At 45.6% G+C, this 105,117-nt stretch overlaps 2 protein-coding genes across 5 annotated transcripts; both read right to left on the minus strand.

Moving 5' to 3' along the window:
* Nucleotides 1-34,537: 34,537 nt before the first annotated feature.
* On the minus strand, nt 34,538-61,042 carry CDHR5 (cadherin related family member 5). 3 transcript variants are annotated; one of them, XM_043516758.1, is made up of 15 exons: nt 60,903-61,042; nt 60,477-60,652; nt 58,085-58,135; nt 57,615-57,707; nt 56,223-56,321; nt 54,875-54,985; nt 54,432-54,605; nt 52,712-52,802; nt 51,210-51,307; nt 50,032-50,238; nt 48,644-48,760; nt 46,268-46,340; nt 44,584-44,796; nt 38,548-38,714; nt 34,538-36,756 (listed from the first exon to the last, which is right to left on the minus strand). In XM_043516758.1, the coding sequence occupies exons 1-15, from the start codon at nt 60,982-60,984 to the stop codon at nt 36,313-36,315; spliced, it is 2,196 nt and encodes a 731-aa protein (XP_043372693.1). In that variant the 5' UTR covers nt 60,985-61,042; the 3' UTR covers nt 34,538-36,312. The 3 variants fall into 3 exon arrangements, with proteins under 3 accessions (XP_043372693.1, XP_038263842.1, XP_043372694.1); XM_038407914.2 differs by having other exon boundaries at nt 44,287-44,796; XM_043516759.1 differs by lacking the exon at nt 44,584-44,796.
* A 7,978-nt stretch (nt 61,043-69,020) lies between these two features.
* On the minus strand, nt 69,021-97,951 carry SCT (secretin). Of its 2 annotated transcripts, none has more exons than XM_043516625.1 (7): nt 97,834-97,951; nt 81,960-82,064; nt 78,767-78,863; nt 76,866-76,970; nt 74,141-74,245; nt 71,884-72,003; nt 69,021-69,413 (listed from the first exon to the last, which is right to left on the minus strand). In XM_043516625.1, exons 3-7 carry the CDS (start codon nt 78,853-78,855, stop codon nt 69,272-69,274), a joined length of 561 nt encoding a protein of 186 aa, XP_043372560.1. In that variant the 5' UTR covers nt 78,856-78,863; nt 81,960-82,064; nt 97,834-97,951; the 3' UTR covers nt 69,021-69,271. The 2 variants fall into 2 exon arrangements, with proteins under 2 accessions (XP_043372560.1, XP_043372559.1); XM_043516624.1 differs by having other exon boundaries at nt 69,059-69,413; nt 74,141-74,278.
* Between the last annotated feature and the right edge of the window lie 7,166 nt (nt 97,952-105,117).

Raw genomic sequence — 105,117 nt, forward strand, 5'->3', positions numbered from 1 at the left:
AGCTGAAACTGCTTAAAGGTCTCTTGATATGGACGAATAGAAGCAAGAAAAGGTTCTAACCTAAGGGTCCTATGTCTGTGTCTGTTTATGGAACACCTTTCATCAGAAGGATCCTAAAGTATTTTGCAAACTACATATATGCAGGCATTGCTGTCTGCCACCATAAAGGTGCTGGCTCTGGGGAGGAAAGGCAGCAGTCAACCAGAGTGACACCACAAAACAGTGCCAGTGGATGCTTGCCCGAGGCTGCCAGATTAAAATCTCTACTCTCCCCTGAATTGTCATGGGATCTTTAATGGCCATCCAAAATCTCTTCACAGAGCAAACTGTGTGGAATTGGATTTGATCTGCCTCAGGCAGATGGAGGGCTGTGTTCACCCTGTTGGATTTGAACCGGTACTTCCAGGCAATTTGGGTATTTCCAGCCAGACACCAAACAGATACTGAGCCCATAATTAATTATAATTATGCTTATTGGTCTACCTCTAACAATCAGGTACAAACAGGTTGGGCAGAATGAATCATTCTCAGAGCCAGATTCAGCTCTACACTGGCACAGAGATAGTGGAGGCTGACTGCACCTTCCTTATTCAGAGGCTGTAGGGACCGGCGCAACCCTGCTTCAGTGGCCCCATGGGCTTCACGGGGATGCAGAATAGCCAGGGTGCAGCACTGGCCCTTTCCTCCTTCTGTGGCCCCGCCCCTGGGCCCACTCTAGAATGAACCCTGGTTCTGCAGCTCCCTGAGGGACCTTCACAGTGTGCATCCCCTTTGAACCACCTTAGTTAGTGTAAAGAGACTGTAGCACAACAATAAATAGAGGCCAGTGTCCATTCCAAGAGTCATCAAGGATGAGACTTTGCAGAGGCTAGCTAGACCTAAAGTGGGTTCATACTTTCCACAGCTTCTAGCTAAACTGCACAACAATTCAAGACAGGAAGTAAATACTGTATCCAATTGAAACCAGTGGGGAACTGGAATTCTAGGCAACTGGAATTTGGGGAAACTGCCAGGGCTGCTAAGAAAAGTGTTGGATCTTTAGCGATCTAGGGACAACCTCATTGTTAGATGTAAGAAAGTGCAGAAAGGCTCAACTTGATTGATATATATGGTACATTCCTATATACAATGATGAACTTGGTGCGTTTTTTGTGGCATTCCTCTAAAGAGATGTAATAGCTGTCCTGGTTGGTAGCTGTTTACAAAAATAACTTTCTGTTGAATGAGTTGAGGGGAAAGCCTGTATAAGGAATGTTTGTGGTTTTTGTTTATTTTAAAATATGGAAATGCCAAATGCTCCTGGAAAATGTCTGAGTCAGTGCCCAAACTCAGAAGGTGTAACTCACCTGATACAGCACCAGTGCACCACTTCTTGCAGCACCTTGGGTTTTTCTTTGCAGTTTCATAATCAAAGGCACAGGTGGAATTCTGCTACATTCTATAGTTCTCAATGTTCAGTGATTTCCAGGTAAACAGCCACAGGCTGTGATCTGTTTAGATTTCCCTGCGACTAAGTGCTCTGAATCTCTCTTGCTCACTGCAACCCGTAGAGTCCCTCAGTGCCAACTGGCAGGAGGCCCACTATACTTCTCTCATGTGAGGCCTAACACACTCACTACCCCAACACACTGGTGTCCTAAAATGTATCCAGAAGGTGTCTTGTAAGGTATCATATGAAAACTGGTGACATACTGGTCATTAATAGGGCCAGTCTTTTCTGGCAATGAAAACAGAGTAATTTCAGATTTTAAAGCTGTCTATTTCGGATAGGCATTATATTAATACAATATATACATGTACTATTTTCCCCCTGTTTTTCTGATTTTCATGTTGTCATGCAAGCACACCAGTAATTGTGAGCTGTTGCTTTGCTGCTGTCACATCGCTGCTCTCTGCCCTTTGTTTTCTTTTTTCCATTGCTGCAAAATGACGTGGGCCTTCCATGTTGCCGACTATATAGTCCTTTTGAACATGGCCAAGAACTTCACTGCAAATTGTACCATATAACTTCCCTCCACCCACATGGAGCACATGTTTGCTGAATTCTTTAACTCTAGCCTAAGCCTTAACCATTTTAGACATTGGTAGTAAACGGCTTAGAAGGGCCAAAGCACAAGATGGAAAATCAGAAGGAATCGGCATGCAGGAGGGTCAGGGAGCGGCTCTAGCTGTGGGGGAACAATACTGAGCCTGCAGGCAGCTGGGGCAAGGTCCAGCTGTGTGCAGGAGCGAGATGTGAGCAGGATGCCTAGAGCCAGCTATGTGCTGGGGGAGGGGGCAGGAGCCAGCTGTGTGCAGGGGAGCAGGGGACAGATGCTGGGCACTGAGGGCTAGAGCCAGGTATGTGCTGGGGGAGTGGGCAGGAGCTAGCTGTGCAGGGGACAGATTCTGGTCACTAAGGGCTAGAGCCAGGCCAGCTGTGTGCTGGGGGAGGTGACAGGAGCCAGCTGTGTGCAGAGTAGGTGAGCGGGTCAGAGGTGCTGTGGATGTTGCCAAGAGCAGGTGCAAGCACCGTCTGCTCAGCCGCATGGCCGAGGGAGTCCAGCGCCCCCCTGCCAAGTGCCCTGCTCGCCCAAGGGAAGTTCTGTGGCAATTTTGTTGAGCCCAGGCCTGTGTGAGGAGAGAAGTTGGTGGCGAGTCTCAGCACCAGTCAGCCCCAAGCCTCTGCCCTGCACTGTTGGGAGGAGGCAGATGTTTCCTGGCAGAAATCTGGGGGGTGGCTGTCTCTTCAGGCTGTGTGCCCCCACCATGCATTGCCTCTGATTGGCGATTCCAGAAATGAAAGTGATTTCAGAAAAAAAACGCGACAATAGCAGCAACTTCCAGAAAACACCGGCCCTAGTCATTAATATTATTGTGTGATATATGTGTGGTTAGTGTGAAAAGAATGATGTATGTTTGCCGAAAATATATTCCTAAAATACGTTCAGACCAAGCGATCTGAGGAGAGCGGATAAACAAGCTTGTCGTAGACAAAAGGAAGTTGTTTCACCTGTTTGCCTGTGTCTCCAGTAAATTGAGCAAGGTGAGGCCAGAGGCATTGGAAGTACAGTTACATCTAAAGTAAACAAAGCAATCAAGCTAACAAGTGACGGAGGAAACAGCTTAGTGAGCATAGCGGAGGGGCCGAGTTTGCATCCTCAGGAAGTCTTCCTGACTCTTGAGACAATGGACTCGGGATAATATAAGACAGTGGTCTCCAACCTTTTTATGCCCAAAATCATTTTTTGAATCTAAGGGCGTGGCTACACTTGCAGATGTAGAGCGCTGTGAGTTAAACCAGCCCTCGGAGACCTCAGCAGGGAAAGCGCTGCAGTGTGTTCACACTGTCAGCTGCAAGTGCAGTGGCGTGGCCACATTTGCAGCACTTGCAGCAACATTGGAAGCAGTGCATTATGGGCAGCTATCCCGCAGAGCACCTCTTCCCATTCTGGCGCTGTGGCTTGTGGGAAAGGAGTGGGGTGGGGTTGCAGGGCATTCTGGGTCCTGTTCCAATGCCCCGTGATGCATCACTTCGCCCCCCAGCAACCCCTGTGCTTCCGTCCACATTTGGCACCATCTTTCAATGATTTTGGTACTGTTAATTACTGTCTTCTCTTTTGGTCTGCAGGAATGGATCCTGAATTTGTGAGGAATATTCTGATGGATTGCGCCAGCACGTCACGAATGGCAGTCGAGTTACTCCTTAAGCTACAAAATGACAGTGACGAGTCTGACGATGATGTCAATTCATGTAACGCATACAACACGAGATTGCTTGTGGCATTCATGGACATGCTCACCACCTTTGGGTTTTGGGCTCGGGAAACCAGCACTGAATGGTGCGATCACATCGTCATGCAAGTCTGGGGTGATGAGCAGTGGCTGCAGAACTTTTGGATGAGGAAAGACACTTTCATGGGACTACGTGAGGAGCTCGCCCCCACCCTGCGGTGCAGGGACACGAGATTGAGAGCTGCCCGGCCAGTGGAGAAGCGAGTGGCTATTGCAGTCTGGAAGCTGGCTATTCCAGACAGCTACTGATCGATTGGAGTGGGAAAGTCAACCGCTGGAATCGTGTTGATGCAAATTTGCAGGGCCATTAATCGCATCTGCTCAGAAGAACCGTGACTCTGGGCAACATGCATGACATTGTGGCTGGCTTTGTACAAATGAGTTTCCCTAACTGCAGAGGGGCAATAGATGGGACATATATTCTAATTCTGGCACCAGATCATCTAGTACATAAATCGGAAGGGGTATTTCTCTATGGTTCTCCAGTCGCTTGTGGATCACCATGGGCGTTTCATGGACATTAATGCAGGCTGGTCCGGAAGGATGCATGCATCATGCACCTTTCAGAACACAGGCCTGTTCAGGAAGCTGCAAACCGGGACTTTCTTCCCAGACCAGAAGATCACCGCAGGGGAAGTCAAAATGCCCATTGTGATCTGTGGAGACCCCGCTTACCCTTTAATGCCGTGGCTCATGAAACCCTATACAGGGAGCCTTTACAGCAGCAAGGAGTGGTTCAACAACAGGCTGAGTCAGTGCAGAATGACTGTTGAATGTGCTTTTGGCCATTTAAAGGGCTGCTGGTGCTGTCTGTATGGGAAGCTGGACCTGGTTATAGCTGCATGCTGTACCCTCCATAACATTTGGGAAGGGAAGAGTGAAAGCTTTACTCAGGCATGGACCATGGAGGTTCAACACCTGGAGGCTGAATTTGACCAGCCAGAGAGCAGGGCTATTAGAGGGGCCCAGCATGGGGCTATAAGGATTAGGAATGCCTTGAGGGAGCAATTAGATGCAGAAAGCCACCAGTAATGTTTGGTGCCCTGCACGGGAGTGAAGTGCAGTTGTTCCAATGTTAGTAGACATCTGTCTTTACTATGTATGAAGCACTGACTTGCAGTCCTGTTGCTTTCCTGGGCTATGGTATCTTTTATTTAATGCAATAAAGAATGTTTTCAAAGCCAAAAAATTCATTTATTGAAAAGAAACAACTGCTTGGGAAACAGAATTAGCTTGCAGAACTCATTGCCACAAGACATCAGTGAGGCCAAGAGTTTAGCAGATTCAAAAAAGGGATTGGATACTTTTGTACTGTAATCATGATGATTAAAATAGTGTTTTGGAAAAGATATAAAACTTAGTAATTCAGGAGCGGAGTAACTGCCCCGCTACACAGCAATTGAAACGCAGCAGGACACACACCCTCAGGCTAGAGAGGTGCCTTTTCTTTGTCCCATGAAATTCCATTCAGTCTTGCCTGCATCATAAACAATTAAATCACCACATTCTTTCACTCTCCTGCATTCCTTAGGAAAATGCTGGCAGTAATAGCACCACCCTCTGTGCTGGCCACTGTAGTGGGGGAGGGTGGGGTAGCTGGGCTCAGCTCCCCTCATTTCCCTCCTAACACCCAATACCTAGTTCTAACATTCTAGCACCTCCTCCTGAGGGCCCTTCTCCTGAGGGCCAGTAGTGGTAAACTGCACATTCCGGTTTGGCAAATAATACCTCAGGTCCAACTACTGCCAGAGAGGATGAAAGCTTACCTGAGCTGACTGTGCCACCCAAACAGGGTGGGGAGCAAGATGTAGCTGCCTGATGGGTGCGGGGAGGTGGTGACTGTGTTTATTGATCAGGAGTACCTGCTGGTGGGGGGGAAAATGGGTCACAGGCAAGGAGGGAGCTGTGTTGACCTGTGCATTTGCTCCATCATGTATGGCCTTTCAAACCTTAGACCTATCCCTGTAACCTAACTCCTAAGCAACTTGTCCATGTAGAAATGAAGTCTCTTACACTAAGGCTCAACACACTGAGAATCATGGGAGAGGGGACTCTAAATTGGAATCAGAGCATTAGGTTATGCTGAATGTTGTTTGTGTTGCCTAGAACGTCAGGATGAGGGCTGGAGGAATCATCATATAAATAAGAACTGACCCCCAGCCATCGCCTAAAATGCAAATCAAAACCAAACACTTTTGGAGTCTTAGAAACCTGTGGTTTTTTTTACTTTAACTCTTCCCTGCACTTTCTGGTTTACAGTGGGTAGCGGAAGTAAGACTCTGTCCTTGTGATATTTTGGTCAGAACTAGAAAGCACTGGATATCTCATTAGAAAGCCTCGTCCGCTGACCTTTGCAGTCTGATATTACTAGAGCAAAGAAGTTAGCCTGAAAGAAAGAACAGACTAGAAGTTAATACCACAGACCTGGGAGTTAAGAGATCTGGGTGATTTTCCTTGTTCTGCTACAGACTATTTGAGACTGTGGGCAAGTTACTTAAGGTCTCTGTACACCGGTTTCTCCTGTAAAATATGGATCATAAATACTTAGTTACCTCAAATAGATGTTTTGAGGTTAAATTATTAGTGTTTGTAAAGTGCTTTGTGGTCGAAAGATGTTGATGTTCCCTGCCCATAAAATGGGAATAATACTGCCTTTGTCTGGTCTATGTAGAATGTAAACTCTTCAGAGAAGAGATTGTCTCCTTATTGCACATTTAGAGCACCTAGCACAACAGGGCCCTGATCTGTTTTGTGGTTTCTAGATGCTGCTGTAATACAAAGGCTAAATAAGTGCCATTTATTTTTATGATCTGAAGTTTGAACGCCTTTGTAGGGTTGCTCATTGCTATTTCTAAATCACTAGATTTGAGGGCATATTGCCATGACAACATCCCCACTGGCACCGTTGAGGGAGGGAGGTTGTGTACACTTGCTTCTTAACTAGGCCCTATTGTATGGAATGTACATGAAGGCAGGCTGATAAAATGCCAAAGCAAAGTTTAATTGGCCATGAAAGAATTGCTTCATTCTCCTGTAATCTGAATCTGATTAATTACTATGAGAACCATTTCAAAAAATGATCTTCCAGGTGGAGTGGGTTAACTTCCATCTGGTGTGAGGATTTAGAAACTGCCTGCATTGCCGATGCCCCTTCCATAGGATTTGTTAGTCATGTCCCCAACTATCCTGGCAACCGCAGCAATTTATGAGGCTGAGGCCCCTACTGGACCAGGCAGTCCCCACTGCTTCCTATTCAGTTTGTATGTACAGTAGAACCTGAAGACTTTCGCACACCTTGGGAATAGAGGTTGTTTAAAACTCTGAAATGTTTGCAGCTCTGAAGAAAACATGGTGGTTGTTCTTTCAAAATCTTACTACTGAACGTTGACTTAATACAGCTTTGAAACTTGACTGTGCAGAAGAAAAATGCTGTTTTCCCTTGATCTAATCTAATCTATCTATCTATATTTAGTAGTTTACATTTAACACAGTACTGTATTGTATTTGCTTTTTGTGTTGAGGAGGTGTGAGCCAGAGCGACATCGTGCAACGACTATGAGAAAGGGACTGAGAGACTTTTTCCGTTGGACCACATGAACTGGAACCATAAACTCACTGAATGTTAAATCTCCCCAAATGAGGGTCAATCCATCCTCCTCATTGTATCCACTCATTATACTCCACACCTGAAAATAGCCATCATATAAACAACATACCCTCATATCTCAATGTCTGTACTTTGACCCATTAACCTTTTACCCCCAATCGGGGATATTGCAGATTATGTATTCCTTATGCCATCCGATCTTAAACTGAATTTTACACCCCTTGATAATCTGTACGTTACTCCCTGATAACCAGAAACTTCTACACTTAAACTCTGTACCGTTCACTTTTTTAAAACATCATCTTAATAAAATCGGAATGCAGGGGTAGTAAAATGTTGTTCTCAATGTTATTGTCTTTGTCTGAGTAAAGGGGAGCAGAACTGTGCTTCCCTGCCCAAATGAGGGGCCTCAGCTGAAAGGACCTCATTAAGCCAGAGGCTCAAATGCCAGACCCCTGTGAAAGCAGAGAGGGATGGGGACAGGTGTCCCAGCCAGGATTCTCCCCACTGTTCAAAGGTAGAGCTAAATCTGCTTCATTAGGAGCCTTTTTTTATTTTAAATGCTTAAAAGAGCTGACAGTTACTTGTGGTGGGACAGCGTCTCTGCCCAGCCTCAGAGCTGAAAATCACTAAGAACTGGGTGGGTGGACCCTCAAGAGACTGAGCTGCAGAGGTCACAGCAGAAAGGCAGGTGGCAGAAAGTGACCAGAGGAGCAGAATGAGCAGCTGGCAGGGCGGCCAGCGGAGGAAGTGTTCAGATGGCAGAGCAAGCAAGGTGCCTCCTTCCCCAGGTGGGAGGTGAACTCCCATAGGTCCACCTCTGAACCCTGGGTCCTCGCTGACCAAGGACAACCCCTGTGAGTGGCGTATGGTGAGTGAGCAGAGAGGGACACTAAAAAGGAAATTTTGGTTGTAGAACTCAAGAACATGAGGCAGAAGGCACTGCCCCACGCACTCTGGGGTGGGTGTCCTATTCAGTTTTATGATTAGGAATCCTGCTTGTGGCATTTTTCCTAATTATCGACTTCCCTCCTTTCATTAAAAGTTTCTTTTCTGCACTGAGACTCTGTGCTTGCGAGTGGGGAAGTATTGCCTCTCAGACGCGCCCAGGGGTGATGTGTAATTTTCCCAGGTTATTGGGTGGGGACTCAAGCCGGTTCTGTGTTGCATTGTTAAAAAGGAACCCTGAGATACTGAACCCAGCCCTGGTTGCTGCTGGCTCCACCTGAGCGAAGGGTTAATATATCTCATCTGAGAGATGGCAGCTCCAGCAGCCCAGCACCTGCTCACTGCTGACTCTGCTAAGGCCACTTGCTGCAGCACACTGGATTTTCCTTAGAGGTTTCCTGTTAAACTACTGATGAGGGCTGGAGGATCAGTAGATATCATGGAATCTGGCAATGAGAACTCATTCCAAGGTGGTATGGCTTGTGATAAGGCAAAAGCACTTTAAATGCTGTCCTACCTTCAAGAAATGCCTCTAGACCCCTTCTTCCATCCCCAAAACTGTACAAGGGAGCATATGAAACTCCCGAAATAAACTGGAAATGAAAATGTTGACCGCTTTTGACTTGCTATTTATTTAAAATCTTTAATGTGTTGCAAAATGGTAGATGTTTCAGCAGGTCCAGTTGATGTGGTCACAAGATAGGCAAGCCTTCGGACACAGCTCTTCTAGGGCAAGTTTTTCCTGATTTGGAGAACAGATGTTTGATAGGCTTCTTCCTTTGGGGCTGCATGGCCAAAGTTGTAGCAGCAGGGACTTTGGAAGAGGATGGGGCTTGTGAGGAGAGAGAAATACATGAAATGACAACATAACCTACTGCATAACTTACTTGGTTTTGTTATGTTCATGGCACACAAAAGAAGTTAGATAAAAATAATCTTGCTGGAAAGTTGCAATGTAATCATACTTTTTCTGAGAATCAGAATGATGACACACAAGAACCCTAAAACAGAGAAAACAGGCTGCTCCCTAAAAGAGGCACACCTCACCCCACCTGACTCAAGGCTGTCTGTATGCAGACTCCCTGCTGTTGGGCCTAGATCGCACGCTTCCCTACAGAGCCCCCTAGGCTACAAGCGGACCAGGAAAACCCCTGAAATTTCAAGTGACTGATCACAATTTTAATACTGTTTTCAATACACCATGCTTTTGATCAGAAGATTGAGGGCTTTTAGTCCTTTGTGGTGGGCTATAGAGGTAATGTAGTCCAGTGGTTCAGGGTGCTGGCCCAGACCACATGAGGACGAGGCTTGATGTCTGACTCTTCTGCTGATCTGCTGTGTGAGACTTCAGGCTGACACTCTGCTTCTCTGTGCTTTAGTGTTTCTGATCTGCAATGACCTCTTATCCTGACTCGATTCTTCTTTATTTGCTGTTTCTTCAGAGATAAAATGCAGAAGTAAATATCCTTATCAGGCTAGTTTCAGTTACCCCTCCATGTTAATGCTGCTCACAAGAGTAAACGATAAGGAGTGACAGGAAGGGGAGAGGAAATTAAATGAGTGCTGGGTGTCTCAGTAATAAGCTGCATAGCTTTAAACTTGAGTCACTTTATTGATATGGCAAGGTGCTTAGGTACTAGTAAAGTCAGTACCTGAAGGGCCTGATGATGATAACATCTACCTCTCACGGTAGAGCCAAGAACAGAATCCAGGTCTTCTGAGTCCTAGTCTAGCGTGCCCTCCTGCTTGACTGCTCTGTTCTGAAGAGACACTCAATCCTCATCTTGTGTAAATACATGCAGCTCCATTGAAGTGACTGGAACTACACCCATTCATGCCCAATGACGATCTGGTTCCAAGTAGCTATTTCCCAGTTTTGTGGTGGTAATGAAATGCAATGCACTGTTGACTTTCGTATTGCTCTCCATTTCTGGGTCCCAATTATGGCTGGCTGGAAAAAAAGAACTCCATTTTGTGCCTGAGTTGGAGCAGGGACTTGAAGCTGGGTCTCTCACATCCCTGGTGAATGCTCTAATTGGCAGGCTGTTGGTTATTCTGGAGTTCCTCGCTCCTGAAATTCCACCCTGCTTCTGAGAAAGCTTCACCAAAATGGAGATGTTCCCATGAAAAGTTTTGTTTTTGACAAATCATCATCTTCCACACACCTCTCCCATCATCACCAAAAAAAAAAAAATTGTCAAAATTCCTGCCCAGATCTGGTCCTGATTCTTCTGCAGCAGGATATGGCGATTCCTGTCAACTTCAATAGTACTGCAATGGGGGAACAAGGCCACTTTTGCCACCTGAATTTATACAGTTTTTCTTCCTGATTTTTGACTGGGGACAGGGATGTTTCTCTTACAGCTTCCAATAGTTGGAGGAAATAGCTTCTCCTTTAGGAGAGTGTCTCTTACCGCTTCTTCATCATGACAACAAAATATGCACTAGAAACGGGGCCAACACAACCCACCCTCTCAGATCCAAACAACCCCATACCCTGGAGGATTTGCATCCAAATCTGAATGTTGTGGTTTGGGCCCATCTCTGCTGTGCCCCGAGGGCTAGATCCAGAGGAGCTATGCTGTCTTGTGCCATGTGAGGAATTAGCTCTTAGAGCAAAGCCAGAACCTTTGGGAGAGATGATCAGGGCTGTGACCTTGTGTAGCTACTCTTATCATGAAAGAGAGTGTGGCAGAGTTCTTTCTGCCCAGGAACCCGTACCAACATGGCACTGGTACGTCGGAGGCGGGGAGTATCCGCTGTTCAGCACTATGCTTCAGTTCTATAAGTAACTCTCTGAGTTCTCACTCTCCTGTTTTGGGGCTTCCCCCTTTTCAGTTTCAAGCATCCTCTGAGGCACAGATATAACTACGGCATTGTGTTTCAGTTTCCATGGGTTCTTACCACTCTAATGCCATGCTTGGGGCGGGGGGGGTCACCTCTGAGCTACACTCCATTCCCCCTGGCTGCGGATGGGCACTGAAGTGTTGGCTAGCTCACTGTCTCTGAAATGCTGCCTGGAATTCAGGAGAGACTGTGCCAAGTACACCTGACTCCAACAGGTGTAAGCAAATGAGACTAAGAATGTCTTGGTAGCAATACATCCCTCTGTATTTTAAAGGGCAGGTGTGCTCCCCAGAAAGCTGGCATTAACTGGGTCCCTGAGATGGAAGATCTGCCAGAAGGGAGACTGCAGTGGTAGTAAGTGGCTGTATCGTCTATACCAGGGGAGCCTATGAGACCTGTGTAGCCCAAAGAGGGGGCGGTGCTCGCTGAGGAGGGCTGCAGCCAGGGTAAGCACTGATTCAGTGTAGCCCAACCAACTGTGACTGCTATGGAGCCAATATTAACGGTGCCCCTACCTAGTGGAAACTCCAGTGTGGGACAGGTGGAGTGACACCCCTGTCAACAAATGGTGTCCACCCTCCACATGGAACCTAAGGGGCCCAGCTGGTGTAACTTATACCTCCTTGCCCCAGCTTCAGTGAAGTGAGCTCATAAGTAGACTTCCAAAAACAGATCACAGAAAACTTCCCAGTTATAATGTGGACCTGTTTCGTCTGTAGCTCTATTCCCTGGCAGCAAATAAACAGGATCAATCCCTTCCAACAGCTTGTCTGAATGGCAGCAGAAGCCGTTCAGTTGTTCTCTCTGTGCCTGGGGGTTTGCACCACACACAGCCCGGTCTGCCCCATGATGCAAGATCCAGGAGAGTCTCTGAAATGCTGAAGGCATCTGCTGTCATTCAGACATAGCAGGGAGGCAGGACTCCATGCAGTCATTTACCACACACACAAATTCCTCCGCTCACACATGGTTATTTTTTTTCACTGTGCAAACCCCGCTCAGCAAACGTTGCTACAGCCCTGCCTACACCTCTCACCTTGTTTACGCCAAGGAATTTTAGAAAGAAAATTCCCATCAGGGCTACCTGGAGTTCAGCAGAATCAGCACTAGTCCTTCTGGGAGCAATAGCATGGACAAGGTGCTGGCACTTTGCTTCTTGGTCAATTCAACTGGCAGTTTGTTGGCTGGTTTGGAAGTTTACTGACTGGCTGCTGCATTCTTTCCTCCTGCTTTACAGAGACCATTGCTCAGGTTGTTGTTTTGGTTAAACCATCAGAACTCCTGAAATTGATGGAGTGAAGTATTTTTATATTTAAAATTTAGTCTCCTGTGAAGTGCTTCTCTCTGTTCAGACTCTGGCCCTGGTAGAAACCACTTCCACAGTTTCTTTATCTGTGTTTAGGTTAAGGCCGTAACAAGGGGAATCCCTTGCACTTCTGAATTGCCTCATCGGGGAGAGACAACCGTCTCTGCATAGTCAATGTGACTGGTTTAGTATTGCCAATTCCAAAAGTTCAAAAATCACAAGTCAGTCCCAAAATCCATCAGATTTTTGTGTTTTTTGGGGGGTCTGTCTTCTGAGTTTTGAACTCCCTTCCACCCGTGTGTCTGAGTATTGCCAACGCTCACTGTACTCTATGAATTCGGGACTTTGGCCGTACTGCAGGAGCTCTTGCTGGGAGACCCAGCTGAGACCAAAATACACACGTCTGTGTGAAATACTGTGGTGCTTCCAGCTTCCTTCCTTAGAGGTTTTTAAGGTCAGGCTTGACAAAGCCCTGGCTGGGATGATTTAACTGGGACTTGGTCCTGCTTTGAGCAGGGGGTTGGACTAGATGACCTTCTGGGGTCCCTTCCAACCCTGATATTCTATGATTCTATGATTCTATGATTGATTCTTCCCAAACCCGCAAATTCTGATTAAGCCTATGCCCCACATCTACCCATCCCAGCAATTAATTATGCCCCCCCAACTCCCACATCAATTCTACCCCGAGAGCATCTCTGCTCCTCTTACATTCCTCCTGCCCCATTCCCAGACCTGGGAGAGCCCCTCAGGAGTCCTTCACTTCCCCCCACCCAGGTCCTTTACTTCCCCCCCACCCAGGTGTTGCAGGGATGGGGAGGGGAGGGTGGAAGAGCAGAGGAGATAACTCACTTCACAGGAGGGGAGCGGGGAGCAGAGCTACTCTGAGCTGTGGGGCTCTGTCTGCTTCCACCCCCTCCCCCCCATCATGTGAAAGTAGTACTGGCTGGTCCTTCTCATCACATCAGAGGATGGAGTTTTTTGGGGAGGGGATATATGGGGGGAGCATTGCCTGCCCCCCGCAGCAATTCTGACTGGCTGCTCTTCCCCAGGAGGCAGGGAAGTGGGGAAGGCAACCAGTAGGAGAGTGTCTTGCCACACTAGTTCAAGCAGGAGCTAAAATTGCTTCCTGGCCATTGGGAGCATTGGTAACATTGGCTAATTCTGGTTGTTGGGTTTAGTGTGCAGGTGCTAGGTGATTGATATACAGGAGGTCAGAGTGGGCGATCTGGTGGGCCCTTCTGGCCTTAAACTCTGCCTGTGGCTCTAAGACACTGCTAGCTTCCTGTTACAATACTCCATGCTCCTAATGTCATGGACCCTCAACCAATCCTTCTGAGTCTTCTTGTTTGCACTTTCCTGGCAGAGGAGATCTTATTTGGCAATAAAACCTAAGCCAGAGAAATGACCATTGCAAAGGGAGGTGCAGGATGAAGGGACCAAACTCCTGGAAAATTGTTTTGGCAGAGATATTCTCCCTGCAAAATGCTTAGGACCAGATCCCAAGCCCTCAAATCTGATTTTTGCACTCTGGGAACTGCCCTAACCAGGCAACCGGAATTCCCAGTGCCGAGGGGAATCCCTGAAAGCTCTGAGACCAGATTAACTAGTTCTGTGCTATCTGATCCTGACTCCCCCTCCAGACCCACTGCAACAGACGGGGTTTGCTGGGGCTGGAGCGGGTGTGGCTAAAGTACATTGCTTTATGGCAATACCAGAGGAAATAGCCCTTCCAGATGGCCTTAGTTAGAGCAACACTGAGAACCAGGCCCCTGGCTACCCCTAGAATCAGGGCCTTGGATGGTGTTGAAGGATAGTGGAAAGCCACCTCTGCCCCACCTCTCTTCAGGTGCACTGGCAGGGGGGAAAGGGGGAGGATATGGAGTGGACTTTTCCAAAGTGCCTAAGAGATTTAGGAACACCAGTCTCACTGAAAGGCAATCTGACTTGTGCTCTACATCTCTCTAGGCACCTTTCGAGAATGTCCCCAGTGGCCCTGAAAATCTACAAACCCTGAACTCTATCCCCCTTGCTGCTTTGACACACTCTTGCAAAAGGAGAGTATCACATATTTGGAATTCCCTTAGCCCAGCCTTGTATAATTGTCCAGAATTACCAGTCCAGGCACAGAATCAATCTGCCTTTCCTTTACCAAGATAAGGATGAGAAATGAATGAGGTTTTCTTTGCCTCTCTCACAAGAGTAATTTTGTACAGCTGCCTCAGTCTTCTAAGACACCCTTGTTTTTTTCATAGGAGGGCTTCATTTTGTGATACTGCTTAAAATGCCTTGACAGATGGAGCCAGTATTTTAAGGAGCTGAACCAAACCCTGTTGAAGTCAGCGCAGTGTTACCAACCCCTTGCCTTAAAAAAACATGAGTCAACCCCCTGCCCAATCTTGACTTTAAAAAAAAAATTGGAGGGTTTTGTTTAGTGTTTAGGGTGCACTTTGGTCAGATTTCCAAGCTTTCCTCTGCCACCACGAAGGCTAGAAACTTACTTTTTTAAAAAAAAATATTAAAGCTGGCATTCTCCCATAATCATGTGACTCCAGAAGCTGGGGCTTTAAGGAAAAACAAAAAACTTCATAAGACTTGTGATAAAATCATAAGAGCAGGCAACACTTCATGGGAATCTTTCCATAGATTTCAGTGGGCTTTGGATTGGGTCTAAAATGGACAGGGGTTCCCCAGGACTGTCCTTTCTGCCCTCTTTTACCATGCTGGCTGACTCTTTTAAAGGGAGTGTTGGTGGAGCCGTGTCAGTCCCAGGATATTGGAGCAACAAGGTAGATGAGGTCATATCTTTGATTGGACCCACTTCTGCTCGTGAGAGAAACAAGAGGAGCTCTGTGTGGCTTGAAAGCTTGTCTCTCTCACCAACAGAAGTGGGTCCAATCAAAGTTATGTCCTCACCTACCTTGTCCCTTTAAAGGGAGTCAGACTCACCCTGGCCTGTGGCCTAGCAGCTATCCCCCAGCTGGTTCTGATTTGGCAGCTTAATTATAATTAGTGATCCCAGCTGTGAAAGGGTCAGGACAAACTACATGAAGAGGGAGAATGCAGTGAGGCTGTAGGGAGGTTTTACTGGTTGAAGAAGGTTACCAGGATGGAGTTGCACCCTGTGGTGAGTGCTGGAAAGACAGAGAGGGAGTGCTCCAGAGGGATTGATATTCCAGAGATGGTGGAAGGAGTTAGGGGAGAGGCTGTGCCCTGGTCTACACTAGGTGTTGAGGTTGAATTTAGCAGCTTTAAATTGATGTAACCCTGCACCTGTCCACATGATGAAGCCCTTTTTTTCAACTTAAAGGGCTCTTAAAATCGATTTCCTTACTCCACCCCCAACAAGGGGATTAGCACTGAAATTGGTTTTGCTGGGTTGAATTTGGGGTACTGGGGATGCAATTAGATGGTATTGGCCTCTGGGAGCTATCCCAGAGTTCTCCATTGTGACCACTCTGGACAGCACTCTCAACTCAGATGCACTGACCAGGTAGACAGGAAAAGGACCATGAACTTCTGAATTTCAATTTCCTGTTTGGCCAGTGTGGCAAGCTGCAGGTGACCATGCAGAGCTCATCAGCAGAGGTGACCATGCAGAGCTCATCAGCAGAGGTGACTATGATGGAGTCCCAGAATCGCAAAAGAGCTCCAGCATGGACCGAACGGGAGGTACGGGATCTGATCGCTGTATGGGGAGAGAAATCCGTGCTATCAGAACTATGTTCCAGTTTTCAAAATGCCAAAACATTTGTGAAAATCTCCCAGGGCATGAAGAGAAGCCATAACAGGGGCCCGAAGCAGTGCCGCATGAAACTTAAGGAGCTGAGGCAAGCCTACTAGAAAACCACAGAGGCCTATGGACCCTCCGGGTCAGAGCCCCAAACATGTCGCTTCTATGATGAGCTGCATGCCATTTTAGGGGGTTCAGCCACCGCTACCCCAGCCATGTTGTTTGACTCCTTCAATGGAGATGGAGGCAACACGGAAGCAGGTTTTGGGGACGAGGAAGACGATGATGAGGAGGTTGTAGATAGCTCACAGCAAACAAGTGGAGAAACCGGTTTTCCCGACAGCCAGGAACTGTTTCTCACCCTGGACCTGGAGCCAGTACTCCCCGAACCCATACAAGGCTGCCTCCCAGACCCACCAGGCGGAGAAGGGACCTCTGGTGAGTGTACCTTTTAAAATACTATACAAGGTTTAAAAGTCAGCATGTTTAATGATTAATTTGCCCTGGCATTCGTGGCTCTCCTGGATATACTCCCAAAGACTTTGCAAAAGGTTTCTGGGGAGGGCAGCCTTATTCCATCCACCGTAGTAGGACACTTTACCATTCCAGGCCAGTAGCACATACTCGGGAATCATTGCAGAACAAAGCATTGCAGTGTATGTTTGCTGGCGTTCAAACAACATCGGTTCTTTATCTCTCTGTATTATCCTCAGGAGAGTGATATCATTCATGGTCACCTGGTTGAAATAGGGTGCTTTTCTTAAGGGGACATTCAGAGGTGCCCATTCCTGCTGGGCTGTTTGCCTATGGCTGAACAGAAATGTTCCCCACTGTTAGGCACGTGGTGGGGGGAGGCAAAATGCGACCTTGTAATGAAAGCACATGTGCTATGTATGTAATGTTAACAGCAAGGTTTACCGTGAAAGAGTGTACCCATTGTTCTATAAAATGTCTTTTCAAATACCACTGTCCCTTTTTTTTTCCTCCACCAGCTGCATGTGTTTCAAGGATCATAGGATCTTCTCCTTCCCAGAGGCTAGCGAAGATTAGAAGGCGAAAAAAACGCACTCGCAATGAAACGTTCTCTGAGCTCATGCTATCCTCCCACACTGACAGAGCACAGATGAATGTGTGGAGGCAAACAATGTCAGAGTGCAGGAAAGCACAAAATGACCGGGAGGAGAGGTGGCAGGCTGAAGAGAGTAAGTGGCGGGCTGAAGAGAGGGCTGAAGCTGAAAGGTGGCGGCAGCGTGATGAGAGGAGGCAGGATTCAATGCTGAGGCTGCTGGAGGATCAAACTAATATGCTCCAGCGTATAGTTGAGCTGTAGGAAAGGCAGGAGCACAGACTGCCGCTACAGCCCCTGTGTAACCAACTACCCTCCTCCCCAAGTTCCATAGTCTCCTCATCCAGACGCCCAAGAACGCGGTGGGGGGCCTCCGGCCACCCAGCCACACCACCCCAGAGGATTGCCCAAGTAACAGAAGGCTGGCATTCAATAAGTTTTAAACTTTTAAAGCGCTGTGTGGCCTTGTCCTTCCCTCCTCCACCACCCCTCCTGGGCTACCTTGCTAATTATCCCCCTATTTGTGTGATGAATTACTAAAGAATGCATGAATGTGAAGCAACAATGACTTTATTGCCTCTGCAAGCGGTGATCGAAGGGAGGTGGGGAGGATGGTTAGCTTACAGGGAAGTAGAGTGAACCAAAGGGCGGGGGGTTTCATCAAGGAGAAACAAACAGAGCTTTCACACCGTAGCCTGGCCAGTCATGAAACTGGTTTTCAAAGCTTCTCTGATGTGCACCGCACCCTCCTGTGCTCTTCTAACCGCCCTGGTGTCTGGCTGTGCGTAACCAGCAGCCAGGCGATTTGCCTCAACCTCCCACCCCACCATAAATGTCTCTCCCTTACTCTCACAGATATTATGGAGCGCACAGCAAGCAGTGGGAATATTGGTTTCGCTGAGGTCTAACTGAGTCAGTAAACTGCACCAGTGCGCTTTTAAACATCCAAATGCACATTCTACCACCATTCTGCACTTGCTCAGCCTGTAGTTGAACAGCTCCTGACTACTCTCCAGGCTGCCTATGTATGGCTTCATGAGCCATGGCATTAAGGAGTAGGTTGGGTCCCCAAGGATAACTATGGGCATTTCAACATCCCCAACAGTTATTTTCTGGTCTGGGAAGAAAGTCCCTTCCTGCAGCTTTTGAAACAGACCAGAGTTCCTGAAGATGCGAGCGTCATGTACCTTTCCCGGCCATCCCACATTGATGTTGGTGAAATGTCCCTTGTGATCCATCAGTGCTTGTAGCACTATTGAAAAGTACCCCTTGCGGTTTATGTACTCGCTGGCTTGGTGCTCCAGTGCCAAGATAGGGATATGGGTTCCGTCTATAGCCCCACCATAGTTAGGGAATCCCTTCACAGCAAAGCCATCCACTGTGATGTGCACATTTCCCAGGGTCATTACCCTTGATATCAGCAGATCTTTGATTGCGTTGGCTACTTGCATCACAGCAGCCCCTAGAGTAGACTTGCCTACTCCAAATTGATTCCCGACTGACCGGTAGCTGTCTGGCGTTGAAAGCTTCCACAGGGCTATTGCTACTCGCTTCTCAACTGTGAGGGCTGCTCTCATCTTGGTATTCTTGTGCCTCAAGGCAGGGGAAAGCAAGTCACAAAGTTCCATGAAAGTGCCCTTACGCATGTGAAAGTTTCACAGCCACTGGGAATCGTCCCAGACCTGCAACACTATGCGGTCCCACCAGTCTGTGCTTGCTTCCTGGGCCCAGAATCGGCATTCCACCGCATGAACCTGCCCCATTAGCACCATGATGCCCACATTGCCGTACAACCACTAGCCATTGTCACCTCCTGGGTGCTCAGCAGAAGACGGTGCAGTATGACTACTGGCCATCGTCTTCTGCTAGCTGCAGATTAAAAGACTGTGCACTGGCAGTAGGACTCAATCGCCATGAGACAAAACAAGGGAAATGACCTTGCTGAGTCATTCCCATGTTTGCCCAGGAGCCTGGTTAAAAGAGCACCCAGGACTACGTTGATGACGGCTACCAGTCATGCTGCACTGTCTGCTGCCAAAAGGCAATAAACTGCTGCTGTGTAGCAATGCAGTACCACGTCCGCAGCACCCAGGAGACATACGGTGACGGTTAGCTGAGCGGGCTCCATGCTTGCCGTGATATGGCATCTGCACAGGTAACTAAAGAAAAAAGGTGCAAAACGATTGTCTGCCGTTGCTTTTACGGAGGGAGGGAAGGAACGGGGGCCTGACAATATGTACCCAGAACCACCCGCGACAATGTTTTAGCCCCATCAGGCACTGGGATTTCTACCCAGAATTCAAATGGGCGGTGGAGACTGCGGGAACTGTGGGATAGCTACCCACAGTGCAAAGCTCCGGAAGTCGACAGTTGCCTCGGTACTGTCTGGATACAGTCCGCCGACTACATGCACTTAGAGCATTTGTGTGGGGACACACACACTCGACTGTATAAAAAAACGCTTTCTACAAAACCGACTTCTATAAATTCGACCTAATTTCATAGTGTAGACATACCCTGTGAGGAAGCAGTACAAAGGGGCTTAGGGGCAGAAAGTGGCCCAGGGAAACAGCTGTGTATCTGAAGGAGTAGGCCTAACTGCTTAATACAAGGTCCCTGGCCTGGAGCTGAGGTTGGGCCTATTCCCCTACCAGCTCTGAGGAAGGGGCATGAAAGTCTGATGTAAGGGCTATTGTGTGTTCAGGGTGGGGCTGAAGATGGAATGTGAAGGACAAGCTGAGGAATAGCCCCAGCCTCTTGTTTTGGGACTTTCATTTGTACCTCTGTCACCTGGGAAGGGGTCTAGATCAGGTGGGACTTAGCCAGGGAGCTGAGTTGTAGACAGACTCAGGCCATCTCAAAGCCCTAGTGAAAATCAACAGGGGTTCTAGGGGTGCAGACCTCTGCAGTGACATGCCCTGATGCTAGGGGGTGCTATGGGAGATAGTAACTGCTTACCCCTTGGCAGGAGTGAGGCTGAGGCCAGGTCACTTCACTTCCTGCTGCGCCATGAGTGTGAGGTTGGGCCTACTCTGTACTCACTGGAAGGCAGGAAGTGAGTACTGGGGGGCAGTTCCCTCCCAAGCCTGCTCCTGCCCCCCCCCCCCAGAGACCTGGGGCCAGCCCACGGGGAGGGGGGCTGTTTAGGGCACCAAAAGGCTAGGGATGGCCCTGGGGAGCTAGGCCCGGCGGCTGCAGCCACTCTACTGTTTTTAGGTGCTAGCTCAAGCAGAGGTTGTGTGTGTACCTGAGCTGGGAACTACCTCACAGCTGCTGTGGGGACATACCCTAGGACAGGGGTTCTCAAACTGGGGGTTGCGAGGTTATTACATGGTGGATCACGAGCTGTCAACCTCCACCCCAAACCCTGCTTTGCCTCCAGCATTTATAATGGTGCTGAAGATATTCAAAAAGTGTGTTTAATTTATAAGGGGGATCGCACTCAGAGGCTTGCTATGTGAAAGGGGTCACCAATAAAAAAGTTTGAGAACCACTGCCTTAGGAGGATCCCTTCATTATGCTCTGGCAATGGAAAGGGACCATAAAGAGGCTGTGAACTTATGCTGCCAGAGCAATGTGAAGGGGCCTTCTGGCAAATGAGAATTAGGCCCACACCTGGTAAAGGGGGTGCTATGGGAGAGAATAACTGCTGGTTGAACACAGAGTAGAATCATGGGGCCATATTATTTTGTCTTAGTAAATTGTGCTTGATTTTACTCACGCCCAGCTGGGTTCATTTGGGTTACTCCTAGAGTAAGGGACTGCTCAGTGTAAATAAGGTACTTAGAATCTGACTCAGAAAAACTTGGAGCTGGAAATGACTTACCCAGGTCTTCCAGTTCCCCTCTTTCTCTCTCCTCCTCCCCATCCCCGATAGCTCCTAAAGGTGAGCGAGATGAGTGCAAATATCCCCTTCCCATTTCCATCCTCCACCCTGAGGTGCAGCATCCCTTGCAGGTGCAGGGGTTTGCACCTCCTGAATCAGTCCCAGGTGTCTGAATAGTCTCTTGGCCCAGGTGTTTGCTGTCTGTGCTATTGTAACTGGACACTGAAACTCTGGCAACCTCGGCTTATACAGCCTGAGGTATTTGTTTGTTTGACTGGCCAATTTAGATGCTGGGGAAACAGGCCTGTACAGCAGATGTAAAAGAAGCTATGAGGTGGTGGTTACATGCTGATGCCAGGCTTCTGTTTTGGGGTCCCCCTCTGACATTGCATTTCAGTGTTGGGAGACTTCTGCCTTTTTTTCTTCCACTGCCACTGGTGCCCCTCTGACATACCACCCTCCGTTCCTATCCTGCGAGCATGTACACAGTTCCCCTCCAATGTAAATCTGGCTGTCATCTGGGCCACAGCGAGGGCTCATTCTACTTTCGGGGCTTGCTGCAATATCCCTCTGTGTTGTGATATGCTGCAGTGAGGAACGGCATCTACTGTCTGCATGATGTCCATGCTAGGTATTTGAGCCATGAAAGTCCTCTTCAGTTAGCACTTTTATAGAGACTCAGTGGGGCTGACTTAAAGACCTGCTGCAGGAGCTTCTGCTGACTCTTCTCAACTGCGCGTTGTTCACATCAGAGCTTCTGCATTCTGTTAGCAAATCACCCAGGGTGCGAAAATAAGCAAATGTGGCTAATACAAAATTAAGCAGCTCTGCAGCATTACCATTCAGCCTAGAGCTTCCAAATGACTGACTTTGCCCAACAGAGGGGTCTTTCATGTACAGCCCAGCCACCAGGTCCTTCATTAGCTCTTACTACCCTGTATCCTACTTGTATAGATAACAAGCACTCTGGACAACAAAACCAGCACCCTCTGCTGTATTTATTTGAAATAACAGGCTCTTCGTTTTTGCTTCTAGCATGAACTAAGGAGTTCAGGAGTTGCTGAACTAAGCCATCTGCAGGATCTTGTGGCCAGATACAATTCTCACTACGTATAAACTGAGAATGTGAAACTGATCTGACCTGGCTGGCTGGCCTCAAAGAAGGGTATGTCTACACGTCAGCCTGGCATGAGCTTCTCAGCCCGGGTAGACAGACTCCCACTAGCAGGGCTTGAGATACTGTGCTAAAAAGTAGCAATGTGGACATCTCAGGCTCTGAAACCTGGGGGAGGGGGTTTGGGTCAGGTGAACTTGAAAGCCTGAGCTAGAACATCCATACTGCTAATTTTAGCAGTGAATCACACAGGCGTTGACTTCTTCCTTTCCCTGGGGCTGCTCAGACCCATGCCCCCGCCCCTGCTCTTCCTGTCCCACCTCTTCCGACCCAGTTCTGCCCTCTTCCCTGAGCGCACCCCATATCTGCCGCTGCCCCTTCCAGTGCTTCCTGCACGCTGTGGAACAGCTGATCGTGGTGGGTGGGAGACTCTGGGAGAAAGTTGGAGGTGTTGATCTGAGGGGCCACCGGTGCTTGGAAGGTGCTGGAGGGGAGTGGGGGTGCTAGTGGGTACTAAGCACCCACTAATTTTTTTCCATGGGTGCTCCAGCCCTGAATGGAGCCCCCACTAGCACGAGTCTGTCTACCTGCACTGGGAGACTCTTCCAGTTGCAGTATAAACACACCAAAAAGCTAGAGCGGGGGGGGCGTTCTGTTTTTGCAAGCTGCCTGCTTGGATCTGGCAACGAAATGACTTTGGGTATCAGTTCATTCATTAAAAAGATGGGTTTCTTAATAAATTCTTCACAGCGAGAAGGGACTTCTTTTAACGCTGACGTACGCGCTTTCTCTAATGAGAACCAATAGGAATACGCCAGTGGCTGAAATGTCTGGTTGTTCAAGTAGACATGGGTCTGAGTTGCAAAATCCCGATGTGGGTCCGAAGTTCAGTGGTGTGGTGGTCCAGGCTTATCTGTGGAATTTCCTAATGTACAATAGGGCCTGGTGTCCCTAGAGAAATCCAGGTTACAGCCTCCTTTGTCTAGCCTTATTCTTGCCATAAAGGATACCCAAGACTCTTGGAGCTGATGTGTGTAGTCTGGACAACTTTCTTGAAAATGTCCACCTCTTTCAAGCCCTGATCCAGCAAAGCACTTAAGCTCAGGTTTCATTTTAAGGGCCTGGGTTGTCCCATTGACATCAATCTGTTTTCAGGAATGCTTAAAGTTAAGCGAAGCTTAAGTGCTTTGCTGGCAAGAATCTCAGTGAGAACCTGTTGAAGATGATGCTACTTTGCAGTGGGAGGGAGAACAAAGATTTTGCTGTCAGACTGGCCTGACCTTCCCTTGTATGGTCTTGCCCTCAGTGATGGTCCAGAACCTAAGATTAGGAGATAGGGGTTCAATTCCTGGTTCTGACTTCTGTGTGAGCTCAGGCAAATCACTTTCTCTCTGTCTCAGTTCCTCATCTGTAAACTGGGGACAATACTTCCTGTCCCCTGTAGGGGTGCGGGGAAGTGTTGCTTGTTCATGTCTGCAAAGAGCTGGAATGTGCAATGAAAAGCTGAAGTAATCGCTGGGTCAGTCTAGTGCCTGCTGTGCCCCCTCAGTGTCGGCTGAGGACTGGGGATGAATGCTGTGGACAATGGAGGCAGGAATTAGAAGGGAATGAGATAACAGCCTTCAGGTTTAAAATATGGGACAGGAAAGCAGCTGGCTCTACTGCTGGCTCTACCAGAAGTTTCCTGTGAGCTGTCATTTTACTTCTGTGACTTGTTTTCCCTGTTAGGTAGGGGTTGGCTCCATCTCCCCCCCCCCACCGCCTCTTACCAAATTCATAGGGGCGTGGGAGCAGTAAGGGCCTTCTCCTGCTCCCATTGAACTTAACGGCAAAACTCCCGTTGATTGCCATGGTGCGGGGTCATTACATTCAATAAGATTTGCAAGGCACTCAGACCACAGAGCTGAGGGCCATAAAGATGCCCATAAATAAGGGCCAAATTATGACACCCTTCCTCATGTTGAATCCTCAGCAGAGTCCCACTGAAGGCAGAGAGGGGAAGTCATCTTGGTGTGAGGTGCTACCAATGTGATTAATACATCTGGTTTAATGTCGATCCCGGGCTGAAGTGAGAGCGATTGGGAGTTTTGGGTAAATTGGGCAGCACAGGGGGAATAGGTGACCCCCACCTATGTAGAACTGCGGGGAAGGAGCAGAGAAGATCAAGGTGGGAGGTGCTGAACAGGCAGATGGATGAGATTATAGTAACTGGAATGAGTCCTTTTTCCACTTGTCCTGAGTCCAGGAATTGGGTATCATCATAGTACTTCATCCCTTTCAATATCTCTGCACAAAGCTGATTCACTTGCACCATCTATTGGATTTGCTGAGTATTACCAGTTTGAGGATGTAACAAAAACACTTCATAAAAGCAATAACTCATTTGCAAGAAGAGCGTGTCACTGTGCTGGGAGATGTACATGGGTTTTTTTGGGTGGGGGGAAGAGGGTAGCTGAATAATAATCAAAATGACAATACCCACGTATAGCACCGCCTTTTACCCAAGATTTCAGCATGCTCTGCTAACCTTAAGTAAGGCACATAAGGGGTACATAGGTACCACATTGCTCACCACTGAAATGCAGCCATCTCTGTTGTGGAATGTGGTGGCTGTTTAACAGTGTACAGAATGCAGTTTGGGTCAGGAGGAGATGAATGCTGTATCCAGCTGAAATGTCTAGTGGAATTCGGGGATGCAGAATACAATCACAGAGGCTTGAATTTAGCTGGGATGCTGCAGTCCTGCCCTTATTAATAGTGCTGTGTGCTCTGACCTGAGTTTTTTGTGTGACTTGATGGATAACTGAAGGTGTGTTTTGCAGAACTTACCACAACATACCCAAAGCATGTAAATATCCCATGTTACTGCATACTTAGGGACCCTAATATATAACGTGACTGTGTGACAATTGAATTACTGTTATTGGCTGTACATTAGCCTAATCGGTGCACTGTTACTTTAATATATAAGGTTATTGGTGCAGCATGGTGTTGGATGTACTGTCGTAACTATCATGTTGGAGTGGATTGAAAATTCTATTCGGGTGCTGAATTCCAATTCTCCAATTGTAGTAAAATAGGGTATAAAAACCACTGAGAGGATGGAAGATATCTGCTCTTGTGAATGAGTGAGAGACATTGGCTTGGAAAAGAGTTTATTCATTTTATAGCACATTAATAGAATAGTGGGTGAGGGTCTTTGTACTTTGACAATTGTATTTTGAAGTGTGTTTGTTTTTTGGGGTTTTTTTGTATGAAAACTGTCTGTTGGTTTGCTGTCTCATGTTAAGTATTGAAACTTTACATACACCAGTAGCCACTTTCATCCAGGAATCTCAAAGCACTGAGTGAACTTAACTTCACAAATACAAGTAGGAGGTAGATAAATATTAACTCACTTTTCCTAGGTAATCCAAAGTATACAATTTCCAAAGTAATCCAGAGTCCACAGCAAGACAAGTGATAGTTTGGAAATAAAACGTGAATTCCTGGTTCACAGTCCCTAATAACTATATACAGCCACCTCCCAAATAAAAATCCAGGCACCCTGACTCCTGTGGGTCCCAGCTATAACCAGTAGGTGACACTCCTGATCTGAGCCAGATTTTTAGAGCTGCAGGTGCAGAACCACATACCAAATTTACCTGCCCAGTTAAAGACTGTGCATGCTGACTTGAGGTTTACAGTTGTGCTAATTGCACATGCAAATCTCACATGCATGCAAAAATGTATGTGACCATTTGCACTGCAAATCTGACTTAGTGTTTTCCATGTTTTGCTTTCCAGCTCTTCGTACCTCTTACCAAACATTCAAACCATTTTTTCTAACCATGTTTTAATTTTCTGTTTGGGTGTTTCCAGATGCTTTAGTATTGTGATCAGGTTTGTGCATTCATATGTATGAATATCAGGGGGTATATGCTGCTTCTAATCAATGCATATAGCTTTCAAACCCATCAAATAGGCATTTAATGCCACAATGTGGCTCAAGATCACTCTGTGGAGCCAAGTGATTTATGAGAAAATATCATGGGCTATTTTCTATTGTGTATCATTTGCTTTAATCAATCACATTTTTCCTGTGTGCAGATTTTGTCTTTCCTGGGGAAGTTCCTGCTACTCTCCTCATAGTTGTGAGCAAAGTGTCTTTCATTGGAAAGAATGAGCTGATCATTTGCAAAACAATGCTGTTATGGCAGTGACCAGTATCCCTGCAACCATAAGGGGGCAGTAAGTGTATGCACAATTGTTTTGGATAGACATAGGCAAATAATAATTCTTAGCAAATTTATCTGGACTCTTCTGTTCACAAATTCTCCGGGAGCAGCCCTATGATTTTTCTGAAATGCAAATACCTGTTGCAAGGAAATGTTTAGTTTGTAAGTTCACAAATTGTTCATTGATATGTATTTTTAAAGCTGCCTAAAGTTAGGCTCCTAAATCCATATTTAGTCACCTAAGTAAAATGGGAGCTGCTGACTATTCAATGCTTTTGAATATTGATCAGTTTATTTAGGTGCCTATAAACAGTTTTGGAAGCCTGACTTTAGGCACGCATCTTTTAAATTCCTGGCCTGTGTTTGATATTTGAGCAGATGGGCTGGTGTTGATTGGACACAAGTCATATGGTATTGTTTCTGTTCTCTGGCTGGCTGAGCGTAACTCTTAAAAATCAGGTCTCTGGTGAGAACTCACATTTGCATTCAGTATTTACTTACACAAATACCAAATATTCAGTGAAACTTCTTTAGCACACAAATAATCATGGGAACAGCAAGAGTACTTCCTGAAAGTTAACTTCTTTCAGTTTCCATTCCTCTCCTTTTTCTTTATTTGAGCCTCCAAATACCTCAACCCTCTCCACAAATATTTAGGTTTTAGTTATGGGTATTGTGGACTGAACACCAAAACCTCCTATAGTGGTAAACCTCCTCCTTTTTTTTGCTTTGCTACTTCTGTCTAAAATACTGGTTTCAGAGTAGCAGCCGTGAAACAATGGGTTTATCATACACACTACAGTTCATGTTCTCTGTGTGTGTGTATATAAATCTCTCCTCTGTTTTTTCCACCAAATGCATCCGATGAAGTGAGCTGTAGCTCACGAAAGCTTATGCTCTAATAAATTTGTTAGTCTCTAAGGTGCCACAAGTACTCCTTTTCTTTTTGTCTAAAATACTGTAACTATTGCTTTAAGGAACTTACAGCATTCTTAGAGTGGTGGTGATGGGGAAATCCAGCTGTATTTCCATTTAAATACTGCTAGAAAATTCCCCAAATATACTATTGAGAAATTTCATCCTGTGACAGAATATGCCTCTGTATACACACCTTACACACTACTGTAATAATCTTTGTACAAAATATTCCATGTGAGATCATTTAAAAACTAATTCACTGGTCAACAATGAGCTCTAAAAACTGGATATTCTCATAAAAAAACAACTCCCAGCTATCTTCGGGACACCTCTGACTTCCTGAGGAAACTACAATCCATCGGTGATCTTCCTGAAAACCCCATCCTGGTCACTATGGATGTAGAAGCCCTCTACACCAACATTCCACACAAAGATGGACTACAAGCCACAAGGAACAGTATCCCTGATAATGTCACAGCAAACCTGGTGGCTGAACTTTGACTTTGTCCTCACCCATAACTATTTCACATTTGGGGACAATGTATATCTTCAAATCAGCAGCACTGCTATGGGTACCTGCATTGCCCCACAGTATGCCAATATTTTTATGGCCGACTTAGAACAACGCTTCCTCAGCTCTCGTCCCCTAATGCCCCTACTCTACTTGTGCTACATTGATGACATCATCATCATCTGGACCCTGGAAAAGAAGCCCTTGAGGAATTCCACCATGATTTCAACAATTTCCATCCCACCATCAACCTCAGCCTGGACCAGTCTACACAAGAGATCCACTTCCTGGACATTAGGGTACTAATAAGCGATGGTCACATAAACACCACACTATACCAGAAACCTACTGACCGCTATTCCTACCTACATGCCTCCAGCTTTCATCCAGACCACACCACACGATCCATTGTCTACAGCCAAGCTCTACGATACATCCGCATTTGCTCCAACCCCTCAGATAGAGACAAACACCTACAAGATCTCTATCCAGCATTCTTACAACTACAATACCCACCTGCTGAAGTGAAGAAACAGATTGACAGAGCCAGAAGAGTACCCAGAAGTCACCTACTACAGGATAGGCCCAACAAAGAAAATAACAGAACGCCACTAGCCATCACCTTCAGCCCCCAACTAAAACCTCTCCAACACATCATCATGGATCTACAACCTATCCTGAAAATCTTGGGAGACGGGCGAGTCCTTTCTTATAGAAAGCTCCCCAACCTGAAGAAAATACTCACCAGCAACCACACAACAGAACCACTAACCTAGGAACCTATCCTTGCAACAAAGCCCGTTGCCAACTGTGTCCACATATCTATTCAGGGGACACCATCATAGGGCCTAATCACATCAGCCACACTATCAGAGGCTCGTTCACCTGCACATCTACCAATGTGATATATGCCATCATGAGCCAGCAATGCCCCTCTGCCATGTACATTGGTTAAACTGGGCAGTCTCTACATAAAAGAATAAATGGACACAAATTAGATGTCAAGAATTATAACATTCAAAAACCAGTTGGAGAACACTTCAATCTCTTTGGTCACTCGATAAAGAACTAAAAGTGGCAATTCTTCAACAAAAAAACTTCAAAAACAGACTCCGACAAGAGACTGCTGAATTGGAATTAATTTGCAAACTGGATATAATTAACTTAGGCTTGAATAAAGATTTGGGAGTGGATGGGTCATTACACAAAGTAAAACTATTTCCCCATGTTTATTCCCCCCTCCCCCACTATTCCTCAGACATTCTTGTCAACTGCTGGAAATGGCCCACCTTGATTATCACTTCAAAAGGTTTTCTCCCCCCCCCCCCGCTGGTAATAGCTCACCTTAAGTGAAAAGAAAAGGAGTACTTGTGGCACCTTAGAGACTAACAAATTTATTAGAGCATAAGCTTTCGTGAGCTACAGCTCACTTCATCGGATGCATTTGGTGGAACCACCAAATGCATCCGATGAAGTGAGCTGTAGCTCACGAAAGCTTATGCTCTAATAAATTTGTTAGTCTCTAAGGTGCCACAAGTACTCCTTTTCTTTTTGCGAATACAGACTAACATAGCTGCTACTCTGTCACCTTAAGTGATCACTCTCATTACAGTGTGAATGGTAACACCCATTGTTTCATGTTCTCTGTGTGTGTGTGTATATAAATCTCCCCACTGTATTTTCCACTGAATGCATCTGATGAAGTGAGCTGTAGCTCACAAAAGCTTATGCTCAAATAAATGTGTTAGTCTCTAAGGTGCCACAAGTACTCTTTTTTTTCCTTTTCACTGGTCAATGATATCATAGTGTTCGTGACAATATTATATGTACAGTTATGAACATAAGATGAAATCATGACTGAAGTGTGTTTCCCAGATGGGTCTGGGAAGTGGGTAAAAACAACCTGTTTCTCAAAGACTAAGGACAAGCTGATGCCTGGCCAGGCATCATCAGTGGTGATGAGCCATCACCTATTAAATGGCAATTCTTTTGGCAAGGAAAGGGAGTAGGAACAAACAGATCTGCATTTTAGCAAACCACTTAGCAACCCCCGCCTCCCCACCAGATTCCATGTCTCCTTCTGCTCAGCTAAATAGAATTTTAGCTTGCGCCGGCTCAACTTCTCAGGACTTCAATAGGTAAATTGAATTTTGTGAGGGGGCAAACACCCTCAAGGTGTATCTCTGCCTCTTTGTACCCAAGAAGACAAAAGAAACAGCTGCTGGACTTTGGGGGGTGGGCTCCTGACCTGAAAGTTTGGTCAGTAATGCTGTTAGAAGGTTATGGTAAGAACTTTACTTTGAATCATGTATAGTTTGTTAAGCTAGGCACTAGGAAGTCTTATATTTATTTTTTCTTGTTAGCACTTTTATACATTGTTACTTGTACTCACTTAAAATCTATCTCATTACAGTTAAATTTGTGTTAATCTTTAATTGAAACTAATCCAGTGTGTTTAAGTTAAATTGTCTGGGCTGGGTAACTCCATTTAAGGTGGCAAGTTTTTGTTGTGTATTGTTCCCCTAAAGGGACAACAGGCCTAATATCTCTGGTCTGTCCAGGAAAGGACTGGACAGTACAGAACATACATTGTGAGGGGGGGGGAGGAGAAATACAGGACTGGATGTGTGTTGGGGTCACCAGGCAGAAGTAACCCAGGTTGGTAAAAGCCAGAGTGTAATCCAAGTGTGGCTAGCAGGTTGCAGTTGCACACAGACACTCAGGGTGTGGCTTGCAGAAGGCTGTTTGTGAGTGACCCTGGTGGGAGCTACTACAGCAAGGGCATTGTAAGGCACCCTAGGTTGCAGGGCAGGAGTGACACAGCCCCTTGCTGGTCTGGATTGCACCCCGGTGTGTGTCGCACCCCAGCGTACCAGTGGGTGAGAGATGGGGGACAACAGGGAGCAAGGAAGGAGACTTGAGAATGGAAATAGTCTATGGGGAAACACTTTTATAGTTGGAGATCATAAGGGCCTCTCCATCTGAATATTCCAGAGGCAAAAAAATGGTATGTGTGTTGGGGGGGAAGATGGGGAGAGAAATAGTAGCTGCCTGCATGTGGATCTTGGTAGGAAAAGATTTTAAAGAGAAAACAACATTTGAAAAGGTGATTGTTCTACTGAGTATATCTGAGGGGGGAAATCTCTTCCAGCGTGATCTGACTTACCTGCTACATTTTAGAATGAATGGATGCTCCACATTCACCTGCTGCTACAGCTCAGACATGCGGTCCTGGCAGCCATGATGAATTTAAAACAATGTTGCTTTTTTAATGTTCACGGAGGATACCTGCTGACTTAGGCCCTGATCCTGCAAATCCTACATGCATGTGAGTAAATTCACCCATGGGAGGAGTCCCATTGATTTAAATGGGGATTATTTGTGCAAGTAGTGTTTCTCAAGTGCATAAGTGTTTGGAGGATTAAATTGTTGTTAATGTTGTTTGATGAAACGTGTAATACACTTAGGATCAAATTCTGTGAGCTTCCACTGAAGTCAATGTACCTTTGTGCAAGGGCAACATGTGATTCTTGGCACCATCAGTGTGAACATTTGAATGCATTGGGATGGACTCCTGCCTGTATTGGAACTCTACCTTCTTGATAAACTTGTCTCTCTGATCTGTTGTTTCATGGTTAATAAAAGGGATCAGGAATCTTGCAGTTGGGTTCTTTGCCACCTGTCGTCAGTCAGAAACTTTTCAAGTCATTATGCCACATGAAAGCCGCTCAAAGCTCTTTATAGGTTATCTAAGGGAGAAGTAGCTCATTGGAGCCAGCATGACTGATCTGTGCCTAAAATTAGCAGGGTTCTGATGTAGGCTGAGCAGCACCACAAAGAGAAAACAGTATGGTGAAAGTCTTGGGCCTTTCCTACCCCCACCTTTCCTCTCTTTTTTCCCTCCCCAGGGCAAGTATTTTCCTTGTTCCTTTCCGTGCTCCCTTGTAACCACCCGCCCACCTTCCTGCCTTTCACTCCATACATACAACTTACAAAAAATACTGTTTGCCTGGCACGGCTAATGACTCTTCCTCGTCTTCCCTGTCGCCACCACCAGTCTATCAGAGATGTGCTGGGAACACGTTCTATATAGCATCAACACTGAGTACATTTATTGTAATCCGCTCTCTATTCTTACAAGGCATATTTTCCCATGGGATGTGGGGGAAGTCCCCTTGTTTGAGTGAAGCTAGTCTGGGCAAAGCGCTGAAGACTATAAATTAGACCGAGCCCAGTCTGGCCCTGAACTAGATGATCTAGCAGGGCCTTCTCCATCTCAAAGCACAGGTGTAAACCAGGTTAGCTCCACTGACTTCTGCGCAGAAGGTAGGCTGACTTACACTAGCTGAAGGTCTGCTCCTAGGCGACTGTGGCAGAGCCAGAAGTCCAGTGATGGTGGAGAGGTTGGTGCACTAGGGGATGTATCTTTTCATGTGCTCTGCATTTATACCTGCCTACTGTATTTTCCCCTCCATGCATCTGATGAAGTGGGTTCTAGCCCACAAAAGCTTATGCCCAAATAAATTTGTTAGTCTCTAAGGTGCCACAAGGATTACTCGTTGGGGTGGTTTTTTTAGGGGAAGTGGAATAGAGAGTCTCCCTTACCCTGCACCGTGTGTTGTCAATTGTCCTCCCCCTCCCCCTGCGCAAAGGTGGTTTCAAATGCTACTAAATCAGAATGGTAATTATATTGCATCCACTTTTCCTGGCCCAGGGTTATTCTGGGCCAGTAGCTGCACAAGGTCAAGAAGACTAGGACCAGGAGTGAGTCAGAGCAGAGGCAGGATAAGGTGAAGGGGGAACACTGGGGCAACTTGAGCAATAAACAATCTGTCATCTGGGATGATACTGCCCTTGAGAGAGCTGCCCATTCCATACCCTCATATATCGTGTTGATTCAAGATGACAGGCTCAGCAATTTGCTATTGAGAAATTTTTGTGATGTCAATGGAAGCTTTATGCTTTTACAGCCTGAGATCTTTCTATGCAGATGGGACTAATGCTTGGCTTCCTCCATTATCTGATAAACTGTGTATGTATTCTAAGCCACAGAGACTTCCTTGTCTAACTCCCACCCTCTGCAAGACAGCTGCTCCATGGAAACCCAGGTGTGGTCATTCAAGCACAAAGATTCAGCAGCCAAAGTACAGTAGCACCAAGGGATATTAATAGAGAGCAGAGGAGATAGATGAAAACAAAGTCCAGAAGACAGCTAGTCTGCCTGATGTCAGTGGGGCTGCATGGATGTAAATAAGTTGGATTTTGCCCCAAATTTGCACCCCATCTTATCAATACATGTAAGATTCTGTTCTGCCTTTTGATGACAATGAGCATCTTAAAACGGAGTTGTGCTTTCGGCTACACTGGTGTCAATTGGAGTAGCCCCACTGAAGCCAGTAGTGTTAGTGAAAGTAGAATTTGCCCCAAGTTTATAAATCAGGAATGGGTTTGGTTGTGTATTGCTGTCAGGTCTCTAGAAAAACAGACTTATCTTGATGAAACCCTGATACCATAGGAAGCTGAACAAGTGGAATAAACCAGAAGTCCTGCTCCGCCAATGTCTTGCCCATGATGCATAACTTTCTGGCCACCAGGTCAACCTATTGCATGTATTGGGTTGACCTGGTGGCCGGTTTGCTTTCTGGGCTGGATGTCACCCTGGGGTTGATCTGCTGTCCTGGAGGGGACTTACAGAAATGTCTGGCCGCTTCCTGGAGTCAACCTGGTGTCCAGGTGGCGACTTTGAAAACTTTTCAGCCCTTTTTCCCCTGGGGTCTCAATCCGATTTTTGGCCTGACCTAGGCCAACCGTCGGGGCCCTGGCCACTTGCCCCTAGCCCGACTCTCCGAGGGATAACTACTAGGCATCCCCCTGGGCTGCCCAGGAGACGACAGCTAAGCCTCCCTCCAGACCTCCCGGGGGATGACAGCTAAGCTTCCCCCTGCCCTGCACTTCCTGGAGGGATGACTGCTAAGCCTCCCCCCCTTTACTGCCCGGGAGGGATGACTGCTAAGCCTCCCCCGAACCTGCTCCGAGTCGACTATTAAGCCCCCCTCTGCGGTCCTCATGAGAAGTACTGCGCTGCCCTGGGAGTGGGGTTACAGCAGCTGAGAATCTGGCCCAAAGAGTTGATTCCTTTACTCAAGACTCTCTGCTTCCACAGTCTGGAAGCACCTTGTTCGTTAGGGATTGCCAATGGCTGACACAAGGACTGGCTGTGATGGGCCATAAAGGAAGCAATGGTGTAGTCACCCCTCTACAGTGAAGAAAGTTTCATGGCAGTATAAAGGGGGTACTAGAGGAGGACAATAAGGAGAAGGAAAAACCAAGCTTCTGTGAAGCCAAACCATAGAACACAGCAGGAAGTCTGCAGGTTTTTAATATATCCCATGGCAGGTGGTTCCCTGCCCCTCTGGGAGTATCTGATCTGCTTTCAGGCTGGCTACTGTACTAGGCCAGTTGGGTTTGGTTCTGATAATGATGTTAGATTATTCTGCTCTCCTCCTCTAAGGGGCAGAGAGAACCTGCTGGGGCAAGAGATCACTATTGCTTTATTGAGGGTTTAAATGTAGCTGCTGGAGCCAGTGGGGACCAACCCCTGCCATGGGATAGGGTTACAAAAGGCCAATACCTATGCCTCGTGATGAGCCAAGAAATAAAGATGACAATCTTATCTGCACTCCTGGATGCCACAGCTTTATTCCAGAGACATGTGTGATCCATTTGGCTTAGCATGACCGCGATCAGAGAGCCATAAAAAACCCACCTTGATCATCCTCTAAATATGAGACAAGGAGTCTTCTACTCACTCGTGGCCCAGGTCTCCTCTCATTGGCTCAGGTGTGACTCCCACTGAAGAACTTTGTATACCAATGTCCCTGTGGATCTGGGAAAGGGCTCTGTGAAGGAGATTTTACCCTCTTCTTACCCCACCAGTAGATCAGATCAATGAACAAACTAAGTACAATACAGTTACCAAAGCAGAGGGCTACTTTACAGTAGCTGCAGGTGGCAGCAGCACATGCTGAAATCCTCTGTAAATTGATAGGTTCAATTCTTCATTGTGGTCTTCATGGTTAGGAAAATGCTGGATAAGGCCCAGGTCCTGCAAATACACTGGCTTTGCACTATTGACTTCATTGGGACTATTCCCACGCATAAATGTAAGCATGTGCCTAAAAGTCTGCAGGACTGGGGCCTGGCTTTGGACTCGCTAAGCCACAGTGGGTCACATTCCTATTCTAAATTACACCAGTGGAAATCGGGAGTAACGGCCTTGATATCACAGCGGTGTCCCCGCAAGAAGAATCAAGTCTTAAATTAAAAACAATAAAGAATAAAATACTCCATTAAAGTGTTATCAATTTGTGCAAATAAACATTCCTGATGTAGGGAGGAGATGACTAAGCTATGCTAATAACAGGAAATGTAATGGTATTTCCCACTATGCTTATTTCTATGCTCTCTAGCTTCTGTGGGTGGAATGAGCTTGTAGTGAAGCGGGAGGCTGTTAATTTTACCTGGGGGGTGAATGAGGCTCATTCAGTCTCAGTGGGAAACTCTGTACTTTCCTTAATTTTGTGCTATTAAATGGTGGTGCCTCAGTGGTGTAACTAGCACTGGGATTTAAATTAGCCTCAAAGCAAACTTCTGTGGCAATTGCCTGTTTCATGTCAAAACCAATTAAAACAGACTCTCTGCGTCATTTTGAAGCAAAACCTGAAGTTGTCCCTGGGAGCTTCCCCAATAATTAACTTGGGAGGGGTTCATCTGTAGAGAAAGCCATAGGAAATTCACATCTATTCAGCCATTTCAAGGGAGGATTAAGGGTATCTAGATCACTTCCATAGAGTTCTCCTGATTGCCCCCCAGAAAAACTGGAAAGAGGGGATAGAAGTGTTTTTGGAGCCCCCTGGCTGAAGTAAGACCTGGGCATAGTGCCGGTGGCCTAATGGCTAAGGCACTGGCCTCTGAAGCTAGGAACTGTGGATTGGACTCTCCTCTGGAGTAAGAAGATACTTGATTTTAAATCAATATCAGCTCTGAAGGAGATGGTCTAGCTTAACCCCAAGTTATTGGGCCCAGTGCAGGCATCAAGTGAAGTTTTATGGCCTGTGCTAGGAAGGTCAGACTAAATAATCACAGTGGTCCTACCTGGTCTTAAAATCTGTTTACTCTACACTAGAAGGCAGAAGGGGATCATGGAGAGTATGTTCGTGAAATCTGCCAGCCACCTGTTTGCTAGCAGGCCTGTCTCTCACACCACAAAGAACCTGGGACCTTTAGAAAAGTGGCTTCAAATTACCACAGTTTCCACATTGGCAAAACTCACTTTGCTGAGCCTATTACAAAATGTTGTCTTCTGTGTCTGCATCCTGATCAGGTTTGAGGTTCCCATTCGTTGCTTGGAGCTGAGCTCTCTCTAGAATGAAGGACACCACTGGGTCACCGTGCTTGACTGCCCTGCTCATCATCCTTATCCTCCTCATTCCTATCCCTGTCCCCATCACTATCATCTTCCTCTTCAACCTGGTCTTCAATCACTCCAACATCATCCTTGGTGTCTGGATCAATATCATCCTTAAACCACACAGCTTTGTATCCATCGTCCACTGTCTTCCTGTCCTTTGTGAGGATAGATTTCACTTCTTTATTGCTGTCTGTGTCCTTTCCCTCTTTGTCCTCCTCCCCGCCCTTGGTGGCAGTGGAAACTGTTGCAATGCTGTTCTCCACTGTGGGCTCCAGAAGAGGGAAGCCGTCTGACTGCTGCTGCATGACAGGGGTACCGTTCTCCAAAGTGTCACTTCTTAGCGACTCATTGTCTTTCGTGCTCCAAACATGATTTTCATCATCTTGGTAGCCTTGGTTACTTAAATCCTCAATGGGATCCTGGGGGAATGGCAAGAGCAGAAATGTCTCATGATTATGGGGGGGGGAAATGAAATGCTTGGGCACAGCTCTGCGGACATCAGGATCAGGTCAGTCGAGGGGGCCCAGACAGGAGGCATGCGATACTCTAGTGGTAACTTTTGAGATGTAATTTCCCCTCCCTTCCTTTCTACCATCAGAAAAGTTGAATCAAACAGTCTATGGCATGAGTGCCAAAACTTACTGACCCTCTGAGCCGCATATGACAATCTTCAAAAGCCCAAGAGCCAGGGGGTGCCTGTGGGGGCTCAGGGCTTCAGCCCAGCTCCTGCTGAAGCCCAGAGCCCTGGCAGGTGCATCCCACTGGGCAGAAGCCCTGAGACCTCCACTATCCCGCTGCAAGGCAGAAGTCCCAAGCTTCCCCCACCCCAGTCTGGTAGGTGGAGAATGGGAGGGAGATGTAGGGGGCTCTGTGAGCTGCACTTTAATAGTAAAAGAGCCTCACGTGGCTTGTGAGCCACAGTTTGGCCATCCCTGCTCTATGGGAAAGGACAAGTTTAGAACAATTCAATTGGATTAAGGATGGGTGGGCGGGATGCAAGACAGTCCAGTGAACTAATCAACAGCAGCCTCGCCTCCATGACTCCTCCCTTCTTCCATCAGACCTTGAGGAAGAATGATTTTTTTTTTAAGCTGCTCCTAACCCCAGGTAGTCTGGTGAATTATTGGGACATTTATTCCTGGCAGGGTGATTGTCCAGTAGCACCATTACTCCATTTAGGTGTTATTAGCATTTGCTGGTGCCCATTTGTTCCTATGGAAGCCATGACTTGGGTCAACATGTCTCATCTCGGAGGTTTGCAGCAATCGCCTGAGATGCAGGTACTTGATGCATCTCTCAGTACCTCCTCTGCAGTCACAGAACACCCATAAGAAGTGTATCTAATACTTTGCACTTCTAAGGCATCTTCCATCTAAGGGTCTCACTTTACAAACGTTAGTGAATCTAGCCTCCTGACACTCCTGTAACAGAAGTATTAGTGCCATTTTGCAGATGGAGATAATGGAAGCCCAAAGACATTAAAGCCAACATTTTCAAAAGAGGCCACTGATTTTTAGGGTCCTCCATTTCTGGGTGCCTGACTTTTAGATATCTGGGGACTGACTTCTCACGTTCTGAACACCTGCAGCTCCCACTGGGCTCCTACCCCTATCTCTTTGAATCCACCTATTGTCTGGCCTCTTATTCTTTGAATTCTCTGGGGCATGGGTCATCCTGCTGTTATATCTGTACAGTGCATAGCTCAGGGGCTGGAGCCTCAATGTGCTATGGCAATACAAATCATAATGACCGTGACAGTGTGTGACATTTGGCTCACCAAAAAATGGAGGCCTGCATACTCAGTGCTACGCTTAAACTTGGCCTATGCGACCTGTCACCATCATGCAGCAGGACATAGAACGTGGATATCCCAGCACCCTGGTTGTTTCTTTAACCCCAAGACACATAGGTGCTGACTCCATGGGTGGAGAATCCATGGAGGAGAATAGTGGCTGCTCAGCACCCATCAGCCACAACTGATTGGGGGGGGGAGAAAGAAGGTCGGAAACGGCGGCACTGATCAGCGGAGGGGGGAGAGCAGTGGGTGGGCAGGGTCCTCGAGGAAGGGACAGGAAGAGGCAGAGCAAGAGCGGGGCAGAATAGGGGTGGAGCATCCCCCGGGAAAAGGAAAAGTCGGCACCTATGTCAAGGCATCATTTCCGAGCTCTAAGGCAGCCCTGAAACGAAATAGTTACAAATTAACCACTTACTTTGCCGCTCTCTTTTCCAACCAGACGCCTAATTGTGTTTGCATAATGCTTGCAGACAATCAATCCAAGCAACAGGAAGGCGATTACGAGAAATACCGCCAATGTGGCGCCTAAAGCAGCCATGTCCTGTGCAGTGTATTGCAGGTTAGCTCTTGCGTCTTTTGTACCTACGAGGGAAACAAATGGATGTTACATGTCTAAGAATCACTCATACGTGGCCTTTAATGCAAGACTTGATTGTAGGAGAAGACAAAATCGCTTTTCTAAGATCCAGGGAAAAACTCTCCTGCGGAGTGCAAGTGGGGAAATGGACCCATTTAATCTGACAGGGTGCACTGCAGTGGCGTGCTTGAGGCGTCGGCTTTTGGAAGGACACCGAATGGGACTTCAGAACTTTCAATCAATAAAAAGAGGCTGGGACTTACAAAGGTGAATTTCCCATTTAAACAAATGGAGAATTTTTCCTGAGAAAGAATTGCTGGACTGCGACAGGAGTGTGGTGTTGACATTTTGCTTATCACATTTAAACCCCAAAGCGTCCTTTCCTTAATCACAGCTCCTCATCATGGACCTTGAATGAGGTGGGAGCTCAGGTGCCCAGTGCTGTGGGGATCAATACCTGTGGCTTAGCAAACATGTCTGTGGCACGTTCTGTACAGTGCTAGACAAAAGTTTACACCCATTGTGGGAAGGCAGATTGTGGCTGGAGTTTATTACTTTAAGTTTCAAATGATTAAAAGGCAAATAGGATCCATTCTCATCCCTGTACCTGCTTATTACTGTCTAGACTGTGTAACTGAATGAGCAAATAAACAGTGGTGTTTCCCAGAGCAGACCTCTGTGACAATTTTTGCTTCACAAATTTCCACCAGCAAAAGAAAACATTTTTTTTTGTTTTCTTGTGGAAAAATGAAGCATCCTTTGTGCAGCGTTCTAGCCCAGAGATTCAGGGCCAAGTAAAAACAGGGAATAAAAACTTGACCAGAATAGCATTCTGATCTCTGCAATTTGCACTGACGTCAGTGGGATCTGAGAAGCATCTTCTGCCCTCTTGTCTATTAACAGATGGACTTATTGTGCCATATTACAGCTGTCATGTTGATAAAAGCTACGATACTGGCCATTGTGCTTGTTGCTATGCTGCAGTAAAGCGCAGAGGAAAGTGACTGACTTGGGAGTTGCATTAAGTTGCACTATTTTAAAGTGTCTTTAATCCTTCGTTGATGATAGCATCTCACTCTGATTCTTATATTCCATGCCTATGGCAAATTGCCAGCTTTTCCTGGCTGTAAGTTTGGGTTACACTTTCAGCACTTAGCAGGTACAAGAAGCCCTTACCAGAATCAGCATCAAAACTGAGATACAGTACTATACTCCCAGAAGATTCGTCTATTTAGCTTGCCTCTAGGAATATTTGTTTCTCATTCCATCCTCATTTTGAATAGTAAACCAATTTCTTTCAAGTTTCACAATAATTAATAGCGTGTTTTGCCCTTTTACTGGCATGTTTTAATTGTGGACTTTGAATATTACCTGGGCCGGTGATAGTGCCAACTGTTTATTATTAATGTGACAGTGAAGGACTGGCACTTGTATGAAATTTTACTACTTAATTGTGTTTGATACCATGATTAGTGATGGGAAATGCAGTCTGCAGAACTGATGCAAGACTCCACTCTTTCTGACGTCAGTGAGTGTGAAGTTACCCCGTTAGTGCACATGTCCTAGAAATTAAAGTGTAGTTCAGCATCAACCTCCCATAAGTTGAGTATTATTAAAATGTACTGTAACTTTCCCACTGACTTCTTCAATGGGCTTTGGCTCACATCCTTAAAGTACACTCCAGTCCTTGGCATACAAATCCCTTGACACCAAAGAACAGCCTTGAGGATAGGAGTCAGAGCATTTAGACACAGAACAGCCTATTGGCTCATTCATCCTTGCCATAGTGCTGACTTGGCCCTCTGAAATATACTGTGTATACAGGAAAATAGGGCAATAGTTCTGTCACTTTAAGTGCCCCAAGCCAACATATTTTTCATACAGCGGTGAAACCATTTCCTTGCCTAGTTACCAGTATGTTGTTTGTTTGATAAATAGACACGAAGGGCCAAATTTTTAAAGTCACATCTATGTTTGGGTGCCTCAGTTTCTGGGGTTTCAATCTCAGATACTATAGGTACCAAGACTTGAAAATTTTGGCTTAATTTTGGCACTTAATAACTTGCCAGGGGATGGAGTGGTGTTTTTCTTTTTCCCTCAGAGAGGCTGAAGCTCCTGCAGCTCCCTCTGAAGTCATTGGGAGTGGAGGTGCTCAGCATTTCTGAAAATAAGGCCCCATCAGTCTAACTGTGGGCATCCAGAAATGGAGGTACCCATTCTAGCCTGGATCGAGGAGGGAAACATTTGGAGAAGGCACCAAGAACCCCATTTGGGTGCACATGGCTAGATGCTAGCTGCAGCACCTCTGCAAATAGTTCTCTTACTAAAGAGCCAGTTTAGTTTTAGAAACATGAACTCCTCATATGTTGTTACCCAGAATGCAGTACGTGAAACCATGGTGACAGCAGTCAATCTAGTGAGACCCACAACAAAGAGAGTATGATTAACAGGCAAACACAGCAGCACCTAGAAATGCAGCAATCAGGTAGCATGGAGGGACTGGGAAAGCTGGATTTCCACACACAAATCTTTGCACGAGCAGGGAAGCAGTGGAAGCAAGAACTGATTCATATACAGAGCTGACCATGGAAGATAACTATGAGAAAAAGAAGATAAAGCTTTTTTTACTACCTCTTTGGGGATGAGACATGAGTGAGACATTGGAACAGCTGATGAAAGTATTTCTGTACTGGGGTCTCAAGCAGAATGAGATTGTAGAGCTAGGTGATCGGGTTTTTTACCCCAAACCAAGAAGCCGAAAAGAGAATAGATGCATACACTACAGAGCTGAGAACTCTGGCATCCACATGTAACTTTGTAGCCATTATTTAGAGACAGAGTCGTTTGCAGGACACCTGATTCCAGCTTACAGGAGAGATTGTGAAGGGAAAACAGTCTAACCTTAGAGAAAGACTTCCAAATAGCAAGAGCAGCTGAACTGTCCAGGGAAAAGAGCAAAACAGTGAGAGCCATTAGTGCAGAACAAATACACAGACTCGGGAAGCAGGACAGAGACGGACGGATTGAGAACGTAGGCATCATTGTCCAGCGTATGTACTGTGCAAAGCAACATAACAAGGAAAAAAGAAAATGCCCAGCCAATGGGCAGTGTGGCAAGGAATGTGGGAAACAGAACCACTTTGTCCCAGAGCTGCAGTGACCCTGGAAAGAAAGAAGCAGCAGGACATGCAATGATTTGTGGATGTAGAGGCTTCCAGTGAAGAAAAGTATGTCTGCAGTGTGACTTCAGCAAATCCAAAGGCTATCTGTGTGCACTGCCAAAGAAGGCGGTCAGCCATTCAGCTGCCGTATTTGCGACTATGCTATTAGCTCAATGACCAATTTGATTCCAGCTGGATTGTGGGGCCAGCAGCAATGTAATCCCAGCAACGGTGACACAGCAATATTAGACAGGAGAAATGTGGTTTCATTGTACGTCACCAGGACTTGGTCATTCTGAGAACAGTAGGCTGTTGATAAGAAAACGTCTCTTGTTTTGTGGCTATCACTTGGAGTCTATAGTAATTGATGCACAGTAGCACCAGCTGCTACTAGGTAGCAGGGCAGTGTAAGCCATGGATTGGATTGTAGTACAACACTAGAATACCCTCTGCACGAGAGAGGAGGAAGAACAGTCAGTAAGGGCCCTGTCCAGCATTTTAACAGAATATAAGGCCATATTTGAAGATGGGCACCTAAAGGGCAAGCTGAAGTTAGAAAACCATCCCCACATGCTGCCTGTGAGATCTCTTAAGCAGAGTTTAACTGCAACTGGCAAGTCTGAAAGACACAGCATGCTCAGAGGCATCGTTACACCAGTTGAAAACTAGCACAAAGTGGGATCAGCAGACCTAGTAGGTGAGAGATCTTCAGGAAACTGAGGATTTGCATGATCTAGAACTACTTAACAGAGCATTGAAAAATAAGTTATCCGATGAGGACCTGCTGCATGACTTATCCAGGGCAACATCGTTCACACTTTGTGATGTTTAGAATGGGTTCTGGCACATTGAGCTAGATAAGTTTCAGAGTAGCAGCCGTGTTAGTCTGTATTCGCAAAAAGAAAAGGAGTACTTGTGGCACCTTAGAGACTAACCAATTTATTTGAGCATAAGCTTTCGTGAGCTACAGCTCACTTCATCGGATGCAGTGAGCTGTAGCTCATGAAAGCTTATGCTCAAATAAATTGGTTAGTCTCTAAGGTGCCACAAGTACTCCTTTTCTTTGAGTTAGATAAGCCATTCAGCCCCCTGATCATGCTGGCATGAAGCTACGATCTGACAGATTCTGTACTGTGGCTCTATATATATATATATATATATATATATATATATATATATATTTAAAATCCCTGTTAGTTCGTCACTCTAAAACACGGAAAACCAAAATATGAGAAACTGAAATTTTTCAGAAAACTGAAAATCTCTGAAAGTGAAAATTTTCAATAAATTTCTTGTTGGGGGGGGGGGGGAATGTCAAGCCCAGAGATTGTTCCATTTCCAAAACCAGCAGAATTGAATTTTTTTCACAAAAAACATTAACCATTTTCTAAACAGCTCTATTAAAAATACAGACTATATTGCTCCCTACTAATAATGTAGATAATATAATACAAAATTTAAAAAATTCAAAATTAAAAGTTTCAAAACAAAAAAAATCAAACCATTTTTATTCCAAAAAATGTCAAAACGTCCCAGTTGGACTGTCGGAACCATTTTTTCTAATTTTTTTTTCTTCTTCTGAAATTGAAATTCTGACAAAATGTATCTGATTTTGCAGTGTTTTTTGATTTTTGACAGAATATGGTTCCATCAAAGTTTCTCTGACCAGCTCTGGTCAGCAGCAATGAAGTGCTACCCTCCTGAGTACTGGTAGAATTGAATTGGAGAGGGGTCTCTGAGCCACAATGCCCTTCACGGCTGCATCTGGGGTGGAGCACCTTACACTTAACCACCTTCAAAGGGCTGTTCCTAAAGTCACAATCTATTTAGCATGTTTCATCTGAAAGAATTCCAAAGCAATTTACAAACTAAATAGGCATTGGAGTCCCTTTCCCCAGTACTGAAAGGCAGCTGCCTTCAGAATACAGTAGTTTAACAGCACGGGACAATACCATGCAACATTTGAGAACAGGAAGTGAAGAAGAATGCTGTATCCAGTAAAAGCTGCACTGGGATTTTAGTTAGGCACTAAAAAGTAATTATCCAGATTGGGCTTTCCCCAGGACATGGGGGTTTAGCCCCCCCCCCCTTGCAAAAGGTGCCATGGGACCTTGATGACACCATGTGGTCAGAGCCTTGCTGTGCACCACAAAAAAGGGCTATCTTCAGTAGTGCAGTGTTCCCCAATAGCATACTGCTATGTTGAAGAATATTGATCCCAAAGAGGGAGTACATCCTACTGAGTCACCAATACTGCAGCAGTTCTTGAGACTTCCTTGGAAACCTCTCCCATTCGTAAGAAGGACAAATCAGAAACGGACAGTGAGAATGAAACTGAATTTGCTGAGCGCAGAGCTATTGCGGGGGGCGGGGGGACGGGACGACTTGATTCTGAGTAGCACACACATCTATCTACCTGTCTGATGACTGCTTGTGAAGGATGTTTGAGAAGACACAGGGTCTGATGGCCTTGGAGATCTGCTTGCTACTGGAGTTGATGTAAGATGAGGGCTGGGCCCACCAGATGGGGAAGATGGCAGAGCAGTGGATTGAACAGTTCCACCTGGGTTTGTTCCTATTATGGGGAATTTGGTGATTCCGGATTCTGAAGACCCCACTGGATGCATGCTGGATACTGCGCTGGTAGAAGACTTTGTGGTAGCAGGCTTCGTTGTGGTTACAAGAGGAGGGATAAGTGAGCCTGAGGGAGTACCTGTCACAGGCTTTCCTGTGGGCCCAGATGTGCCAGCATTGTTGGTTGTCATGTTCACTGAAGAAGTGGATTTTGTAGGTCCTGAATTGGCTGTAGAGGCCGTGTTAGTTACTCCAGGTGGTGAAGCTGATGATGAACTGGAAGGTTTTGGAGTGGTGGTTCCTGTCCCAGCAGCAGCGGAGGTGGTGGTAGAGGTAGGAAGAGTAGTTGTCCCTGGAGACCCAACAGGTACCCCCGGTGGTGTTTAACTTTTAGCTACAATTTCATATTACTTTATTTTTGACAATGGCAAAACATTTTATTAATCAGAACAGAGCAAAAGTAAAGCAGGTGATGATTGATACAACAAGCCATACAGTTTCAATATAAATAACGGAGAAATGTGTGTGTTCTACTGGCTGGAGGAGAAGGAGCTAAAACTTCTTCCTCCTTGCAACTCTTTAAAAGTGGACTTATGTTAATGGGCAGGCAGAATTTTAAACCTACTCAAATCCAGGACTGGCATGAATCTTAAGAATCAGCAGAAGACTTGTGAAGCCATATTTTAAAAGGGCCTTCAAAATGCACCAGCAATATTTGTAAGTGCAGGCAAATCTGCATTCATAAGGGGACTCCTTCTGTTTTTGCACATGCAAATTCTTGTCTGCATGTGAAGCTGCAGATGTTTGCCCACACAAATGGGTGTGTCCTCAAATATAATGGACATGTTTCAGGAAAACTTTTTGCCACTTGGCCTGTTTTATCTTTCTGTGCATGTCTAAGCACCATTTTGCTGGTGTTAGCCAAACATTGTTATAGTGGTGAGGTAATGCAGGATATCAACTGCTACATTCTGCAAGGTGTAATAGGATATAAACCAAGAAGGATATTTGGCAAGGTGGCCTGGGGTTTCTGACCAACTCCGTGTATTTAATGCGCAATGCAATATTGGTCTGCCTTCACGCAGACTACAAGGTGCTCACCAAGCTTTCAAATCTGATTGATTTGTAAATTCTATCCAATAGCAATTGCTAATGAGTATGGAAGGCACAAACTACCTTGTTCCAAAGAGGTTCTGTGATGGCCAGGGGGCCATGTGAAGAGTTCTATGCATTGCCCTGTGGCTATCCTGTTCTGCATGAGTCACAGCTCCATCTTAGTAAGAGCTAAAGATCCCAGAAGTTAATGTTCCATCTTGACCTGAGTGGGAGGCTGCTGGGAAAAAATGAAGCACTGTGTGCTGGGACCTCTTGGCTTCCCTTCTCTTTTTTAAGATAAGAGCAGCTGCCATCTGCTCCTTTTTAAGCAAACTAGGAAAAACCCGTTAGCAAGGTACTCTTGTGACTCTCACTTGTGCCAACACTCAGCACCCCTCTTCATTCTGACCAATAAAATGAAGCATTACATGATCCTAGCTCTAGTCACATGTATAAAAAACCTGGGAAAAGGAAAGTGAGCTGGCAAAGGCTAAATCCCTGGCACTTTGGGTGGGGGGAGGTTGAGAGTGCAAAATGGCTGTTGTGAGTGTTTTAAGGATACACCTGGAGTGCTCTAGGTGGAGGATAGAATAGAGCCTCCTATGGGCTATGAATAGGTTTTGAATTGGGACCATAGTCTCTAATGTGTGATCTGTGTTCTCTAGATTGCCTGGGGCAATGTAAAATAACTCTTTGAGAACCATAAAACAATGGGATGCCCAGCGTACCTGTGGAAGGTGTGACCTCCACCGTGATCACAGTGTTTGCCTCCTGCAGACTCTCCTCATCGGTAGCAGTAGCCTATGCAGACATGAGAAGGACATGACATTGGCTGCTTGCTGCATTCATTCATTCATTCTCCGAACATCCCCTGAAGTAATAGTACTCTGTACACTCCCACAGCACCTCTCGCTTGAGGCACTCAGAGATTTATACACGTTCTATAACAATCCCTTGCAGCATCCTTTGCAACTATGAAGTGGGGAAGCATTTTCTTTGCCACTTTACAGATGGGAACTCTGAAGCATGAAGGGGTAAAGTAACTTGCCCAAATTCACGCAGGAAGTCTGGCAGATCTGGAATCAGAACTCAGATCTTCTGAGTTCCAGTCCTGTGCTTTAAACACTAGACCATATTTTCTCCAGAAATGCAGCAGGGAACAATCTGGCACTGGCAGAAGGATACACAATGTGACAAAAAAGAGCTATCCTTTAAGAAAACCTGAAGGCATAAGCCCCCTTTCTTGCTCAGAGGGGGGGAAAAAACAAAAGGCTTTATCAGAGGATTTCAGAGTCCCTACAGCTGGTGCGTATACCAAATCACCAGAAGTCTTTATCTCTCATCAGTCCCTTTTGGACGTAGCTCCCAGTTAAGTCATTGGTGACTTTGTGTGTCCACGGAAGGCAGATTCTTAATTTTAAGAATCATTGTCCCTCTTTGTGTAAAGCCTTCTGTTTTTTTTCCCACTGAATGCATCCGATGAAGTGAGCTGTAGCTCACGAAAGCTTATGCTCAAATAAATTTGTTAGTCTCTAAGGTGCCACAAGTACTCCTTTTCTTTTTGCGAATACAGACTAACATGGCTGCTACTCTGAAACCTTCTGTGTGCATGATCATTTGGAAAAAGCCAGCTCAGAGGAAAAATCCTACACAAAAGAGAGCTCTTAACATTGTTACGACAATCGCAAATAACTTAAAATATTAAGTGCCAGAACCTCAGCTGTTGGAACATGGCACAGCTCCACTGATGCTGATTTACATCTGCCAAGGATGAGTCCCTTAGTATTTCGTCTTCCCAACAAGAGCTGATCTGTATCCTAAATGGGAGCCTGGTAGATATGAATGGTGTTAATTGTACAGTCAACCTTTTAGCTGGGTCCTAAAGTCTTCCAAGAAGACAAATTTTGTTTTCTTTTTGTTAAATTCTGTGCATATGTAACATCAGGTTTGCAATGATTAGTAGACAGCGGAGCTCACTGAAATCTTTGTCAATTTTTTTCCTGTGGAAAACTGGATTTTTGACTAAACAAAACATTTTGTGAAAAATGTCTGATTTCTTTTAAACTTGTTAACTTTTCATTGGAAAACTGAAAATTTTGTTTTGTTTTAAATGAAAAGTTGAAATTTTCTCCTGAAAACTCTGGAAAACTTTTGTGTATGTGTGTGTGTGTGTTCGTTGAAATTTTCCATGGATGAGAGGGAAAACCCATTTCTTGACTGGCTCTAGCAGACAGTCCTGTATTTTGCAGGCTTCTCAGGCATGTTAGCTCTGTGACGGGGCGGGCAAACTTTTTGGCCTCAGGGCCACATCAGGGTTTCAAAACTGTATGGAGGGCTGGATAGGGAAGGCTGTGCCTCTCCAAACAGCCTGGTCTCCGTCCCCTATCCGCCCCCTATCCGCCCTCTCGTACTTTCCGCCCCCTGACTGCTCCCCTAAAAACCCCCCACCCATCCAACCCTCCCTGCTCCTTGTCCCCTGACCTCACCCCCTATCCAACCCTCCCTGTCCCCTGACTGCCCCGACCACTATCCACACCCCCGCCCCATGACAGGCTCCCCGGGACTCCCACACCTATCCAACCGCCCCCTGCTCCCTGTCCCCTGAGTGCCCCTGGGATCCCCTGCCCCTTATCCAACCCCCCTGCTCCTCACCCCCTTACCATGCTGCTCAGAGCAGCATGTCTGGCAGCCGCACCCCCCCCGGCTGGAGCCAGCTATGCCACCGCACTGCCCGGCAGGAGCTCGCAGCCCCGCCGCACAGAGCGCTGGCGGCATGGCGAGCTGAGGCTGCGGGGGAGGGGGAACAGCAGGGAAGGGGCCGGGGGCTAGCCTCCCTGGCCGGGAGCTCAAGGGCCCGGCAGGATGGTCCTGTGGGCCAGCTGTGGCCTGTGAGCTGTAGTTTGCCCACCTCTGCTCTATAATCACTATTACCTTGAGCTCCCTATCACCCCAGCTGTTGTCTCATCATCTGTTTCTATTGTAAGGTCTCTAGGGTGGGACTGCCATTTTTATGATGTGTCTAGCTCTGATCGGGAACCCCAGATACTCTGGGAGCTACTGTAATATAGATTACTATCCTCTGCCTATCAGGAAAGATGACATACCAATACTGTTATAGTTGCGGCTGACTGCAGCACTATGTTTGTCAGGACAAGTCCGTCTCTGGTTACAGTGAAATCGCTGCTGTTTTGAATGTTGTATGTGATTTGAGGGTTGAGTTTCTGAAAAATTAGATAAGAAAATGAGTTAAGTGTCTGCATTGGCTGTCTGTGTTTTCCCAGAAATTGTTGCCCATAACGATGAGCGGAATCCTTACTCCTATAAAAATGGTTCCCTTAGGGCGAAATTTGCTCCCATGCAAAGAACCAGCACAAGTGAATCCTGTTGGGAAGGTTTAAATGGGACAAAAATGTTGCATAAGCCTCTTGCTGGGCTTCTGGACTGGGGTGATTGTTGCTGTATCTCTATATGTTGTTCCATCTATATATGTCCTGTTCCTGTCACAGGCTGGCTGGCCCTTTAAAGCAAGCTAGGCTGAGCAGCTGAGCTATTCCTCAGCTTCACTGGTGATGCAGTGAATTAGTGATTCCAGCTGGGTGTGATGGAGCTTAATTACAGTGATAGACCCCAGAATGAGGACGATTTAAATGGAGCTGTGAACTCAGCCTGGAGAGGAGACCGGAACAAGGGGAGTTCCCTCTCTGGGAAGGGCCTGGGGGAGTCAGGCTGGAAGGCCCACAGGGAGTAGGATAGGTTCCTATGGGGCAGCCTAAGATGCGGACTGCAAAGAGCAGGGAGATCCCTGAGCAGGGGACCTGCTAGAAGGAAGCAGCATAGGAGAAACTTTGTGGAGGGGCTGAGGGAAAAGGCCAAGAAGCAGTGAACATCAGTGGAACCCGAGTGGGTATTTATTTGGACTTGCAGAGGAAGGGTCCTGAACTTAAGAGGAGACCTGACTGGAGGGCCAGGCCATGGAAGACTTGGAGAGAGACAGGCCATCACAGGCCTGAAGAAATGGTCAACAAAGGGTGCAAGAGAGACAAAGCCCACCCTGTGCAATGCTGCATCCAAGCCTCAGAGAGTGCCCCTGAGGTGACGGTGCACCATAACAGGTACCCATCCTATGTTCCTGGCTGCCCTACACCAATTAAAATTGTCAATCTCCTCTCTTTACCCAGTATCAATCACTCCGTTGCAGTCAGATAAATACCTATCCTCACTTGCTCCTATCAGTAAAGTCCCCATCAAGTTGAGCCCTCCTTCAATGTCTGAGGAAATGATGGGCCTTGCAGTGAGACTGAAAGACTATGAGATCCAGACTTGGGATTTCTGGGCTTTCCTGTCACAGTGGATGCCATCCGCAGCTTTCGATAGGCTTGATCTGGTTGCCTCTCAAGTCAGTGGCAAACCCTTCCCTCCCAACCCCCACCCCCAATCCAGATCCACGCATGAAGTATGTAGAGTAACAGACCAGACCCTTCCAGTTCCTTACATTAGGGAAGTCATCATCAACTGCAAAGATCTTCAGGGGTATTGAAGGTGCTTTAGAGTCCATGACCAGACTGAGAGTGGCCAGCCCGGCAGACACCGTCCCTGTGTACCTGGAGTTTTCAAAGTATGGTGCGTGGCTACTTTTAGCAATGACCTTGATCTCTACTGTGGTGAAGGAGTATCTCAGTGCATTGTTGGCCTGGGTGGCCTATAGAGAAAGGAGACAATACAGACACATAACTATTCCCGTTGTTGGTGAAACACAAGAGGACGTGGGGCCAGATCCAAAGCCCATTAAAGTCAAAGGGATTTTTTCTATTGATCAAATGGGCTTTGGATGAGGCCCATGATGGGAGGCTGGGATAGGACTAAGTTAACATTTAGAGCAGAGGACTAATGGTTAGAACTGCTGTGTTCTAGTCTAGTCTCTGCCACTGGCTTTCTCTGTGACCTTGAACAAGTCTCTTAACTTTCCTGTGCCTAAAATTTTCCCACCTATCACATGGGAGGTGCTTGAGGCTTAATTTGTATATGTAAAGTGCCTTCAATTCTTCAATGTCAAGGGCTACAGAAGGTGCAAAATATTACTAGGATAGGATGATCTGAGCCAGCAGACACAGCTATGCTGCATAACATCAAGAGGTTCCACCAGCAGCTGTGTTTACAGTCTGATAATCTAGAGCTTGGCACATATTTTTTTCCCAAAAATGGTTTAAAACTCTTAACTTTCCTTCGATTATATTCTAGCTGGAAAATGAACTTGTTCATATGGGCGGATTAAATAATTGCTTTTGTGCCCACACAGTTCATGCCCAAGTCCCCAGTACCAGTCCTTTCTATTAAGTTATGATAATTTTAACCCAAATGGATGGCTCTTCAGTTAAGGTTGCTTCCTACATCCTGATTTGAGGGCACAATCCAGTCATCTCTACGCAGGTCAAAATTCCCACTGAAAATCCCAGCAGGAATTTTGCTTGTAGGAACGAGGCAGGATAACACCCGTTTCCAGACCCCTGTCGCACACTGGATGCTTCAAGAAGAAATCCTGTGTTTAATTACTCTTCATCACAAGCTGAAGCGCTGTGGTTTCCTTGACTCCTAGCACATGTAAAGTCACTGTCCTCCTGGCCAAAAGCTCTGGAGCTGAGACCTGGGGTTCTGGAATGTCAACAGACTTACCATGACATGCAAAATGAACGTGTCTGTAGTATTTGCTGCTTTGTTCATAGTTATATTCCCTGTATCACTATTCAATAAGAATACATCGTCCTTGTTTCCTAAAGACAATGGGAAGGTTAATTAGGACTAGTGTTGACCATAAGATATACTTTAGTAAATGTATCTAGAGCTTTAAGAGATTTCGCTGTGGCTCATGTGTTTTGCACGTCGGATATTGCAACCCATGACATCATCTCCTTATCGCCCTTGCCAGGCTTTAGGACTGGGGACACATAACATGGACACAGTGTTACCTCAAAGCGTGGATTCAGCCTGATGAGAACAACAGGAAGACACATGCAAGCCTGATAGGAGGTAGGAGAGCAACGCTTCTTATTTATTTCTATCGCAGTCGCACTTCAGTGGCCCCAACTGATGTATGAGCCCGACTGTGCTAGTACATACATAGTAAGAGCCAGTTCCTACCTCAGAGAGCTTACAATCTAAAAGGACAAAGGAGGTGCTCCCCTCATTTTACCAATGGGGGGAACTGAAGCACAGAGAGACTAAGTGACATGGCTAGAGTCACCCAGGAAGTTTATGGGGCTGAGCCAGGAGTTTAATCTAGGTCTCCTGGGTCCCAGTCCAATGCCTTAGTGACAACACAAGCCTTGGGAAGGAATGAAGAGATTTTTTTACAACACAGTGGGACACGTTTCTCACTGTCAGCATCATATTCCCTACTCAGTTCGGCATTGCCATATGGGTATGCAGCTAGGCCACACCTTACAGAACAAATAAAAAAGATCAGAGAACTAACAATCTGTCTGATATGGATAAATTGTATTTGTCAATCAACTGACCTCTTTTGTAAAAAACAAAACAAAACAAAACAACATTGACTGATATAATATGCTATTTGATCATGGAGAAATCAGCTGATTATAGTCAAGCCTTTATCTTTTGAAATCAAGACTAATGCATGAAATCCCAGTCAGAGCTTTTCGCAATGTACAGTGGTACAAATACAAAATTCTCAACTAAAAATGAAAACACAGAAGATTTCAGGAATTTTTGGTTCAGGCAGGCTAAAGACTAGCTGGAATCAGTGTGACTGGAATGGAAAAAGTCAGCCCCAGCCATTAGGATAAAGATCTGTTTCAGCTGAGAGAAAAGAGCTCCCCCCTCCTCCCCCTCAAACAAACACTCTGCACTGGGCTCTGGTTGTAGTGATATGTTGCTCCTTTTCTCCCCGTCTCTACAGTCTAAAGAGACAAGAAACCTATGAGGTTCCTACTATGTGTCTATACAGCACCTAGCACAACGGAGGCCCTAATTCTATCCTGTTGGGGCCTCTAGACACTACAGGAACACAGGCAATTAATTGCAATAATTATTTTTCTGATCTAGAGCTATATTGCTGTGACTAAATATTAATTCTGAGGTTTCCCTCCATTGGTGGGGGAAATTTGACAATATTACCAATGGAAATGAATGTTTGGGAAGATAGGAACTTTACTCACCATCAACAATGCTATACACTATTTTTTCATTCAAAGTGTAGTCAGAGTCGAAAGCATAGAGGGGCCCAGGTTTTAGGATCAGTGGTCCAGTCTGCAACAACAAGGCAAGACTCTTAAAAACAAAACACTAGATGCCTGCAGAACTTTCCAGTCCAAGCGATACTTAGCTCATGTGCACTCTGTTACTGGAAAACACAATGCTTATTGCCAGGGGTTGACTATTGCAGGACAGAGATGACAGAGAATAGGATTTGGGGTTGTGTAGGTCCTTCCTTGCTCTAGGCATGCATCAAAAGCAATGAACCCTCTGCTGTTGGGAATTTTCAGTCTCAGTGGTTGACTCAGACTTGCCACTGCACTGACTTTGTCCTCATTTATGACAGGAGTCAAAAGCCTGCTCATGACTCAGTGATATAGCTGGTACTGGGCATGGTCCTTAGGGGAGAGGGTGACTTACTGTTCAGTGTAACCAGTCTTGTCCCAGCCTCCCCAACATGCATTATTCTGCTGACCATAGTCTCAAATGGTTGCTGGGGAAAACAAACCATGTTTGACTGTAACCTTCTTCCGTGTGGGGTGTGAAGATATGCAGAGAGCTGTCTCATGGAACAAAGCTGAGCAAACCCCACAAAGGATCCAGTCCTGCAGCCCGTCCTCGGGCAAGAGGGAGACTAGTATGTACCAAAAAGAAAAGGAGTACTTGTGGCACCTTAGAGACTAACAAATTTATTAGAGCATAAGCTTTCGTGAGCTACAGCTCACTTCATCTTATGCTCTAATAAATTTGTTAGTCTCTAAGGTGCCACAAGTACTCCTTTTCTTTTTGCGAATACAGACTAACACGGCTGCTACTCTGAAACCTGTAGTATGTACCAGTATCTGATTCAGAACAGATTTTCCAAACGCCTCATGAACTGAGTTGATCAATGCTAGACAGGGGTTCAGAGTTGACGTTCTAGCATCGTTATTATTGTCCCTCGATATTGAGAGGGAGCTGCCGGAGCTCGCATTACAAAGCCTTCATTTCCCAAAGGACTTTTTGAGTAACTGTTTTGCTAAGCACATCCACACTGACTCTACGCCAATGCTCTCATCTCTCTTAGGATGGTAATACCGTGCTGTAAACTCAAGCAACAAGCACATCTGGTGGAGTATGGTGATGGCATAGATATGGGCTGCATCACATGGGTGCAGCAGAAGGCATCTCTCCTGAGCAGACAAACAACTTTTTCAAAGAAAGGGCACTGTATTGAGGGCTGGATTGAATCCCTAGGCACACCCCGACATTGGGGCTGTTCCCATGGCCTACACCCCAGTAAGAGGGGTGAACTGGAGGGGTGGTCCCCTCCATGCTTCCAGCAATGAAAGGCAGGGTGGCAGGATGCCTGCCAAATATGGCAAGCCCCTTCCCCAAGGAGTGGGCCTGGTCCGCTCCCTGATGGTGGCTGCAGGACCAGTTGGCTTCCTCCCCGATGACTGTGCTGCAGACTCAGGGGGAAGTCACTACCTTGACTTATGCCTGCCTCATGTTTTCAAGGTTTTCTGCACCACGATGGGAGCTAGGAACATTGTAATTTAAAGCTGAGGTTCCAACATCACGTGAATCCAGGAACCAGGGCCTTAGGCTTCTGCTCCGATCGGGCCTGGACCATATCTGTGATGCTAAAGACCTGTCCTGGGATACAGACTGAAAGCATAAGCTCTTGCGTGGGCTGCCTACCGTTTTCTCTGAGATGTTGACCCGTCCAATGTAGCCGCTGCTGATGCAAACTTTCTTGTCCGCATTAAGGAAAGTACACGGTTGGAACCAGGGCGGTTTGGTGTCGGCTTGTTGGATGTCTATGTTTATTGTTGCAGTGGCTGTATTACCATCTGGGTTGCCAGGTGCCCTGTCCTATACAGAAAATCAGAACATTCCTGTTAGATGCAAGGCATATTTCCAACCTTAGAACCCCCTTCCCAGAAGCCCCTGCAAAATCTAATGGGCTGGATCCTTAACTGATGTAAATCAGTGTATCCTCATCATTTTTTTTTCCAATGGAGCTATGCCAGTTTATACACTCTGAGAATCTATTCCTGCAACTATTGTTAGTATGACAATTACAGCTATGCTGGTGGATAGAATACACACCAGGATATGTTTTGCTCACATATAAAACTCACCCTTGCATACAAGATTAACTGCATAAATTTATATTTTTCATAGTCCAGGGTTTTGTGCAAGTAAATGCTTGGGTTATTAATTCCTTGTATGTTAAAGTAGTCAGTTGCTTCCTGAAAAACAAGAGGGGTCGGGGAAGGATGATAGCTGTCTCCATCACACACACTCTGAAATGCTGTTAGCTGCTTAACATATATAACATCCAAGGCTGGGTATTTATAGGAGAGATACACGCATAGTTCATCTGTTGATACTTTGAACTCTTTGGTCTCTTGCTAGTAAAATGGAATCATCTCTGGCGTTTCAGTATGGATCATTAGTGGAATTTTGAACATTCTTCTCTCAAAATGATCATAGGGCTGAATTCAGATTTAAATTAGTGGAACAGAGAGCAAAACTTGGCACATCGCCTTCTACTGTAGTTGGAAATAACAGGCTTGGCTTCGCTCTCACTTACACCAGCACCTTTCATAGCATTCTTCCTGATTTACACCATTCTGAGGCCAGAATCTGGCCTGATGGGTAAAATTCTGAACTCATTTACACCTGTTCAACTCCATTAAAATCAGTGAGGTTTCACAAGTGTAATTGATGCAGAACTTTGACCCCCATCAGCCCTTGACATGATTCTCTTCTTTTTTTGTTTGAAAAAAAAGTTTTTATCCATTCCTTTGTTAATTAAAACTTAAAACAAATCAAACAAAATGACAAAACACCATCCTTTATACTCCAGATTGGCATCAGTTTAACTGAATATAAATTATCCATTGGTCTTTCAACAAAATCCTTAAAAATGAAGGCTGATCTTGTGGCTAAGGCCCTGGACTGGGGCTCAGGGGATCTGGATTCAGTTTCTGGCTTTGCTCCAGACTTCCTGTGTGACCTGGGGCAAATCCCTTAATCTCTCTGTGGCTTAGTTCCCTGTCTGTAAAACTGGGGTAATCATACTTCCTTTCCCACTCTGCTGTCTGCTGACCTATTGAGAGTCTAAGCTCTTCAGGACAGGGTCTCTCTCTTACTGTGTTTGTAGTACAGCCTAGTACAGTTCTTCCCCAAACTTGTGTTGGCTTCTAGGCGCTACTGTAATGTTAATGTTGAACAGGTGCTCTGGTAATATATTTTTTTAAGTGTGAATTTTTGAAAAATTCATTATCTAAAACATGGATTTCTCTGTTTCACTAGCGCCTTTCTTGCTCTGTCCTTGCTTTATCTTTCTGGAAATCTCACATGTACTCCAGCAGGTGAAATAACCAACTTTTGTTGAATGTCCCGCTTGTCACCTGTCTCAAAGTTGGTGCCAGTGTAAATCACTAACAAAGAGTTCTATGTTTTTGCAATGAACATACTCACCGGGGTGATCGCTGTAAGTTCATATTGTACATTGTCCAGATCAAGGTCGCTAGCAGTTGCGCTCTTCTCAGGTATAATGATCGTATTCACTTTTGTATCCTCAAAACAAATATACATGATTATTTTTTTCCATTTTGGCAAATGGTCACATGCTGGATATAGCGTCCTCACTGGTAAATCCTTCCTAGTCCCCTTGTGCTGTATGAGTCAGTCCTCTGGAATTAGAGAGAATCCTCCCACTGCCACCTCTGACCAAGTTTGACATGGTGGTAAAAATGCTGGATGCCCCCAGAGCAGTGTCTACACTAGGGCCCTTATCGGTATTGGTGTTGCTGAACTGAGATGGTGCCAGCAGAAGTGTGTATTCTAAAATTCCCTAGTGTAGATGTGACAGCTGCCATCTTGGCTGACACACCAGGGACTTAACCAGAGCTAAAAGCAGGAGCTGCTATAGCTTGAGCTAAAGAGCCAAGATTTCCCAAGCTGTGGCTGCAACAGGTTCCTATCCTCTGATCAGTGTGATCAAGAATGGCAGGCCTCACAAGAGAACCTGAAGAGAAACCTGCCAGGGTCTCTATGTGGAAGATGGGTGACACCTGGTAGCTAAGCCTGCATATAAACTGCCTGTTTTTTTTAAGCTACATCTTCTCTGTGCAGTGTTTTTGTTCTGACTAAATAGTACTTTGCTTTATGAAAGCTGGCTGGTCGCGGATGAACTTTGTCCTTGCCTCTGAGAGAACAGGACTGCAGGTGCTGAACTAAAGTCAGTTCTGCTGAGGTGATCACAGTGAATTGCAGAAATCTGCAGCCTAAGTCTGAAGGGAGAGGATAGTGAGATCCTGCTCCAAGAAAGTCGACCACTGGAGGCCTGAAACTTGGGTGGGATCCCTCAAGGCTGCCCATAAGAGGTCAGAGGTGCAGTTACCTTAGGAAATGTGACAGTCAGCACAGAGGGGGACCTGTAACATGTACTGAGAAGTGGGTTTCATAGACAAAGCCCCTGGAGAGCTGCACATTAAGGAGTGCCACTCTTGGCTTCAGTTTGCTTTCCTCTGTGTGCTTTGATTTTGGCTAAATAGGTTAAGGACTGATTTCAGAAGTACTGAGCACCTACAACAAAACAGCTGAAGTCAACAGAAGCAGCAAAGATTCAGCACTTTTGACAGTCAGGTTTTAAATGACTTTGACTGCACGGACAGTAATTCTAACCTGAAATGTCAAGGAAGCATTGTCTTCACCTCATGCACGTTCTCTAATTTTCATGGACGAGAATAGGTTGCATACATGCTTATAAATCACTTTCCTCTTGCCAAATTAGAGTCCCACATGAATTGGAATGATCCAATCTGTAATCTTCCCTTTATTATGACAACACTTTAATAAAACCCTTACCTCAGGAACTTTTGCAGTGATATTTGTTTCCTTGAATACCGGGCTGTTATCATTCAAATTTTCAACTTGTACTACAACAGTCACAGAATTAACCTGGTTGGGAGGTAGGAAGAGGGGAGAAAAATCACAAATAAACTAAGACCGTTAGGAGCAGCACTGACTGGTAGGCATAAACTGAGAAGACAGTGTGAGGATCAGAATTGGATCTGGACTACATGTGCATTTGGGCTGTAGGCTGAATAAAGGCTTGGGTTTGAATTTGGATATGATGGCACTGAAATCTCATGGGCAGTGGGTTTTTTTTTTTGTTTTGTTTTGCTCTTTCCAGGAGAAGACAACATTTTAACCATGAGAATGAGCAGTTTCTCACAGGGGTATGTGTTGTGAATAGTTAACATCCGAGCCAAGAATGGTGTCCCATTTCTAGTTTCTATCTAGCAATATGGCAGCATATTAGAAATTATACTCACCTCGACACCCCCTTTCCAGCAAAGCAGGGTTACTAGTAATACATTTTCTGTCTGTGTTTTAAAAACAGAAACAAAAAGTCTGTCATTTTAAAAACATCCATTGTGGCACCAACATTCTTTTCAGGTGTGGCTCACTCCGGTCCTGATGCAACAAAGTAATTGAGCACATGCTTTTGTGCATTTTAAGCACGAGCTTAAATCCCGTTTACTTCAATTGGGCTTTAGGGACAAATCTTATTTGAAATCAATGGAATTTAAGTATATGCTTAAAATAAAGCTAGTGAATAAGTGCTTTGCTTCGGCTGTGTTTATACTTTTTTTTTTTTTAAGATATTTTTCTTTCTTCCTTTTACAGGCCTTCAATTAGCTTCTGATCTCCGTTACACTGGTGTCAATGTGAAATCATACCATTGACTTCAGTGAAGTTACTCTAGATTTACACAGCTGCAGATAGGATTGGAGACTTCCCCCCATGCATGATGTTAGGGCTTGTCTACCCTACCCGCCAGATCGGCGGGCAGCGATCGATCCAGCGGGGGTCGATTTATCGGGTCTAGTCTAGATGCGATAAATCGACTGCCGAGCGCTCCCATTAATTCCGGTACTCCACCAGGGCGAGAGGCGCGGGCGGAGTTGACGGAAGAGCATCAGCCGTCGACTCACTGCAGTGAAGACACGGTAAGTAGATCTAAGTATGTCAACTTCAGCTATGTTATTCATGTAGCTGAAGTTGCGTAACTTAGATCAATTCCCCACCCCTAGTTTAGACCAGGCCAAAAGTGGGGCAGTGAGAGAGAGTTCTTTGAGGCTGATGCTCAGCGAGGTTTCTGTTTATACAGATACCAATTAGTCCAGCTCCTTTCTTCATGGCTACATCTGTTCCCATAGCCAACACCCTGTCTATCTGACTGCAGAATTAATATCCACCCTGCTATAGTGCCCCTTCATTGCTCCCGCATTACAGTGAGTCTGGCTCGAAATTCTGCAGCAGATCCAGGTAAATTAAACAGAGGTTAATATTGAACAGTGAGTACAATGTTCCCCACAGGGTCTGTTTTTACAGGAAATCTTTCATTGTTCGATATGCTGCAGATTTGTACATTGGGAAAAGCAGGACTGCATTGCAGAAACTATTGAGAGGGCGGGAAGGAGCTGGAGGCTTTTGTTGCTGGGGTCAGTTTAGGATTGGCACATTTGCTGGCTATTAAAATAATCAGCAGTGAAATAGTTAACAACTCTGCCATTTAAATTGCTATTCAATTTCCAAATTAGAACTCCACTAAGGTGAACAGAATCATCTCACAGCTCTAGACTGTTGTCATTTTGTGTATGTATGTGTATGATATTAAACCAGCCATGGGGAGTATCCAAACTCCACTGAAGTGTATTTACAAGTCTCTGCTTTAAAACCTGCACCGTATTCTCCAACACACCTTATGGACCCCTGGAATAGACTCTGAGGGTGGGGAACTTAAGAATGGCCATACTGGCCAGACCAGTGGTCCATCTAGATGAGTAGCCTGTCTTCTGACAACGGCTGGTGCCATATGCTTCAGAGGGAATGAACAGAAAGGGCAGTTATTCAATCCCAGCTTCTGGAAGTTACAGGTTTAGGGACATCCAGAGCATGAGGTTGCGTCCTTGACCATCTTGGCTAATGGATATTGATGGACCTATCCTCCATGAACATAGCTAATTCTTTTTTTAACCCATTTGTACATTTGGCCTTCACAAAATTCTCTGGCAAGGAGTTCCACAAGCTGACTGTGCATTGTATGAAGAAGTACTTCTTTGTTTAAAACCTGATGTCGATTAATTTCATTGTTGACTTCTGGTTCTTGTGTTATGTGAAGGAGTAAATAACACTTTTTTTCTCCACACTAGTCACAATTCTATAGACCTCTATCATATCCCCCCTTAGTTGTCTCTTTTCTAAATTGAACAGTTCCAGTCTATTTAATCTCTCCTCATATGGAAGCTGTTCCATCCCCCTAATCACTTTTTTTGCCCTTCTCTGTACTCTTTTGGAGATGGAGTGGGTGAACAGAAGTGAATGCAGTATTCAAGTTGTCGGTGTACCATGGATTTATACAGTGGCATTATGATATTTTCTGTTTTATTATCTTTGCACCTGTCGGCTTTCCCTCAGCGCTCACTTGAAAAAGAGAGAGTTGGTGGGGACAGAAAAGGTTGAATTTACGCGTACAAGTTCCCTGTTCAGGATACCGAACGTCAGTAAAATTGAAAAGCTGACGCCATTTTAAAAGCCAGTTGTGCTGTGATTGTCGGAGGTATTAGTTCATGTCTCTTTCAGGTGACCTGTACTCTATGAAGAGTGTTTTACAATATTAACTCATCTGCTAATTGTCTCTTTTTCCAAATAAAAACTTACCTCATAATCCAAGGAATCGGTTAGAAGCAATTCTGTGTCATTAATGGTAAACCATCTGGAGTCAGCTGAGTTCTCAATTGTTACTGTGACATCAGGCTGCATTGTAATGCGGGTAACAAAAGCCCCCGGCAGATTATTCTCATGTATTTTTAGGTTCTTGTTTCCTACAGAACATTCTGGAAGAAGCACACAATCATTTGTATCAGCGTTGGTACAAAATTGTCAGCCAGTTCTCTTTGGTTGTTGGAACAATCAGACTGGATCAGACTCATGGTCCAGCTAGGTCAGTAACGTGTTGCCAGTAGTGGCTAGCACCAGCTGCTTCAGAGGAAGGTGCGAGACACCCTGCAATAGGTTGTTATGGAATAACCTGCTCATAGGAAAAATTTCCTCCGTGCTCGTAGGACTCAACAGATGCGGACTTACCTGTGGTGCTCTGTGCAAGAACTTGTGTTAAGGGCAGCAGCAAAAGGAGCGCAACAGCAGGGAACTGATTAGAAACCGCCATGCAGGATGCAGATGGAACCCCACGTCTTTGGACAAATCTAATCCACCACTTTTTTTTCTCTCCGTATTGTCACTGAAGCGTGCTCACCCATTCACTGTCCCAGGAAGAAAAGAACACTGCATGTCTGGAGCAGACTCCCACCTTCTGCACTTCAACCTTTGCCTCCCTGCTTTATTGTTTAACTTATTTATGACTTATTTACTGGTTCCTGTTTTCAGAATGCGATAAGCTATGAATTTTGCATTCTTCTTGGCTCTGGATCTCTGGATTTTTAACTGTGTTAGGATTTGGTGTTGAATACCCCCAAATAATTATAGTGGAGGGTGGGGGAGGCGTTGGCACCAGTTACGTTGTCTGTCTCTTCCACTGCTCCTCAGTGGCAGGTGCGATTGTAATCACAGAGTGCATGCTAGAGTGTTGTACTGAGCCAATGATTTGGAGCAGGGCTGCACTTCAGATGTACCATAGTGACTCTCTGCGTCATGGTAGGGTCACCAGATGACCTGTTTTTTTAAAGGGACTGTCTCTTTTTTGGGGGACTTTTTCTTATATAGGTGCCTATTAGCCCTCACCCCCGTGTTTTTTTCACAGTTGTTATCTGGTCACCCTACTTCATGGGGATGTTTCATGGTAGAAATAATATGGGCTTAAGCAAATCTTCTGTGTCAGATCTCAACTCGCTACTGATCAGTACTGTCCTATGCAGCCCACATCAGGTCTATGCTCAGCGCCATAGCAAGCCGTGTTCTCCAGCACATTCTCTATGCTCTCCTCCTGCTTCTCGTTACAATGTGTTTCATAGCTCTCTGGGATGTTTAACTACAATGAAAGATCTTGGTAGTGCAATGGACTGGGAGCTAGAACTCCTGCTTTGTTTGGACCAGCAGGAAGCCTCTGTTCTCCTACTAGCTCCACTGCTTCTTTCTTTGGTGGCCTGGAGCAAATCAGGTCCTCTTCCCTCCTCCCCCCCCATTTGTAAAATGTTGATAAAACTTCTCTACCTCAGAGGGATGTTAGAAGGCCTACATTTTCAAAAGCAACAAGTATTTTTTGGCTGCCCGACCTGAAACGCCTTTGAGGGAGGCTGATTTTCAGAGAGCTGGTGCTTAGCACTTTATGAAAATCCGCGCTCTTTAAACTGTTTCAAGCTGGGTGCCCAGAATTGCCGATCACTTTTGCAAATGCTGCAGGCTGCCGTATCTACAAAGTATTTTGCCATCCTGGGCTGAAAGGCACTGGAGAATTCAGAGTATTCGAATTCTATCATAGAACGTTTCCCTTTGTCTCTCTATAAAACTACTGGAGTGTGAATAGGTCAGTCGATTCCCATATGATCATGCACCATGTCAGAGCCTAACGAGTGATGGAGGTACTAACAAAGATGCTATTTAGTGAGAAGATTGCACAATAGAGGAATATGTGCTTTAAAATCTCATTTGTGTAAAGAGGCTCATGCTGCATTATGGTAACACCCTGTTAAATAGAGACCTGATATTACTGTATGATAGTTTCTCTGAACAAAAGCTCACTGTTGTAATCATTATTGTTTTGTCTCTTATATTTACTTGGCAAGGATTTGTAAACCTAAAACTTTCTAAATAGGTTTTAAAAAAACCTTATTAAAAGGATCATTGAAGTGAAAGGGTGAACGACTATAGGCTGTAACAGAAGAATGCATGGACTATTGATTTACTGCAGTGGTTCTCAACCAGGGGTATATGTACCCCTGGCGGAATGCAGAGGTTTTCCAGGGGGTACATCAACTCACCTAGATATTTGCCCAATTTTACAACAGGCTATATAAAAAGCACTAGCAATGTCAGTACAAACTAAAATTTCATACTGACAATGACTTGTTTATACTGCTCTATGTACTATACACTGAAATGTAAGTACAGTATTTATATTCTAAATGATATATTTTATAATTATCTTGTAAAAATGAGAAAGTCAGCAATTTTTCAGTAATAGTGTGTTGTGACACTTTTGTATTTTTGTGTCTGATTTTGTAAGCAAGTAGTTTTTAAGTGAGATATAACTTGGGGGTTCACAAGACAAATCAGACTCCTGAAAGGGGTACATTAGTCTGGAAAGGTTGAGAGCCACTGATTTTACTGCGCTTGAAGAGGAGGACTGGTCTTGTGGTGAAAGCATTGGACTGGGAAAATGAGAGAGGATGGCTCTCTGTTTTAAGGCCCTGGACTGGCACTCAGGAAATCGGGGTTTAACTCCCTGCTCTATCAGAGTTCCTGGGTGATCCTGAGCAAGTCACTTAAACTCTCTGTGCCTGTTCTCCATCTGTAAAATTGGGATAATAAACCTTTCTTTGTCATGTCTATTTAAATTGTAAGCTCCTGAGGGTAGGGACTGTCTCTTACTATGTGTATGTACAGCACCTAGCACATTGAGGCCCTCATTGCAGGCCTGGTCTACACTAAAAAGTTAGGTCGACCCAGCTACATCACTCAGGTGTGAAAAATCCACACTCCTGAGTGACGTATTTAAGCCAACCTAACCCTGGGTGTAGACAATCTTCTGTCAACTTCTCACGGAGGCGGATTACCTATGCCGATGAGAGAAGCTCTCCTGTCAGCGTAGGTAGTGTCTACATTGAAGTGCTACAACAGTCCAGCTGCAGCATTTCAAGTACAAGCTCTCAGGTGAAATCTTGAGGTACCACCATAATACAAATAAAACAACTTCTAACTTGTCTTCCCTGCCTTTCCTTTGGATTTTCATCTGATTGCTTGTGACATTACTAGGGTACAATCTGGACTCAATTCTCCAGCCTGGGATGCCTTTTACACTGCTTTGCTGTGAGAGCAAACACTGCTGGTCAGCTCACACACAGCCTCCAGCATGTAAATTATGCCCAGCTATTCTGTATGAGTGCTATGTCCAGCTGTTCATGAATTACACTCAAGCAACACCAGCAAATTCCCAGCCCCAGATGTTCTCCCAGAAATGTGCATTTTGTACAGCCCAGCCCTTTCCCAGACAACACACGCTCATATAAATCCATCATTTAATTAATAGAAAATGATGTGTACAAATTCTGTTCTCAATGGGATTTCCCCAAACACTTCAGTCCCAAACACACCGGTTTAATAAAATAATAAAGCAAGTTTATTTACGACAGACAGATTTTAAGTGGTTACAAGTAATGAGGCATAAAAGTCAGAATTGGTTACAAAGAAATTAAAGGTAAAACTCAGCTAATACCTAACTTAACAAGCTAAGTGAATTCAAAGCAAAAGGTCTCTCAGCACATGCTTCAGCTGTCTTACTGGCGGAATTCATTTCAGACAGGATTCCTCCCTCAGTCCAAAGCTGTTACTTTGTTCCCTAGGTGTTGTGGTTGCCGAGGATGGAGAGAAAGGGAGGAATGTTTTGGGGGCACCTGTTCCCCATTCTTATTCCCTTCTTTGAGAATCATCTCCAGCTGGGGTTCAGGAGACAAAGTGTAAATTTCTCACTCACACCATTTTTCCTGCCAAAGAATGGCCACTTAACCAGATGATGGTCCATTTGATTTTGTTGATACCTGGCTGAGGCATCAGTTTGCCTTTTTCTCTGAGAAACTGTTTTGTGGCTGCTTCCCCAGATTTGGAATATGTCTCAGTAATGTCATACAGTAGAATTTTTTTATAACTTTTCATACAATGTTGCCACACTTATTTTATCAGGGCAATAATGACCAGTTACTTCTCCGTTTTCAAATGATACCTCAAAAGGCATACTTTGTACAGAATTCACCATAGTCTTGTAATTGCAGTTACAAACCATCATACTGCACATGGCAAAGCTTTCCTAAGAGGAATTTTACAGTAGTGTTTAGTGGCTTGGCCTTGAAGATCAGCAAAGATTTTTATTATCACTTGATAACCTGTCTGTTCATTCCCTTTGGGGCAACTGCCATTGGCCATCATCAGAGGACAGGATATTGGGCTTGATGGACCTTTGGTCTGACCCAGTATGGCCATTCTTATGTTCTTATTATACCCAGTATCTTGCACTCTCATGATGAGCCATTGTCCTCAAGCTTTAATTCCTTTTGATGTTTCTTTGTGTGGCACACATTGGCTAAAGATGTTTAAAAGGATTGATTGCTGTAGTGAGCCGGCCACGAAGCAGACTGGATTCTTTGTGGGATGCAAGGTCATTACTTAACAAGACAAGGCTGCCACTTTCAGGATAGAAGTCTTGAGGGCTGCAGAGAATATGGTGGCTTTTATTAGTAAGGTATGATTCACTTATGAGAATCATTAATAGAAAAAATTTACTGAGAATGAGACTAGATGAGTGTGAAAATAGGTTTAATCTCCATAACAGAATGGTGAGGTAACTAAGTACCTTACAAAGCAAGGAACTTGAGAGCTGTCTGTGAAATGATTGATGGATAATTTGTAGCTTGTTACTTTCCTGTCTCTTTGCAATTTGTATTTTAGGATGATATCTGTGACTAGGGACATAATAATGGTTCTCTGCAATCAGTGTCCCATTGTGCTGGGCAATGTGCATACACACACAATGACGTACTCTCAGGGCCAGATTAACCTTTTGTGGACCCTGGCACCTGGACTGGGGCCCCGCCCCCACACTCCACCTGCGTTCTGCCCTGAGGCCCCATCCCCACTCGGCCTCTTCCCCCAAGGCCCTGCCCAGCACTTACGCAGGGGGAGTGGGCGGAAAGGAGTGAGCGATGGGTGTGGCCTTGGGAGGAAGAGGCTGAGCAGGGGCAGGGCCTTGGGGCAGAGCAGGGGGTGGAGTCACAATCTGGGTGCCCGGGCCCCGTCTGAGTGTGGGCCTGGCACCATTGTAAACCCGGTACTGGATACTCTGACCTGAAGAGTTCATGTTCTAAACAAAGTGGGAGAAAGGGAGGATTATCTTCCCCTATTAAACCTGGGGAAATAAGGTGCAGAGATGGGATGTGGGGGCTGGTTGAAAATCTTTGTCTCAATACACTTTTTCCATGGAAAACTGAGATTTTGATTAAACAAAACCTTTGGAAAGTGGCTGCTATCTCCAAATTTGATTTTTTTGATAAAAAGCCAAAAAAAAAAAATGTTTTCAGCACTTTTGTGGTTGTATGGAAATTTGAAACTTTCAGCTAAAATTTGAACAAAAAATTCTTGTTTTCATCAGTCTTCCGGGGGGTGGGAACTCATTTTCCAATGACTTCTAAGGGTCTGTCTTCACAGAGAGTTAACCAGGCCTCTTACTTGGGTGTCACCCTTAACCTGTCTCCCTTCCACACACACTGCACACACTGGAGTTTAGTGGTGCTTTCAGCCCAGACTGGCTGACTCGCCTAGGGCTTTAGGCTAAAACCTGAGTGCTGCTTTACCTCTGGCTGGTAACACTGCCCACACTGCAGTGAGGATGCAGGCTAAATCCCTGAGTGCTGATAGTCCTCCAGTGCCTTTCCACAATTCCTCCCCACCGTGTCCCCAAAGGACGAATTCTCTCCTACAATTCACTGGGGAAGAATCAGAGTGGATCAGTTTACTGCAGCGCAGAGAACTATGGGATGTGTCCGGAGAAACCATAGTGACACGTGGGTGGGCACAGCACCAGTGAGGGCATGGTAGCTTGGGTAGGGGTTTGCAGTGGGGCTGTTTAAGCCTGTGTAGCAAAGACAGACCCTTAAGTGACCTCCCCAAGGTCATACAAGTAGTCTGTGAGGTTTGACTAAGGAGAGTATACGCTGTACTAAAACAATCAGTTTAGCCAATCTGAACAAAATCCAATCACTTTCACAAGCGGTGGACTTTCTTCTTGCTGAAAAGACCAGGATCTCTGCAGACTCCACCCCCCCACCCCTTTTTGGTTTGGTTTGGTTTTGCTCGTGGCTTTGTGAGATTACATTTCACCATGTCTTTTACCTGCAATGATTGCGTCACTTCTTATTTTTGCTGTGGGGTTGGAAAGCAATTTCTCATAATGGCGTTTTCAATACAGAAGGGAGTGTAAGAAATCTAATCTGAAATGCTCTTCTCGATATTCACCCCACTTGGCAAACCTTATGGGCATTCTTCTGTGTTGAGGATTATTTTCAGGTGGGAAGGCTGAATAATACATGCTTTTTTGCTTTGTGTTTTGCATGGAATGCTCTGTTCCTTTACATGCTGCTACTAGTGATTTCCAATCTAACAACAATTCTGAAGCTGTTATTTGCTTCTATCACCTTAGTCCTTGTTCTGCTGCTTGGCAATATAACAGCACACCATTTTTTACATCATTTTTCTTTCTTTTCCTCTGTCTCTTAGGTGCCTGCATCATCCAAAACTCAGCTTGTCTTCTGGTGGGAATCAAAGTCATATAAAGAGGAATGTAACTTCGTTCCCTTTGAAATGGGTGCAGAATGACAATGCCTTGTATTCACTGCTGTTCAGCTGGGCCAAAATGTTCAAACCTGGGGACCTAAAGTTAGGCCTTGGCTACACTTGGGGATAACCCTGATTCGTACATCAGTAGCTAGCACTAGTGCTGACCCTTAAGTGTAGATCTAATCAGGATAATCCTTGTAATCAGGGTAAACTCCAATAAGCGCAGCTTGTCCAAATCCCAGCTACACTGAGGCACCTTCCTCACTAGGAATGTAATCATATTTTAACTTTGCTTTTTAGCCATTGAGTTAGCTGGCACAGTGCTGAGTGCCCAGTTTACGGCAGTGCAAGTCCCATTCAGCATCATGTCTGGCTGGCACAAAGCAGAATGTGACTTAACTGATTGATCACTCCAGACAAGGGCAAGGTTAGCATTGTGCCAACTAACTCAATTGTTAAAGCATGTTTAAACATGATTACATTTCCTAGTGAAAACAAGTTCTTAGGGGTTAACACTAGAACAATTGCTGGACTCTGGCTGAATTGAGGCTATGTCTGAATATAGGCAAGATTTGAAGAGTCCAATTCCATATTTTAAGCACTTAATTAAACATGTAGGGCTGAATTTCAATGGGATTTGGGCACCTAATTCACTTAAACTGCTCTGAAAATCCCAATCAAGGTGCTGTCAAAGCCAGGTTTGAAAATTTTAGCCATGCTGCTTTTAGTGATTTAATCACATAACAATTCTTCCAGATATTCCTTTGAGATTTTTCTAATGTTTTTGTAATAGAAAGTGACAACAGCATGGTTTCCCACATGCTGCAATAAATGGAAGCTGGCCTGTGAGATGTGGAAATGGTTCTTTAAGTGCTACATTAAGGGAAAGACCTATGTTTGTGTGAGACTAAATGCTTTGTAGATGTCTCTGAAAGAAAAATGAATAGTAGTTTTCTGATGAGCTACATCATAAACAGTCTTACAGGCAACATGGAACGATCTCAACATTGTTCTTTAGCTGCCTTATGTTTAGAGATGATAGTTGAATCTAATACTTCTGCATTAGAAGTAGATCCCCTGATCTTTACAGGAAAGAGCATCAAAACCATGCAGTGTGAGTAGCATGTACAAACTTGAGTATTAAGAATGAATTTCTGCTTTTTGGTTGGCTACAGTGCCTGTCTCTTACTGCTAGAAGACCAGTCCTGTAAAGAGAAGGGCAGAATCTATTGGAAATTGATCCATATGTAGCTGCCATCAGTGTAGTATAGTTCTCACGGAGATCTTTGTCACAAAACCCACCAGCCACCTGACGTTTTCTGCTTAAACAAAAACACTGATCTCTTTGTCTGTGTGATGTCTCCTGCTCTGTCTTTCTAACATCCGGGTACCAGAGTAGTGGTGAGACTCTTGCTGAACAAAGAGGACCAGATCTTCAGCTGGGCTAAATCCACTGATTTCACTAGAGCTATGCTGTGTGATGTCAGCTAAGGGGGTGTGTGTGTGTGTGTGTGTGCGCATGCATGTACTTACACACATATATATATATATATATATAGATATGGGGGAGAGAGGGAAGGACATTTCTTGCCCTGACCTAGCAATCCCCACAGTGCTATGCATAGCAGCCTTGCTCCTGTATTCTCAACTCCTTTCTGGTGCTTGACCAGAGGAACCAAAATACAAGCCAAAGCACAATAGCTGCTGAAGAACTTTTATTAAAGTTTAGAAATACACAGGCCTGGAACAAAGTATTGTGTAAGCTGCTTCCATCATTCATGCACCATCTACTAACCCCACCCTCTATTTTACACTAATATACACAGTACCCTTGATTACATGCTTTACTGTTATTTTGGCAGTTTCTGATCCCATCATTTACGCTTGAACCTGATTCAGTAGCTTCCTTATTTATTTGTAGGCTGCACACGGAACCCATCCCATCATGCTGTAGTTTATGGAGAGGTTTGGCTGCTGTTGTCCCCTTCATCCAGAACCGACACGTCTTCTTTCATCTCTTCAATCAGTGGTTTGGAGGCTGGGCAAATGTATTGGCCGGTCATCTGAGTGGCTTCTCTTGCATCACTCTCTGACAGGCTGTAGTAGGACAAACAACAGGGAAATAGTCCAGGATTCCACAGGGAAAGTGGACTAGAGGGTAGCGATGAGACTGAGTTACAAAGTTAAGGAAAAAAGTAAAATGAAACACCTGCCAGTTGCCCTAAATTATCATCATCCACCTGATGGTGGTAGACTACAGCCAGAGTAGGTCTCGTTGTACTAGGCCAGTACAAACACAAAATAAGAGGCAGTTGCTGTCCCAAAATACTTACAACCTAAAGGGACAAGATGGACAAAGGGCAGGAGAAGGCAAGTATTATCCCCATTTTACAGATGGAGGAGCTAAGGCACAGAGAGATTAAGCCCATGTCTACACTGCAGGGACTATAGCGGCATAGCTACAGCATCATAGCTATCCTGTGAAAACCCTGTAGTATAGACACATCCTACTGAGACAGAAGAGGCTTTTCCACTACTGTAGGAACACCACATCCCTGAATGACAGTAGCTAGACCAACTGGAAGCATTCTTCCATAGCTTCGGCCACACTGGGGGTTAGGTTGGCATAGCTTTGGCACTCTGTGGCTGTGGATTTTTCAGACCCCTGAGATCCATCACCATGGCGACCTGAGTTTTGAGTGTAGACTGGGCTACATGACTTGCCCAAGATCACACAAGAAATCTGTGGCAGAGCCAGAAACTGAGTGCAGCTCTCCTGAGTCCCGGTCCAGTTCCTTAACCACAAGACCATCCTTCCCTCTCCTAAGAGGACCAGGATAGCTGATTAAATGCCAATAAGAAAAAATAGTGAGACCACCTTTGTGGCACTGTCAGTAACTTTAAAAATTAAATAATGACCTGGCTCAGAATATTTCAAATTCAGAAAAACTAAATAAAGATGGTATAGAAAATGAGTTAGAATAGTTAGACTTTTCTACAAGAAGTAGAAGATGGCTTGGTCCAGAATGTTAGATCCAGCCTCTCTACAATCAGAGAAATATTTTATTTTCCCCCATAATACTTAGTTTTAATAACTACCTCAAACAGAGGTTTTTTTAGCCATCGATCTCAAAGATAGGTAAGTGTCAGAAGGTGAAACTGAGTGTTGTATGCGCTTAGATCTCCATAAGCATAACATCAAAATTATCCTGAAGAATTGCATAGAATTTAAGTGCATTTCTATGATGATAGCTCCATGCTAACTTGTGTTTCAGCTATGGTATTATCCCTGATCCCTATGCAAACAACCTCTCATACATGCAAGTCTTGGCAGGATGACACTGGGTATAAACATTTGTGACAGACCCAAAATAAGAGACAAAGCAACAATAAAACGCTTCAGGAAGAGATGAGGAATGATGTAGGTTTGATTTAGTAAAAAATGTGTTTAAAACTTTCTCTGGATCAGCTGCTGTAAGTCCACGGAGGTCAACTGAGCTATTTTGATTCACACAGCTGAGACTCTGTCCCGGTAGCTTTAGTGTTAAATGTCACTGATGATGTTAGTGAGGTACACCAAGGTTCTATGTAAAGTTAAGTCTGTGATCCTGTGAATTCTTGCTTGTGGGAATAGTCCCATGGGGATTCATGTGAACAGGACCCTTGATAAGCATTTGCAGGATCAAGCCACAACTTTGAGTCTAAAATGAGTGACCTATAGTACCCAGTCATGAGATGTCACCATGTAGCATGTACAGAATCCAGTTCATTTTCCTCTCTCATACATTGTCTTTTGAGGCTAACCATTACCTTTATGAGAATTTAATAGAGATTCTATCGCAGTATCACATTTATAACATTAGACCTAAGGAACTGGCGTCAGTTGCATTATAATTAATCCCCATTATTTCAAAACACTACAAACCTTAATTACCATCCCTTGAGTCCGTTGGCATAGAACTTGTCATCTCAGCTGTGCATTTTCCCCCTTGTGTTGAAGCTATGAGCTAAAGACCTAGTTTTGCAAAGCCCATAAGGGTAGGATTTTCCAAAGTGACTTAGAGCCAGATTTCAAAGGTATTTAGGTGCCTAAAGATGCAGAGAGGCTCCTGGTGGGATTTTGAAAAGTGGCTAAGCCTAACTCATAACTGAAATCAACAGGCCTTAGGCATCTAATATGCTCTGAGAATGACTGAGGTGCCTAGGCACCTATCTGCATCTTTAAATGCCCAAAGAACTTTGTAAATGTGGCCCTGTGTCGTGTAGTCAATAGGATTTGTGCTCCTAAATCACATAGGTGCTTTTGAAAATCACATGCTAAACACATGCACAGCTTTGCTCATGTGAATTGTTCCATTGAAGCCAATGGAAGGAAAAGAGAAGTGTAATAAAATTAGACATGTGAGCCTGGCTAGCCCATTGACAGAACATCAGCCTTTGCCTGGGTTCAAGTCCCTGTTCAAGTAAACACTTTAGCCACTCAGGTGCTATGATAATGAAGGCCATAAAAGTACTACAATCAGTCCAGGTTATTCTTGCTGATAGAGTAGAAACATACTGTACATACCTATCGTTCAGAAAGCTCTGGTATAACCACATGAAGCAAAAGTCATCGTAAGAGCTGCCGGTCTGATGTGTCCTTGGTATATCTGTATGGATTAATCCTTCAGAGCCATCCACCTCATCACTGATTTGGAGGAGAGGGGGGAAGAATACTGTTAATGTCACCAATGCCACCTGCTTTTGGGGAATGTTTTTCCAAGCAAAAGCTGAGCTACTGTGAACAAGATGTTGTGATTTGACACTTTGAGTAAGCCAGTTCCTGAAGGTTACACTGATTCCCCTGTATCTTAATATACAGTGACAGCCTGTTTCCTTCTAAAAAAGAAAAGGAGTACTTGTGGCACCTTAGAGACTAACAAATTTATTAGAGCATAAGCTTTCGTGAGCTACAGCTCACCTTCTGTGTTTCCAAAGGGTGTCATGTTATATGGCACCCTAGTGTTTCTTAAACCAGAGAAGTTTAGTAAAGAAAACTGCTACAACAACTGATACAAACAAAACAAGTTCCCGTACAGCTTGAGTCCCAGTTTTGGCTCCCTTATTTAGCAAGGACTGCATGCTGCCTGGAACACTATGTAGCACACAGAGACATTTAGTGGCTGAATAATATACTGCAAGTAAGCATGGCATTACAGGGGCTATCTCCATCGTGTTCACAAATTGGCACAGGTTGCCTTGCCACCTTCTGCTAGGCTGCAGTTGTGACATGTAGAAGCAGTGACTTCTGTTGACATGTCAAACCGACCTCCCACATACTTCCCTGCCTAATTATTAATGGGACGTGCTACAGCTGGGTGTGAAGGCTTATTGCAGTTGTGACATAGGTGAAGGCACATGTGCCATTGAAAATTATATTAATTTTCTGGGCAAAATATTTTGGGCCTTTAATTAACTTGCTGCTGCTATTCTGGGAGCTCAATTCTGTTCTAGGGAGAGGAAGCCAATACAACAAAGACAAACAGAAATGCCGGTAGATGCTTCCTCTCCAACAGAAATCCACTTTGTTGATCCTCTGAATAGGGGCAAATTGTGCTCTGATCTCCTTCCTGGCTGCTGATGGCAGTATATGTACTAGCCAGCTGGGGTAGGGGGCTGTATATGCTCAACAATTAAGCCGGCATTCCTTCCAGTGCATTCTTGTGTAGCGTGGAAGGATTCTGCCTCATTTGTAGTATTGAAGCAAGAGGAATGATTTTTCCTTCTATGACCATCTTCCCCTTGCATATTAGCAGAGAACAGGCTATAGTTATATAGCTGAATCCTGCTATGCTAATGATTGTATTGTACAAAATATCACATCTACTTCGGGTACGTATAGGTGCACTGTAGGGGTCAATGAACGAGACAGTGTCTCTAGCTACACCTCAGCTGGGGAACAGAAGTGGCAGCAGAGAGAGGCTGTTAGAGTTGTTTTTGGGTGACTTATCTGTCCCCTAATATATAGGACACATTTATGTAAATATGAAATTCGAGACGTGGAAGTGAAATCCAGGATTATCATAACCTCATCTGACACAAGAGGAACGATAAGGCAGGGAAAAAGTGGCCTCAATCTTGCAACATCTCTTTATAAACTGACCTTCTAATCCATTGTAGATGTTAGCTCTGGAGAAAGATGCACAGTATCCTTGAGCTTGGTAGCTCACCACCTTGGCTGATAGAAAAAGACAGTCCCTGCCCCCTGTCACTGAAAATTGATATAAAAGGCAAGACTTGACAGGTGGGGCAATGGAAAGGGCATTGGACGGGTATTTGGGAGACCTCTGTTCTGTTCCTAGCTCTGCTACAGACCTGCTATGTGACCTTGGGCAAGTCATCTCACCTCTGTTTGCCTACCACCCACCCTGTGTCTGCCTGGTTTATTTAGATTGTAAGCCCTTCAGGACAAACTCTCTCTCTTACTATCTGTGAATGCACACATGTCGTATGATGAGATGTGTAGGGCAACCTTAATAGGTGACGCTACACAAGTGGGCAGGGTCATGTTGCAGAGGGGTGTTTACATGCTTGCGACTGTACATCAGACACGGGCAGTCAAGGAAGGCTCAGCAGTCGTATTGAGTTGGCAGGGAACAGTACAGAGCTAGCGCTGGTGTCTGAGGCTTTCAGAAGTCTGGGAAGTACACACTACTCTCTCTCCTTGGAGTATGGGGACTGTCACTCTGCATTCTGGGTGCCTATTTTCTAGCTGTAAGCTGACACCTGCGACAGGTTGAATGGCCAATAAGTCACTTTCCTTTCACAGTGTATATATTTGTTACCTGCGCTTGTAGCCCACCAGAGACTTGATTAGTTTCTGAACCTGAGTATTTCCTCTCATCTTGCTGAGTTCGCTGGTGAACATGCCATCAGAGTGCCTCTGGTACCTGTGCTTCGGGAAAGAGAGAAAAGGGATGTACCTGCCCTGAGGCTGCTTTCTCTGTTCTAAGGGACTTCGATTACATCTGTAATTGCTGCATATCTCGGCCTTTCCTGCTCAGATAGGCTCCTGCTCCCAGCACTGTGTATTGGGATTGATCCACAGGATCAAAACTTAAAGGAGAGACAAGCTGCCTCTCATGTGTGTAAGAATTATGCACTGGCATAGGTAACTGAAAAGGAACAGTTCTAGATGGGCATATGGCTTACTCTAGACAACATATGATCAAGCCAGCTGTTCATATTTAGAAAGGATGATCAATTTTTTTAAAATAACGGTGCTGTTCTCCCCCCACCCCCTGGCAAAAACATCATCTAGTTACATGAATTTTAAGGGAGTTAAATGGTGTGTCGCTTCCACCTGTTCCTTAACGATAGCTTTGAAATTTTGGCATCTGTATAAAGTTACAAACCTTGGTCTAGATCAGGGGCGGGCAAACTTTTTGGCCTGAGGGCCACATCAGGTTTCTGAAATTGTATGGAGGGCCAGTTAGGGGAGGCTGTGCCTCCCCAAACAGCCAGGCATGGCCCGGCCCCCAGCCCCTCCCTGCTTCTTGCCCCCTGACGGTCCCCCTGGGACTCCTACCCCATCCAATCCTCCCTGTTCCCTGTCCCCTGACAGCTGCCCCGGGACTCCTGCCCCATCCACCACCTCCTGCTCCCTGTCCCCTGACCACCCCTGGACCCTCCGCTCCTGACTGCCCCCCACGGCCCATCCAACCCCTCCTCTCATTCCTGACTCCCCACCCAGGATCCCTGCCCCATCCCACCACCCCTTCTCCCTGTCCCCTGACTGCCCCCAGAACCCCTGCCCCTGACTGCCCCTGCCACCCTATCCAACCCCCCCTTTCCTTTCTGACTGCCCTCCCAGGACCCCTGCCCCTATTCAACCCCCCTGTTTCCCACCCTCTGACTGCCCCAACCCCTATCCACACCCATGGCCTCTGACTACCCCCCCGAACTCTCCTGCCTTCTATCCAACCACCCCTGTTCCCTGCCCCCTTACCGCGCTGCCTGGAGCACTGGTGGCTGGCAGCGCTACAGCCAGGCACTGTGCAGCACAGAGCACCAGGTCAGGCTGGGCTCTGCAGCTGTGCTGTCCCAGGAGCTCGCAGCCCCGCCGCGCAGAGCATTGCACTGGTGGCCCAGTGAGCTGAGGCTGCAGGGGAGGGGCCGGGGGCTAGCCTCCTGGGCCAGGAGCTCAGGGGCCAGGCAGGAGGGTCCCGTGGGCCGGATGTGGCCCGCAGGCCATAGTTTGCCTACCTCTGGCTAGATTGTCACTTTACCACCTGCCCTGGGTAAGTGGTCATGCGCAGCTGTGCTGGCCCAGGAGCACACCAGGGAGGAAATTGAGACTTTCAGACTTGCTCCAGGGGGGAAGCCGCCTGCTACCGGACTACACCATTAGAGCAGTTCCCTTCCCACTTCGCACCAGCTCAGCTCAGCCCATGGCTGCACCCAGTCCGTGCTCCTTCCCATCCCACACCCGCTCAGGAAGGGGAGGACTGGCCCTGCAGAAGCTGCTCTCCCACTGGTGCTGCGACCTGAAATGTGGGTGTCCCATGCAGGGGAGTAAGGGAGCACCGTACCTTATTATTTGTATTGCAGTGGTGTCTAGGAGCCCTGGTCATCGACTGAGACCCCATTGTGCTAGGCACTGCCCAGACAGTGCAACAAAAAAAATGGTCCCTGCCCCAAGGAACATACAGGGTAAGAAAACCTTCTAAGCAATAACCTTTTCCTCCCAGGTGTGCAGGCACGTAGGGTGAGTGATGATTTACCCCCTTAGTCTGACATGCAAGGAAGAGGAGAAGGCAGCAGACTCTCTCTGCTTTTTCACTTGTTACCTCAGGCTTGGAATTGTAAGTGTACAGCGACACACCACACCTCCATTGGCATGGACACCCCAGGGGAAAGGGGAAGTCCTTATTCCAGCCTTCCTCAGGAAAAACTCCCTTCCAGTGCGTTCAGAGGCAGCTACGCCTGAGTGATCTCTGCCGGGCTGATGAATGAGCTCTCTAGAGCATGCAAGGCAGGGTATGTTCCTGAAGCGCTAGGGCTGGATTCTGCCCCATGCTGGCTCCCCTTTGGGCTGCTCTGGCTACCAAAGATTTCACCTAGACAATTTGAAGCTGCCTTGAAGCAGCAGTTGTGGATTCCTGTGTGGAAGGTAATCACCTGTGGCTTAGCTGGCTTTATGCCACTCACTCCTAGCCCCCCTCTTGTTGGAAGTAATGGGCCATTGGAACATCCCCTTGGGGGGGTGGCATTCCAGTGTGTGCCAGTTAGAGCAGCCCTGAGATGGCTTTATCTTTTGCAGCAGCTGAGCTGGCTTCTGGGTGCCGTCAGGATGGACGGTTCAGAAGCTCAAGGTGCACCTGAGGATCTGGCCCCAGATTTGGAATCAGGCTCCATAGAAGGCCAGGCAGTTTGCTTGCTAGTATGACTAGTTTGATCTCTAGAACCAGTCTATAGTCTCTTTTTTTTTGAGGCTCATCATGGTCTTTGTATACTTTGGAGTTCAGAGGTCACAACAGCACCAAGCAGGGAAGAACCAGTATTTTTTACCTTTGATTGAGGCCCACAAGAGATTTGACTAACTTCTGCACATAGGCATTTTCATTCATTTTGCTGAGTTCACTGTTAAATACCCCGTCGGCATGTCTCCGAGCCCTGTGAGTTTAGAAAAGAAAACCAAAATGGCTGCAATGCCATGCTTTGTATGGGGTGGGTGTTTAAAACCATCCCTTTGGGAGAGGGGGGGATCCTGGGAGGCAGGATCATAGCTAGCCATTAATAGTAATCATAATTACCTTGACCCAAAATGGGAAACCGGAGCGTTCCAAGTAGGGGTGGGGGAAAGATGGTAAAAAGGCAAAGGTTCACAGCATAGAAGGAGCAAATGTTTAAAGATTTAAATATATTTTAAACTAATCAGAAAGTAAAAATGTCTTATTTTCCTTTCTAGCTAGATTTAGAAGAGCCTGCCGATCATATATAATGGAATACACCCCTGTGTTTACACCCTACACACTAGTGTAGTAATCTTTTTTCAAAGTATGCCTTGTAACATATTGTTTGAAAACTCATAATTTGTGGGTCAGTATTGTCCTGGTAAAATGTGTGTGGCAACATTGTATATGAAGTTATAAGATTCCCCCTGTATGATGTTATTAACACATGTTCCAAACTCCACAGTACTGCCCAGGCAGAAGTCAGGTCTGTCCTAAACAAAGGAATGTGTGCTTGCCTGAATTTGCATTTAAATGAATTTGCATTTAAATATCAAGCAGGGAGGGAAAACAAAGGAAGTTCAAACAGGCGGTTTCAAAACCAGAAGGGAATATCCTTCCACATAGACTGTTGGTGTCCTGGGTCTCAGCTGGGAATGTTTTTCAAGAGGGGGACTGAAATTATAAAAAGGAGGGACAAACACCCCAAGGTTTCCTGTGTGATATTGGGCAAGTCACTTAGCCCTTCTGTGCTGTAGTTCCCCATCTGTAAAATGCGGAAGGTACTGTCCTATCTCCACAGGGGTGCTGTGAGGAGAAATACAACAAAGACTCTGAGGTGGTAGGGTAATAAGGTACATAAAAGTACCTGAGAGCAGGGGTGCTGGAACAGTTTTTATAGTGGGGATGCTGAGAGCCATTGAACCAAACTGTAAGCCCTGTATATAATGGAACCCTCTTCAAATCAGTGGGTGCTGCAGCACCTATGCCTGAGAGAGATGGGATTTGCAAGACTGGGCCACTAGAGTGTCTCTTTGGGGCAAGGATCTCTATGCCTACAGGTCTAATAAAGCACCTAGCATGCTTTGGCATTGTGTAGATCAGGTAATGATACTTGGTGTAGTAAAGAACTTCTTCAAAACAAAAAAGACACCTCACTTAAATGGATGTTTCACTGAAAAGAAATGTCCAGTGTGCACATAATATCACTCCTCAGAGCCTGTAAGGTCAGACTCTCAGGGGCTCTACTTCAGTGGAGTCACACTGATTTACCCCAGCTGAGGGCCTGGCAGTACCCATGTTTTGTCAGCAGTTGGTTGGACTAAACTAATCTATAAAAGGAACTCTTAGTGTGGAATAAGAATATGCACACAGGGAGCTAGTGCAGAATAGCTATTGTGCTTTAAATTAATACCCTAGCTATTTTGTACTAATTTCCCCATGAATTTGCTATGTAGACAAGCCCTAATTTAGTTACACTGTTGCAAACTTGTGTGTAGACACTTAAAATGGTTGAAGAATGAGTGGGTCATTTCAGTTCAGCTTATTCTGTTCTGACTGCCAAAATAAGAGTGTCTACACAAAAACTTGCATTGGTTTAGCCAAATCAGTTTAAAAACCAAACAAACAGTTGCAACTTCTGTATGTAGACTAGACCTTAGTTTTCTAGCTGCTGGAGCCTTAGAACAGAAAGTCATGGAAAGAAGAAGGGGGATGGAGTCCCAAAAAGACTCTTACCTCTCCAGAGGAGGAAGTGTTGCTGAGAGTTGAGACAGGACAACCACAGAAATAACTAGCTGCCAGAGTCCAGTCAGCAGGGAGGCCATGATGTCTCCTGAAATGAAGGACTAGGTTTTGTGAGCAGTAAAATGAATGACCCTGTTATTTGTTTGGAACAATTTACCAGTTGCACAGCACCAGATATTGCTATGTTACTAACACGATTGTAATTAAATAAGTAATTTAAGTAATGAGTAATAAGAGAGAGCATTCTGTGAAACATAAAAGATGAGCAGACCCAAATAATTTGCCCAGCCAGTAAATTACAAGCTGTTTGTACTCTATATGCCCCAGTGAAGCCACGGTTTTGATGTTTTAATGTTGGTATTCAGTGCAATATAGAATGAATAGACTGGTAATACATCTGGGGCAAAACACAATGGAGCAAATCCCACTCTGTTGCAACTCAATGCAAGTCAAAACTCCATGGATGAATTTGGCCATATATTTAGAAATGGGAGGATTAAAAAAAACTCACCACCACCACTGAACACATTCAGCTGTCAAAATACCTATAGGAAATCCAAGTCTAATATTTCAAACTGTCAGGCAAAAAAGTATATGCAACACTATATTTCATCCGGACAAGCTGGGGGCTTGCCAGTGCTTATAGCCATGTGCAAGCATCCATTTGATACTGGAAAGGAGTGAGTAGCTAGTCTCAACATCTGCACCTTCAAGGAAAATCTTCAGGCAGATGTTTATATATGTATTTTTTTTAAAAAACCCTGAAAGATTATCACCTGCAGTTGGAGCATGAGATGTTTTATGGACATTGGGGTGTAGCCATAGCATAAATAAGGACAAATCCCCCAGAGAGGGCAAGATCATAGGAAAGCAGTGGGAAGAGAAGCATGTTCTACTCCAGGCTGATGGAATGGAGAAGGAGGAAGTGGACAGTGGCAGCCTGCAGTGAGTACTTGCTAAATGAGAGGTTCCTTTCAGTGAGCTCTGTCTAGGCCGGCTAGATATGTACTGGCCTCCCTGTTCCCCAGAATCCCACAGAAAGAATATCTAAACTTCACTAAATTCCAGTTTGAAGGATCACCCCTGAACCAGCAGACCCCCAAACAGCTCCTTTCCAAGCCCATGCCATCAGCACAAATTATTTTAGCCTACTGCACATCTCATGGATGGGAATGTGACTCTCATATATGAGCAGTGGCCCATTCCCCTTGTGCATGCTTATTTTCTGTTGCCTGCTTCTCCGGCTGTCCCCATCCTGAGCTGTACTTGTTATGCACTGCAGGTGATTTCACAACCTCATTGAACTTACACATTTATGAATGACAGGTTTCAGAGTAGCAGCCGTGTTAGTCTGTATTCGCAAAAAGAAAAGGAGTACCCGTGGCACCTTAGAGACTAACAAATTTATTAGAGCTACAGCTCACTTCATCGGATGCATTTGGTGGAAAAAGCAGAGTGTGTATATAAATCTCTCCTCTACTTTTTCCACCAAATGCATCCGATGAAGTGAGCTGTAGCTCACGAAAGCTTATGCTCTAATAAATTTGTTAGTCTCTAAGGTGCCACGGGTACTCCTTTTCTTTTTACATTTATGAATGGTGTCACATGTTCTTATATGCCAGTAGATGGCACCCTTTCTATTAACTATACACATATCTCACCGTTATGTGGGTCTTTCGCAAAGAACTCATGAAACGTTTCCCAGTCTCTTTCTGCAGCTTGGTATAAGAGGGTACAAAAAAGAAAGTAGACATATGCACTAATCTAGACTTTACATTCATCATCAATGGAGATTAAAAAGGAAGGGTGGTCAAGGGGTTAGGGCTTGGGAAACCTGGAGTCAAGTCCCTGCTCCACCACTGATTTCCTGTTGTGAACCTGGGCAGATTACTTCCCTCTCTGTGCCGCCGTTCTCATCTGTAAAATGCAAACAGTACTTCTCTACCTCACAGAGATGAGCTGAGAAAAAATAAAGATTGTGATGTGCTCAGGAACTGTGGTGCCATATAAGTCCTTTGGATAGATAAATTAAACCACTATCCAGATCAAAGATATCATGGTTTTCTGCTTGCAAAGAAATAGATCCTAAATTTCAAAATAACACACACAATTCTCTTCCAAATGTCTTGGTTCAAAACCCTCAGTGCATATCTGTGCATGTGAGAGCTAACAGCAGAATACTTCTACAGAATTCAGGGTCCTCATGCTTGGATGCTCAAATCAGAATCTGAGCAGACAGTAGGAAAGATATTACTTAAGGTAGCATCCAGTTTGTTAGGAGAGCTGTGAGGAGGACAGAAGTTCTGTTTCACAAAGGATTTTGAGATTCTTAAATTTGACTTTGTTCTGAATCAGAATGAAAGCCAAACATTTTTGAAATAGTTTCTGAAGGAAACTGATAATACAAAATTTTTAAAAATTCAAAACAAAAAGTCCCTTCATAACAAAAAATCAAAATGTATTGTTCTGAAAATGTCGACATGGGACATTGTTGGAACTTTCCCCCCATTTTTCTTCTGAAACAAAATTCCAGCAAAATCAGCCTCGTTTTCAATTTCGACAGAACTACGTATTCTGACAGAATATGGTTCCCCTGCAATTCCTCTGAGGAATTTATTATCCAAGGAGAGAGAAGTAGAGAGAACCAAAGGGAACATGAACAATGGGATATTTGCATGCAATGTATATGCAAACTAACTAGATTCACCATAAGCAACGCAGCATCTGGAGAGGGGAGGGGCTTTGCAGATGAGTTCTGGGAGGTTGTACTCTGCACAGGGAGCCCGATGGAAGAAGACACAGAGGTGACTGATGAGAAGCTGACAAACAAGGATCAGATGTCATTAGCCTCTTCACCTCTTCCCATGCATACAAATCTTGCTATTGGTCAGAATATTCAGCCCTCTCTAAAACCCTGATTTTTGGCATTTGACTCACTGCCTTGCTCTGACCCTACCATGTGTAGAATTTTCATTTACCTAACATTCATTTTTAACAGCTGACCCATTATTCTCTTACTATAACCAGGGGGAATAAAAGTCATGAGCTAGGGCCACTGGATAACCATATTCTACATTGCAAAGAAAGAGAAAACACTGAGATTCAATAGAAATGTGCCCCTCTGTCTAATTCATCTCCCATTCAGCACCATTAACAAATGTCAACATAGATTTTCAGTACTTACTGTGCTATGTTCACGCAGGGCTTCTTCACTCTCTCACACCCACAATGTGCCACTAATCCATCCTTGCTTGCACCCCCTATAAATATTCAGCCCTTATCAGGTACACTAACTTAAGTAAAGATGGAAATGAGAGTAACATTTATTAATGGCATTGATATCCTGGCTGAAATGCATTTTTAATTGCACTGTAAACCCAAGCAGGTAGGTACAGCCATTTGACTGACCATTTTGCCAATGTATGTTGGTTCCTGTTTCGGGGATGTAATAAAACTAATTTGTCAGACAAACATCCCTGGACTGATACTGATGATATTTGTAATGACTAATTGGTTTTGAATGCCACCAGCATGACCTCTCCCCTAACTTTAACTATCTGCTTGATGGGATTTTAATATATTTCCCCCGTTTTTGTTAGGGTTTTGTTTTCAAATAGCTGAGAGAGAGAGTGTGTGTGTGTGTGTGTGTGTGTATCCATACAAGGAACGCTCTTGATATTTGGATGTATATTACAATAATATGCATGCAGTAATTGTCGAGATTCAGTATCTGCACAGTGGGTGAGGTTCTGGAATACCCTACCAGTAGGAGTTGTGGAGGCAAACAACCTAACTGAGAGCTTGAAAAATTTATGAGTGCAGTTGTCTGATGGAGTTGCTTGTGACAGTGGGGGGCCAGGATGGGATTCCTAAAGCTCATGCTTCAAAGTTTCAACTGGCCACCAGCAGGGATCAGGAAGAGATTCTCCCCCCTCCTTACCCCCCAAATGTTTTCTGTGAGGGATTTTTATGTCCTTCCTCTGAAGCATCAGGGATGGCCACAGCTGGAAGTGGGATATTGGATGGGGATGGCTGGGGCTCTGGGGTGGCACTGAGGTGCTGGGCTGGCTGGTCCCTGCTCACATGTGCAGGATCTAACTGACGGCCATAGGTGGGGCTGGGAAGGAGCCTCCAGATCAGCTTGGCAATGACTGTGAGGTTTTTTTCATCCTTCTCTGCACCATGTGGGTGGCTCACTTGTCAGCATTGTCTGGGTATATCTCATTTGCTCATTGCCCTGCCACTGTAGGGGCCTTGGGCACTGGTGCACCTTGATCCTTCCTATTCTCTGCCTTTATCACATTGTAGTCTAATCTCCTATGGGCTGTAATACTTTGGACTAATTTCAGTTGCTGGGTTTAGTGTGCAGCTGCTGGCTGGTGTCGGCGACCTGTGATACACAGGGGAGGTCGGACTAGATGACCTGGTGGTCTCTTCTGGTCTTAAACTCTGACTCATTTTAGGGCAAACCTTGACTGGTTTTAAGTAGGAATAACCCTGGCTTTAGAAAAACAAGGCTGATGCTGCTGAGATTGGAGTTGCCTGGACAGACCAGGGAAGAGTCATTTCCTGGAATAGCAGAGTTTGCTGCAGCTCAGCAGTGGGCGGCCTACTTAGAATTGTGTGGGGAATGGGCTGGGCCTAATCAAAATACACTGACGTCAGTGGAAAGACTCCCGTTGACATCTGTGGCCTTTGGATCAGGCTAGGTTCAGTCAATGTTCTTAAAGGGCTGGAAAGAGAGAGAAAATAGAATTATGCCCTTTCCTTGCATCTTCATGACATATAAGATAGCTTGAAAGTATTTTTCATTAAAAAATGAATCTCCTTGTCCTCTACCATAGAAGTTTGAAGAATATTAAGTCTTGTCTTCCCTGTTTTTTTCTGGAGGATTCTTTGGAGGAGTAGAGGATTGGAGCTTTCTCAGCTCTCAGTTAAAGAGATGGAAGGGACCTGAATTTTCACAAAGAGATCTTTTATCCTGACTGTTTGGCATACATTAGAGTTAAACGAGAGTTAACAAAAACAAACAGATAACAGAGTTATAAATAATCTGACGGAGGGCCAGAATGTGACTATAAGGGACAGCCTTGAACAAGGAATGGTGTGTAAATTTCACCACCCTAGGAGGAGTCCCCAGAGGCATTTTGACTCAGACACCCTTCTTAGGCACGGGAGCTGAATCATGGATGTTCAAACCAAGAAGAAAAAAGCTTTCAGGCTTCTTTTAACATCATAGGTAGCTAAAAAGGACCCAAGGAATTTTCTCCTTTTGCAGGGATCCATTAATAGTCCTGAATTTCATACCACCTTTGATGGAGCTCGATTAGTGTTTTGCAAAGCCCTTTGAAGCACTCAGATGAAAGGCATAAGGAAAAGATTCATCATGATGATTAATTAAATGGCCCCATGATGGCAGCAGAGGGTGAGTAAAAGGAGAGAGCTTTTGGATGCTTGAAGAGTGATGGCCTCTGAAAACTGGAGTAACTGGACTCACCTACCTTCCTACTAAAAATACATTTTCCCTTCTCACCAGCACAGAATGAAAGGGCTGTTGAGAGCTGGAGAATGCAGAGCGTTCTTTCAGCATCTCTGGATTCGAAGGAAGTCTTTAAATAGAGGGGTTTTCTCTCCTTTAAAAGTTCCCCTGTTGTAGGAAGCTTTCTTTATAGCACGAAATCCCCTAGCTTTTCTGAAATGGCCTCCTCTCTGGGTAAGACTAGTCCCCAAAGGGCGTCCTAGAAGATGTGCCAAACCCATGGAGAACTGAAATGCCACCTGTGACCACCACCCTCATTTTTAATATGGAAGTGCCACTCCCAACTTGCAGCATTCCAAGTTGAGGTGAGAGCTCTGGCTCCATTAGACTGTAATAATTAGTGGGATTTCTGTAGCATCTTGAGGCCCCAAACTAGATCAGGGCCCCATTATGCAAGGTGCTATACGAACATATAATAAGACACTCTCCCTGTCCAAAGAGTTTATAATCAGAATAGACAAGACAAAGGGAGGATTGTTTTTCTCATTTTACAGAGGGGAACCGATGCACAGAGAGATTAAGTGACTTGCCAAAGGAGACACATGGAATGTGGCAGAGGCAGGAATTGAAACTCACATCTCCTGAACACCAGTCCTGTGCTGTAACTGAAAGACCCTCCTTCCTCTCATGAGTATGTGGTACAAAGATTTATGCAGCAGAAAAAGTACATGTGGCTATTTGAATGGCTGTAGGATGCCATTAGACACAAGGACTTGTGCAAAGTGCAATGGATACATGAATAAAACAGATCCCAAAATCAAAAGCTTACTGACAAGAAAAGAAATGACTTCCTACTCCAAAATTAACACCCAATCCTGCTCACACTGTAATCAATGCTATAATTCCCACTGACTTCAGAGGGAACACTAACAGGACTATACTTCCACAGAGCAGGGATTTAAAGATGGGAGAATGTACCAATCTAAGCCATGGCCAGATCGTTAGCTGATGTAAAATGATGTAGTCAATGGGACATTGCTGATTTACCCCAGCTGCAGATCTTGCCCCATATCTTCCTCTCCCCATTTGAGTAAGCATTCAAACTTGGGGTGGAGATTCCCAGTGAAGCACATGGAGTTTGATTAATTCTTGGCTGTAATCACCATAATCTAACCCAAAATCACTGTACAGGCATCATTACAGTGAAAAGCTTCCACTCATTTACTTTAAAGAATGAAAAGGAAATGAAAATTATAGCCCCTGATTGATTCCTGCTCTTCAAATACTCATCGTGCATGCTAAGAAGCATAAAATCTGCAATCTGTGGCTAGGGCTGAATTTATACTTTCTTGATGACTGTCATGCATATCTACAATCCACTTATCAGGGTCCAACCAGCCTCATGTCTGCCCCAAGTCAGCCTCTGTCTGGGAAAAGGATGAAGATGATTTGCTTGGAGATTTCACATGGGAGGGCTTTTCTTATCTTTTGCAAAGAATAGGGTCAAAAGGTTCATGTCTTTTTTTATGGGAGGCTGGTGCTAGCGGAAACTGACCATAAACCACTGATTGCCGTTGCCAGAAGGGACCTGTCAAATACGCCCCACCCCCCCACCCCCCAAGAATACAGAGATTATTTTTTCAGCTACAAATGCAAATTGAACACAAACATGGGGGAGATTTGATGGTCGCAGACACATGATAAAGAATTTGATTTTAGCTAGGTATAGTACATGTTAATCTGATTCAACAAAACCTGTTCGGTCTCAGATGAAATGTGGACTGTGATTGCTAGGCCTACATCTCATGCTGAGACCCTGGAGAAAATAATTGAGGCTATTACAGCATGTCCAGGGAAGTATATTCCCGGCCCCTATTATCACTTTACGGTGGAGCTCTCAGTACTAAATGGATTGTTATTTAAAGTCACTAGTATGGTGTTACAAAAAAATGTTTAAAGGGATCGATTAAGGTAATTTAGGGATTGAAGAGAAGGTCCAAAGACATTTTATACTAGCCTCAAATGAACAGCAACTCTGAAGAAGCTGTCAAGGCTTGTCGTATATGCCAAAAATACAGGCCAAATCAAGCAAGAGAGCCCATATTAGTGGCACAGGAAAAATTGCCCACCATGGAGCAAAGTAGACATAATTTGTTTACATTGGCTGGAAAGAAAAATATGTGCTTGTCCTAGAGTATTATTCTCACTTCCCTGAGATAGCGTCACTGGACGATACTACAGTTAAACAGGTGATTATACATGTCAAATCTGTTTCTGCGAGACATGGTATACCTGACGTAGTAATGTCTGACAATGGCCCGCAGTTTAGTGGGCATGAGTTTAAAGTGAAGTATGGGTTTCAATATGTAATCTCTAGTCCCCATTATTTCCAGATCAACAGGTTGGTGAAAAATGGTGTCAAAATAACAAAGCACCTACTGGAAAAGTCAGTGGAGTCAGATTCTGACCCCTATTTAGCCCTGTTAAATGATCGAACGGACCCAGTGAAGGATGGGTTGTCACCTGCTGACGTGTTCAACAGAAAACTGAAAACAAAAATGCCTGCACTGTTAGAAACTGATGCCAGAGCACTGGGGACTTGAAAACATATACATGGATACGGCTAAACAACAACAATATGATTTTATGTCCTGGGAGCTGCCACCACTTAGTGAAAGGTTTCAGAGTAGCAGCTGTGTTAGTCTGTATTCGCAAAAAGAAAAGGAGGACTTGTGGCACCTTAGAGACTAACACATTTATTTGAGTATAAGCTTTCGTGAGCTTGAGCATAAGCTTTCGTGAGCTAAAGTGAGCTGTAGCTCACGAAAGCTTATGCTCAAATAAATGTGTTAGTCTCCAAGGTGCCACAAGTCCTCCTTTACTTGGTGAAAATGACACTTGTGCATATCTATAGCAGGAAATGGTTACAAACACCAGTGGTATCACATGAGGCAGCCCCAGGATCATATGAGGGTTGGCACCCCAGACGAGCACCTACTGTAGTGCAATAGACGACACCGTCTCCAAATTCCAGAAGGGAGGGAGATAAGCAGCACTGAGTTGGCCATCTTGCCTGAGAAAGTCTCAGACAGATGACAACCACAGCAGGTTGAGATGGCTAACCCCAGGAAACGGCACAACCAGAATTCATGGACTCACTGCTGCCGTACAGCAATGGGGCTGATGTCTCAGGGGAGCCCAACAGGTCTATGCAATGGCACAGCGCACCTCAGAGTCTATTGAACATTACTACTAATTTAGTTAGTAGACAGACTATAACTATTTGGCATTCTGTATTATGTTAATGTTGATTGTTACATTTGTCTGGGGGAGATATGGGGAACTGTACCTTCAAGAGGTTCTGGCAAGAGCCCATTGGAACCCATTGTGATTAATAGATTTATAGATTCCCAGGCCAGAAGGGACCATTGAGATCATCTAGTGTGACCTCCTGCATAGCACAGGCCAGAGAACTTCCCCAAAATGATTCCTAGGGCATGTATTTTAGACAAACATTCAATCTAGATTTAAAAATAGGCAGATAAGGAGATTCCACCATGATCCTTGATAAGTTGTTCCAATGGTTACTTTCATTGTTAACAATTTATGCCTGATTTCCAGTCTGAATTTTGCCAGAATTCTATCTTCAACTTCCATTCACTGGATTGTGCGATACCTTTCTCTGCTAGACTGAAGAGCCCATTATTAAATTTTTATTCCCTATGTAGATACTTATAGACTTTAATCAAGTCATCACATAACTTCCTCTTTGATAAGCTACATAGATTGAGCTCCTTGAGTTTATCACTATAAAGGCAGGTTTTCTAATCCTTTAATCATTCTCGTGGCTCTTCGCTGCGCCCTCTCCCATTTATCAACATCCTTCTTGAATTGTGGACACCATAAATGGACACAGTACTCCAGCAGCAGCAACACCAGTGCCAAATACAAAGGCAAAATAGCCTTTCTACTTCCACTCATGATTCCCCTGTTTATGCATCCCAGGATTGCATTGGCCATTTTGGCCACAGCATCTCATTGGAAGCTTGTGTTCAGCTGATGATCCACCATGACCCCAAAATAATTTTTAGAGTCATTGCTTCGCAGAATAGAGTCCTCCATCTTCTAAGTATGGCCTACATTCTCTGTTCCTAGATATAATCGTTTCCATTTAGCCATATTAAAACCATATTGTTTGCTTGCACCCAGTTTACCAAGAGATCCAGATCACTCTGTGTCAGTGACCTGTCCTCTTCACTTCATTATTTACTCAATTTACCACTCCCACAATTTTTGTGTCATCTGCAAACTTTAGTGATGATTTTATGTTTTCTTCCAGGTCATTATTAAAAATGTTAAATAGTGTATGGCCAAGAACCAATCCCTGCAGGATCCCACTAGAAACCTACCAGTTTGATGATGATTACCTGTTTACACTTACATTTTGAGACTTATCAGTTAGCCAGTTTTTAATCCATTTAATGTGTGCCATGTTAATTTTATATCGTTCTAGTTTTTTAATCAAAATGTCATGCAGTACCAAGTCATATGCCTCTCAGAAGTCTCAGTGTATTACATCGACATTGTTACCTTTATCAACCAAACTTGTAATCTCATCTAAAAAAGATCTCGTTAGTTTGGTGTTATGCAGAAGCTCATTTTACATGATGCTGATCAGTGAGAACTCACAATATGTCTAGACTGAGAGAAAAAACCTGCAGCACCGGGGCATCTGACTCAGGCTTGTGGGGCTTGGGCTGTGAGTCTAAAAATTACAGTGTAGATGTTTGGGCTCAGACTGCAGCCTGGGCTGTGAGACCCTCCCACCTCACTGGATCCCAGAGTCTGGCTCCAGCCCAAGCTCAAATGTGTACACTGCAATTTTAGCCCCACAGCCCGAGACCTGCGAGCCTGCAACAGCTGACCCAGGCCAGCCACAGTGGTGCTGTGTGTCTTTTATTGCATTGAATGAAGCACGGCTCTGTCAGACTCTTTGGCTTGGAGTGACTACAGGACACAACCGTGGGTTAAATTCCTGGCCCTGGGTGACCTTAGGTCAGCAGTTTGTTACTTTCAGTAAGCCTTAGGCAGTGCCTAACTCACTTAGGCATTTTTGAAAATGTGAGCCTTGGTGACTAAATCCCCTCTCATTTACACTGGAGTGATTTCTTTTAAGTCAACAGAGTTATACGTGTGTAAAACCAGCATAATTGAGAGAATAATCAGGCTCAGTCTGTTTCTCACTTCCCCATCCGTAAATGGAGTATTATAATACCTGTCCACTTGGACTGCAAGCTCTTTGGGTCAGGGACAGTCTCTTGCTGTGGGTCTGTACAACACTTAGCACGATGAAGCTTTGATTCCATTTGGGGCCTCCAGGTGCTACTGTCATACATGTCATAATTGCTGCCCTCCCTAACTCTCAACCAGACTGGATGGAGCCTGCAGTCTTGTTTGATGATTAGAGTCCTGTATTTAATCTGGCTGTTGGGACAAAGCATCATGACACAGTGAAATCATTGCACACAGCAGCATGGGGACGTGAAGGTGCAGGTGACACAATATGTTTATTGTGCCATCCCCAGAAAGAAAATTAATTTGATGATGGGCTTTTGTGGCACTGGGTGGCTCAGTGCCACAGCAGGCCAATAATAAAGAGATCCTTGAAGTCAATGGAAAAACCCTCTTGATTTCAGTGGGCTTTGCATCAGGCCTTAAATAAAGGGTGAGTTGTTTCTGTGTTGGCTACAAGGGAGGTTACCATCTGTAGAGCAGCTGATAGCTTTGCACAGTCTCCTCCGGCATCCTGCCCTTGCTTGGATTGCTGACAGTTTGAGCACATGTACCAAAAGCATGAAGAGACCTGCCGTAATCTTCATTACTTAAATCCAATTAACGTGGGTGGGGAGCTAATATGGTTGCAAATGTCTGGAGCGCTGAAGCTGGCTTCCCACTCAGCCAGAGAAATGGGGCCCTACAGCTGAGCCAAGGACCAGCCTTGTTTGCGTGGGGAAGAAGCAGTTAAGTGGAATGGGAGGGTGGGTCAGGCTGATCAGAGAGAAAAATATTGCTCTGTATTTCTGTAATGAACAGCAAAGAGAGGGTGCTCTCAACAGAGAAGGAGCCTGTCTAGTGATCAGAGACATGGGGCTGGGGGGGCTGGAGAGCTGGGTTCTATTTGCAGCTCTGACACTGGCTCATTGTGTGACCTTGAGCAAGTGACTTTGCCTCTGTGCCTCAGTTTTACCATCTATAAAGATGGAGTTGATGATAATGATTAGTATTCTTGGGATTTTAAGTTCCACAGGGAGCATCTTCCACCACAGACTATTTAATGTCCCCTCAGAAGAATGGCATGCCGACAGTTCACTACCCGCTACCTCCCCCAGGCCAGCACTGCCCGGCAGTGTCAGCGTGTAGGGGGCAGGCTAAGGTCATTAGCCCAGCTATAAGGGGATCGAGCATTCAGGCCATGGCTACACTCGGGAATTTTACTGAGCAAACACTAGTGCGGGCCCTAGTGTGGACATGGCTCCGGTAGCTCCCAGGATTTTTATCACTATGTCAATTAAACCTGCTATATTAAAATGGATCCAGCTACAAGAACCTAGCATGGACAAGACTGAAGAGACTGAGTGCAGGAAGGAGCTAAATATTTAGGCAGCTACGCCAGGAGAGTTAGAAGAGGGGGAGAGAAATGTCATTCATGGAGCAAAGAAGCCAAAGAGAGAAGAGGGTCAAGACTAATTAATAAAAAAAAGTACTGTAGCCCCAGCAAGAGGCCTGATTCAGCTCCCATGGACATCTATAGAAAGACCCCCCACTGGCTTCAGTGGATGTTGGATCATGCTCATGGTAGGCTGTCAGATGAGGAGCAGTGGCTTAAATGGGATGTTCAGTCCTGAAGATAGCCTGCCCCCTGAAAAGCCCTCACCCTGACACAGAATGGAAGGTAATATCCCATCCTGATTCACGTGCAGGACTGTACATCCAGGAGAGCGGCTTTATGTGTTAGGCTGCATCTGCGGTTCACATCGGGACTCGGCGCCAGTCCTGCCAGCCCTCGCTTGTGTGTACCATTCCTGGCCTTGGCGTGAAGGGCAGCACAGCCATCAGTCAAGATGTTTAAGGCTGTGTGACCCAGGGAAATCTTGATGCCAATTAGCAGAGACCCCAGGAATCATAGGGGTATAGGGATCCCCTGGGTTCACCAAAAGGATATTGTGTACGGTCTGTAATGAAAGCCTGTGTCACACCGATCATCACATTCACTGCGAGATGAATATGTGAGGAGTTATGGATATATGTTGGAAAGTTATGTGCTCTAGGCCTAGTAGTTAGTTAAAGGGAGGTCACTCAAAGGTATGAACCCTGTGACAAACTTCTCCGGAAGGGAGGTGGGAAACACTTATCTCCCTGCTGGACCACAGCGTATTGTATGTCTCACAATAGAAATCTATCTGCATACTGAGCCAAATGCTGCTGAAAAGCTTGGAGTGACTTCAAAAGGAAATGATCAGGAAGAGCTAAAAAGTCGCGGGGAGGGAGGCTGTTTTGAAGTGAAGGTCAGTGGTCCAGTCTGGTGTATCTGTGGGTGCACAGAGACACTCTGGCATCCTTCAGTCTGTGACGACAAGCTGCCGGTGGCCTTGATCTTATGAAAGGGGATTCTCAGCCAACCTAGCTGAGAATATGGGGAAAAGGACTTGGAGTAAGCTCTCCTGTAGGAGACAGGAGTTAAGTTGAGGCTGTAGAAAGTGTGTTATGATTTTGTTGTATATGTAACTGTTTGTTTCCAGTGTTCCTGTTTACTGTCATTTGAATCTCTCTGTTCTTTCATAATAAACTTATTCTCATTTTCACTATAAATATTGCTAAGCGCTGTGTGTTAAGCGGAGTGGTCATCCCAAGTTAAAACCTGTAAGCTGGTGTGTGCTGTTCCTTTGGGAGGAGCGAATCTGAGAGCTCTGTGAGTGCTCAGTGGAACCGGGGCTGGGCACGCCAGGTGGACGTTTGGAGGACTTGGGGGTTGGTGGGTGCCCCTTGCTAACCTGTGCAGAGAGGACAAGGCCTATTGAGGCCTGGAAGCCATTGCTTGTGTTGCCAGAGGCTGGGGGTTTCAGGGATCGGACTCACAGCAGGCTCAGACAGGACCTCCTCATGCTAAGGGCAGGTGGTAGCGAGGTGCCTCACAATCTGCGGAAGCATCCCAAAGGCCTTGATGCTGCTCTCATTGAGCTTCTCTTGAGGCAGGAGGGAACAGGAGTGGGCTCTGAAAGGGAAACTAAAGAACAAGTGCGGCAGCAGGCTGGGTTTGCAGCCTCAAAAGCGGGCATGCTGCCAGTCCTGACTCGAGCAATAGAAGCTTTTTTGCAGGATGCAATGACCAAATTATATAGTGCATTGGGCACGGCGTGCTTCTGGCTGAGAGGAAATTCCATGCTGAGGAGTCCCCTTGCAAACCTTGACATTGACCCAGTTAGTTGGTCTCACATTGGAATAGCGTCTGCTGGGAGTGCTGAGCCCAGAGCAGAGAATGTGCATTTTTGCCTTCCTCTGCAGCATGGGGCACTGGTCACTTGCTGGAGGATTCTCTGCTCCTTGAAGCCTTTAAACCATGAGTTGAAGACTTCAATAGCTCAGACATAGGTTAGGGGTTTCTTACAGGAGTGGGTGGGTGAGATTCCTTGGCCTGCATTGTGCAGGAGGTCAGACTAGACGATCATAATGGTCCCTTCTGACCTTAAAGTCTATGAGTCTATTCCAAAAGGAAGGATGGCTCTGTGCTGAGTGCACTGGATTGGGACTTGGGGAAAACTGGCTCTGCCCCAAGCTTCTGGATGACCTTGGCCTAGCCATGTAGTGTGTCTTTGCCTCAGTTCCCTGTCTGTAGTATGGGGATAACAATACTTCCTTTCTCAGTCTTGTCTATTTAGATTGTATGGTCTTTAGGGCAGGGACTATCTCTATGTGTTTGTGCAATGAGTTCCCCAGTCTTGGTGAGAGCCTCTAAGATCATAATGAACATGACAGCTGTGAATGGGGACACACTGTCATAAACAAGGGTTACCCAAATGTGACTGTCTAGCATCACCCAGTGCAATCCCAATTAAACTGGCTGTCATGCCACTTGTCCTATTATATACAGCTGTGCTTCTTTCATGACAGAAAGATCATCACAGCTAGAGATGGAAAAGACCTATTAGATTATTGAGTCCATCTTCCTGCAAGATTAGGATGCAGTCCCCAAATAGAGGGTGTATTTGATAATTACTCTGATACCATCCTCTGACTTCAAATTAAAGGTCAGAATGTAGTGAGAGAAGCAGTATTGACAGACCCAAGCATTCACAGTTAAAGAGTCTGATCTAGAAAATTCAGGAGATCAGATTAACAATCGTGATTTTTACAAAATAACGAGTGTTGGGTTCTTTTTCTTTTCCTTCTGGTTCTGAGTCTTTAGGGTGCACTTGGGTCATGTTTTCAGGGTAGAAACTTTGCTTTTAAATGAAAGCTGAGATTCTCCACAACCATTGGAGCTGGGGTGATGAGAAAAACACCAACTGTCATCAGGGGTGAAAGTAAGTCGAGTGACTTATCGGTACTCTGGGGCCAGCTCTGGCCCCCGGAAGGGGTGGGGCCTGGGGGGGAAGGGGCAGGGTTGAGGGGGTCAGAGCCAGCCCCAGCCCACCTTGTAAGGTAAGTGCCCCCCCCACCAGGGTAGCAGCAGCAGCCTGGGGCTCCGGGGGCTATTTAAAGGGCCCAGGGCTCCCCTCTTCTACTGCCTTGGCCCTTTAAATAGCCACCGGTACCCTGGGGAAGCGGTGGGGCTCCAGTGGCTATTTAAAGGACCGGGGCAGCAGAGACAGCTGGAGTCCCGCCCTTTAAATAGCCCTTGGAGCCCTGCTACCCCAGGGCTCCAGGGGCTATTTAAAGGGCCCGCGGCTCCCCTGCTTCTACCGCCCTGGTCCTTTAAATAGCCGCCGGAGCCCTGGAGTAGCGGCGGTGGGACTCCAGTGGCTATTTAAAGGGCCCGGGCGGTAGAAGCAGGGGAGCCCCAAGCCCTTTAAATAGCTGCCAGAGCCCTGCAGCCACTGCCCCAGGGCTCCAGCAGCAGGGCTCTGGAGGCAATTTAAAGGGCCTGGGGCTCCAGCCACTGCTGGGAGCCCCAGGCCCTTTAAATTGCCCCCGGGGAAGCCGGGCTGCCTCAGTACGGTGCACCAGCTCTTGCCGGTACGCCGTACCGGGGCGTACTGGCTTACTTCCACCTCTGACTGTCATGCGACTTGTAACAAAATCACTGGAACTGGCAACACTGTGGATGCCCCGCCTATTTCATGAGCAGCAAACCAGCTGGCAAATTAATGCTGCAGCTTATTGTTTTCTGGCAGCAGCATGATGTAGACTCAATCTCTGCCCCTGCACAGAGGCTTTTCTTCAGGCCCCTCTGGGCTGCTTGGTGAAATGGTCCACCAGGCCACCTAGTCAATAGCACACCGCTGCCAGCAGAGTGGCAAAAGCACAGTCCTCATCAGTATTTCCTTCCAGGCTGCTGTTGGCTTAGAGGGACTGAGAGTATGTCAGAATTAGACACCTGAAGCTGGCAGGCCCGGGCTAAGGGGCTGTTTAACTCCTAAACCACAACTGACCCCAAACCAACACACCTGAAACAAATCAGCCTTCAAAGTGCATTAATGGAAAAAATGTAAAACAAAAAGCCTCCTCCAAGCAGGGTTTTACGGTGAAAGGGGAGAAGAGCTAGAGATTCCATGGAGAGTCCACTAGAGACTTGGTTATTGCTAATAGATTTAACATGGAAGGCGCCCAGATGCCATGGTGATGGGTGGTAGTATAAATCCTCAAGACAGACAGAAAAATATGGCCCTCATTACCTTAGCTCCTGAGCACCTCCTGCTACTTAAAAGATGACAGTTCTGTCTCTTTCTTCCCTGCCACCAGGAAGAAGGCTTAGAGGATCTTGTTTAGAGCCAAATGTGAGACCCCCCTCCCCTCCATGTCTTGCATTTTCCCTGAATGCAGTGAGGGCAGGGGCCATCCTCACTTTGTCTGGCAGAGAGTTCTATATCCTTCGTCTGGCTCCAGTGACGACTCTGTCTCTGACAGTCACGCGCCTCCCCCAACTGCTCAACAGAGACATCATTCCATTTGCATGTAGCAGTTGCAGGAGGTCCTGGCCACAGAGGGAGAGACGTCTCTTTGGCAGCCAGGACCAATCCCAGCTGCCAAACTCTCCCACGACCCCCCAGAGATGAGCAGGTACAACCTGCGCTTTCTCCGTCATGCAGCCTCGAGGAGACGTCCCCCAACCTGACCCTTTTTCCCGCTCCGCATGTCAATGTCTTCCTCCTCCCTCAACTGCCAACTATTATTTATTTATGATTTGTATTTAGTAGCACCCATGCACCCTAGTCGTGGATCACGACCGCACTGTGCCAGGTGCTGTACAAACGCAAAGAGCTGACAGTCTAAAGAAAGTTAGAGTTCAAGGTTTTCTTGTTTCAAAAAACTGCTTTTCAATTATCTGTTTAAAAAAAACCCAGCCACCAGGCTGGTTTATTTATAGAGGAAGTGACAGCATCTGTTAGACAATTCGTGTTAGTGTGAAGCTGTGGATCAGGATGCAAAGCAGTTATCTCCTTTAGTAATATCTACAAAGGTTAGTTGCCAATAATACTGCCTGAGTGACAGCACCTGCTGAAGGTGTTACAGACTCCAACAATGCTGTGCAAAGCACTTAAGAACAGGGGTGCTGGAACAATTTGAATCGTGAGTGTGCTGAGAGCCATTGAACCAAACTGCAAACCCTGAATATATGACAGTTCCAGCACCTATGCTTAAGAAACATGGCTTTAAACACACACACCCCAAAACCAAAACCAAGCAACCTACATGGATGATAGACACAGCATTACTCTGGCAGTGTTAAGGGGGAGTTAACTGGTGTAAAGAGGCCTTAGTGCAAACATCAATCAGCCCCAATGGCCACATAAGACAGATGCATGCAAGATCAGAATTGGGCTGACAGTCACAGTGCATGAATCTATACTGACACCGAAGGCACAAATCTGGAGTTCAGAATGGACTCTGCGCAGAACTCAAAACCTTTAAAGTGTCTCTCCAAAGCAGGGGTGGTCAACCTGAGCCTAAGAAGGAGCCAGAATTTACCAATGTGCATTGCCAGAACCACAGTAATACATCAGCAGCCTCGAATCAGCTCCCCCCACTCCCAGCGCCTCCCGCCCACTGCCTGCCCCACCAATCAGTGCCTTCCCCTCCCTCTCTGCATCTCCTGATCAGCTGTTTCATGGCATGCGGGAGGCTCTCAGGGGGAGGGGGAAGGAGCAAGGGCACATAGGCTCAGGGGACGGGGTGGGAAGGGGTGGAGTGGGGACAGGGCCTGTGGCAGAGCCAGGGGTTGAGCAGTGAGCTCCCCCGGCACATTGGAAAGTTGGCACCTGTAGCTCCAGCCCCGGAGTCGGTGCCTATACAAGGAGCCGCATATTAACTTCTGAAGAGCCACATGTGACTCCAGAGCCACAGGCTGGCCACCCCTGCTCCAAAGAGTCTGAGGTTCAAGTTGCCATTAAAATCGGTTCGCCCAGTAACTGGCAAGAACCTTACTGTGCTATCTTGGTGGTATGTTCTGAAAAAGTGAAAGTTAGTTGGGCAAGGGTGGTCACATGGCTAAATCCCTCGCACAGTTCTGAAGATGTGCCCTATTGGGTACTGAGGAATCACAGCAGCTGCTCTCACTTGGGCTCCCTTGGCCCCGAGAGTCCAAAGAGCACTCAGTACAGCAGACAAAGCAGCTTTGAAGCCTGAGCGTTTCTCCCTGACATCTCTCAAACTGATCTTCTGCATGACTTTGTCTCCAGCCATGTTAATTAAACACAGCTGCAGGCCAGAACATTAGTTGTAACAATGTACATGAGAACATAAGAATGGCCATACTGGGTCATACCAAAGGTCCATCTAGCCCAGTATCCTGTCTTCCAACAGTGGCCAGTGCCAGGTGCCCCAGAAGGAATGAACAGAACAGGTAATCAATCAAATGATCCATCCCCTGTCGCTCATTCCCAGCCTCTGGCAAACAGAGGCTAGGGACACCTTAAATCAGGGGTGGCCAACCTGAGCCTGAGCAGGAGCCAGAATTTACCAATGTACATTGCCAAAGAGCCACAGTAATATATCAGCAGCCCCACATCAGCTCCCCCCACTCCCAGCACCTCCCACCCACCAGCAGCCCCACCGATCAGCACCTTGCTCTCCCTCCCCACACCTCCCAATTAGCTGTTTTGTGGCGTGCAGGAGGCTTGGGGGTGGGGAGGAGCGAGGGCATGGCAGGTTCGGGGAGGAGGTGGGAAGAGGTGGAGTGGGGGCAGGGCCTGTGGCAGAGCCAGGGGTTGAGCAGCAAGCACCCCCTGGCACATTAGAAAGTTGGCACCTGTAGCTCCAGCCCCGGAGTCGGTGCCTATACAAGGAGCCGCATATTAAGTTCTGAAGAGCCGCATGTGGCTCTGGAGCCACAGATTGGCCACCCCTGCCATAAATGTATCACCTTAAAGTTCTCCAGCGATTCCAGCCAGCTGGAACACAGGACAGCGGATCGTGCAGACCTGCCCTCAGCCCATGGTGTTCCTGTGTTGTGACTGCCCTGATGCTGCTAGTTTGTGGCTTTGATTTTATCAAGGTTAAATGAACTTTCAGAGATCTAATCAATGAGATTAGCTGCACGTGGAAAATGGAGCCGCATGATGCGCAGCCCCATAGTGGTGATTTGCAGTGCCACTGTCTTTCATTTTTCCAGAAAGCACTGAGCAAATCCAGACACTTCAAAGTGTCTCATGCTGGACACCTAAAAACATTAGTTGCTTTTGAAAATGTTGGCCTGTTCCTCTATGAGCGAGCCACTTTCTTGTCTGGCTGACGTATTTTTATAGTAATTTTTTGTCATCTATCAGGTTGTCTCATACCGATCCCCTTCAATAGAACATCTAAGTATTGGCAATACTCACCAGCTGGCAATCCTTAGACTTATCAGCTGTGAGTTATTGGCAATACTTGCCCAGCTGGCAATCCTTAGACTTATCAGCTGTGAGATCATACCAATTGGACAAGCTGCAGTTTGAGTTCAGAATGACGGCTCAGCCCCTTTTCAAGTCCTGGGTTATAAATCTTTGCTGTGATTATTCTGATGACAGGGTTGCCAACTCTCATGATTTTGTTATGCATCCCATGATAATAACTGTTTTCCTTAAAGCTCCAGCTCCTGGAGTCAAGTGGCTAGGTGATGATTTCAGCCTTCATTCTTAAGGAAAAAGTAAGTTTCTAAACATTGTGGCTGTGGAGAAAGCTTCGAAATGTGAACCCAGTGCACCCTAAAGGCTCAACAAGCCAAAGGCAAATAAAAAGATCACCACATCTGTTATCTTTACATAATCTCATGATTTTAATGCCAATCTCATGATTTTTGGTGAGCCTGACTCATTTGGGGTTGGCAATACTGCAGACCCCAGACTGTGCATCTCAAATATCCATTATTTCAAGGACTCTCACTCATTTTAGTCCCAAAGTTACCAGACTAATTTCATGCAACCCTCACTTTTATTGCTGAAAAAATATTTGCCGCAGAAATCATCACACAACTCGGGGTATGTAAAGCTATCTGCACTAAAGGAAGGGATCCCCCACAGTATTTTAAGCTTCCTACCTGGATAACATTTGTGTTCCTTCTTTTGGGTCTTTGTTTCATATTGCACCCTGTGTTTGGACTTTGGCAGGTTGAGAGGTAACACCCAAGGCACTGGGCCATTGTAAATCTGGGGTAACTCCACTGGAGTAAAAGTACTCTGGCTTTACACTTTTGTAACTGAGATCTGGATGTAGTGCTCTGTGTTTTAACTTGTGCTCAGTCACTGCTGGCCATCATTGTTCCTCACGCTCTCCCTCCATTCCCTTATAATACAGTATTCTGCTGAAATGTCTACCAATTCGACAGCCCTCCACATTCCAGTCATGTTTCTGTGGTAGTCGGGCCATTGGTACCATGCTGGTCTTTGTGGTAGCAGCGCAGCTGTGTGGGGAAGTGTCTTGCTAACCAGGAGCCACAATAATACTTTGCTGTGGAGTCTATCCCAGCATTTGGCGTCACCCTGCACTACTCTGCTTGGCTTGAGGGGTGTGTGCCTGCCTAATCGGAGCATTTGGATTGTACTTTGTCATGATTTCTAGGGAAGGTTTCACTGGTCTTTCAACAGAAACCAAAAGGGAGGATGGATGGTCTGGTGGTTCGAATGCTAGTCTGGGACTTGAGAGAGCTACTTTCAGTTCCTTGCTCTGTCCCAGTCTTCTTGCGTGATCTCAGGCGAGTCACTTAGTTTCCCTGTAAGTGCCTCAGTTCCCCATCTGTACAATGGAAAGAACAGTTCTTCCCTGCCTGAGGTGCTCTGATACGACACTCATGGGGGCCATAGAAGTACCTTACCCTAGACAGATATGGTCTGGTCCTTGTGCTCCTGCCATCTGTTTGCCAGATCCAACTGGTGTGTCTCTTGTTACTTAGATGATCAGCTGTTTGAGGTAGGGACTCTGTTTTCATCCTCTGCGTGTACATCTCCTAGCATAATGGGGCCTCAATTCCTGACTGGGGCCTCGGCACTACCGCAATGCAAATACTCCATAACAAGGTCATGACCCCCAGCCTAGCATTGTGCCCATCAAATGCCAGGCCATCCTATTGAGGTCAGATGTTACTAGAGACTGCCTGGCTAAATCCTTTCTACGTAAAAGTAAAATACCCTTTAATCAGCTTAAGAGAAGTGGGGAGAGGAGAAGAACTTTATTTTACAAAAAGCCCTGCAGGAACCTGCCCATGACTGTGCTCTTGGCCAGGAGCAGATTGCACTCATTTTCAGAAAAGCTCCAGCAGCCACATAAGAAAGGACCCTAACTGGAATAAGGGGATTGGAGGATTTAGCTTTTCAAGCGCGCCTGTATTGCACGGGATGGTTTCAGGAGTGGCATTAATCTTTAACACTTGATTTCTGGGTTCAGCTGCAGTAGTGGGCGGAGTGGGTGGAAGGAAGAAGGATGGGAGAGTGAACAGAGAAAACTTCAGGGATGTCGAAGGATAATTTCCACTAGCCCTTGCCTCTGCTCTGACCTCTTGTGACACCAAGGGTCTGCAGGGAGGATACATACAGGGCAGACCAGACTCCAGGGGAGAAGGGATCTCACTAAACTGGGTGCCTGAGCAACAACATGGCAGCTGAAATTCAATTTTAAGTTCAAAGTAATGCTAATTGGAAAACAATCCCAACTATACATATAAAATGATGGGGTCTAAATTAGCTGTTACCAATCAAGAAAGAGATCTTAAATCACCATGGATAGTTCTCTGAAAACATCTGCTCAATGTGCAGTGGCAGTCAAAAAAGAGAACAGAATGTTAGGAACCATTAGGAAAGGGATATAGATAAGACGACAGAAAATAGCATAATGCCTCTATATAAATCCATAGTACGCCCGCACCTTAAATACTGTGTGCAGTTCTGGTCAGGTTACCCCATCTCCAAACAAGATATATTAGATCTGAAAAAAGATGTGAAAAAGAGAAGGGCAATAAAAATGATTACGGGTATGGAACAGCTTCCAAACAAGAAGAGATTAAAAAGACAGGAACCATTCAACTTAAAAAAGGGATGACCAAGGGGGGATATGATAGAGGTCTATAAAATCGTGAATGGTGTGAAGAAAGCCAATAGGGAAATGTTATTTTCCCCTTCACATAACACAAGAACCAAGGGTCCCCCAATGAAATTAACAGGCAGCAGGTTTAAAACTAACATAAGGAAGAATTTCTTCACACAACACGCAGTCAACCTGTAGAACTCGTTGCTGGGGATGTTACGAAGGCCAAAAGTAAAACTGCGTTCAAAAAAGAACTAGATAAGATCCTGGAGGATAGGTCCATTAATGGCTACTAGCCAAGACAGTCCAGGATGCAACCCAGTGCTTTGGGTGTCCCTAAACCTGTAACTGCCAGAAGCTGGGACTGGACGACAGGGGATGGATCACTTGATAATTGCCCTGTTCCGTTCATTCCCTCTGAAGCAGCTGGCACTGACCACTGTCAGAAAACAGGATGCTGGGCGAGATGGACCACTGGTCTGAGCCAGTATGGCCGCTCTTATGTTCGTAAGGACTGAGTTAGGGATGGATGCACTGGGAAATAGTGTCTTGAAGGCTTTCCTTCCCTCCATGCTGCTGGGTCTCCATGGGGATTATTGCAATGTGCCATGTCCCAGCTGTGAGCTCTGCTGGAAACTTCTTCCTCCAAAGGATTTGAATTCCAGCAGGTTAGGGGGCATTTCCCTCCCTTTCTCCCCATCACCAGTAGCATCAGATTCATGTTCAGGTCTTTCGGTTGTCTTAGCGCTGAAGAGGCTGCACTGCCTTCTACCCTGTGCAGTTTAAAATTGCAAGCGTCATGCTGGAGGCTAGGCCCTCCTGCTGGTACCTCCCTAATGTGTCTGTTTGGGAACAGGAGGGGAGGAAGACTGAATCCTGGTTTCTTGCACCAAGTTCCTCCCTGTAATGTTTTTGCAGCCTTTGGGGCTTCTTTTGGTGCAGAGATGCCTGATCCTGCTAGCAAGAGCCAGGCATTCTGTGGGTAGGAGCTGTGCAAAGTTCCCACACTCGACTCTGGATCATGAATCTTGAGTCCTGGTCCTGAGCCCCAACACAGCTCTGCCAATGCGCCTCAGCCTTAATCCCTCTTGCCCTTCCTTTTGTGGCCCCCTCACAGCTCTGCCATTGTGCCCCATTACTATTTGGCAGCTCCCGCCTACTGCTCCCATCCTGGGCCCCTACACAGCCCTGTGAATGCCAGGCCTGCAATCCCCCAGTCGCTGCACTCCTGAGTCCTGTCAGTGTATGGGCCTGTGACATGAACCAACCTCTGCTGAAGGACAGGGCTCTCAGTGCAGAAGTGTGGTGGGTTGCACCCCCCACTTGCAAGTCACACAACAGGAACTTCATCCACCTGACTGTCCCAGTGCCTCTCAGACCTTCCCATCTTCTCTTGTTCTTCTCCTCAGCCTTGGAAGCCTCTCCCCTACTTCAGTGACCCTCCCTCTGGCTGAAGAAGGATGGATGCTGTTCCCAACATGACCAGCAGGGTCACTGCCAGCCCAGGAGAAAATGGCCAAGTTTAAGCGCAGATCATGGTCCCCCTTGGTAGCTCGCAGTGCCACAACTATGGGCTTGTCTACATTTCAAATGCTACAGTGGCACAGCTGCACAACTGGAGCATTTCAGAGTTCTCCCTTCGGCATAGGTACTTCACCGGAAAGGCCGTCAATGGAAGAATGCTTCTGTTGGTCTAGCACTGTCTACACTGGCTTAACTACATTGCTCCGTGGTGCAGATTTTTCACACCCCTGAGTGACAGTTAAGCCAACATAATTTTCTAGCATAGACCAGGCCTAGATCACAAATTGCAGAAGGCTTCAGGGTCCTTCACACAAAAGCTGCTTTGCACCAGCTCGGGAATTTAGCCTTTGATATTTAGGGGTAGTGTCATCACCTGAGAGCTACTCTGCTGAAACTGCTTAAGTGGGGTTTGGTAATCCATCTGGGTGCCCAGAATGCAATTACAACAGATAGTGCCGTGTTGTTTTCCATTGTAATTCTGAATGGCTAAGGAAAGGAGAGGATGTGAATGCAATCTCCTGTAACAAACGGAGCTAACTGTGTGATGGCACATGTATAACTCAGTGACATGTACTTAAAAAGACAGATGGTGAAAGCAATCAGGATGTGCAGGCAGCAGGCAGAGTTAGAAGGGCTTTGTTATGAAGAATAACAGCCGTGTGGAAGTAGGGCTGGAGGGAAGAGTGGTGCTTTGACTCCGAGGAGGTGAGTGAAACTCTGGTGACTGCTCCAAAGCTGCTGTCAAAAGCACCGTTGTGCGAAAGGCAGATTTGCCCAAATTGGTCTGTTCTGTCATGGATGGAGTGTATTAAAGCCGGAGGAATGGGCTGTCTCACCAGACACGTAGGAAACACATAGGTGGGGAGAATTCATCCCTCTTTTACCTCCTCATTAATGAAATCAGTGCTACTGTTTGTGTCAGCACTTTAATGTCTTTGCCTGCTGGCCATTCTGTGTTCTGCTCTGGCCTCTTTGCGCTGCTCCAATGGCATTAGAGGGGCTGTGAAGGTAATGGAACCTGCCCCCCAGGATTACCCCAGTGCAAGGTCAGGGAACCTATCTGGGATGGCATGGAATTGTTATGTCTGCTTTATACCACCTCCTTTTGCAGTCCCCAGTATAGGGCAGGGTGCTAGTGAACAGAAAGGTTTGGGCATGGCCAGACCACACTGCACACCAGCTAATCCAGCTGGTGCAACAGCTTCTAAGGGGTAGTTACAAGCATGGAGACAGCATTAAGTTGTTGTGGGGGGAAAGCAGTCCCCCCAGCAGGATTCTGAATATGGGAGGCACAAAGAGAGAAACCCCCAGATGTCCTGTCCAGCCCCTTTTCACTGCAGATGTGACCTGAATTGTTTAAAAATGGGCTTACCCAGTTTGGTCTTATTTCCACTTAAAAGATGACACCAGGTGGGGACCATTAGAAGGGTGTTTTTCTGAAGATGTAGAGGGGAATTATTGATTCGGAAGCTCCATGGATCCTGATTTTGAAGCAATGAGGCTGGATTCCCTCTGCCGTTGAAGTGTTGTGCTTTTGACTTCTGTTGCAGTAACGGGATAATGCTTTTATTTTTCGTGTTGAAGGTGATACTTTGTTGCAACATGGCTGTTCAAATGTGGGCTTTTGTACTCCTGATTTGTTTAGGGATTTTTGGTTGTGCTCGGCTTCTGAGCTGTTCTTAAATTTGCTCAGCTTCCTCTTTCTTTTTCTGCCTCTTTAGCTCAGTGGTATTTCCCCTTGGTTTTGGTCCAGGTCTTTAGACACGGGAAATATTAAAGGGAAGCACATATCTGATGTGTATGTAGCACAATCCTGATTCTCCACTGGTACATTTGCCTTCTTTATGTCCATGGATTCAGGTTGATTTATTTTTAAATCAACAACAAAAAATGTTAACTGGTGAATAACAGGGAAAAATTGCTTCTTCGCTGCAATGAAAGGGCAAAGGTTTGGATTCTTGAAAGAACAGCTATTCACTCTGTAGTATCAAGGAAACAGAGTGTTAGATTTTTGGTGAAATGCTTTTATTATAGGTGGGGCAGGTTGTGCTGCCTCTAGTTAAGTTTTCCTGACACTTCCCATTCTAAGATCCTGTTTTCAGTTTCATAGATTCATAGATACTAAGGTCAGAAGGGACCATTCTGATCATCTAGTCCGACCTCCTGCACAGCGCAGGCCACAGAACGTCACCCACCCACTCCTATGAAAAACCTCACCCATGTCTGAGCTATTGAAGTCCTTAAATCATGGTTCAAAACTTCAAGGAGCAGAGAAGCCTCCCTCCCGTCAACCATGCCCCATGCTACAGAGGAAGGCAAAAAAACCTCCAGGGCCTCTCCAATCTGCCCTGGAGGAAAATTTCTTCCCAACCCCAAATATGGCAATCAGCTAAACCCTGAGCACATGGGCAAGATTCACCAGCCAGATACCCAGGAAAGAATTTTCTATAGTAAATCAGATCCCATCCATCTAATATCCCATCTCAGGGGATTTGGCCTATTTACCCTGAATATTTAAAGATCAATTACTTACCAAAATCCCATTATCCCATCATACCATCTCCTCCATAAACTTATCGAGTAGAATCTTAAAACCAGATAGATCTTTTGCCCCCACTGCTTCCCTTGG

This window comes from Dermochelys coriacea, chromosome 6 (genome assembly GCF_009764565.3).
Source record: "Dermochelys coriacea isolate rDerCor1 chromosome 6, rDerCor1.pri.v4, whole genome shotgun sequence".
Lineage (NCBI taxonomy): Eukaryota > Metazoa > Chordata > Testudines > Dermochelyidae > Dermochelys > Dermochelys coriacea.

Coding starts and splice junctions, on each gene's coding strand:
- SCT (XM_043516624.1), bottom strand. CDS start 78,855: ATGGCCTCCCTGCTGACTGGACTCTGGCAGCTAGTTATTTCTGTGGTT. Junction 72,004..74,140: donor CTGGTGGGCTACAAGCGCAG/GTAACAAATATA, acceptor CCTCCAAATCAG/TGATGAGGTGGATGGCTCTG. Junction 69,414..71,883: donor CAGAGCTTTCTGAACGATAG/GTATGTACAGTA, acceptor GTCCTACTACAG/CCTGTCAGAGAGTGATGCAA.
- CDHR5 (XM_038407914.2), bottom strand. CDS start 60,984: ATGGCGGTTTCTAATCAGTTCCCTGCTGTTGCGCTCCTTTTGCTGCTG. Junction 44,797..46,267: donor GGAGGTCACACCTTCCACAG/GTACGCTGGGCA, acceptor TTGGGTCTCCAG/GGACAACTACTCTTCCTACC. Junction 36,757..38,547: donor TTGGAAAAGAGAGCGGCAAA/GTAAGTGGTTAA, acceptor CCATTCCCCCAG/GATCCCATTGAGGATTTAAG.